The 144,179-nt window shown below is 37.6% G+C and overlaps 2 protein-coding genes across 6 annotated transcripts; one reads left to right on the forward strand and one right to left on the reverse strand.

Moving 5' to 3' along the window:
* Positions 1–1,690: 1,690 nt before the first annotated feature.
* Positions 1,691–50,505, forward strand: phactr4a (phosphatase and actin regulator 4a). 5 transcript variants are annotated; one of them, XM_072675429.1, is made up of 15 exons: positions 1,691–1,824; positions 3,338–3,429; positions 13,352–13,391; positions 31,554–31,730; positions 32,548–32,628; positions 32,748–33,809; positions 35,089–35,628; positions 41,477–41,972; positions 43,029–43,270; positions 43,785–43,941; positions 44,631–44,686; positions 45,221–45,282; positions 46,228–46,365; positions 46,609–46,685; positions 48,422–50,505. In XM_072675429.1, exons 3-15 carry the CDS (start codon positions 13,379–13,381, stop codon positions 48,435–48,437), a joined length of 3,117 nt encoding a protein of 1,038 aa, XP_072531530.1. In that variant the 5' UTR covers positions 1,691–1,824; positions 3,338–3,429; positions 13,352–13,378; the 3' UTR covers positions 48,438–50,505. The 5 variants fall into 5 exon arrangements, with proteins under 5 accessions (XP_072531530.1, XP_072531531.1, XP_072531529.1 ...); XM_072675430.1 differs by lacking the exon at positions 3,338–3,429; XM_072675433.1 differs by lacking the exons at positions 1,691–1,824; positions 3,338–3,429; positions 13,352–13,391 and adding exons at positions 23,181–23,287; positions 40,369–40,500.
* A 51,368-nt stretch (positions 50,506–101,873) lies between these two features.
* On the reverse strand, positions 101,874–120,989 carry oprd1a (opioid receptor, delta 1a). Its single transcript, XM_072675434.1, has 3 exons — positions 120,490–120,989; positions 107,038–107,393; positions 101,874–105,617 (listed from the first exon to the last, which is right to left on the reverse strand). The coding sequence occupies exons 1-3, from the start codon at positions 120,732–120,734 to the stop codon at positions 105,088–105,090; spliced, it is 1,131 nt and encodes a 376-aa protein (XP_072531535.1). The 5' UTR covers positions 120,735–120,989; the 3' UTR covers positions 101,874–105,087.
* Positions 120,990–144,179: the final 23,190 nt, after the last annotated feature.

Consider the following 144,179-nt stretch of genomic DNA (forward strand, 5'->3'; position numbering starts at 1 on the left):
AGAATAGGCTTTGACCACTAGATGGCAGACATGACCTGGGTTAAGTCTGCTTTGATCTGCTTTTCGTCTGTGTTTTTTAAACAGTTTGCAATACGCTGGTAAAAGCAGTAGCACTTACTCTATTCTATCCCCATTTAAACATATAGCATGGTATAAGACATATGGCCCTGATTGGCTGTCAGACCTCCTCTGCAGACCTTAACATCAGCACAACTGTTTTGATTTGAGTTTCAAAATATTTAGTGAAGCAGAACAGAAACCACTGAGCAAGGGCTTTTCCCATCTGCTTGTGTCATATACTGCACGCATGCCTTGTACAGCGGATTCCAACAAGCTTTTTACTGGCAATTATCATCTACATCTGCCAGGTAAAATCTGCCCTTTCTGTTTCTGGTGGCATTTATTATTTCAAGGTATTATTTTTCTGAAATGACTCATTTTTAGTAGAATATCGTGAGAATTTCCACAGTCCATAAAAAATGTTTAGACAATACATCATTATTTTGACATATGTACTGGGGCGAAAACCTTTGAACTAAGAATAAGAAGAAAGAACAAGGTAGAATAGGCTTCCAAACATCTGGCAATGACTGATCTTGTAGCCAAACAATTAGTCTACTGGTTGCATCACTCACTGAATAACAGACAGCCAAGGTCAGAGGCTGTAGCAGTGCAAATCAATTAGATTCATATTCTGGATTGTTGCACTGATCTTTCAACCAGCTAATAACTGGATCTTTAATGATTCTCTTTCCCTGTTTTAAAATAGCTTTGTGTCAGACATAATATAAATAATAAAGAATATTTTCTATACCTTACAAAAATATGTAACAATTAGATGTGGGTGGCTGGTGGGTCATTTTCAGCAGTGCTCTCACACTGACGTAGTGGTGGTTTGTGTTGTGCTAGTACGAGTGGATTAGAAACAGAAGTGCTAATGAAGTTTTTTAAACACCTTAATGTCACTGCTGGACTGAGAATAGTCCACCAACTGCGGCCTGTGGGCAGCATCCTGTGACCACTGATGAAGGGCTGGAGGATGACCAAAGCAAACTGTGCAGCAACAGATGAGCTTTTGACTGACTTTACATCTACAAAGTAGATTAACTATGAAAAAGTGTCAAATAGAGTGGATAGTTGGTGGACACAGCACACTTTAAACACTCCACCACTCTATGTAGCTATTAATAGGCCTTCCTCTTTTGACTTAACCATTACTGCATTCATTGTTTTTGTTCTCAAAATATTTATAACAGGATGCAGACCAAGAATGGCAGTCCATGAAAAGAAAACAAATTCCCATGAAAAAGAAAATAATCTGAGTGTTTTTTTTTTAATTATTATTCAGAGGTGTATAATTTGTCCTAAACCCATACTCCAGGCCAAGTATTACTACTTTGATACTTAAATGAAGGATCCAAGCAGAAAAAAAACCCTCTTCCATAAAAGCTACATTATGGGTGGCATAGATTTAGGCACAGATCACCACCGCAACACTAAGAAAGCAAACCTAATATGCAAAACATCTATTTTTTGGATCCTTAAACTAAAACTGCTTAGTAAGTGTTGTGAACAGTAGTTAATCGGTTTTTAATATTGCATTAGACATCGTGTTTACATTGTATCCGTGCTTGGTTGACCTACTTTTATGTTTAAAATGCTGTATGCAGACTAAAGCCTCCTGATGCTTCTCCTCTCTACTTTGTCTCTCAACTAAATGCGACGTTGCAGGAGCCCTCCTACAGCCGAGGGTAAACCTGCTGTCAGCTAACCGAAGGCGGGTTCAATTTATGGAGGGACGTCTCAAATGCATTCTGTGATCAGGTGAGTTACCCGGTGAAGTATACGATGCCTAGAAGGTCACTGCATTTTAGTTTATTTTTTTTAAACTGAGACGTTTTTGTCACGCTGGGCCGCAAGTTCCCAACTGTACAGGAAAGTAAGTGAGTGCAACCTGTTGCTGATATAAGGCTGCTGTTAATGTTAGCTAGCGAACTTCGCTAGCCAGTGAGCTAGCTAACTTGCTTGCTAACAGGAAATACTGGATTTAAAGGTAGTAGCTAAGTTAGCTGGCTAATTCAGCTATTCATTTAGCACTTTTTAAGCTAAGCATTTGCCTTGGACGTTGAGTTTCGGTAACGTTGAACATCTGTTGTACGCTCGTTAGTTACGTTAGGACCGAAAAGAAGTAAAACTATCCGACCTATAGCGTTAGAACGCTTGCCATACAGGTTTGATGGCACAGGTAACTGGAGTTGGTTAGTTAGCCAGTTAGCTAGCTAGCCTGTTTGCATTAGTATATGAGTCGTCTATGTTGCTCTCTGTCTCTGCTAGCACTAGCAGACAAGCAAGAAGCTAAACCGTTTACGTAATTTCGGTAGAATTTGGCGAAAATCGGCACCACGGGGATAAGTTAGCGAGTTACTAGCTAAAGAAACAAACTAAAACTTGCGAAGTTGGCTGACAGTTCTAGCCTTAGCTAACTGGCTAGCTCTCTACCTAACTTTATGCACCTGTCATTGTCTGTTACGTGCCAGCCTTCAAGGTATTTTCAGTCATATTGGACTTGGATTGGCGCTAGAGTGTAATTAGTACAAACATCTCATATTGTACTCTAGTGGACACATCGATTACAATCTGATCAACTAGGCATGATTTGATTTGTCGCGGGCTGCGGTCACCTTGTGGTGTAGCGCCAAGGTAGAGATTTGACATTTGGTAGTTGGTGTTGATTCGTATTGCATTTATGACCCAATACTTGCCTTCCACCGCAGACAGTAATGTGTATGATTTAAGACTGCTAGAAACTGCTAGCTAGCTACAGTTTTACGATGCGGTGCAATATTTCTGAAGTGAAGGAAAAAGTTCACCTCGTATAATAATTCTGGATGTTTGTCGTATAGTGCTACTTGGGAGTTACACTGAAATAAACTGTAGTGAATTTGCATCCTATAGTAAAAAGTCTTTATTTCAACTGTACATGAGCCAGTGACTGTAAGACAGAGTAGTGTTTGCCTTTAGCGTCTGGTTTATTACTGGTAACTTTACTATACAGTGGGAGGCTCCCTTTGTCCCTTCGTCCAGCTCAGAGCACTCAGGACGCAGCCTTAAATATTATTTGATCTTGATATTGGAAAATATTTGCACATATTACCCACAACTAGTCTAGACTGATGGAGACAGACTTGAGCTTCCAGTCTCTTGGATGCCTGTGCATTCCTGTGCATTCTTCCTTTCTGTTTGAAACGAGTTGGGACAAGTGCGTCGCTGCTTGTAGCTGCTTATAAGTTTTACCACTTGGAGAATGAAGTACCTTAGGCTGTGTTTTTGTGTCAAGTCTGTAGATATGTGAGACATTCCCAACGGCTCCAGGTCAGAGTAGGTGGTCAGCTGCCGTGGTGTCAGGGCTTGCCTGAAGTTCTGGAGAAGGTAAGGAATAGTCTTAATCAGTAATGTTCTTTTTGTGTGAAATAACAGCTTGTTTACAATGGTGCAAGTGCGGTGCTTTGTATGCAGCTGTAGCTTGCTAAATGACCTTCCCCCCGATAATCTGAATCAGATTAGAACATAGGTGATGTACCATATGCATGGTTTCTTTTAAACCAGAAAAATGCAACAATATGTCTATATTGAATAAAAAGTCAGTTTGTGCTATTGGAAAGATTCCCCCACTCCTTTCTACCTCACTTTACCAGAACTTCCCAGGCAGTAGCCTATCTGGCTTTGGAACTCAGGGCTCAGGGCTCCCACTTTGCCAAGGCTAATTGACCCATGTGACATGGTATCACTTACATGATGTGCAAAATCTCCATTCCATTGTGTGTGTGTGTGTGTGTGTGTGTGTGTGTGTGTACACACCCTAAACCTTATATACTCATTTCCACCATTAACCAGCTTAATTTGCCTCTCTCATTTTGGCTCCTTAGGCCTACCCTCTTTCCAAATTTCAAATTTAAGCCCAGCCCAAGTTTGTAGGGTTTGGGAATGAGTGTGGGTGTGTCCATATTGTAAGACCCGCCCCTTTCTCTTTGCTCTAGAGAAAGACATGTACTGTAATACTGAAGCAATACTAAATTTTCGCAATAATCAGTATGGCTTTAATTATGTTTTTGAGTCAATATACTGTGCAGTCTCTCTCAATGTGAGCGAGATAGTGTGTACACAGAATGATCACTGCTCGTTATCATGTTTATGCTGGTCTGCACATGAAGTCGTAGCACTTTGACATTCCATTCCCAGAGTCGTTATCATGGCCGTCTGATGCAGCATCTGTACACAGCAGATGTAAGTTAATCATTGCTGAAAGACTGTTGTATGCAGACTGTGCTGTGATTTGCGTTTTTCACGAATGGCTATAGAGTTGTAGAGAGAGGTTGTGGATCTGTATTTTGTAGTTATAGAACATGTATGATGGTGGGGCGGCTAAACAATGGGAGCTTGTGTGATTTAGGTCAGTAGCACAAGTCTTTCGTAATGTTTCTTCTGTGAAGAGGTTTTAATTAACAGAGAAAAACAGAGGAAAAAGCCAGGTGAACCACATTAACTGCAGCATTTCACAAATAAATGCATGCACACACGCTTGCTTGGTTGCTTGATAAGTGTTTTCAGGTAGCCATTTTTCAGTTTTGTCTTGTAATTTATAAATTACAGTGCATTAGTCAAGATTTAGGAAACACCATCTCTTGAGCACACCACAAGCAGATCACTTTCAGAGAGATGTCTAATCATGCTACCCAGGTACACTACAATATATTCTTGCTATAGCAGTGGTTTCTCACTACAATTTTATGATGATATTTTTGATTTCTGAAAGTAAAATTCATCTCATAATGATTTACTGCTTTGAGAATAGATGAGTGCATTCGCTGACCAGTGTTTCTTTGTAGTAAGCTCTCATGAGTTTATCAGTCACTAGCAAAGTCAGAGTATTAGTATTGCATATAGGTGCAGTAAACCAGTATTCCATATATTAATGGAGTTTCACCCAAAGCTTTACTTTACTTTACTTAGTTCTCTAAGTGATTAAGAAAAATGATAAAGATTTGAAAAGTGATAAAGGAACAATGGAGATCAAGTTGAGATCTGGAAGATTAAGAAAACTCTGAGAGAACTGCTCGTAGGATTGCAAGAAAGCAAAATCCAAAATCCTGTTTGACTGGAAAACACCTTTCAGAAGATTTAGTTATAATTTAATTCTGAAGCAGTAAAGCCTGCCAAAATAAGACATTCATGATAAAGTAGCATGGGCTGGATCGTTCACTATTTGGACTTGGACTAGTAAAAATGGATTTAATTAAATACCAGCTGATTCTGGAAGTGAAAATCACACTATACAAAAGCTAAAGATGAAAAAGAGGGTGGATTCTACATTATTCTGCAGGATAATGACTACATTTTGCAATAACGAATTAGCAAAAATTCCCCAAAAACAAGAACTGAGAATCTCCTAAAGGGAGTGTTATTAAGTATTAACCATGCCTGATGCCCAAACTTTAGCTTTTTTTTTTTACATTTTGCTCTTTTTGTTTTATAGTAAGTTTAGCTTTTTTAGAAGTATTATACCTATATTCTGACCTGGGGTTCCCAAACCTTTTTTATGCCACTATATTTGTTACTTCAGTGTAGTATATGACAAAAAATGTATGTGGTATGCTTACACATGGTGGCATTGCATTAGACTCTGTCTGTTATTACCTTAAGCCATGAGGAAAGTTGGCGTTTTTTTTATTTCTGTTAAAAAACAAACAGTCAAAAACAATACACACTAACAGCATTATGTGCTTCCTCCTGAAGATTCAGTTGCAATCAAGCAAATATATGCAGTGATGTTCAACACAGTACTTTTTCTGTATGCAAATAGTACCTTCTTGCAAGCATGACTCATCCGAGTGTTTTTTTTTTTTTTTTTTTTTTTTTGGTCGAAGCAAAAGCGGCATGAATTCCCTATGCATTGATGATCTTGTTGTTTTTCAATTAGGCTTAGTCAATTACATGCTAGGTAAAGCGTAATATGCTGATGTTAGCTGCTGATATTAATTGCAGGAAATGTATGCCTTATGTTTTTGTATTGTTCACCAAACACAAACGCTATCTAACACTGATCGCCTAAAAAGTCTTTTTAGTCTACTGATAGTGTTTGATAGGTAATGGAAATTCTAAATATTAAGCAAATGATCAAATGATTTGCTTTGTGGTGTTTATTTGCACTGTGTGTAACACAATTTTCTTTACAGTCGCTCTTCTGTAGGTTAGTAAAGGCAGAATGTTGTTCTGTGGGCTGTGTGTACTTTCACCACTCAAAGCTATGTAAATACAGCGCATTGGGATCAGGTCACTTTACAAAACCAGTCTGTCCAGCTCTGTCTCACAATCTTTCATTTGTTTATTAATTTTCCTTGGGTTTTTTTCTTTTTTTTATGTAATTGAAACTTTTTTCTTTCCTGTCCCTTCCTGTACTTCTTTCTTTCTGTCCATTTCTTTTCTTGTTTCCTTCTTCCTTTCCTTTTTTTTTACATTTTCTTTGTTTCTTATATTTCTTTCATCATTTCTTTCTTTGGGCCTTTTAGTCTTGTTTCTGGGTTTCCTAAAATCAGTCTTTGTGGTTATTGTTTTGCCATATTGCCCACTTGTTTTTTCCCCCTTAAACATAAAGCTCACAAATTTATTGTGATTAAAATTAGTATCTATTCTTGTGTTTTGTAATAATGTCTGTGTTTTCTGTAAAAAAAACAAACAAACATGTTCTGCTGTTGAAATTAAATCATTATTTAATTAAAATGTCATGGACATTATTTGTGAGTAAAACCTGATTGGAAAATACAAATTTAAAAACAGATTTAAAAGATTAGAATGTTTTCTACACTCTCTAGTGTTATCTCCAGCACACGCTCAAGCACGGTAACCTACTCTGCATCATTTAAAACAGCAGTTATAGTGATGGCCTTAGGTGTTCCTGGTCCTTGTGCTCTCTTGCATTACCTGCAAGGCAAAACAAACACTAGTGCATGACGGGACATGGACGCCCTCTGCATGTTACACAACAGTACAGTGCTCTTTCCTTGCTGTTAACCCTGTCCTCCCTATGCCACTGTTGTATGTACCTATCTTTATAGCAGTATTATAGTTATGATTGGGGATGCTCGTAGTAAACAAACCTGTGTTTCTGTTCTATTCATAGATGTAACTTGTATTTTTTAATCAAATGTGCCAAATCTGCCAAATGGCAAAATTCAACACTGTAACCCTGCTGCTAACATAGCAGACAAATCCTCATTACCAGCCTTGCATTATCTTTAAGGTTTCTGTGTATTGACATGCATGGCCAATGTAAGCTCATGATTTAGTGATGGACGTTTTTGCACAGAGGAATAAATGACCACAAAACCATGTAAATAATATCACCATACCATGTAGTGGTATGCAAGGGTTTGGGAACTCTTGGTCAAAATATGTTACTGTGAATAGCTAAGCCAGCAAAGCATAGCCTGCTTTTTTTTTTCTCCCCAAAACTGGAACAAGTTTATTGAAAACCTGCATGATCAGTTTCTAATAACCCTGTTATTGGCAATCATCGTGGCTTGTAAACACTTTTTTTTTGTATTTGTTTCATTCTTGTTTGAGGGATTTTTGCTGTTTTGTACATGCTGCTCTTTTGCAGTCTATCCACATATTATAAAAACATTTAGGTTGAGGGACTGGGAGCACCTTTTTGAGAAGGTTTCTGGGTTTTGAGGTGGGTTTAGGATCATTGTCTTGCTGTATAAGCCATTCTTTTTTCATTAAACATTTTTATTTATTTACTTTTTGTAACTAATGTTGTGATTTTTGCTTTTGGAATTTGTTGGAACTTAAGTTCAATTGAATCTGTTCATTAGTCTATCAATAAAATGTCCCCTGTGTCACTGGCTGCAATGCAAGCCAAAGCATGGTCAATCCACATACCTGCTTAACGAATTTCTGCACCCATTTTTACTCTTCTTTTTCAAATAGCATGATGGTGCCCCCTTAATTCATCTTTGAATGACGGTTTGATTTGTTGTTATTCAGCTAACATCATATCATACATTTGGGGTTTTGTATGAACAGTCAGCAATTTAAAAATCATTCATTATCATTCATAAAAAACAGCAGTTACTATACCCTTTGTCATTTTTGTTGTTTTAAAATTGTCTAGAATTTGTCTGTCTTTTTAATGATAGTTTTTGTTTGAGCTTTGAGTTTATTGTTGAGCTGGGCATTATGATGATATTTTATGGTACTGTGGTAAATTTTGTTATTGTGATGCACACTATGCTTTTCTAAGCATATCAAGGATATGTTAGTTGTTAGTCCTTAATAAACACTGATCAACTGCAGGTTTCATTACAATTAAGTTTAATGATAAATTGCAGCAGATATTGAATAAAAATCACTGTACTCCGTATTGGAGAGTATCTGAATAGTAGTTTTTAAGAAGCTGTTGCTACTGAAATATTTAGTCTGCGATTACATGTATCGAGGTAAATATCAAGTGTTGTGAAAATATGGTGATCTATGGTGATTCTAGTTTTTCAAAACAACATGTATTCTTACACTGCTCATGTGTACCTTTAATGAACATCAGGCCAGACAGGCTGTTGTTTTGTCTGTGTTAGAGGTAAAATTGTGTTTATTGTGAAAGGTTGTGAAAATTAGTTTTACAGGGCTGACTGCACCATAGACCTGAAACAACTGATACTCTTTGAGGGGTCGTTATGTGCCCGATGTGTAGGTGGGCTGTGTTCAGTGTATACAAAACACTACAGCTATAACTCACATCAGAGGTTCATTTTCTTACACCGCGTGCAGCCTTCAGATCAGCACAGCAAACAAACTGTTTTGACAGAGGCAGTGATATTTCCACAGCCAACAACATGGGCCTCACATCCTAACTTTGTCACAGTATGTTTTTTTTTGTTTGTTTTTGAGAAGTTTTAGCAAGAAATGCCTTGTAGACAAGAAATTTGTGTGTAATGCTTTAGGGTGAAACAGAAAACTCAAATTAGTAGACTTCACAAAAAACTTCAGCCTCATGTTGCTGAGAACTTGCTAGAAAGGTGCTAGGATTTGTGCTCCTTGGAATACTGTGTTTGAAGCATGTCTGTGTTCCTTTTAGAACTGTGTTTCATGTCAGTGTGTTCCTTTAGCCTGCATAATGCAAGCTTTTGGGAAAAGTATGTTCATGTTGTTAATCTTTGTTGCTTGTTACCTATATTTGCACACCTGTACAGATGTCCTTTTCTTTTCTGTAAATATATTTTTCAGCTCTTTATTACCTTTATTACCTTTAGTACTTTCTACTTTTTTTAATTTATCCCCTACCCTATTTATTGTTTAGTGTCATTTTCCTTTAGTTTAAGACTGTGTTCTGTGTTTCTTTGTTACTTGTCATGCGTGTTGCTCTCACCAAGACAAATTCCTTGTATGGGTAACATACTTGGTGAAATAAAGAGATTCTGATTCTGATTCTGATTCTGATAAAGGTCATGTGCCTCATTCAGAGGGCAGCCCAGGCAGAATCACTGCAAGTAATATTTGTCAGACCTTTCAACTGTAAAGCAGTGAGGGAGAACAACAGGTGAGGTCATTGCGCAGTTGTTTCGGTTTTTGAAACTGCATTCAAGAGTAAAGCTCGAAACTGCAACTACCTCTGCCCTCTGTATTTCCGGATTAGGTCACACTAATTGTGGCCAATGGAGGAGCAGCGTGTTTCCCTGCATTTGTCTGGCAATGGCTTCAGTCACCAATCAGCACTCTGTTGTTGAGATTAGAGCCACCAGTCTTGATCCTGCTTTGGGTGTGGCAGAATGTTACACACTCTCTTAAGTTCAAAGTGCACTCTGGACCATGTGGTGCTGCACAAAGCTGTCATTATCTGTTCTTAAGCAGCACAGGAAAGGTGGCTGATAGTGATGTCGCTGTTAAAGATCCTTAAGAGTACCAGACTAAGAGGGGAATGCAGGACAGTTCCCTCAGTGACCCTGATTTTTGTAGGTTCCATAAATGCTTTTAAAAATAAACCTTTATATTATTTTTGCCTCAGACATGGTTTAAGAAGGGGGGAAAAATATTTTATGCGATAGAAATAGATAGAAATTCTGTTTAGGGGCCCAAATTCTATCATTTTTCTCATTCACATATGATGTTTGTGTTAATGTGCCCTTAAGACTGGCATGACTTGGCTGCGCTGTATTGTGCCAAAAGCAGTCCTAGCTGAAACACTTTTTATAACCTAAAGGTAAAAGATCTAGGCAAAATTTGCGGATTATTTGCATATGCATTGATGGTAGCGACAACACAGCAACAATAGATTCTAAATGTATTCAGATGTATTTGCTGCTTACTTAAATATGGACTATGGGTACACATACAGGTGTTTCGCTTCATATCACAGTTGAATACAAAGGAGGAAATGAACAAAAACTGCATAAGGCTAGGTTAAGTTAAGCAGAGCATCCAAAAGATAATCAAACACAGATCATACATCTAGATCTGAGAGATAAAACATCAGCTAGACGTAGGCAATATGATCTTAATTGTATTCAATTCCATCACTTCTCAAGTATATCATGGGTGTTGTAATTACCTGTAGAACACTGAAAAACTGCATCAACCATTAAAAAGATCTAGACTAAAAATAATTATACCTTTTGTAGCTGTAAAAAGGCATTTTATTTTATGTGAAGCTTGTAACAGGCATTTACCATGTAAAATATGTTTGATGTACTAGCACGGAGTTGCTGCTCCTGCTGCTATTTTCCATGTCTAACAACTGACTGAAACATGTTTAGACAACCACTCCTAATCATAGTTAGTGGTGTGACCCCCTTTTTTAAAAGTCAGAAATGAAAGCAGTACTGTGATACATGCAGAGTTTAAATATAAGCAAGATTCTGTTGCATAAAAACAAAGTAAAATTACATTTGGTCTTCTCTAAAGAAGGGGGGGGCTGGGGGGGGCACTGATAAACTCCCCTCTCTTATTTCAAAGGACTTCTTGCATCTTGCATTCTTGTAAACACGAAATGTGCTTAGAATAACAAAAATCAAATCTAATCAAACCTTACCTTTAGCATTAGTATAACGTTATAAAATAAAACCACTTATGTGAAGAAAATAAGAGTTAATTATTTGAAACCAACAAAACTAAAATTAAAATGTATTGTTGTCTGTTCAGATTTTAACTACTTTCAGCTGTATTCACTGAACCTTTTAATTTGATAAGTGACAACAATTTGTGTACTGGTCAGGCTCTAGTCTTCAGGAGTTGGTAGGGCAGCAGTAATAAGAGTTTGTTATTGGAGGCCTTAATAGCTTGTGTTTTACATGCCTGTAACTCTTCCAGGTGGAGAGGTTCATATTTAGCCAGATATAGTCTGCCCAAGTTTACAGATTTATCTCTCTCCAGTCTACATTAAGAGAGGTTCTTGTAAACTAGCCAAACCATCAGACAGACTGCGTCATGCTTGCATGAAGTTACTGTTAAAATCTCTGAAGATTCAACAGTTCTACAACAGCATATACTGTACCACATTGTAGTAGTGTAATGGTGCACATATACAGACTTGATTTTCAGTTCTGCATAATTTACAAATTGATGTGATTTTCAGTTCTGCAGATTCTTGACAAAACTGTACTTACATCCTATACAGGGTTTGGCTTAAATAAATAATTGCCACTTAATAGCACATTCCTCAAATATACAATTTCTCAAATGTGTATATATACAATCCTCAAATAAGTTCTACTTTGTATTTAAATGTTTTTTTTTTGCTAACAGTTTGCTAACCATTTAGTAATATGGACATGTAAAAATTGCTTTTCTTAACTGTTAAAACTTATGACTATTTTCCTTATATACAGATACAAATTGTAGTTATAGATATTAATGTAGTAGCATGGGTAGTACAGTGGCTTTGTGGTTTGTGGCATGTTTGCCTCTCAGTGCTGGTGTCTCACCATCTGAGTGTTATTTCCATGCTCTCCCCAGAGGTTTTCTCTTGGGACTCCCATTTTGTTGTCTGCATGTATGTACTTGAGAGCATAAAATGTATTGGCACTCTGTCCTGGGTGGATGATCGTTTCTGGTTGGGTTGAAAGTATGCTGTGCACGATTGGCTGCCTCTTCTAACTGGTGTGTGTTGGTTGAGTGTAGTATATTTGCCCCTTACTTAGACAAATTCCAACATGTTTTAAGTTAATTTCAAGTACATCTCTTTTTAAGTACATGTCTGTGTTTTGCATTGTTCTAAAAACAAATAAAACCTTTAGGTTTAAACAGACCTCATAAAAGACAAGAGACATGGCGTACCAAAAACAGATTATACTCAATTGTGGGCAATTTACCTAGGGCTGGGCGATAGGATAAAGATACAACATCACAATGTATTTAATCACAGACCAAAGACAGTATCAGTAGGAAAATCAAAATCAGTAGCTACAGATTCTTAAAAACCATTGTTCAGATACTCTCCCATACTGAGTACAGTGATTTTTATTCAGCATCCGCTGCACTTCATCTTATTTAAACAGTAGAATTACACTGTTCGTAATGAAACATGCAGCTGTTCAGTGTTTATTAAGTACTTACAATATCCTCAATGTGCTTAGAAAAGCTTGTTGCTTTTAGTTTGGGTTATAATGGTGAATAGTATCAGTAATCAATAATTACAAATACATTTGACAATATGGAATGTCATGGATGACTTTAGAAAATTGTTGATGGTTGTCTGTTGCTAAGATCTGAAAGCCTAATTTGTTCTGATTACTCTTGGGTGGTCTTGCTTTGTTTTGTTGGTGCTCTGATGCTTACTGGTGTGCTAGAGTGGCTGAGAGAAATCTTCACAGATGGCACTGCTGTTATCAGAGTTTGCAAAGGAATATCCTTGGATTGTTTTTTTTTTTTATTGTGTTGATTAAAAACTTATCTTAAAACTGAGTGTGATTAGCTTAACCTAAGTACAAAGTGTACAGTAAACTTCTGGAAGTGGTAATGCAGCATTGTTCCTTTTATTTGCTGTTGTAGATTTAAACATTGCACAAATTAGTAGAAAGAAATGGAGCATATGTACTGGAATACATTTACTTGGTAAGCATTAAATGCTACCGCGTAAACTAATATTACATTAAACATTTTTAATGGATTTCAGCATTTAGTAAGAATAAATGTTTGGGTTAGATATATAACCCATCATAAATGTTAATGCTGTAGTAAAACTTCATGTTTACTTTTGTACATTTATTCAAATATTATTGAAGGAGAGAACTCTTCTTTGACTCAAATAGGGCTTTTCTAAACACTAATAATACACATCTCCCCCTTCTCTCAATTTCAGGAACTTCTGAACTGCTGTGACACTAGAATGGAAAACCGAGGTAAGAGGACCTTCTTTTTTTGTTTGTTTGTTTGTTTCAGATCAGTTTCTTCAGCGTGATCATTGTTCACCAATTGTGTATCATTTACATGTGACCGTAGGGCCGTAGTATATCTTGACCGTAGTCAAGAGTTCAACATTTCAGCTTTTATTTCCTGGTATTTACATTTAAATGTGTTAAACAACCCAGGAAATACCACCCTTTATTTGAACTTACCTATTTTTCAAGTGAGCAAAACTATTGGAACATGTGACATTTGTTAGGTTTTTAGTCTGGAATAGCATCACAAATGAAGAGTAAAAACAGTTTGCTGATGATAGTGGTCACAGTTTTGAGGCAGTTATTGCAAGCAAGGGTTATGCCACCAAATATTAAATATTATTTACTTTAAGATTATTTGTTCCTTTATTTTTGCTCATCTAAAATGCTGTGGTTTAATACCAACAGTGTTGAGTTCAGAATTTCAAATGTTAGAACATTTGTCTCATCCTCATCTTTTGATTTTAAACCTAAATGTCTTCAATGAACAACAAAAACAAAGGAAATGTGCTTTGCTGTTCTATGACATTGGGAGGGGACTGTATACTGGTCACAGAGGCAAGACGTGTGTAAATGTTATGCTTGAAGTGTAAAACGTATACACAAATTCAATAGGATAGGGCTCTCTAGAGCTGAAAAACATGAACCTATTGGCACCATGCCTAATACCAGGCATGGACTAGAGGGGTATAAAGCATTGAGCTGTGGAGCAGTGGAATGGTGTTCTCTGGAATGATGATGCTCCATATCCCACTTTTGGGATAAGAAGGGGAGTTGGGGATTAGGTGAGGTGGTGATTTTCCAACATCTTGACCTCACTAATGCTTTTGTTGCTGAATTCAGTCAAATCCTCACAGCAATTCTTTCCTCAACAGTAGAGCACATATCCAACAATTTCCCATTAGCATTCTCTCTTGTAGAGATTATCCATAGTCCTACTGATTTATCAACTATTTTTGGCACATTGAATCTCATGATTGGAAGTACATAACAAAAAACTACAGAGGTCTGTACTTTGTATATCTCTCTAGTTTCTGTTGTGTTGATAGAGGCTGTGAGCAAGGCTAAGAGTGACCTGTGTATCAGCCCTTCAGCATGCCAGCAATTTCTGAGAAGTTCATGCTTCATGAAATGAAGTAGAGCATGTGTATGTAGTGTTAATCTTATACTAAGCTGATGCAGTAAATTTGTAACTGCTCCTGCATTTATGGAACTAGGATGGATTGCAAAAAAAGAGGAACATAAGAACATCCAACTGTTCAGGAATGAAAACTTTACTAATTATGTGGTAATGAAGTTTTCATTTAAAATTTTGGTTTGTTTGGTTAATTATGGTTGGTTGCTATTTTTAATTATGACTATGGTAATGATTTTCAGTACAACTCTCTTAGTTTCCCCTTGCTCTGTAGCTGCTTGTCTTTGCCTTAGCTTGGTGTTCTCATACACACGTGGACAAAATTGTTGGTACCCTTGGTTAATGAAAGAAAAACCCACAATGGTCACAAAAATAACTTGAATCTGACAAAAGTAATAATAAATAAAAATGCTATAAAAGTGAACAAATAAAAATCCGACATTGATTTTGAACCGTGCTTCAATAGAATTATTTAAAAAAGTAAACTCATGAAACAGGCCTGGACAAAACTGATGGTACCTCATATATAATAAGTAAATAATGTGACCAAAGGGACATAAGGGACATTAAATCAAGGTGTGTCCACTAATTTGCATCACAGGTGTCTACAATCTTGTTGTAATCATTCAGTTGGCCTATATATAGGGCTACAGGTAGTCACTGTGCAGTTTGGTGACATGGTTGGTACCACACTCAACATGGACCAGAGGAAGCAAAGGAAAGAGTTGTCTCAGGAGATTTGAAAGAAAATCATGTTGATGGTGTTCCTGTGACTACAGTTGCACATATTATTCAGACATTTAAGATCCATGGGACTGTAGCCAACCTCCCTGGACGTAGCCGCAGGAGGAAAATTTATGACAAATCAAAGAGACTGATGGTAACAAAAGAGCCCAGAAAAACTTCTAAAGAGATTAAAGGTGAACTTCAAGCTTAAGGAACATCAGTGTTGGATCCGTCGTTGTTTGAGCCAAAGTGGACTTCATGGGAGTCCTTACAGTCAATGGGAAACCTTACAGTTCTCTTAAGTAGTAGTAATAGTAGTACAGATTTCCTTGTACTGACAGTGCGACAAAGCGAAACAGTCATGAATGACCTCAGCAATTGTAAAGACCTGCTCAAGTCCTGGTAGCGACCTGATTCGTTATTGCCAACCATGTGACCTATACGAGGCGTGTTGACTCAGGAGATACCTGATCTTGGTTTGCCCAGTTGACACACCTTCAGGTGTGTCTTTTCCTGCTCTTTGTTATATTTCTGCTCTCTTTTGGAAATCGTTGTGAATTGCTGGATTTATGGAAGAAGACAGCATATCTGTAGAACAGGACAGTGTCTCAGGTAGGTTGTGTACCAGTTAATGGTTTAGGATAAGGTACTTTTAAGCATTTGTAAAGGGACTTTTATAGTGTTCCTCCCAGTCCTCCTCCCCAGGCCATGTTACTTTTGTTTAGCGTTTTCCTTGTTCCACTGTAGCTGATTTTAAGCACTGAAGAGTCAAAAGTTAAATCAGGTGTGTTCGAGCAAGAGCACTGAGCTATTCTTTGGTATCATTTGATCCATTTCAAAAATGGGATTTTGGTCTGTATTGAAAGTAAAGGGTCTGCGCTTGTTTGATGAAACTATAGCTGTGTGTTTTACATTATATTTGTATTTTGCTCTGGCCTCTGTATATTTGCTGTTCTTATTCCTACTGCCTCAGATGCCACAACATTGTAGAATGCATGTTGCCAAAAAGGAAGCAGTGGGGAAACTGCTTAGACGGCAGGTACTTGATAACCATGACAACAGTACTAGTCATCAGGGTAGGGTAACCCCTTCAAATTGTTTATTTGTTATTTTGTGTTTATGGTTCCGGCAACAGATCAATAGATCACCTACAACTTTAGATTTTAGCCTGATTGATGCTAAATCCTAAAAAAGGGTGCCAGTTGTTTGTAACATGCACTAAATTAATTTGTAATTATTTTTTACAAATTTAGTATTTTGATGTCAGTAAGTGAATGCTTACTTCCTTCTAATGGATTTTCCCTGCCAACTGGATAGTGTGTGTCCTTGACCTTTGATGTATCTGTTCTCTGACATACAAAAATGTTTGATTTTGCTCAAAATCACATTTATAATTGGCAAAATCTGCATCACTGTATGCAGTGGATTAGTGGTATTTTTAAGTAGAAATTTAACGTCTCCTTGTTTAAATGTAAATGACTGGAAATTTAAGCCTAAATTTGTGCCTCTGATTCAAGAACTCACATCAGTCAGCCATAACAGTGACTGGTGAAGTGAAAAACATAGGTCTATCAATGGGTGGGTGGGATATATTTGGCAGAAAGCGAACAGTCAGTTCTTGAAGGTCATGTGTTAAAAGCAGGGAAGTTGGGTATGCATAAGATTCTAAGTTGTCAGTATGAAAAGACAGCCAGTGAACTGGTGACTGGGTCAGTCCACTTCACAGCTTACTTAAATGATCTGCTGCTAACTTTATGATTCCAGATACCACAGGGCGCTTTCACAGGTCTTCTGGAGTCCATGCCTTCAGTGGTCAGACCTGTTGTAACAGCATAAGGTTGACCTACTCAGTGTTATGCAGGTGGTACTAATGTCAAGGTTGACCGGTGTTCAGTGTGTCTCAAATGTAAGGAAACGCCCATATAAAATTAAAACTGAATGGCAGACAGTGATCCAGTTTTAGACACAAGCTGTAGCTAATGGGGAAATCTGTTAGGACATGTTTCGTTGTGTCTAAAATTGGATCACTGTCTGCCAAACCGTTTTCTTTTTTTTTCTTTTTTTTTTGTCACCGTATTCAAGTTTTCGTATTTTATTACTTTTGGGACTCCCTGTGTAATGCTGTTTTAAAATCTCAAAAAACATTTGTTTTTAAATATCTTGCATCTAAAGCAATAAGCCATGTATAACTGCAGTATTCCCACAGTAAGAAGCTGGGTGAAGGCACTGGTAACCTATGCCCTCGAATAGTTCTTATAAAATGTTGAAAATTTGCCTTGTTAACACATGATTATTGCCATCATATATGAGAGTACATTGAGTATTTTATAATTTTAACAAACCTTGCTCAGAGCTAATGAAGAGATAAAATGCATCCATGTCAAAACAGCATCATAAATATGTTTTTCAGCACAGACCAAAGAAGGTCTGCAAATAATTTGGCAGTTCATCCAGTTTGGTCCATCTTTGGTCAGTGTAGCATTTGTACTTCAACAAACATCCTCAGGTGATCTTGGCCTTTTTGTTTGCACACCAAGGTTCACATTCCAGATTTTGAAATTGTTCTAATGAACCACACTAACAGACCAGTTTGCACCAGGTCTCATTTTAGTCTACCTAAACCTGTTTAGTCTGAACACAAATGTATGCTTTTAAACAGTAAAAGGTACCTTGAAAAATGTGTACCTTTCTGAAAACTTTATACATTTTCTTTTTAATTAAAACCTTTTGTTTCTTAGATTACTCATAGGTTGAGTTCCTCAGACAAGGACCAGAAATATTTACAGGGGATATTGCACATGTAAAAATAAATAAATAAATAGTTTTATATATATATATATATATATATATATATATATATATATATATATATATATATATATATATATATATATAAATAATAGTATATATATAGTGTATATATATAATATATATATATATATATATATAGTATAATATATATAGTATATATATATTAATAATAGTGTGTAGTGTCTTACTATAGACTGAGAGCGAAAAAAGTGGAAAGACGTAAAAGAAAGCAAGAAGAAGAGAGAAATGGAGCTTTAGTAAACTGAGAACACAGATCAGTGTGGTGTTCTCCTTACTTCATAGTTGAATCAGGGCAAAACACACCACACCTACCCTTCATGCTTAGCTACCTATAGGTCATCTTCAGGAAGCTCTTCTGCAGGTCCGCATATATGTGCTTTTCAACCTGCATGTAAAAAAAAAACTGCCGTTTTGGATCCCCACCAGTCTCCACAGCTCACCTACACTAATAAAAAAAAAAATAGCAGGAAGTCCAAGCTCTACTTAAAGAAAAAAAAAACTGAAATGCAGAGCCTTACACAAATGTGCCATCTTAGAATTGTATTACTAGATGTTCTTCAATGGGGAGTAATTATTTATTTATTTGTGCTTTTTTTACTCTGTGTTTGCTAAATGCTGGACTGTTATGTCAAATGTGCTGTATTCCAACTGTGGCAGCTTAGATTGTAGTAACAATCAGTTAGTAGTACAGTTAGCCATTAGAGGGAGCTACTGTAACACATTTGATTTATTATTTGAGTTGTTCAGTGTTCTTTTTTTGGGCTATATGAGAGGGTGTTGTGGCAAAAGGACATGGTGCTTTAAGATGTAGTTTTTCATTTTTCATTACATTATCATATTCTTTCTCATAGTGTTTGCCAAAGTTACACAGTAGTGTTATGAACTTATGAACATGCTGGCTCTGTAATAAACTTCTTTTTTGTCTAATGCTCGTTCTTAATGTTTTAGTTTCAAGACACTTAACATAATCAATGACAAAATACAAATGAGAATTTGTATTAAGTCCAGTTCTATGACTGGGTGGTCATGGTCGACAGCCCTTTAAAGCTTCTAATCCGGCCTGCCAAATAAATTTACTATCCATGTTCTGAGGAGTGACTTTTTAATTGAGTTCAGCCACTTATTAAAATAACTCCCCAAACTCCACAGAAGAACCATTCTGAATTGTTATTTTAGATGGGGGCGGAACAACAGATTTTCAGACTTTGAAACTGGATTTAATCAGGATCAGAATGTGATCAGAATCACATCTGTGTAGAACTAACAGAAAGGCTACTGTGATGTGCTGGATCTGTAATGTCTTGCTGACAAAAACAGGTTAAGGTTTAACACTGGTTAAGATTTTGCGCGAACGCAACATGATTGTTCTGGTTTTACATGGCTTCCACCCATTTAATTCTGCATAATTTTAAAATAAAAAACAAATTAAGACAGTTTGCTCACAGGGTCACAAAAGTAAGCATAGTGAAATCGGTCAGTTAGCTTAGTTAGCATGATGGCTAACATTCTGATCACCACAGATCACGCTGGCTGGCTGAAACCAGGTTCTTCCATGTTTGGACTCCTAGTTGTGCTGTAGTGTTTAGCCTGCTAGCTGTGTTCCAACTAACTGAAGCTCAAATCATAAAGCCTCAAAGAGTGAATAGTCTTTCCATGATTTTAAGAACCATTTAGTAGACTTGTTCATCCAGGTTTGCTTGCTTTTCCTTTTATTCAAACTATGGCAGGATCTTAAATGTTCATGAATGTGTGAGTACTAGATAGACACAGAACAGAAACTGGGGTGGGCGATATGTATCGTCTCCGATAAAAGACATTTATTGAGTATGTCACTCACTTCGCGGAAACCACTCAAAAACACACCTTAAGAGTTCACATATTCACTGTGCCGGTTAGCCTGATAGGAAAGAGCATGTGCATGGAGTGCATGCAGCTCGCTAGCAGAGCCTAAAAGTTCACTGCAATAATAAGTTTGTGTTCTCTTTAGGAATGACTGGAGATAAAAATGAGATAACAAACTGCGCTAGGGGACAAAACACAACTTGTGCACACTCACATATTCTGACAGAATTATTTTAAACATTATTATTATTGTTATTATTATTTTTATCATTATTTTAGAGGGGTGACAAAATGTGACGGCGCCAGAAAGTGTGACCCCTGTATACCTCAATAAGAAATAAATAAATAAGTAAATAAGAACAAGCTAGCACAATACAAGTCGTTTAGAACACATTTTAAAGGATGAAAAGTGTCGTCTAATTATCGTTATTGGCAGAATCCCAGGAAATATTGAGAGATCATTTAGATCGTTTGTCAATATCCCATATACCTCTAGTCATAATACTAATTTATAAAAACCTCGGATGGTACCGTTATACCGCCTAACCCCACCCCATCTCCCCATTACCAGAGCACCAGAACCTGGCCTCACAACAGCTCTTGTGGCTGAACGTGATCAGCTCCTCACAGTTATGTTCCAAAATGTTGTGTAAAGTCTTCCAAGAAAAGTAGAGACTGTAACTGCAGCTATTAATTCCCTTGATTTCTTTTTTTAGAAGAAATGTTGGATCATGTGTTCAGCTGTTCACTTTGTGTGTTTGAGTGCTTCCCCTACTAGAAACTGTAACAGGTTAACAAGGTATTTTCTCTTACAAGGTTCATTTAAATCCTGATCCGAGTTGTCCTCTGACTGCGTGTGTGTGTGTGTGTGTGTGTGTGTGTGTGTGTGTGTGTGTGTGTGTGTGTTCACACCGTACTGTCTCTGGCTGGTACAGGAGACAAGCAGCTCCTCCCTGATCATGGCCCTTTTTTGGCAATGTGTTACAAGAAGGCTGAATTCATACATATATCATTTTAAACGTAGTTCAAATGCCTGCTACCACGTAGTATTTAAATGGACAAACCACTGTTCTGTGTCTGCAAGGATGCTAATTTTGCTAATTGCCACCTGTAGCAAAGGTTTATGCACTCTGTTACTGTCTGTTACTCTTTATAGTTAAGTGCATAGAAGATGAGCCAGTCTCCAAAAGGCATGAAGTTAAAGATGAAACATTCTTTTCAACAATTTAACAGTTTGTTATTTTTGTCATTTTGTTATTTTTTTGATCAGATACCAAAATGTAAAAGTTGTTAGAGTTTTAGAGTTTTTTGTTTTATAATTTCTGATTAAAACCTTGTCCCAGCAATCAGCTGCTATAGCAATTAGTGGATATAGCAAAGCTTTTTCAGGTAGTCGTTTCCTTAGTCTGTAATGTAATTAGGAAATGCCAGTAAACAGCAGTAGTGGAGGTCAAGTTGAGGCTCTGAAAGACCAAGAAAAGGTTCAGAGATAACTGCTTGTTGGCTTGCTAAAAGACAAATCCAAAACATCTGTTTGACTGCAAAAGGAGGATTTAGAAATCTCTGGAGCAGAGGTATACCGTATTACTGTGCAGTGACACCCTGCACAAATAAGACCTTTACTGAGTCATTAAAACAAAACCTTTTTCTGCATCCAGTATCAATTAATTCAAAGTCCAGCGTCAGAACATCTAAACAAGAATTTTCGGAAGTCCTGTGGACTGATTAAGTTAAAATAGAGCTTTTGGTTGCAAATAGCAAAGGTATATAAGCTAAAAGATTAAAAGAGGATGGCCTCTACTGGACAATAATTCTAGACACACCTCAAAATCCACAATGGACTATCTCAAGAGTTACTAGCTTGAAGGCTTTGTCATGGCCCTTACAGTCCCCCAACCTAAACATTGTCAAAAATCTTTGAATAAACTTCAAAAGAACAGAGCATGTAAGACGATCCAAAAATCACACAGAACTGGAAGACTTTTTGGATCTTTAACTTGCATTTTAGAAATCAGGTTATCTTTTAATTTGCTTAGCTGTTCACAGTAACAGATATTGTGACCCTGGGGTGCTCAAACTCTTGCATGCCAAATTTTCTTGGAAGGCCTGCATATATATATTCTTAGAAATGTAATTTAAATCATTTTAGGCCCAGTTCTTTCTAGAGCAGTGTAGCAGGCATCAAACAGCACATTCAAGACCATTTCATTTAATAACTTTTTCTGCTTTGATAAGAATTGAACTCTTTATAAGATCTGCTTCCATTCACCACCACTGTGAGCAATTCTGACTTGCTCTAGGGTGACCCATTTCACAGGCTCATGTTATACTCTAGTTAATTATTTCCTCAGTTTAGCTTGAATGGATCTGATCAGGGAAGCATGTTGTGGGTTTTTTTGTTGTTGTTTTTTTGTTGTTGTTTTTTTCCAAAATTAAAACTTTTATAGGTTAACATGTTAAATTAAATTAAATGAAACCGTTGAAGTTACTGGGCACTATGACTGACTCAGGCCGAACACACACACACACACACACACACACACCTGTCATTTACTCAATCTCTCTGTGTAATCAGACACTTATGTGATGTCACTTCCTGCCTGCCGTGGGTTCCACCTCACCTCAGCTCATCTTGCAGGCAGCTCTCGGATTACCTTGTCCATTGGGAGGAAAGGAGGGGTTGGACTGGTGGGAAGTGGAGGTGTGACGTTCCAAAGAGTCAGGTCCTTCGGGACTACTGTGACATCCACTGAGGCGTTGTTGCATGAGCTATTCCTTTCTTAAACACCCCCTCTCTCCAAATCTCCCCCTCCTCCAAGCCTCGCGTGAACTTTAGTCCTGAAAACTCTGCTGCGGGGGAATGACAGGCATTCGAGCCTGCCGGCATACCTCAGCTCAGCCCGAGTACCTTATTTACCGAGCCAGAGGGAGGGACCTAGCTGCCGACTGAGAGACAGAGAAGAGTGGGAGAGACAAAGTTAAGGCAGGACGTTAGTAGAGGAGAGAGAGGGAGAGATGATTAAGGTAGGACGTTTTTGACAAGTGGGAGAGAAGATTGAGTCAGGAGTCGGGACTCTTGGAGGAAACAGAGGAGGGCTGTGCACCAAACAGGCTTGGGTTTCACTTCGGTTAGGCCACTGGCGTTAGGAGAGGGAGAAAGAGAGGAGAAGATAAAGTAGCAGGTCTGTGCTTTGCCCTCCCTGCCACGGGCCTCGTGACCGGGGGGTCTGTGGGGCGGGCAGGACTGGAGGGCGTTAGAGTAAGAGCATGGGCCAGGGAACTAGCGCTGTGACCCATACTCCGCATTCCACCCCCAATACAGGTGAGTCTTTCTAAGAACACACACGCACTCGGAGCAGGGTTGGCATGTAGGTGTGTAGTGTTCCGGTTTGTAGTTTTTGCTTGAGAGAAGCTAAAGAAAGGGATGCCATGGATTGCCTGGATTGCTAGCCAGGCTGGGCATTTAGAGTCTTTTGGTTTGCTAGTCTGTTGTTTTTGTAGTGGCTGTGCTAGTATTACACAGAGGCTGAAATTAAACAACTGTGGAAGGAGTTGCAAGCGTTACATTGTTTGTCCTTTTGTGAGAGGGAGGTGGTGGCAGGCATGGGTAGGTGCAGGAAAACTCACACTGATGGAATGCGGTGGCTGTGAAATTGGGCATCCTGTGAACTTTGTTTTGTTGCTGTGTTATTGCTGTAGCTGCTGTTGAATGCCTCTCCTCTTTTTCTGCAAGATGTTTTTTTTTTTTTTTTGTGCTTTGGGCCAGGGTAAAAGCTTTTTCAAACTGCAGCCTTCGTCTGGTCCTCATGAATGGGTTTGTTTCTCTCTGGATAGTTGGAAGAAAGACCCTTGCTCTTGCTGTGTTGCGTAACCTGCTAGAGCAGTACTGGGTTTTATGTGTAATGTGGTAAATGGTGAATTGTTTTTTTTAAGAGACCTACAGTTTCTCTTCCATAAAATGGCATTTCTAGTAACAGTCACAAAACAGCTGGCTTAACCAGAATATATGCAAAATTAATATAATTAATAAAAATAGCCTGTGTCAAATATGACCTCTATTTTCAACCACAGACCTAGCAGATTCATTATCAGCATGAAAACTTTTGAATGTATTGCACTGTATTAATCTATATGACTTATCTGAATCTATATGGGTACTATGCACTGGTTATGCATTGTTTAAGAGGTGGGAGGTTTAGTTAATACTGTCACAACTAACCCCAGCAGGCTACTTTTGTTAGTACTGTGTGCTGTATTACATCCACCAAGACACTGTTTAAAATAATAAATTAAAATAAAACTAGACTGTTTTTTACATAGGCACACAAATCTGTAAAAAAAAAAAAAGGCAGTCCAGTTGCTGTGAACATTTACAGATGATGTTCCAATGAGATGATGACCAAAAGCTGGCTACGTTTCAACTGCATCAAATATATACATTTACTTTGTGTCCCATTTTCTAGTACAGCGCTTGGCTAGCTACTCATTGTTCTTATGATTTGTATTAGTAATTCTGTGATATCATGTGATCTTCCAATCTAGATATTTATCGAGTCATATTAGGTTTAATTTCCTCTTTTACCTCTGTTATCCAGCTCAGCAATCTTTGCAGATCTTGTCCCCTTGACCATTTTGGATATTAGATCAGTGCCATATTTAATACCCTACTTGTACAAACGCTGACCTTTTTGTTCAATTGCTCAGGCAGCTTTTATTTGTAGAAGAGTAGAGGGTCAATATTATGTAAGGTTATTGGCAAGAAGTGTATGTGTGTGTCTGTGTGTGTGTGTTTGTGTGTGTGTGTATGTCTGTGTGTGTGTGTACTTCTAGACTCTCATGAGCCTTTTGTAAAAAAAAAAAAAAAAAAAAAAAAAAAAAAGTGGTTGAACCGTATCAGATATTCTCCTTGGAGCTCACTGGTCTAATTACATTTGGACTACAGCTGGAGTACTGCTTGCATCCATTGTCCACTTGCTTACACCCAAAAAGTAATCATTTAACTAATAAAAAAACAGGTTTTTAGCAAATATTGACAGTCCTGTTTCTCTTGTTTGCTTGCATGCATACACTTCAGGCAGACTTGAGCAGGTGATATGTCTAATATTCTTCTCTGTAAAAAGTTGCTCTTAGTTTTATTTTTTATAATAAAACAGTAGCAATAAGTAATAACTAAACAGCAAACTAAAAATGTGTGTGTATATATATATATATATATATATATATATATATATATATATATATATATATATATATATATATTTTTTTTTTTTTTTTTTTTTTTTTTTTTTGTTGTTTTTTTGGTTTTTTGTTTTTTTTTAAACACTACGTTGTGTGTTTTATTGGCCGTGCTAACTATGAATTCTGACGCGTTCAACCATTCATACATCCTCTTTTATTTTCTGTCAGTTTTATGTTTTGACCTTCTCTTTCTCCTACTCTGCTGACTGCTGACCTTTCCAATCATTTACACTGTGGCTTACATGCTTCTGTCTTTCTGACACAAATTGTTGTGTAGGATGTGTGTAGCTGCATTTTACGTAGAGAATATTTCAGCAGCATTCTAACAGTAAAAAACAGTATTTTGTCTACTTTGTTATTGTGTATACAAATTAAACTGTTCACATTTGAGATTTACATGGATTGGATTAGTGTAATTGTAAGATTAGATGTTTTCAGTAGGGATGCGCCAGAATTTATGGCCACCAATAGGACAAACATTTAAGCATTCAGCCTAAAGTAGTTCAAAACGTTTATTTTCTCTGAAAGAGAATCGTAGGTTAAAAATTTGGGCAGAAAAACAACCGGTTAAATAAGGTTATTTTCCATCAAAGGAAACGTCTTTTAAATGAATTAAAATAATAAACATTGAAAAATGAAAAGGTTTTATGATCAACGTTAGATAAGTTAATTTTATTAAATGGTATCACAGCGCTCAGTGAGTTCCACTACAGCTTTGCAAATACAGTATCCACTTGAACAATGCTAAAATCCCTTAAATTACTGACCGCTTACAGTTGACCAATTGTTGGATTTCAGAAATGCATACTGCAGCCTACTTACTGTGGTCATTCTAAACCTGGCCGTTAGCATTTAACATAAGGCACATCTGCTACTTTTTTACTGTGTTGAATAGTACAGTATATTGTATCGTTCATTTTGAAAATTGTTACAACCTTATCGGGGTGTGTGTGTGTGTGTGTTGTGTTGCTTTCTGTGCGATCTCTTTCCTTGTTTGGTCAGGGGTCGCTGGACATATTCTTCTGCCTGTACTCTGATACTCCGCCGCTCGCACTCAGTATTGTAACACGAGGTCATGGTGCCATGGAAACAGGCTGCATCGTAGTGTCTGTCAGCACACCTTCCTTCCTGCCAACACTGTGTGTGTGTGTGTGTGTGTGTGTGTGTGTGTGTGTGTGTGTGTGTGTGTGTGTGTGTGTGTGCGCGCGCACGCATTTGGACGGTCAAAGAAACATCTGGGAACAGATTGAACCCTGCTACTCTCCACAATCAACTCAATCTGCCGTCAGGTGGCTTGGAGCGCCTCTTATTATTGCATTGCCAGTGTCCACTACACTTATTAACCTACATGTTCATAAGATGCTGTTGGCTGTTTGTAAAATGTGAAGAAATGTGGACTGTCATTGTATTCTGTGACCATGCAGCTTGACCCATTTAGCTTTTCTGCAAACACAGCATGAAAGAGGTTGTGTGCATTGACGAATGCAAAATTTGTAGTTTAATTAAGCTGCTGGTGCAGTATAAACACTCTTATACGCTCTTTTAGGATTTGGTATTAGCAAGATTCTGCACAGTACATATGATATGATCCAAACAGCGCTGTTACTAAGACGCAAGTGTTTTAAAATCATGTTCACTTTGAACACTTTTAAATCAAACATTTAATATTTCAAAAGTGAATCTGGTTAGCATTAGCTTAGTAAGCATGATGACTTTTTGTTACCACAGAACACTTGTGATTCTGGCTGACCGAAAAACCCACTTATTGGCATTTAAACTCTGATCGAACAATCTGTGGGTTGGACAGGATAGGTTTTAGCTACAGCTCCACCAAGTATTAGGCAGCCCAGTGTGGCTGCTGTTGACTAACAGACACAAGTATAGACGGTATGCACGTGATGTCACAGGTTGCCGGAGTCACTGCAACCATGTATTTAGTGTGAATGCCGCTAGTTGTAAATTTAGCAATCATGCCAAGTTCAATTAAAAGGGGAAATCAAGCAATCATGTATGAGCCAGTCTACTAAGAGCATCACTCCTAATGCTCCTACTGTTTGAGAGGGCAAAGTCGAGCGACTGGTGTTGGAGTTAGGGATGCACCGTTCCAGCTTTTTCAGATCCGATACCCGATATCAGATCCTAATATCGGATCAGTGCATCCCTAGTTGGCGTGACAAAGTTGTAATGAGTTTTGTCGTGTTTGGACTCCTAGTCGGCTATCAAGGCTTAGATAAGCTAGCTAGCAGGCAAACACCACAGCACAGACCATGTTCCAGCTATCTAAGGCTCAAATCACACACCTTTAGAGGATAAAGCCTCATATCTTAGAGCACATCGTCAAGTTTTCAGACCATGACCTCAATGAGCTCCCACAGCACCCCAACCCTGTGGCTCTTTTAAATGCAAATGGAAAATATTATTTGACCATGTACTAAATAGACACAGAACAGAAAGTTGACACGCAAAACCATCCTCCGTTGGAGATACCATCATAATTTTTAAATGCAGCCATAAAAAGTATTATAGTTATATCACCCAACCCTACTTGTTATTGTACCCATATTGTAATCCTTATGTTGTGTTTTTTCTTTTTTTGTTTTTCAGACCTACAGTAATAAAAGCAAGGGTGGCGAAAAAAAAAAAGTGTAAATGTTTTCTAAGCTAAAATTTCAATAACATTGTAATAAGAAACAATCTCTAATAATGCTGAGACATCTTCAAAAAGTATGGGTATTCTGAATTTTCTGCACATTAGTCTGCACATTAGAGAGAGAGAGAGAGAGAGAGAGAGAGAGAGAGAGAGAGTGAGAGAGAGAGTTTTTACAAACATTCGCCACAGAGCACATACAGCACAGTAACACCATCTACAAAGCTCTATAATGCAAAAAACGGCTCTATGAACAAAAGTGCTAACCAAGCCAGAGTGCTATTAACAGAAGGCTACAAACCAAATCTCTCCTGTGAAAGTAGTCAAACTAATTGTGCACACAATTACCAAACGAACGATGCTTGCATTACTCAAGCACAAAACAGCACAGGATACACTAATGAATAAGCTGAAGAGAGCAGAAATTGGCATGCAGCTCTTTCTGTTCTAGTGCAATGGTTTATACAAATAATACTACTACAAAAAAAGACCAAAATATATAACTAGAACACATTTTCACTTCTGATCTCACACTGGATTGTGTAATGTCATGGCTTCAGATTTTTTATATATATTTTTTATTTACGCCTGTGGGGGGAAAAAACAATGGTTCATACATTTCCAGCCCTCACTATATATTGATGCACATGCTTATCTACGATATATTGCCAGTATATTGTCTGAACATAATCCTAGTCACAATCAAAGTCAAGTGAAGTCATTCAGACAACACAAGGAGTGCACAGCTGAACAACATAGTGTTTCTCCAGACTCTGATGTGCAAATGGAACATCAAAACAAGTACATGTAAGACAAGTATACATAATATGTATAGTTTTTTTTTTTTTTTTTACAATTTGTTTGTATTAATTGATCAATTGATCTGCTGAGTGTTTTGTTTAATTGGCTGTTTAATGATATGGTTGTTAAAAACCCTACAAATACAGGGTGGGCCATTTATATGGATACACCTAAATAAAATGGGTATGGTTGGTGATCTTAACTTCCTGTTTGTGTCACATTAGTATATGAGCGAGGGAAAACTTTTCAAGATGGGTGATGACCATGGCGACCATTTTGGAGTCTGCCATTTTGGATCCAACTGTAGTTTTTTCAATGGGAAGAGGGTCATGTAACACATCTGACCATTTTATTTAGGTGTATCCATTTAAATGGCCCACCCTGTACATTGTGCAGGAGAAAAAGAAACACCAAGGTCTTTACGTATGTGTGTGTGTGTGTGTGTGTATATATATATATATATATATATATATATATATATATATATATATATATATATATATATATATATATATATATATATACACATTACATAAAAGCAGTTTTTATCAGTTTATCTATTTTGGCAGTACATGTAGTCATCCCGCAATAAATCCGGAACTGAAGTTCACAATCGCAAGTTCTACTTTGAAATCAGTTGGCTGCTATTTTCAAATGCTCCTGTCAGCAGTGACTGGTCCATTCCTCATGATTTTTTAAAAAATGTTAAGAAAGTAAAAAAATAAATAAAAAAATACAAAAAAACAACAACAGTATATCAGAGCAGTCGGAGAGTTTTTTTTTTTTATTACTATCAAACAAACTGCCAGCAAAACATATTAACTGAGTATCAGTTTGTTTTTTGTTGTTGTTGTTGTTTTTGTTTAGTTTTTGTATTTTGGTTAAAATTTGAGTGACTGTAACTGCCATTCCTGAATCCCAACTTTAGATCAACTAGATTCCCTGGTTTAGCCCATCATTTATCAGGAAAACTGCAGGGTGTATGGTGCCAGCAGCATATCAACACACTCATCTCACTGGTTGTGCAAACCTGCCTTGTCTTGTGTCTCAGGACCGGTTTCGCTTCTCTTTCTCTCTCTCTCTCTCTCTCTCTCTCTGTCTCTGTCTCTGTCTCTGTCTTGCATTATTTATTTCAGACAGATGCCCATTACAAAGTGAATAGCACAGCTTGCTTACTGTACTCTACTGCTCACTCAAGCAATAGCTGTTCAGTATCGTCACTCCCTTTTCTGTTGTATGTCTCCCAGGGCGGCTCTTAGTATCTTCTACAACTTCTGCCAAGAAATTGACTTGTCTACTTCTTAGCTGTTATCTGCTGATTTGTATAAATTGTTGGTTCATTTAAGGTAATACATTTTGTAGTGTTTAGATTATGTAAAATATCATCATTTAGGAGTTATTGTCAAGGTGTTGAAGTGAAGGTGTCCATACTGATATTAATATTGAAACAATACCCAGCCCTACTACTGCTTTCCAGAGCAATGCCGGGTGAACTTTGTTGAAGGAGAGGCAAGATGAGGACCCACATGCCAGTGTGTGACCACAGAGATGGTTATATTGTTTGGGTTATTTATAAGTTTAAACAAATGGCTGTAAGGGAAACCATTTTATATTGTACTTATGACCACCAAGTATTTTAGCATTGCAAATTGGTTGAATTTTGTTTAACTTGTGTGTGTAATTAAAAAACTGGCCCGTTTACTCGTCTTTCCCACGTTAGATTGATGTTCACAGATTTGTAACCGGTTCAAACCGCAAGAATGAGTCTTGGATAATGTACTCTGTGCTAATGATTGCAGGGTTTGGCAGCTGAGAGTTGTGCAAAAGCAGTGTTTGAGTCATCACCTAAAATTGTGCCATGTTTTTTTTTCCACCTATGTGGCACACAGAAGTGTCATTCTAAAGGAACACATGGTGTGTCCGTGAAACACGATGCTGGTTTCAGTATCAGTGTTTCTTCTTACTATTCATTATTACCACATTTTGTTTCTAGTAATGTGAGAGGCTGGGTTGTCAGTAGAGCTACTCAGTGACCATAGGAGAGAGTCAGACATGTTGGTATTTGTAACTCTGCACTAAAATGGTGAATTATAGAAATACATTACCTAATACTTCTGCTTTATTGGCAAAACCATGTTCGTAGAAATGACCCAGACATATTTTTGTTTGTTTTTCTGAGGTTATCTTTATTTTAAATTGGGATGTTACATGGTACCGATTTGAATTAGATGCCAATATTTTTTCCTGTTGTTCACTGTATGCTGCAGTTCTTATTCTTCTTATGTGATATGTATGATGTTTCTAGGGCTTTCAGATGGTATTTTTAGACTTCACGGGGAATGTAGCAGTAGCTTAAGCTCCAGTATCAAGGCTGTATTCTAATTCTCAAGAATGTGTCCTATTTTGCTGTGTGGCCATATGCATGATCTGGAATTTGTAGTGTAAAATCTAGAATGTAATTATTCTCTATAAGGCTACAGACAGCACGGGCACAGTTTTCCCCTCACAGTAAGGGTGTAATTCTCAGATTAGTTAAAATGTTTGAGATAAAGATCCAGTTCGGTATTTTGTGTGTTTAAAGTGACTCATTTTTACAGGGCTTTTGATACTACACATATTGGTCAAAATAATGATCTGAAAAGGGCAGAGCTGATTTATGGAAAAAAAAAACTAAAAAACAAAAAACAAAAACACAGCTCTCTCATATGAAATACATAGTATGGCAACATGTCCAACCAACGAACACTAAAACATCAACAAAATCTTTAACATTTTCCTACAATTGTTCCTGATATTTTATTTCAGTTTCCATGAAAAATGGTAAATTAGAGATACTTATATATGCTGCTTTTTAGTAGTCTCAGAATGTATTCTTTAAAACATCCTCTCTTGCTCGCTCTAGACGATGAAGTTGATGACCAGCATCACAGCACGACAGGGAGTGATGGGGCCAACTCTGGTGGTGACACACCTCCATCCAAACGCAAGGGCAAGTTCTCAAGTCTTGGCAAGATTTTCAAGCCCTGGAAATGGAGGAAGAAGAAAGCCACCAGTGAGAAGTTCAAGGAGACATCAGAGGGTATCCTGTCTTTAGTTATTGCTGAACAATCTACAGTTTGCACCTAAGTACAATTTCGACTCAAGGCAGTTAAATAATTTACTGAAAAAACATAGTAGCTGATTCACATTCAAGACATTGATGTGGATATAATCAGGCCTTCTGAAATCTAGCCGAATTCTACAAATTTAACAGTACACTTTTATCTAATGCTCTAAACAGATTTGGAATTCAAGATTGTTATTTCCAGGGCAGTTTTAGTTGTTGTTTAGTTGTTTTCATTTTAGTTACAAAAAAAAGACTTTCCTACAGGAGCAGCATTGAAAATCACTAGTCTAATGTTTAATACTATTGTCAGAATTAAATTCTGTTGATGCTCGGAGTAAAACAGAGCATCCAGCTTAAATGGCTGTGGTCACGTGCAGCAAAATGTTGAAAAAAATGTACAGTGTACTCCAGGGGAAAAAAACTTGATATGTATACTGAAAACTGAAAGTTGAAAGGCAGCTCGAGTAAAAAACATGTTTCTCTTATTGATCAGATAGACCAGATATTACATTTTATTACATTAGGCCAACGTAATTGTTATCTTTAATAAAAATGGCTGTAAAGTCCTCATGTGAGCCGTAGAAGGTATTATGGTTGGTAGGCCGCAAGTTGCTTTAACAGGATGTAAGAGAGGTTTACACCTTACAACTACAGTTTCATCAAGCCATCATTTTAAAATGATGCTATTCTTGAATAGTGACTGTCAGGCTCATGTCATCTGTTAAACTGAGCTTTGCATTGTAATTCTGAGGTACCCGGTTTCTAACCAATTCTCTCCGTCTGTTGCCAGTGCTGGAGAGGAAAATATCGATGAGAAGGCCCAGAGAAGAACTGATAGAGAAAGGAGTGCTGAAAGAAATCTCAGAGAATGGTACAAAGCTTCCCCAAGACACATGCCTACTCAGAAATGAGAGTTTCCACGTGTTTTCTTAAGCTGTTATACCCATTTATACATATATTTACACACACACTATTGTCCTTGTTTTGTAGAGAGCAATGACATAAAAGCTCCTTCAGTGAAAAATGGGCACACAGCACCTATATCAGGGGACCGGGGGCCAGACACTGGATCAGAAATGCGGGTCCCAGCACGACGAACGCAGGGTGAGGACCGAAAGAGCACCCTGGCACCTGAAACCGACCGCCGTAGCCGGACGCCATCGGACGTCACCCGTAACCGGCAGCCTCTGGACGTGGACGCACGCATGCGCATGCCCTCGGACTCAGATCGCCGCAGCCGTCTCGAGTCAGATAACGAGAAACGCATGTCATCTTTACCGAGTGATAGACACGGGCAGGATGAGGGAAGGTACCGTGAACGTAGAGATGAGAACAGAGAGCGCAAGGATGAGAGGGAGGACCGGGGAAGGAGGGATGACGGAGAGGACAGAGACAGACGGGATGTAAGAGGAGAACGCAGAGAAGAGAGAGATAGGAGAGACAGGAGGGACGAAAGAATGGACCGAGAGGATAGGGAAAGAAGAGACAAAGAGGAGTGGGAGAGGCGAGATGTAAGAGGGGATAGGGAGGAAAAGAGAGATGACAGAGACAGACGGGAGGACAGAGAAAGAAGGGAGGATAGAGAAAGGAGAGAAGAACGGGAGAGGAGAGAGGACAGGGATAGAAAAGACAGAAAAGATGACAGGAGAGATGAACCACCACGGCGAGATGAGCGAGAGAGGAGGCCAGAGAGCGACTGGAAGGACAGCAAAGAAAGACGTGAGGAGAAGGAGAAGAGAGAGGAGCGAGAAAGACGGGAAGAAAAGGAGAGATGGGAAGAACGAGACAGGCGAGAGCGAGAGGAGCGACTGAGGAGAGAGGAGCGGGAAAAGAAAGAAGAACGAGAGAGGAGGGACGGCAAGAGGCCAGAGCCGGCGAAGCAGGTTTCGGATGGGAAGATGGTCAGGCCTCACTCTGAGATGGACGTGAGGAGCACCCTGCAGAAGAACACTTCTGAAGTGGGCCAGAAGGTCCGCCCTGTCTCTGAGGCTGACCGCAGAAGCACACTGCCACGATGCTTACCCTCTGAGGAGGACCCCAGAGCCCGCACAGGTAAAATATACCTTTTTTATAGTAGTGAAAATAAGGTACGCTCAAACCTAATATCTGTCTGTTGCATTGGTAGTATGGGTAGTCCACACTTAGAAGTGAATATAATGGCTTATAATAGAAACCATTAGGTAGTTCCTGAATTGTCAGATCCTATCTGTAACCCTATAGTGACACTAACCCTAGCTCCTAACCCTAACCTTGTAGTAACCTTAACTAGTAAAACTAATGTTATACTAATCCAAACTCCTAAATCCTAGCTCCTAACCTAAACTGCTATAGAATAATTTGGTAGATAAACCATATATAAATTTGTTGTTTTGGGGGGGGGATCCAAATGGGCTGTTCATTAACTTGGACCTCATTTGGATCTGGCTGTTTCATGCATTTGGAGTATCAGGATTATATCAAGATATGACTTAAAAGTGGAGGCATTTAAAACAGATCTTTAAATCTGATTGCCCAAATCGCTTGATGAAATGAGTATGCAACCATATTTTAGAACAGAAAAAAGGGGGGTGGGGCAGGGTTTGTGGGTGGTATACACAATCACTCCCATTTTCTTTTCTTGTTTTATTTTGTATTGTATTTTATTGCTAAAAATGGATAATAATGGAAAATGAATAAATAAACGATTACAAAAAGAACAGAAAAATGCAACACAGGTAGCTGGGTGTTGCATATGACCTGGTTTGCAAATTGCCACATAGCAATCTGAATGTCACGTTACGCACAGTTCACTGCCAAATCATCACCGTCATACAAAAACCTCCATTTTGACATAATGTGAAAGTGGCAGTTCTTTACTTTGTGTCAAATGAATGGACCAGTAGAAATGCTCTAAAAGGACTTTTGTTTTATATTTACTATTATTGAAGGCCTTTTTCTTGTCCTGTAAAGGTATTGTTCTGACAGCGACAAAAGAGATAAAATTTTATTAGGTAACAATTCCTATCCTTGTACAAAAACATGAAACGACCAGGTGTAAATGAGGTCTTCGTTTCTATATGTACAGTGGAATGAACAGTTTTATAACTGTTAAAACAGTGTTTGCGTACTGCATCAGGCAAAAATTTATTATTATTTATTTGATTTTAATAAAAGTTTGAGGGATATTTGGCTTCTCCGTGATATGGGCCATTTAGTGTGCTGTTTGCACATGTTCCCCTGTGTTGTTCTATGTGACTGTGCTTTGTGTTGCTCATGTCTTGTGTTTTTCTGTGTGTTCATGTTTATGTTTTTGTGTCTGTGTGCACGTTGGTGACTTTCGACCCTGTGTTAGGGTCCATTGGTGTGCGCTTCACTCCCATCCCTGAGCCCGAACCGGGGCGCATCCCCCTCAAGGAGCCACAGCCTCCCCCTAAACAAGCCATCCTCCCTCCAAAATGGCTGATGGCTTCCACAGAGTCTGGCCATGCCTCATCTTCATCATCATCTTCAACAGCATCATCTGCATCTTCAACATCCTCTTCATCCTCTGCCCCCCCAATCGCTAAGCCCCCTCCCCGGACTGTGTCGCTAATAGTAGATGACCCACCTCGCCAAAGTCCTGTACCTGCAGTCAAGGCCGGAGGCCAAGATGCCCCACCTGCTGTCCCTGGTCATGCGGTTCCTCCTGCCCCTGCTGTTGTTGCTCTCCCTGCTGTCCACACTGCCCCCCCTGCCCCTGTTGCCCCTGTTGCCCCTGCTACCCCAGCTGCCCCTTCTGCCACTGCTGCATCTACTGCCTCTACTGCTCCAGCTCCCCCTGTAACCTCTAAGCAGCCCCCTGTTCCCCCTCCCAAACCAACCAACCGCAACAGTAACCCAGTAACCCTGCAAGGTGAGTCCTGTCTGCTTGATGCTGTTGCCCACTGGTGTAATTAGAAGCCTCAGTGCAAAAATAATGAAAATTATATTGAATGCAATGAAAACAGTATACCTGGCTTGTTTACCTGTTATTGTCTCATCCAAGATTATGTAGGCTAATGTTTAAACATAGTGCATTCATGTTGCGTATACAGCGATAAAATACTTTTTGTTATTGACTGTGGCTGCTGTAGTTTTTTCTCCCTCTGGAGCATTTGTCTACAAGGACAGTAGCCTTCCAGTTTAGGGGTTACAGGACTAGTTGGGATCTAAGAGATGGTTCTGGAGGACATGGAGATGGTTCTAAGTGAGCGAGAGAGAGACAGCTAACTGTAGACAGCACAGTCGAGACCTTTGAAAGGAAAGTGAAGATGGTGGTGTTAAAGGCAAGTGACAATTAGGATCTGTTTATGATGGCAGCAATGAAGAGAAACCTGGGAGGTCCTGGGAGATGATATTGAGCAAGATGGGATGAATGAAATGGCTGGGATGTGAGGATGTCTGTAGAAAAAGATGAAAAGCATGTTGTAGCATAAAGAAGGAGGAAGGATGGGAACTGATGGGAATGGAGGGAGTTTACTGAAGAGATTGCTGAATCTTGTTAAACATCTTAAAGAAAGTGATAAAATCTGATTAGTTTAAACAAGGGGGTGATGAGGGGGATAGTCCTCTTAGCTGTTCATTGTTGTCTAACATCATCTTAAGTAGAACATTACAAAAATTTTAATATTAATTTGTAGTGATTGGGAATTACCAGTGCATAACTAGGGCTAATTTAAGGAGATTTTGATAAGGCTTGCTAATATAATGCAAGTTGTCAGCTGGAAAGCAGCAGATATGATAGTTCTCAAGGCTTTTAAATATTATTAATATTGTAGTGCCAGGGCAGAGGTCCCCATTCTTTTATTTGAAGTGGTTCTGCTTAGAACTAGAAATGCTCATTTGAGATGCAGCAAGCATATAGCTGCACGGAATGCACCACTTAGCGAACAGACGTTTTCCGCAGTATGAGTTTCATCCATGGAATTTGGCCCAGTCAGTGGAAAGTGTACTTTTCCTGTGATGTGGGCTGAAAGATATCTGCAAAATACCCTCTGTGTCTTTTGCCTGTTAGACCGTTTGAATTTTGTTTTGCCCTATTGGCAAGAGGATCATGGACTCTCCAACAAGTTGTTGGAGAGATTATTTATCATACTTATATATTTACACGTATTATTATAAAGTTTTTTTTGTGTAATTGTTTGTCCAGGGGTTAGTGTGTGTGACAGGAGAGAGCATTTTGGATAAAGAGTCTTTGTATACATGTGTGTGTATAAAAGAGCAGGTGTAGGCTTGTCTTTGGAATATTTGTGCTTGACAAGCTGCTCGGCTGGCTCTGCTCACAGAGCAGCAGTACGTCCCATGTACACACCTGCTAATGGGCTTGGTTTGTGTGTTCATTCAGCGGGTTTCTGTCTTGTGTCACAGCATGTTATCTTAATGCTAGTGCGTAACGTGTGTGTGTGAGTGTGTGTTCACTACCAGATGGGTTAAATGCGGAGGACACATTTCGCTGTACAGTCCACACTGTACAGTGACAAATACGTGCACCTTTACCTTTACCTTTACCTTAACCCACGCTGCGCTGCAGGCTGAAACTGATACGTCTTCCAATGGATGTTCGCTGTTGCTATTTGCTCAGAACCGTTAACAACATGGTACCTTCAGACCAGTTACATATGAGGCTAGAGTAAAATGTTAATCTCTTCAATGACTGCCTTATGTACATGTAACAGTGAAATGTAATGCTTAATGCAACCTACTCTAGCTGTTCAATACACCGTGTTCTTCCTTGAGACTCAGCTATGATGGCAGAAATAATTAGTACTACTGTGTAAAGAGTAAAACTATTTAAAGGTTTTGTAAACTGAAAAACACATAATGTAGTCTAACATGGACATATTCTTGTATTTCTTTTATTTAAGTTCTCTTTCATTAATATTACTTTATTTAGGTTTCTGCCATTCACCAAAAATGTAACAGAAGGTGTAGAACATTAAATTATATATATTTTTTTTTATTATGCCAACTTTCTGTGTAGCTCAAAATAAATGTCTGTAGAAGGCTCATCCTGTGTTGTTTTAAAACTGAAAAATGATCAAATGAAAAGTTCAGTTTGCTCACAAAGTAAATGACTAATTGTAACTGTGCACACTTTATAGTCTCATAGCCGACTATCAAGGCTTGGACAAGTTGGGTAGCAGGCTAATTGCAACTTTCAGACAGTAATATCTTTTTACCATGTTGGCACCCAATGGATATAATAGGGTTAATGACTGGATTACTGGGCAGATGTTGGTGATCAGACAGTGATGAATGTTATTTGTTTGTTTAATTGTTTTTGTTTTTTTTAAACTTGGTATTGGTATAAAAATACTGCTTGAGTAATTGATAGTAAAGTCAGTGTTTAAAAAGCATAAAGCCTAAAGATCTAAGTGTTTTAGAAGGAAGTGAAGTGGTCTGTAATATTTACTACATTTTGTTTTTAAAAATCTGTTCATTGCCAGATACATTATTGGGGCTGTTCACTGTGATAATGTGTCTGGTCTTGAAGAATGATCTAATTTCAACATGATCATTCAGAACTTGTTTAACTGCATTCCAAGAGTGACTAAAGCTACTCTGAAGACAAGAAGCAGCCCAGTTCTAGTTTACTGATCTACTGTATACTGAGATATAATATGCTTATATTTATATACATTTTGTCTCAATGTTGTTATTCCTGTTGTTATTAAAAGGAGTTTTTTACTCCTTTTTTCTCTTGTCTCTTCACACAGTTTGGATAATTTACCTCTGCTGTTGACATTTCTGTCTGTTGTCAATTTGTCCTTTTTTTTCTTCTCGATCTTAAGTTACCACAGTGTATTTGAAATGAAGCAAATCAAAATGTGATTGAAGTCTTCGGCTTTAAAACAGCATTACGTGAACATTTAAATTTCTTGATATTTCTGTGATCTTGGGTCCCGCCTACAGTTTGGACCTAGAGGACAGATGTGCACATGCATTTCTGAACAAGCTGAAAGATACAGAACCTGATTCTGATGTTAAAGAAGCATGTGGACTGTCACAGGAGAGTAATACTACAGGCGTTTACATAAATATGATGCAGCATTACGCAGTTCTCCTTGTGTCGTCCTGTCTGCTTCACCAAAGTTACATAGTGCAGAGCTAGGGGAAGCAATGGTGTAGATGCTGTTTTCCTTATTACACATCAGCAAAAAATTTTGGGCCAATTTATTTTTTTTACAGCCATTTTATATAGTCCACTGAACTACATGAATTGAAGCTGAATGTTTACATGCTATTTCAGATATATTGTTTTGATGTTCTTGAATCTGACTGTAGTTTCATAATAGGCAGTCTCGCTACCCTGCCATCATGGTGTTACCATTGTTGCTTGTCAACGATTTCTCACAGCAACACACTTTAAAGGATAAAAGGCACAAGTGGCATCAATTGTCTTCTATATATACATCAGTTGCTTGATGTCAATTCAACTAGAAGAAAATGCAGTGGTGCACAGCAGCCAAGTTGTAGTGCTTTATTTCATACACAGTATTGGAGTGTTAGCCACAAGCATTTTAGCAGTAACATGGAATGCCAGAATTGAAAGCTGTGCCCTCTTTAAAGGCTGCCTGCCGAATACAGAGCCAAACCCATAGCCTGTCAAGGGCATATTGAGGGTGAGGCACACAGCTGCTGCCAGCATTTGAGGACTTGGTGCAGACACCCAAGCCACTTCAGTATTAAGCCATTTATAGACCACCACTATTGCAACCACTCCGCATGGTCAAGCTCAGATCAGTACTCTTCACCCACTGGAAAAAGGGCTGGTAATCTCTAGAACCTTCAACTTCCCTTCCAAAATCATATTCAGTTACAGTTTAGGGTGCCAAAATGCAATTATAAAACAATTCATTAGGCAGTTTGAGTTTTGATTTCTGTCTCTTATGTAATTTGTTGTATTTAGTGATCTCACTTTACTTCTTTGAATACTCAAATCGAGTATTGGCTGATGCTCATCCAATATTTATGTATATACTACTAATCTGGTTTTAAGATTTTGGATCACTGACTTCTAGAGAAATCTGCTGAAAATGTCTGTGTTTTCAAATAGCGCAATATATATCGGAGAACAACAAAACATCACAGTCTCAGTGTTTTGTTTTTGTTTGTTTTTTTTTTTCAATATCACAGCCCAATTTGAAAATGTAAGTTTGAGAAAGTTTAATCCCTTTGTACTTACCTGGATTGTTGCATGCATTGCTCTTCAAGCCATAATATTGAACAAATATGTATTTTACAAACAACACAAGTTTCTGGAGGCAAAGGACATTTTGGCAGAGAGGGAATTGGGGGTGTGTTCTTATACATTCAGATGCAAGTATGTTTTTTTTTTTTTGTTGTTGTTGTTTTTTATGACCGCAAACACAATGTTTATTTAAACTATTGGTAGAAAAATGCAATCCCAAAACAAATTGTGGGTGAACACAATTCCAACAGTGTGTGCTACGTTCTATAGGAGGTGTATCCTATGCAGCAAAGCAATATAATGTTTGATTAGTTATCAGAACGTTTTAGAGGTTAAAGATTTGCCCCCTGAGATGTTGAAGTAAGGTCATCAGTTAAGGGCCAACTGCATTGACCTCTGCCCTCATTCCCTTCACCCCCCTAGCTGCAACGTTACACAGACATTCTAGAGCTCAGCCTCCTCCATATTGGACCAGCTGGAAACAGCAGGCAGAACACGGCATATACCTCTCTCTTCCCAGCTACTTGTGTCGCCGGGGCCAACTGCCCTGCCCAGGTGCCAACCTGCCCTTTGGCATGTGTGCCTGTCAGTAACTGCTAAAAGAGTCCATCCCCTGACCATGCATGTATCACAAAGGGCCATGTTCCAAAACATGGCAGAAGTTGCATCCATTCCTCCCTTCCTCTCTTTTAGTTACCCTAGTGTGAAATATACAATAAAGAGGTGCACAGTTATTTTTTATTTTGGCAGATTTTTTAATTATTTTAGGATGTGCAAGTTCAAATGATGTGTAAGTGAGGTACCAAAAGTTTGTTAATATACAGACAAGTAAAAAATAATAAATCATTGGAAAATGATTAGTGCTTGTGTTTCTCAGCACTGTTAATGAAGGACCTATACAGGAGAGGAAGTGAGAGCTGGGAGCTTCTTTTGCATTGGAATAAGACCTGGATGTTGGACTGAACTAACAGACCATGGCCAGCAGTCATTTGTATCTGAAAATACATCCTAGAGTAAAATCTAACACCACCAACCCTACCAATTCAGTGGGCTGGGAAGTACATGCCATATATTTCTGTTGTTATCATTGTCTAGCATGCTGTGATAAGGATTGTGTTTAGTCATTCTGCATGAAACCCAAAGATGTGTTAGAAGTTATTTTTGTCTCCTGCTTTGCGTACATGTTTTGTAATGACTGAAGAGTACAGCACGGCAAAAACCTCATTTACTCTGTAAAGCTAGGCTCCATGTAAAATGTTTACCATTCTGATTACATGCTATACTAACAGCCTGGAGTATCCCCGCCTTGAACATTGCAGTGTTTTCCCTGATTTAACACACCCCTTTTAACGGAAGTGTGTTAGAGCTGTGAAAACACCAAAATGTGGTCCAGGAGTAGAAAACACTGCACTAACGTGTACATCATTGCCTGTTGATATTGTATTCTTGCTGAATGATTTACTCCCTATTATCTTTTCGCAGTTGTGCGTGTGTTGAAGCCTTTTCTAACTATCTATTTCATTTTTCATAGCGGATGCACCTTCAGCTCCTGGAGTCCCAAACCCATCGGCAGCCAAGCGTTCCCCTCCCATTCCGCCAATGAGGACAACACCGGTTACCAAACGCCACTCAGAGGACCACTCTTCAATTCAGCCTGAGCCACCTGCCAGAGGCTCCTCCCCTGCTCCTCCCCCCTCCCAATCAGAAGACAGCAAAAACCCTTGCTCTGCACCTGGAATAGTCTCTCCTCCACCTGCCCATATCCCTCCGTCCCCTCCTCGTGCTAACCCCCAGCCTCCTACCACCAGCCTAGACCCCCCAAGCCCCACTACAGAGCCGCCCTCCCATCCTCCGGCCGTGCCCCTGCACATCCTAATACAACGGGCGCTGACCAGCCCCGGCCATGCACTGCCAAACCCAGATGGCTCTCACCGAGCTCACTCTCTGCTCTTCGAGACGCCACCAGAGGTTGTAGTTGAGACAAATGTACGACACTCGCTCCCCGTCACCATCGAGCCTCTGAGACTGTGAGTGTACAGAAAAGGTTGTGCTGTACCTAGGAGTGGCTAATGATGGGATGTATTGTTATGATATATTAGGTTACAGTAAGTTCCCACAAGTGCTCTAATGTAGGGTAGTTGTCCAGGCTGTTTCGCTGGTGCCAGGAGAGTCCTGACGTCATTGCGAGTCCCTGTTTGGTCCTGTTTAAGTGGATGTAATGATGAGAATTAAAGCATGGAAATTTATTTAAATTTAAATATAAATTTATGATTTTAAAGAATTTTTTATTTCCGCTCCAACTGAATCCCAGAAAAAAGTGTGTAAAACAGAATAGTATTGTTTTATAGTAAATTGTTGTAGCATAAAGCTGAAGTGAATGCCATTGGCATTTGGTAACTTCAGGTCCCCCCACCCCCTGAGATAACGCAACCAAAAGGACGAGTTCAGTGATCAGCTACCAGTGTGAACGGGCAGGCTTGATCTGGGCCAGGCCAATGTTTGAAATTTGCACTTGGTTCGGAATTCAGAAAGGGATCTTATTATAGTCATGAATTGTGGTACCTCTTCCAGGATCGGAATAATTTGTTTTTTTCTGTCATCCACACCTCTGCAGTAAATCTCAAAATGTAATTGTACAACATATTGTACTTTTTCAGAATTAGTGCTGAATTGATTCAAAACATGCAGTATATACATGCAAGTATATACAATATAGTGGTGTCTCAATTTGTCTAAAATGTATTTCTAAATTCAGCAAAAGAAAATTGTAATTTAATTATACTATTATATAAAGTTACTTTTTAATTACTTTTAATTCAGCATTTTTGAGCTGCTTAAGGAAGCATAAGAACAATTAATGCTGGCCATAAGAGCAATTCATTTGTTGTATAATATATTTCAGCAGCTTTAAAGATGTCTCTCTCTCTCTCTCTCTCTCTCTCTCTATATATATATATATATATATATATATATATATATATATATATATATATATATATATATATATATAAAATATAAATTATATAATATAATATATATTATAATAATAATAATAATAATAATATAAAATCTTTCTCTCCCAGGCCTGAAGATGATGATTTTGACATGGAGGAAGAGTTGGCGAAGCTGCGCCCTGTTCCCCGGCCTGCCAGGCCGCTGGAGCTGGAGCCCCGGAGTAGGCGGGGCATAGTGGAGAATCCCAGCGTTACAGTCATCCCTGAGAGCGTTGGTGCTGGAGACAGTGATGAAGATGAGGAGAGTGACTCAGACGGATCCGTCCACTACAGAGAAGATCCTGATGAAGACGAGGAAGATGTACCTTTAAGTACGATACACTAGCTAGACAGTCCTTGTCAATTCGTTAAATCTGGAAAATAGTCAAATCCCTAGTTTAATATTGTTAGTTGCGGTGTTTGACTGAGTTTTCATAGCCAGCTGGCAGATTTCACATGAACAATACGCATACGTGCTGGGATGGTTAGTACCTGTAGTGGTATTCATGTGGTATCATATAATGTAATATAGGTATGTATATAATGTAATGTAATATTTTGGTAGGTACTCTGAGCCAGTTGATGCTCTGAGCCAGTTGTCTAACCATCACAATTTGGCCCAATATATTTCACCCTTTGATTCACTTCCTGGTATCAATGTTATGGCTGATTTTTGAGTTGCAACAATCAAAATATACATGTTCATATATATATATATATCCATTTTGTTGTTATTTTGTTGCGGTTACGCAACCTGTTTTATGTTGCTTTGAGAAACCTTTTTAATATTGTATTAAAAATTCTGAATACTGAAATCTAACAAGTCTTTCTTTGTGTGTATTGTAGCGGGTCTGGCTAATCGTGTGAAACGAAAGGACACTCTTGCTCTAAAGCTGGAGAAACAGCAGGAAAAGAACGAGCTGAGGGACCAGGAGAGCAGCAGCTGGAAAAGTCGTGAACAGTGGGAAGCTGTCCGCAGCAAGATTGGCACCACACTCACACGGTACGCATGTTGTATGTCTGTGTTAAAGGGCCCATAGGATTTGAAAATTGAAACTGCACACATTTACCATTCACAGTCAATGTATGGATATTACTCTACGAAGAAAAACTATTTACATATGGGCACCCTATTAGTTTCAGCAATTTGCAATGAAGTTCTAAAGAGGTTAGGAAATATTTCAGCCAGGGACTGCTTTTGCAATGGGGAAAAAATAGAACAGAGGCACATGTGTGTATATCGGTCAGCCTGTCAAGGGGTGGGATGCAAACATTAGGCAGCAGGTGAGCAGTCAGTTTTTGAAGTTCAAGTGTTGGAAGTAGGGACCGTGGGCAAGCGTCTTGTGGGGTGTCCCTGGTATGCTCCAAGGAAGAACAACCAATGAACCCATGACCGGGTCATGGGCACCTAAGGCTCACTAATGTGCATGGAGAGCGCAGGCCCACAGAAGAGCTACTAAATCGTTGGGAAAGTTCATGCTTGCCTCGATAAATTAGAGCTGCAAAATGAAAACTAGTATTGTTTCATAAAACCTGACAAAAGTCTTAAGTAGTCCTCAGAACTACTTTTCTGTAACTGCCAAAATCAGTAACTTTTAAATAATTAAACTGCCACAATGAGTTTCTGTCAATATTTAAAGTGTGCATGTTCATGAATTAACAGTGTCTGTTTTTGGTACTGTATCCTCTTAGGCGATTGAGTCAGAGACCTACGCAACAAGAACTGGAGCAAAGAAACATTCTGCAAGGTCAGTCTCCACTGCCAATCTCGCCTCACATGACTTTGTTGGCTTTGCTTTCTTTATCCTACTCTTAAAACTGCAGCATCAAAGTGCTTAAGCCACGTGGTGTTCTTCAGAATGTACTTCCATTATATCCAAGGCCACACTGCTGCCTCCTGGTGGTCTGCTTTCATAGTAAAAACACCTGCCCTAATTTCAATGGAATGTTAAATGCCTCAGCATGTCTGCTTGGATCTACATTGCTGCAGGACCTGTCTGAAGCATATAACTATTCATAATTTATGGTTTGATTATGCTTTCAAAACAGTGCAAAACAGTCCAGTTTTTAAGATGAAACTTGTTAGCTGATGAGCCCTCTTTACCCCGCTTTTCTTAAAGGGGAGTTGAGTAAGAAGAGATGGTGAAACAAAGCTATGCCTTGTGTGGACTCTCAATACAGACTTTTTTTTAAGTGTGGCTCTGAGCAGCTCTGTGTCTGTGTGAGTGTGTGTGCGCCATGTGTTTCCCTCAACTGCATGGAATGTTTACTTCTAATTCCAGCCAAAAATGAGGCAGACCGACGAGCAGAGCGGAGCGAGATCAAGCGGAGACTCACAAGAAAGGTTAGACATGCACGCACGCACACACCAGTTCTTGTCTACACGAGACATGAGTGCAATGTTTGGCTACTGCCAGCTCCTTTCAGTAGAACTGCAGAACTGTGACATGTACACATCTCACTAATTGCATTTGTGGGTCAAAATAACTTTCCTTTTGAATTACCTAAATCATTTAGCAACCATGGAAATGATCAACGGAAATTAGTTTGAGGATGGACTAGGAGTCAGACTACCAGGAAGACACCAGCCATTTATTTACAATTATTACATTGTTGCAGACTGACATATTTGTTATGGTCTATTAAAATATTTTTTGGAATACAGTGTAGGTTTATAAAACATTACAAACATTTCACATCAATAATGTGAGAGTATTTAATTCATAGTTTTATTTCCGTTTTATTTATGTGAAGTAATATACTTATATAAGTATATTACTTTTTTAGTGATGTAAAGGGTGAAGATTTAGGGTGCAGTCACCCACACTTGATTTTGACACCCATTTTGAAATTGTAACACTCCACCTCTGCTCAAGTGCACACAAAACAAGTGGACTATGGTCAGCTAAAACTGGTAAAACAAGTACCTTAGTGCTTGCATTTCTACCACGGTGTATAAACCTTAACCACAGGGACTAAACACACATCAAAAACCAAAAAACGAGCTCAAAAACAAGATCATTTATTTTATTTGAACAACATGACACTGTATTTCATGGTTTAAACTAGCCTAGTGGCTGCCAAAGCCAGATTTAAACTGCTTTGGGGGTATTCATACACCTGGGCACACCACCAAAGTATTGCCTATGTGTGCAAATTGCAGTCTTATTGGAAAAGCCAGTAATACAATCATGTTTAAACACAATACACCGTGCCCTATTCTTCTGTTGTAGAGCTTGCTAGTCGTCCTGTAGCAGTGTTATCTTAATGAATTTGTTTGATCCTCTAGTTGTCCCAGAGGCCCACAGTAGCTGAGCTGCAGGCCAGGAAGATTCTTCGCTTCCACGAGTATGTGGAGAGCACACATGCAGAAGACTATGATCGGCGTGCAGACAAACCTTGGACCAAACTCACCCCTGCTGATAAGGTCAAAATTTTCTCTTATGCCTCATAGAATCAGGATATATGCATATGCAGTTAGAAAAAGCATTGCAGGAAGGTGGAGCTCCAGGAGCAGATGTTAGTAATTCTGTATTTTCTGAAGATTAAAAAAAAATCACACTATGACAGATTGATTAGTGCTGGTAACTCTAATCCACTAATTGAAGATCTTTTGGCAGCCACTTGGTCAAAACTGACATTCTCACTTTTTGGACCCTTTTTGTTGCAGGCTGCCATCAGAAAAGAGCTGAACGAGTTTAAGAGTTCAGAGATGGAGGTTCATGAGGACAGCAGGATATACACTAGGTATGTCCTCGACATTTTTATTTAATAATTTAATGGAATGTTGCAGGTGAACTGCTGATTCTCACAGTACTGATCAGACATGGTTTGTGTGGAGAAAAATATTACTTGCTTGACAGTTATCAGGTGGTTAACAACTGTATCAACCAATCTCCTGATAAACCAATATTGGTTTCAACTGTATCAACCAATCTCCTGATTAATTTCCAAGATCTTGCACATTTTTTCTACAATATAAAGCTCAATATATAATAGAAAGCTCCTGTTTATTTTAGACATAAAATAATAATTTTATTTAAGTGAAAGTGCCACAATTTTATTTAAACATGCATTTTATTTGTAATACCATTGAGGACACTCTTTGGACAAATGTATACCTACACATTAGCCATAGGAGCTTGTATGACATCAATATAAAAAATCTTTTATACATTTATATGGAGTTGCTCTCCCAACTTTGCGGCTACAACAGCTTCCACTCTTCTGGGAAAGCTTTTTTACAAGGTATTTTGAAAGTCTGTGGGAAGTATTGCTAATTTATAATTTGTGAGGTTGACAATGATGTTGGACGAGAGGGCCTGGCTTGCAATCTCAGTTCTAGTTCATCCCAAAGGTGTTCACTGGTGATTAGTCAGGTCCTTCCACACCAAACACACCCAACCATGCTCTTATGGACCTTGTTTTATGCGCTGAGGCATAGTCATGTGGGAACAGAAAAGGGCTTTTCCAACACTACAATATTTGTGTTGAAAATGTCTTGGTATCCTGAAGCAAAAAGATTTCCCTTCACTGAAACTAAGGGGCCTAGGCCAACCCCTGAAAAACAACCCCATAGCATGACTTGTTGATCAGACTGCCAGATGAAGAAGCCTGATTAGTCACTCTACGGAACATGTTCCCACTGCTCCATAGTGCAGTGATGGTATGTTTCACGCCACTCCATTCACCGCTTGGCATTGTTCTTGATGATGTAAGGCTTGCATGCAGCTTCTCGGCCATGAAGCCATCAGCACACTGTTTGCATTTGCAAAATTTGCACTCACATTGTCCCAATACTTTTGTCCATATGATGTATCTAAACCTCACCTTTAGCATTTTACCCTTTGCTTTCACACAAAAATATAGAAAAAAAAAGTATATTAATAAGGATAATATTTAATGCCAAAGCTTGCTGCTGTTTGTTTTCAGTGGCATGCAAACGTTTAGATATAGATTACTGTAAATAGTTAAGTGAGTAGAATCAATCTCTAAGGTAAAGCTTATTGTATTAGTTTTCTTTTGCACAATTTTAGAGTGGAAAGGGCAAAAAGGAGCAACCATGCAAACTTTGGGAACCCCAAGAAATTTGAGCTCACATCACTTTTACCAAGGTCTCAGACCTTAATTAGCTTTACAGGGCTGTGGCTTGTTTACAAAAATCATTAATACTCAAACCTTGTCTCTACAATCAGCCATGGGCTCCACTGCGCAGCTGGCTAGCACTCTAAATAGTTGATACCCACAAAGCAGGAGCAGACTACATAAAAATAGTCCTGTGAACTAATGACATTAAATGACGTTAAAATGTGTTTTTGGCCATAATGAGCAAAGGTATGTTTGAAGAGAAACAATGGTGCAGAATTTTATGAAAAGAACACATCAGCTGTTATATCACATCACAAAGATATTATCACCACATATCACTGAAAAATGACAAATGCATGTACACATTAACACAGAATGTCTCCTGTCTTACGCAGGTTTCACCGGCCTTAACTAACATCAACAAAGAAAATAGCAAGCCGAAGAATCCACAGCTGTTCTGGATGCAGATTGTATCGTGTTTGCTTTTTTTTTTAGTTTTTGTTTTTTGTTTTTGTTTTTGTTTTTTAAGGGTCGGTGTAGAGTGCCAATCAACCAGGAACAAAACTTACTAGGGTTTCATGTATTTCGCTTAGAGATGAGTCATCCAAACATGCTAACACAGCTCTGGATGAACAGACACTATTGGACCGAACTATTCCTTAAACCAAATTGACACCGTGTGAACTCATAACAACACTTGGGAAAGGGCTGCAGTGAATGCTAGGGTTCTGACCGATTTCATGGTGCGTGCAGCCTCTCTTCCTAATGAGTTGTCTGAAAAAGAAATTTGCCTTTGTCTTGTTTTTAGATCATGCAAAATGTTGTGATCATAAATACATGTTTTTGTGCAAAAGTCATTGCTTTTGTGTTGGACACCAGATCTTTGAATGGCGAACAAATTGCAACTGTTGCATTAGTGCACGATGTGCGTGAATGTGTGAGTGCTAAACGTGCAGTTCACCTCTGCCTTAATAATGTTGATACAGAAATACTTTAGAATCCCTCTGTGTTTCAGTGTCCATAATGGAAAAGGTTCACGTTATTGGAAGAGCTAAGAGTCTGTAGTAGTAATGTACAGTAAATAGCCTTCACCACTGATGTGTGTAATGGAAACTGCATCCATATCAAACTCAGGATTTCTCTGTGGTACTACGCAAGGGTAGCGGTTTGTCTTTATGTGCATTGTACTGTTATTTTACTTTTATTTTATGTACACTGTAAAAAATGACCTCTGGGCAAGTAAAATCTTACATCTAGTGTAAATTATATACTTTATTATTATGAGAGTGTTGTAAGAATGCTTTAAGATTGTTTAACATAGCTCTGCTTGTTTTAAATGCAAATAAAATTTAGAGAAACATCCAAAATAAGTTGAACAGTTACTAGGTAGTAAGTCATTTCATCTATTTGCAGATCATTTAGCTCATTTAAAGCATTATTTAGTAGTATAAGGTATTTTCACTTGATCATAATACTCAAAACAAGTGAAACTAACCAATGATTAGTCTTAATCTTCTAATGAGAAATCTTGGATACAGTCAGGTTTTTCTTTTTTTTTATTAATTTTTTTTATGATTCTACTTGCCAGGAGACCATTTTCTGCAATGCAGCTATGCAACTGTTGTACAAGTGTGCTTTATTCCCCTTTTCGATATACCAGCAGCATGGCACTTTAGTCATTTGTAGCCTAAATGTAACTGCAGATCTTTACACTGAACTGTTAATATTGACATTGCAAACAGGACTTTTTTCACCTTAAAAAATTATAAGGCACACTTGCTTTGTTTTTTGTTGGGTGTTTTTTTGTGGCCTGGTATGTTTTTTGGTTTGTCTTATGATCCACTGTTTTGGAGGCCCATAGGAGACCTCATGTATAATAGGTGTACACTGTAGATTCATTTAATTGTATATTTTGTCTTCCTAATGTTCAAAATATATTTTAATTGTAATTATAGTATTACCTGAAGCTGTTTTTTTAAGCATACATGTGAACATATGAGAACAGTGAAAGAAGTGCAAAAAAGGCACTGGGAAAATGTTTTATTCTACTGATGTATAGTTATTTTTTTATGTAAAAAGAAGAAATCAAATAACAAATGAACAGCCACTTCATGATTTTATTAAAACTCAATTTCAGATGCATTTCTGTGTCAAGTTATGCTGTAGGTCAGTGGAAAACATGTCAATGAAGCCACTATTACTTGTCATGTGGTGGACACCACATGTCTTCAGTAGGTGATGCAGTCCTGATTCTCCAAATGCTTTTCTGCTGTCACTCGTGTTTTGTGAGCATCACAAGGGATGTGTGGTGGAAGCTGCTGGTTGCAAGTTTCTGCCATGGTCTGTTGAGGGAGCTCTAGCACTTGGTTGCTTCTTCAATATAAAGTACACTTTATGCAGTACCCAGTTGGTTGCAGTTTATGTTTACGTATGTTAAAATATGTTGTACTTACCTATAATAATACAATAGTGATCAACACTCATTTGTATTTTTTGGATTAAGTTAGAATTTTGCTTTTGACGTGTTGTAGGACTATATCACTTTGATGCTCTAGCTGATATATTCATGGCCAGACAAATCAAGTGGTCTGAAGAGCTTTTGAAATTTGAATTAATAACCTACTAATAGATCTCATTGTTCTCATTATGCTTGGTTTTTCCAACTGATTTGGTTTGTAATTGTCATCTTTGCTTGATCATGCTTTGCATGATCAGTTTTAAAGGGCAGTGCTTTCTAATATCCTGTTCACTCTAACATCAGGTTCACTCGTTTGGCATTTTTGTTTTACCTCCTTCCATGTTTATTATTCTTTGATGCTCTTCTGGCTGTATTTGTTTTGACTGCTCCTGATTTGTCCTCTGCACAGCTTTGCATGTGAATTGGCAAGGCAACAGTTTATAATGAGCCTGTTGGCTCTCGAGAGCCCACTCTATTTGTTACATGAAGTTTGTGTTTAGATCTGGCTCTTGTGCTGAGCTCTCTTAGCTGTCTGTTGTGTCTATTTAACTGCTACAGAAGAAAATACTTTATCATAGCACTAAATATGGTTTCTGATGACATTTCTGATGAACTATCCAATGATTGTCCAATCATTTTATCAGAAATGCTTAGCGAATATACAGTGTTGTGAAAGATCTTCAAAGATTTATGTATAAGACAAACTTCAGCAAAATATATATATATATATATTGCACATCCAGGCCAAATGTCTGTCAGTTCTACTGAATCTAAACAGCTTATAGACTAGAATCTTTTCAGAAATTTAAATTTGCCTAAAAGGTCTCAAAAAGCAGCACACTGTTCCACAATGAAAAGAAACTCTTGATGAGAAAACTTATTAAATATAACCAACTGGAAGGTTACAAAGCACTACTGTTGTCTAATCTGCAGAAACTCCAGCAAACCACAGCCTTTATCTCCAAATGCAGAAAACTTGGAACATTGATGAATCTGAACAGAAGTGAGCAGCCTACCAAACTCCAAAATAACCCAGACAAGCATCTTAAGAAGCTGTAGGTTTGCCTAAGACAAGGTCCACTTTCAGGATTCCAGGACAAAAATGGTATCCATGAGAGTTGCAATATGAAAACCACTGCTAACCCAGGGAGGAACATAAAGATTTGGTAAAGTTAAAACAACATTCCAAAATAAGAACAGTCAAACTTTGGAGGTGATCGTGTAATGGTGTATGGATGTGCATGTAGGAGAAGCACCCGGATCATGGTCATAAAAGTGTTTGAGAGTTAAACCAGACATCCGGCTCCAACCCGCTAACACAAACAATTTTTCTTTCGGGATGCACTGAGTCCCAGCTGAAGTCAATAGAAATGTCATAAAAATTTTCCTATGGAGGGCAGAATGAGTGCTCCTTCCAGAGCACCTTAATTGATGTTCAGCCTTGCTACAGAGATTTTTGCCTTGATAAGAGGAGCCATGTGCTCTCAGGACTATTGACCTTTTCGCCCTATGCAGACACTTAACATGTACTAATCCAGGAGTGCCATCTTGGAGTCCAACGAAAACTGCCTCCCACATCAGAACTTTTTCTGACAAGTTACTATGCTCTATTAAAATTGCCATCACTGTAGTACATGGTGACTGTGATTCGGAGCAATCCAGGCGCCCCCTTGGCTTCTTTCTTGCTTGTGATTTCATTTTACATAATGCATTTTGCTCTTTATATAATTTGTGTGATTGCATTATGGCTTCTACATGGTTTACATATGTTTAGTCACATATGTATGTCCCTCATACCCACGTGTTAAGTACACAGCGGGTGTTATTGACATGAAATTCTCACTGGCAACAACCTATTCAATCCACACAGGAGAAAGGTTTTGAACATGCTTACTGAAATGTATTTAATACTTCGTACAAAAGCCTTTTTTGGTGATGACAGCTTTGACATCTGGTTTGGTTCCTCCACCTCCCAAGAGCAAGCCAAACTACAGCATGTAATCAGGACAGCAGAGAGGATCATTGGATGCAGTGTGCCAACGCTTCAGGAGATCTACACCAACAGGGCAAGGAAGCATGCTGAAAAAATTACAGCTCAACCCTCTCATCCTGGACATCACCTCTTCCAGACACTTCCCTCTGGTAGAAGACTCAGAACCATCAAAATCAGCACACCACAGCACGCTAACAGCTTTTTTTTCCCAGAGCTGTAGCGCTCCTAAACCACAGTGGACACCTCAGACCCTAATCTATAAACCTAATCTATAACTGAACTGAGCTTGAAAATCTCACTAAACCAAATTGGACTGCAGCACAGTACTGATTCATAACATGCAGCTGTACAGATGTTGATTTTCTGTAAATGCTTATAATTATATCAGAACATCATGTTTTTTTTTCCTTTTTTTGTACTTTTTTAACTTATTATTTTTAATCTATTTATTGTTTAGTGTATTTTCTCTCTCAGTGTAATACTTGTTAACAGTTTGTTTGTTACATGTCATATTTGTGTTGTTCTCAATAAGTAAAATTCCTTGTATGTGTAACATACTTGGTGAAAAAAAGACATTCTGATTTAAGACGCTTCCTTTATGGAAAAACTAATCGCATTCATTGTTCAGGTGTGATTTTGGTTCATTTTTCCACACAAACGCTCTTAAAATCCTGAAGGTTTGGTGGGCTCCTCCTATGCACTCTGAGCTTTAGTTCCTTCCATAGATTTTCAATTAGATTCTGGTCAGGTGGTTGGCTGGGCCGTTCTAGCAGCTTTATTTCCTTTCTCTAAAAATTGGGAGTTTTCTTGGCTGTGTTTGGGATGATTGTCTTGCAGAAATGTCCACCCTCGTTTCATCTTCATTATCCTGGTAGACGGCAGCAGATTTTTGTCTAAAATGTCTGTATATTTGTTCATTCATCCTTCCTTCAATTATATGAAGCGAGCCAGTGCCATATGCTGAAAAACCACCCTCCACCATGATGTACCCACCTCCAAACTTTACTGTTTGTATGGTGCTTTTGGGGTGATTTGCACCTTCAAACATGGTGTGTATTATGGCACCCAAAGACAATTTTGGTCTCATCTGAACAGACTATCTTCTCCCAGTATTTCACAGGCTTGTCTAAATGTTGTTGAGCAAACTTTAAGCGCTCTTTAACATGCGTTTTCTTCAGCAATGTTTTGCGTGCATACAGGCCATGCCGATTGAGTGCATTATTTGTTCTTTTTAAAAAAAAAAAAAACAATTGTACCTGCTGATTTCAGGTATTTCTGTAGCTCATCACATGGTTGCCATGGTTACTTTTTTTTTTTTTAATTGTCCTTTTTTTATTTACCATGAATACTATGTGACATTCACACATTGATCAGGCTGGTCTGTGATTTACTGAAGCATGCTGGTTTCCATCGCCTTTGATGTTCATATACTGATAACGCTGTTTTTTAAACCCCCTGTGGTTGGTGTGAAATTGATAGACTCCATTGTTTCAGGTAACAAACCCACCGTAAGTCTGTTCCTATTCCCCAGACCGTTCCGTATGTAATTACATGTGTTAAAACTAAAAACATGAAAGAAAAAATTTATAAAAAATCCCATCCACACCGACATCTGGTGAGAATTTCATCAGTCAGTAGCACCTTTTTTTTTTAAATATTTATGTAGAAAAATTGGTGACGTGTTTAATACTTATTTTACTCGCTATACATGTGAGAGTTCTAGTTGACAAAGAGTTGAAATAACCGTTTTTATAACTAGTCATTTTATTTCTCATTATAGATTCTTTGTTTTTCCTTAGTTCATTTCTAGTGGTTCCACTACAATTATCAATTTATTACTCTTAATTGTTTTGTACTTTTATTTGTTTATAAAGTCTTGTTAGTCCACAGTATGAGTATATGCTTTACCTATTTTCAAGAGTAACAATCTTTGGGTCATATAAGCATTGCTCGTGCTCACGCAAGCAAAACCTGGTTTATTGTTTCTTCTCCTTTTTGCTGTAATCCATACTTTATGTCGGAATAACCAAATGAAGATTTTCGAGATGTGTATTCTCAAGCCTGTCCCTTTGTCTAAAACTGCAGGAAAAGAAAATAACTTTCCTTTCCCTGTCCCTGTCCAGTAATAAAAGGCTGTATATTCATTAACCCATCCCACAAGGGAACATTCCAAATAAATTTAAGCTTTATCTGAAGTTGAGAATGTGCCGTTGCATATACAAATGTATTAAGGATACTTAGGATATTTAATATTTGAAACTATGTGCTCCCCTTTCACTTTACCACATCTATTTTCTCTGCTATGGACAACCTTAAAAATCAATTTGTGCAGATCATAAAAAAGACTTCTGATGTGGGCCGTGCGTGTCTCATGCTTTGTACTGAGTTGGATGGCTGCTCTCACAATCCCTTCGTCATTCCAGCCTTCTTTCATGATGTGACTATTTCCGCCTCACATCTTGTACAGTGCCCTTCCTGTGTAGACCAAAGGAAAGCCAGACTCCAGGCAAAAACCCAGACTCCAGGCAAAAAAAAAATCCCATGTCAAGGCATGAAAGCAAAGTGATGTTATATTACTTGATAATTTGATAGGATGGGCTTGTTAAATCCTAGAGAACTAAACCAGTTTAACACAACCAGCATCAACTTTCCATGTCCTCTCTGTCCTGATCTACCGGCAGAAAGGAAAACAAGAGGTTGTAACCAGACTCCTGTCGTCCGGTTACCTATGATTGCTATAAGTTAACGTGCGTAGCTTAAACTAAACTGGTTTAGTTTTCGCTTATCTGTCTCTGGATCAACCTGTTTTGTTCCTGAAAACAACAAAACATGATCAACCTGTTTTGTTCTTCCTGTAGGTAGTGGTGTGTGAAACCAATACCAATACTAGCAACACATGTAGTTTCATGTAGAGGAGAGCAGTTTGTCATGATTTATGAGGTGAATCTATCATCAAAATGTTAAATCTGAATACATTTTTATGACCACTGATTGTCATTTTTGCTTTCTACTGTTAATAAGTTAATCATGTGCATATTAAACACCAGGACCGCAAAGTTTATAGGCAAAGATGTTTTTATTTATTTATTACAAATTATAGGAACCTACATTCTTCTTTTCTTTATTCTGAGATTTTTGTTCAGAAACAATAATATAATACCAAAACAATTTCTCCCTTCTCCATTGAAGTTCTCTGTTTTTTTGTTGGAGGAATAACTTTTACTGGAGAACAAATGATTTAAAAAAAAATTCAGGTTTTTGTTCAGAAACAATAATATAATGATAACAAAATTTACTCCACTCACTCACTTTTCTGGCTTTAAAAAATGCACACAATTATTACTGGACAACAAATATTTTAAAACCTGTTTTTGTTCAGTTTTTTCCAGCTTTTTTGTGTTTTTGTATTTGTTTGTATAAATTGGTGGTGTTGCCACAGTAGCAAATAGCTTTCTTACACACATTGCGGTTTGCAAGGTTTTCATTTACAGTCATAAAATATCTCCACATGATGCTTTTCTTTCTCACTGCCATCACTGCAGCCTACAAGAGCTGAGTCACATGACAGAACAATAGAAAAAATACTGCAGAGCAGGGAAGGAGTAGTAGCAAAGTGTGCTTGCCAGATGTAAAAGAAGCCGTGTTTGCACAGACATCATGCTTTTTGATAAAACAGGAGCAACATACTTAACTGAAACTAAAGTATCGATCCCATACCAACATTGGTATAAATATTATCGACATTTGGATCAATCTGCCTTCCCCTAGTTACAGCTGCAGTTGTAACACCAGTGATATCAATCACAGGCCGCAGTATGAACCCAAGAGGAAACAGGGTAAAAAATTTCATGAATAATATCAGGAGTAAAACAGTGAGTCCGTCTCTGAGACTGTAAGCTATTCAGTGTCCAGTATACTTTTGATTTTTTTTTAAGGGCATGAAATTTGCAAGATTTTGACAAATAGATATTTTTTTGAGAAATACAAAAGATAACATTGTATGTGTTTACTGTAAATGGAATCGAGTAATATGTTTCTTACGTTGAGGAAGGCCCTTCACCCTCTCTGCTCCCTGGGCGCCGCAGCAATGGCTGTCCACCACTCCAGGCATGTGTGCTCACTGTCCACTGGGTGTGTTTCAGAATCAGAATCTCTTTATTTCACCAAGTATGTTACACATTCAAGGTATTTGTCTTGGTGAGAGCAACACATATGACAAGTAACAAAAACACAGAACACTTGAAAGTACCTGGAAATATTTTTCTGAAAATTTTAAAATATTTTATACAACTAAATTATCTACAAAAACACATATGGAACAAAACATTGATTGCAAATGTTCAGATAGCTGGACATAAATTGCTCCAAAATGTTGTTCAATAACTTTCCTTTGTTAATATGATTATTTTACTTAATATATATTGTTGTATGCATATTTATACATATTTTATTATGAAATGTAAGACATTTCCATTATCTATGTGGGATAATGAAGAAAAACATATATTTTGTTCAGAGGTGGTGAGCATCTTTCTCTACAGCCATTATTTCAGCTGTATTTTTTTCACTGTGCTGTGAAAGAACATCTAAAATTGGGTGTGATTTAAGCTATTCAAATATCATGCATATACTATTTCAGCTGTACATACACACTATGGTAGGGCGGTTTCAAAAAGTAGTAGAAGTTTTGTGTGCTCCTCCCATGTCAGTGTTTTCATTAATGCATCACAACCAATGTGGACATGCTAGCAAGTGGGACCTAAGTCAATTTATTAATTATTTGAATTTCCTGCTCCTGTCATTGTTCTAAAAAAATACTATATATGACAATCTGAATGATCCTGCAGTGTAAATGTCTGAAAGCACCTCCTACTAAAATATGTGATCTTTAGTCAAACAGTATATACAAGCTTGTTAGGCATGTTGACCAGCATGACCATACTGACTAGCACAAGCAGCATGACCAGCTTGATTAAATCATATAAACTCTAAACAAAGAATGAATGCAGAACTTCTCTTTTATGTCATTGTAAAATATTTCACCAATACCTAAACTGAAATATCAATCTGTAAAATATGTTAACTTAGATTTAGGTGGGCTTGATGACATTTCCTCTATAAAGAGTGGTCTCTGACTTTTACTTTACAACTTAAAAAATAGCTCACCAAAAAGAAACAATTTTGTATCTTTATGTCAAAGTGGTTTCCATAGACCCTGATGAGTGCAAGAGGCTAGACATGGCATTTTGAAAAATAATAATGTTATATTCCAACACCCATATATTGACAGAAATCTTATATTTTCACTTTATACTTGCTGCACTTTTACATTAATTATATAATTAATTTAGTGCTTTATAGGCACAATCATGAAAAATTCTCAAAGATCAGCAAGACAATGAGACCAGAAAGAATGAGAAGAAGTAGACGAATGAGAAGCAAGCAAGTCATGCAAAAGAATAAAACATTGTCATCCTTCATTAAGACACACCGTTATTGCTTATTTATGATAAGGCTGATGGTATGACGGCTTGATGTCATATTCTTCTGTTCCCACACAAGGAGAAGAATAATGCTTTTTGAAATATGGGATTATTGAAGTTCTTCTCGCTGGATTTATTATTACTCTGTAAAGCAGCACAAAACATTAAAACCTTTGAATTAGGTAATCTTTTGGATGCCCAACTGTCACAAGCTGTCAGATTTTTCTGGCTAGGGGGCTGTAGTGAAAGTTTTTTTTCTCAGTGTAGAAAAATAACCTGCTAGCCATTAACCTTTAACCTGAGAACTGTCTCACTGAAGGATGGGCATGCAGAAAGGCAGAAGACAGCTGCTTTTATCAGTACTATTAAATCTGCTCTATAAACATTAGCGTGCCTAAAACCACATTCTTAAACACTGACCTTAAAATCAAGTCTCATTATTTAGTAGACCAAGGACAGTTAATGTTCAGAAAAGGTGGCTATTTATACTAATATACAGTGCTCAATTTAGGGGCGTTGCTAGGCTTATTTTAGGGGGCATGTTGTTCCAGTTCGAAATCATTGTCAGCTCCCCTGAATAATTGTATATCATTTTAAAAAACATACATACTTAGCAGTGCTATTGCATATCTAAATTCCAATAAAACTCTACGACCTACGGGGGGCACTGTTGTTTCCACTATTCAAGGACTGCTTTGACTGCTTTGGCTGCTTTGGCTGCTGGGAATGAACCAATGCTGCTGGAGTAAACCAATGAACTACTATTAACCAGTTAACCATATTTAAATAATTCTGGGGCAGTTGGATGTTATCGTCCAAAAGGCCAAAGTTGGCTTACTTGTTTAAATTTTCTGTTACACCTTAACAACCTTCTGTTACCTTAACTGGTGCACTTAAAGTGGAATGTAAACATTTGAATAGGAAACTGGTGAGACTGTTCAACAACTTCTTTCGAAAAACATTGTTTATTTTTAGCATTGTATTTGAAACCTTAATCTTTTTAATTTTGAAGCAGATTTCTGGGTGCAGGGTGGTGCGGTGTTGACTCGGTCGATATTCAATCTAATTAGTGCTCACAGAGGTTGACAAGCACTTAAAATTAACATGAGCACTCAAAGTTAACAAGAGTAGGCAGTTTTAGTAAACTCACAGATAGTGAGAGTGTGAAGACGTTCATTTTATTAATACTTTATTAATATATACTTTTGCTGATATGTCCCACGCCCTTAAAGACCGGAATGGGAAGACACTGTTTGGGCTGGAGTTTGGAACGGGTTCTAGGTAGGTGCATAAAGTCGAAGCTCCCCTAGAGGATGAGAAAAAGACTAAGAAGGGAGGAAATGGAGTTCAACATGATGTTGGAGTGAGAATAAGGGTTTATATAGGGCTGAGTGGGAGGAGTATGTATATGTATAATGCCCTCAAGTCACAACAGGGCCCTGTAAAATCACAGAATTTATCACAGAATACTACCAATTTTTTTGGTGGTAGTAATGTTTATCAATTAGGGGCGATGATCCCATGTCCATTGGTGTTGCCAGGGTGATTGAGGCAAGAAAGAGGTTGCCATGGCAATGTCAGATAAGGATAAAAAAAAAAAAAAAGAAAGAAAATGAGAAAAAATAGACACGCTACTGTGTAAGGCCTATCACTACATTGCCAACTAGCTAGCATAAAAAAATATCTATAAAACTATATTCACTTGTTTTTGTTTTGTGGCTATCAAATATTAATCAAATTGTCTATTATAAAACTGTTCAGATATTTTGTGTTACATTCACTTTTGACAACAGTGGAATGGTTTAAGGTAATATAACCTAGCTGCATTACTATCTACTACTACTATTACCATTTTGTGGACAGTAAGATGCTAGGCTAAGAGCTAACACCCTCACTAGCACTCAATGCACCTGCTTTACCAGAGCTTCATAACCAAGCCACTTCACTGGATAAGGATATCCTGGTAATTGGTTTCTGCTCCTTCAAAATTCTAAGATCAGATGTATGGACGTTTGGATAGATGCTTTAAATGTAGAGCCTTCAAACATAGAAGCAGGTCTGACACCCTGTGACATCCTCTAACTGAGCATATTATACTACTAATTTTGTATATTATTATGGTTGTAATCTATGTTAACGGACCCGCTGTCGCACCAAAAGTTCTAACACAAACTAAACAAAAATGGAAAATAATGGTCATGGAAAATAAGGTAAATAGGATAACATTGTCCCAGTACAGTTTACTGTGAAATGTACTGTAACTTGCTGTCAGCAATGAGCTAGTAAGTAACTGTAGTAAACTTCACAGTATGCATAGTGTACACCTAATAACTGTGCCTATAAAATACTATAATGTATTTTACTGTAATAATCATGGTACTGTAACTGTTATTATAGCAATAATCAGAACACTGTAATTGCTATCACCTTTTTTATCACAGCAAATATCAGACTACTTTTAAAAGGACAAAATAATGATATACTGTAAAATTAAGAAACTGTTTTTGTCACAAAATAATTTATTGTATCATTTTCAATAATTTTCTTTTTAAATACATAGGTACTAAATACATTTTAGCGTTGCATTAGCTAGTGCTAGCTAGCCAGTGCATCAACACGCATAGCTATACAGACAGGCACACACACAAACGTTTATCCAGTAATGTTCCTCCTACATCAAACTGATGATCAACTAAATATTGCCAGATCACAAAATCTATCAAAGTTGTTTATTTTGTTATTGCTATACACACTGGCGTACAAGCCAAGGAAGGGGCGTCTCTATAATGTTTAATAAAATATAATATAATGTAAAAATGGCAGACAACATGCGCTTATAATAGGACAGCGGCCATTTATCATTAGGTAGAAAGACGGAGTGTGGAAAGCGTTTGAGAATACCAGGAAGGCAGCAGGACCAGACAGCATCAGAGATTGTGTCCTCAAAGTCTGCACTTTTCAACTTGCCCTGGTATTTGTAAACATCTTTAATACCTGGGCATCGTTCCAATGTGCCTCAAACAGTCTGTAATCATCCTCTGACTTATTTGGACTCTGAACCAAGACTGCGGCTGTTAAGACTGTTGACTGGACTGAATGGCATGACTGAATTTTTGCCTAATTGTTCTATGAATGATTGACAACATAGTTTACTCATGGTTAGACAATTATGTAATTACAGCATTACAATTCAATTTAATTCAAATACTGCATTTCTAATGATAATGGTAATGAAATGGTTTATGGATTTAATGTAAGGTTCTAAGAAAAAGAGCTTTAATTTATACAGGGCTTTACAGCTAACTTTACAGGTTCTTTACAGGTGAAAGTTCTTTACATGTGGAGCCTGCTTAGAGAATCATAATTTGAAAAGGTATTTAGAAAATCAGATATTGTACTTTTCTGGCATTGCATCAAATAAGGTGTTTTTTCAACACAAAGTGAAAAAAAGTTGCTGGAGTGTTTCTAGTTGTTTGCTATAGTGTTTCTGATGGTTGCTAGGAGGTTGATAGGTGGTTGTTATGGGATCTGTAGAGGTTGATAGGATGTTACTTGCTGGTTACTAAGGTGCACCAGGTGGTTGCTTAGGTGTTGCTTTGTCACACCCTAAAGGCTGCAGTACAACAATTAACTCAACAATTTTTTAGTCTTTTTATTATCATTCAGACCGATTTAGACCAAAATTCTTTTCAATTTCATAAGCTGCTCTTTTTCTCTTGCCAGTCAGTTCTCTCACATTTAATATATTTTTAATATCAAATTCTTCTAACTTTTTCTCTAGCCATGGTTGCTGCATCACTGACCATCTGAATGAAAGCAAAGCAAAAATACCCTTTCAGTGAAATAGGGCACAAGATCTCTTACCATTTTGCATGTAAAATAAATATGTGAACACGTAAAATGCATATTAAAATATGTGAATGTGTTTTTTGCATTTATTTTGTTTTTACTAAATAAATCATATGGTTTTCAACTGTTTTAACTATGTAGTATTTACAATAAGTTTTACTGGAAAAACCTAATTTATTTTTAATTTTAGATACTTGGGGTTGTTCAAATGTCTCAACTTTTATTTCGATAGTGTATTTTTGGCTCCATTCTTCCACTTTTACCTGATTTTCAGCTTTTCTCTATCTAAGTCTGAACCTGTACCACTGCTGTATTTTAAACATTTCCAGTGATTTAACTTATTCTAGTGATGACATTGGCTCTAGATTTCCAAGAACCCAGCCAACAGATCATGAATCATCTAGATGGCATAAAGTAGTAGTAGAAATTCCAACAAGTGGCAGCAATTAGGTTTGATTTCATAAGAATTACGGAAAGAAATACGCCCACTGAACACTGCAGTCTCTGCAAGTGTAGCCGTTCAAGACCTTTTAATACAAGTGGCTTATAAATTTGCATGGGTAAGATGAGGAGAGGAGCTGTGAGGCATTTATCCATGTTTCACTGAGGAGAGCGCAATGCTTCAACAACATGCCCCCAAAGGGAAGTCTCATGGTCTGGTCTAGTGAAGTGAAACAGTAATTAGAACATGTCTCTCTCTCTCTCTCTCTCTCACTCTCTCTCTCTCTCTCTCTCTCTCACTCTCTCACTCTCTCACTCTCTCACTCTCTCTCTCACTCTCTGTTCCCCTCTGGGTTTTTTTTCCAGAACAACAGTGATTGTGTTTCCTCTTTCTCTGATCACAGTGTTGCCCTCACTTAAGCTTAAGCCTCAGTGCAGTTCTTTTGAGGGAATACTATGAACACTATGCAAATGGATTTGCCGTAACCATTAGAGTAACTATACAAACGAGTGTAGCATAAAAACAGGTGAATTGGAATCATGCAATTGCAGGCATGAGCACAGGTAGACAGATATATGGCTTGGGCCCTGCTCTATTGGCCTCAGACTAGAGAAGTGCCTTCTTATTATACAATATGTATAATAATGCCATTTTGACATCAATATCAGTTACTTTCCCCTGGGTTTTACCTCACAAATAGAGCATGTGGGTAGACTTGTGTTTCACATGCTTCATTTCTTGTGAGCACTCCCTCTGGTCCAGTACAGATTACACAGTGAGTTTACTGTTTTTCCTGTTTTGCTATTTGAGTTGCACTACTGTCACTTCCTGCTGGACTATTCATAAATGATTAATACATGGTTAAATTTTCATTTGTGCTATGATGTGCAGGCTGACTGCATTATTAGATAACCATGCTTAAATACCTTTAAAATGATTAGTGTTACACCCTGCTCTCCCCTACATTTGGTTTAATCTTAAATATGACCACATCTCTGCTGTCCAATGAAAAACATAATTCTTCATTTTTATCAGTTTTTAGTTTTCTCCAGGGTTTGAACCCTGTAGCTGCTCTGTACACTGTGTGAACAATTATGGATGAATAGACCAATATAAATGCTCTTACTTGCAAAAAACTTTCATTTTACATTGACTTCCATTCAAAGTTAAGAACATGTTTGCCTTCTAATGTAAAGTCATGTTTTTCATTGGACAGTGGACACTTTGGACACTTTTCTGTAAACATTCAGGTTGTTCATTTTCCCCCTTTGAAAAAATTTTTTGCACAGGCCAGTGTGACTGGATGTAGCATAACCATAGTACAATGTCCAGTGAACACAAATGGTAAAAGAACTCCCAGGGGCCTGAAAATAGCTAAAAACTGAAAACTTACTTTTAAACTTTAAAAATTACTTTTAAACCTCTAGCCTGTTTAAAAACAGTATTGGAACAGATTATTGGTGCACTCCCTATAGCAACTTCAGATAACATTGCACGACTGAATTGTTATTATAATGACTAGGAAAAGGCGAAAGAAACATAATATAGACCATTAAAACTGTTATGAGAGGTCTGGCTGACCCAAATCCAAAACAGCAAGTCAATAGCTAACATGACAACACCTTGTAGCAAAGTTAAACGCTGGACTAAGTCTCAGTTTTAACTGTGAAGAGAAGACTTGGAGCTGCAAGTTTGACATTGCAGGAATGGCAAAACAAGAAACGCAGGCTTGCCTGGGCCATGCAAAACTGCTTAGTGGACTACTGAAACAATTGGGGGGTGTATTGATGATAATTCTATTTCTATTGTTTAGATTGTGGCATATGAACTTGAGTGACATCCCGTTTTTAATCCACAGGGTTTAATATGATGCTGAGCCACCCTCTTGCAGCTATAACAGCTTCAACTCTTCAGGAAAGGCTTTCCACAAGGTTTATGGGTGTGTTTATGGAAGTTCTTCCAAGCTCATTTGTAAGGTCATTTGTGGTGTTGGAGGAGAGAGCCTGGCTCGCAGTCTCCACTCTAATTCATCCTAAAGGTGTTCTATCGGGTTGAGGTCAGGACTCTGTGCAGGCCAGTCAATTTCTTCTACACCAAACTCTCTCATCCATGTCTTTATGGACCTTGCTTTGTGGGCTGGTGCACAGTCATGTTGGAACAGGAAGGGGCCATCTACAAACTGTTCCCGCAAAGCTGGGAGCATGAAATTGATCAAAATCTCTTGGTATGCTGAAGCATTGAAAGTTCCTTTCACTGTAATTAAGAGGCTGAACCCAACTCCTGAGAAACAACCCCACACAATAATCCCCAATCCACCAAACATTACACGTGGCACAATGCAAAATAATGAGTAATGAGGTAATTTCACGACTGAACAGGTGGCATCCTATCATGGTACCATGCTGAAATTCACTGAGCTCCTGAGATTAACCCATTCTTTGGGTGAGTAAATACTTTAGGCAATATAGTATATATATATATATATATATATATATAGCTTTTAACTAAAACTATACTATATTAAACTACAAGCTACACACAGATATAAACTGCTTAGCCTTTGTATTACTGTGCATGTGTGTGTATGTGAGAGACTGTGGGAGTAAACTGGGGATGAGGTGAGAGGTTTTGCACTTCTGAGTGTTTGTATGTGGGAGTGAAAGGATACTGTACAGTCTATCTGTACAGACGTACAGTGTATGTCTCTCTCTGTGTGTATGTGTGTGTGTGTGTGTGTGTGTGTGTGTGTGTGTATGTGCATGGCATGCCTATCTTTTAATAATACTCAGTAACAAGAACCTGCTCAAGCTCCTGCTGCATGCATAATGACAATACTAATACTACTACTACCCATACTACTACTACTACTACTTCTACTGCTACTACTACTACTACTAATAATTATTATTATTATTATTATTATTATTATAGTAATAAACTGACACCATTTTTTATACATCATCCTTGGAATGTATAGTAAACAAGTACTTTGGTCCTAAAACCTGATTTGAAATGCAGCCATTTCTAGCTGGTAATCCAAATATTCAAATGACCTCACTCACACTGTTTTCATCCAAGCACGTTAAGTTGCTCAGTGATGTTGCATTAGCAGCAGTTGCAATATTGAGCAAGTGCTTTGTGTGACTCAAAAGCACATGCTAGCCTTCACCCCATTACCAATAACATCGTGTTATGAGGTAGAGTTAGCTAGCAGGTAAAATAGGCCATGAGAAAATTAGAGATGAAATGAGATGCAAATCTTGGACAGAGAAACCGGGCAGTGACGTCCAGCATATACTAAAACATGTGCCCGAACTGTGCCCATGACTAGAAGGCTGCTCATGTACTGAAGCAAATAGAGGCCTGTCCATAACACAGACAGCATATGTGTTCATTAGGAGACAAACGATGAAGCGCCCTCTGATCAAAAAAGGACTATTCACAGACAAGAGTGTAATTATAATCAAGTGCCCTGTCTACCTGGCAATTATGTAAATGTACTGAGAAGAAAGAAAACTCTTTTTTTTTCTTTCAATTTCCAGATGAAACTGTGCTTCAATTAAAAAGTTGTGAGATGTGGTTTGATTTATCAATTTAATTGTATAAAATGTTCTCATTTATATATATATATATATATATATATATATATATATATATATATATATATTACCTGAGTTGCTTTCTAATTTCTCCAAGTTCCACTTTTAATGCAGGCACTGAGGTTTTAGTTTGCACAGTAAGGTGCATGCTAAGCACCGAAGGTGTCCAAACACATACACCCTATTTTGGGAGTCTGTTCTTTGGAGCGATTAACCAAACCTGGAACTTTTCAGTCCTATGGATCAGCAGTACGTCTGCAAGAGAAAAAAATTAAACACATGCTAAAAAGAACACCCTGCCTACAGTCAAGCAGGGTCCTGGCCCGGTCATGCTCTGTGCTTTGTGGCTGCTTTGCTTCCGTTGACAATAAAAACCTGCAGATCAGGAATCTGTCAAGTAAATGTCATGCTTTCTGTGAGATCATTGGACCTTCCAAAAGGACAAAGATCCCAAACCTACTCAGAGTCTACCAATGCTTGGTTTCAAAAGAAGTACCAGAAGATTCTGTAGTGGTCTTGAACCCCATAAAGAAGGCAGTTGCTGCATGCAAACCCAAGAATATAAGTGAGCTTGAGGTCATTGCTCATGAGGAATAGGTTAAGATTCCTCAGGAACGCTGCCAGAATCATAACAGAAAAAGGGTGCTCTACTAAGTAAACTTGAAGTCATGAAGAGGTTGAATAATTCTGAGACTGAAGTAATCATATGAAATTTTTTAGTTTTGTTTATCTGTTTGATTGGTTTATTGCAAACAGCTGAAAGTTTGTCATTTTTACATTGTTACATTTTACTAGTAAATTGAATTTGCAGTGGGGTTTGTTTTTGAAATCAAGGGTAACACTAGGGAGTTCTCAACTCTTTTGCAAAGGCCTTTTAATAGATTTTAAAACATTACATTATGGAGGATTTGGTGGCATTTAGCAATTAGAGCACCAGTGAGGTCAGGTACTGATAAGAGACATTTAGTTATAGATCATAAATGACTTTATATACCTCTATCTACTTGATGCCATTGGGCAGGGTGACTTTAGACTCATGCACGGCTGCTCCAGATCATTATGTTATATTGGACATGCTTTTCAATGGCAATTAAACAAGCTGTGCAAGTGTAACTAAGTGCCTGTGTCAGTAATGTGTGCACTGTAAAGCTGAACACACTTATTAAAAGGAGTGTCTGGATAATTTTGTATGTATAGTAGTGTATATGCCTGACTCTTCAATACTTGTCCCAACAATCAGCATGGTCTTATCTAAGCAGCTGCCCAGCACTGCCTAAAAATTAATACAATTGATGACCAGAACAATTATCAGAAGAAAACCCTTCCTGTGTCCACACCACAGATTTCAGGTCTATGGATAAAGCAGTGTATGCAAGATGGCCCAAGAATCACATAGAACTAGAAGCCTTTTTTTAAGGACAAATTCCCCCAACAAGCTTGGGGTGTTGTACTAGTATTAACCATGCAAGTAAAAAATAACAATTTCTCATTTTGAAGTAGTAGTTTAAATATTGAACTGTTTTTGTGGAATTACTAATTTGGGATCACTTTGAGGAGGGCTTAGGAATATTCTGTCAATATGAATTTCTGTCATATCTTCAAAAATTTATGTCGGATATTGTGCATAAAAGCACCATTACCTTTTTTCATTCCTTTTTTATACCCAGCTTAAACATGACAGCTACAACTCTACTGAACCCTACTGAACTTAATGTTAGTAATATTAAAACTATAACATTGATGATCTAACTTGGCTAATCTAATAAATTATGCCTGTCATATTATGTAGGTAAGAAACATGTGCAGTCACAAAAGGAAAAAAAGAAGCCCCTTCGCATTCTGTGTACACTCCATCTACAGCTGCCTTTACTCCCTCTTCACCTGTCCAACTCGCCACCATTTACTCTGGAGAGCCCCAGTGGCGAAGGGACTTCAAGAGGGCTTTAAGAACCAAAGAAGTAGCTGCACTAAATGGAGAGAGAAGGAATCAAGGCATATAGGGGGACTTTTTGAGCATAAATAAAATGATGGTGGTGCACTATGCATGGCGGATGAGAAGGGTGTTGAGTAGTGGTGGTGGTGGTGTACTGGTGAAAGGCTAAGAGCAGAAACAGGACTGTATCGAGGTAGCAAGAAGGTAATTCAAAAAGCACTTTAATGAAGCCTAAACCAGAAAGCAGACACTTTTCTTCACATTCTAAGGAGGACTCATTCTGGGATATAGCTTTGTAAAAAGAAATTATTGTATGAGGTGAATAAGAAATAAAAAATGGATATAAGAACACCCTTTTGCAATTCCCATTGCTGCATAAAACCTAAAAGGCTCAAAAACTGACAGACCAATGCCATAGTAAATTCAAAATTATGCCGCAGTTGTCAAGCCATTACAAGCACTGTTATATAAATATAAATATAATACATTCACACTGGCCACTGCTGCTTAAACCATTTTGACCAGGTCAAAAAACATTATTGTGAACAGTCCTGCATTACCTCTGCTTGGCCCCACAGTGCAAGCAGTACTTTTTATGCAAGAGGAGAGTTGGTATGTGTCTGACTGGTATGGAAGTGGACACAATGGCTTTGGGGAGGAAAATGCCTACGGTGTGGAAACCATTAGCAATACAACTAAAATCATTCATTGCTACAGCTGACCTGAAATGAACCTAAATCAGATTTAAAACTACTAGGAATTCTGAGAGATTTAAGAAAGTGGTGCTGTATTATTTGGCACTGAGTGTCTTTAGATAGCTTAGTGCATATCAAGCCACAGGCATCCCACCATACAGAGTTAACTACAAATATTTGAACACAAATGCTTTCACAACAACTTCATGTTATATCATTCCAATGTATCATTGCAGTTTCTTTTTGCCTGATGGCCTAGCCAGTGTTTTAATGAAGTAAGTGAAGATAAAGGTCTCTCATTTGCTTTCTCAATCTATACAGGACAGGTTAGATCTTTCACAGTTTGTGTAGAAGCAAGGATACAGGACAAAGTGTCCTTTTTTCTGTGTTTAAGACAATTCTTGATTTGGACATTGGCTAATGCTTTCCAAAACGCATCGCCAACTAACCAATCCGTCAGTATTGTTCCATTTTTCTTGGACACTAGTAGCAGTGGGCTCTAGCAAGGATGTGTCAGCTCTCATTTGCTTTTCACACTTTATACCTGGATTATTCATTGCATGACTCGTGTACCCTGAAACGTTTTCAGTTTGCTAGACATGATGGACGATCCTGGTATAAACAGCTTCTGATTGTTCAGTTCCTTTTTTGGCAAAAAAAATATAGATTTTCATTACTTACAATTCCACAGAGCACAAAACAAGTAAAAATCAAAATGATGAATGTAGCAAGAATGTATGACCTCTTTACTCCTCAATTTTGTTATGCCATTCAAAGTACCTCTTGCAGTCTGTCACTATATATATTGAACTCCATCATTCAAAATACTGTTGTGAAATTCCATCAAGGCCTGTGCTGTGAAAAATCATGTTGCCTTCCAAACAATTACCATAAAATAGCACACAAATCTTTCACCACTCTCCATCAGCACACCTCATGTTCCAGTCACTTCCCTCCAGCATATGACTGAGACCTCTGACCACCAAAACAACAGCTGCTAGAACAGTATCTTCCTTTCTGCCATCAGAGAACTTAATTAATAATAACTGCACTTTGGTAAATGCTGCCTAATGCTGGTTCTTTCCATCCTTAAAAGTACCTACATGGGTGACAAGGGGGGTTGGGGTCAGGGGGCTGGAATTAACAGAGGAAATGTATCAGTTAGCTGCTATAATTGTTACTGTTTTTAAGGTGTTACTGAGAATAAGGCATTATTCTCCATATTCAAGCCAGTAAAGGATCACGATTACTTTGAAGCAGCTAAAATTCTTCTGTTAACATACAAAGCCCAACATGGTCTTGCTTCTGAGTACCTGCAAGATCTTTTTACATATTATGAACCATCAAGTATACTTAGATCTCAGGATGCTGGCTTCTTAGTAGTTCCCAAAATTCAGAAAACCTCAGCAGGGGAAAGACCCTCTTCTTAAAGCCCCCCAACTCTCGAATAACCTTCCAGATAATGTGTGGGACTTGGCACATAAATCTAGGCTGAAAACATATCTGTTTAGTTTAGCTTTTGGTAAGTCATGTTTCCCCTTAGATAAAGGTTGTAGGTCCAGGGGTTCGCAGACACAGGGAATTAGTAGTAGTAGTGTATTGAGACCCCCCCCACTACCACCCATGCCAGACCAGCGGCACACCCTCCTACCACTGCTACCTGCCTAATGACCATGTTAAGACCTAAATGGACTATTTACCACTATTAACTACCATTACTCTCATTACTCTTACAATCACTGCCATGACTATATTAAGTTATACTATGTATATAAGTTTGTATTATGATTATGATCAGAGCAGTTCAACAGTATAGATGGTTTGGTAACTTTTATCAATAATTTATAAATAGTTCAGACCAGAGGAGGATGGGTCCCCCTTGTGAGTCTTGATTCCTCCCAAGGTTTCTTCCTCTAGCTATGAGGGTGTTTTTCCTTGCCACTGTCGCCGTTGGCTTGCTCACTGGGGGTCTTCGATTTTTCATGTTTTTTATGTTATTTATTTTTCTTTTTTCTGTCTTTTACTAATTACTGATTATGTAAAGCTGCTTTGTGACAGTCGTAAAAAGTGATATGCAAATACATTTGACCTGACTTGACTTGACTATTTAAAGGTAAAATGCTACAGAATGCCGTTAGAAAAAAAAAGTGAAATAAATTAAACATATTTCATAGGAGCACCAGATAAAGCTTGAAGATTAATTAGATAATAATGTATGGAAATAATTTTAACAGAAATATGACAGATTTGAATAGATTTGACTTATTTATTCTGGTCTGAGGACCAGCATAACTATAGTATTTTTACACACTTTCTCTTCCAGTCTCCTCCCCAGTTTAGTCATTGCCTATTGTCACCAACTAGCTATGTTTCCCCCATTACACAAGGCTACCAGCACAAGACTTTACATGCTTTTCTAGATTCTAAAAATAATTTAATAGGACCTTTTTTTTTTTACTGTGAATTTGTAATTAGAGAGAGAGAGAGAGAGAGAGAGAGAGCGAGATAGAGTGAGAGATGTCAGGGCTATATAAGCAGAAAGCAAGATAGAGAGGTAAGAATGTAAGAAAGTAAAAACCTACCCCAACATTTTTGGCTGCCCTCTTTATATAGTAGGTGTGCATTTAAGCTAGTTAAAAACTTCATGATGTTCTAAGGCAATTATCTTACACATGTGTGGTAGTTAATTCTAATAAACTGTCACCTCAAGAGTAAACAGTCTATCATTCCTTTTCCGGTACAATGCCAACAGTAGAACTTGTTACTTACCACAGAGATTGGGGCCCTCTTGAAATTACCCTAAAATTAGGACAGTATCTATTGCATTTTGTCAAATAAAGATGCTTCTGTAAACTATTATTGTCTAGTTGGTAAATGTTATTATGTTCTAACTGAAGTTGCTATGATGAATATACAAATAATATAAGGCTTAAGCATTACGATGCTTCTGTAGTACAGCCCCAGTATGATGGAATGGCATATAAATCCTTTAAATGTTTTCGAATAAAACCTCTACCTTTGAAGGTGTTTCCAGACCTCTTTTTGCAGGTATCTGAATATTGACTCCCAATGTCCCTTTAAAACATTCTTTTGGACCCCTACAGGTAGACATTTCTCTGCCTCTTACTTCCCACTTTACCACACCATCCCTATGTGCTTTTTTATCTTTACCCTTTAGACATTTCTTTAATGCTCCCCAAAGCATCACATGGATCTTCAGGCAAGCGCATTTGCATCTGTGGTTAGGATTACACTATTAGTCAGTGAGCTGCTGCAAGCTGTAGAGGCTGGGCTAATTAGCAAAATAAATTAATGGTCAAACAGCAGGGTCTCTGTTAAAGCTGTTTGTGTGCTGCCACAATGGGAAGGAAAAACATATTTTTTTCTCTGACCACAGTTCACAGTTCAATTTTTTTCTCTGACCACAGTTCTGACCACAGTTTCTCTGACCACAGTTTTTCTCTTTGACCACAGATTAGTCCTGTGTGTTGAGAAGGATTTTTTAAAATCTGTTTATTCTGATTGCCAGAGCTCACTTAATGATTAACCGTTGCATAAATCAGCTCCTCAAGGGAAAGATTTTTGTCTGAAAAGAGTAAAAAATCTGGAGCAGTTATGGAGCATCACCAAATTACAATGGGAAGCATTATTTACAAAGAACCTTAGGAACTAGCAGCTGTCTACAAGGGCACAGGTGAAAATCCAGGAAGTTTTCATTGAAAGTTTTCACAGGCATAAACAAAACTATGCTTAATGAGTGACCTTAACCCATTACATTTAGCATTTGTTGTGCATTTGACAGTAATATAATATTCAAATATAATTTTCGACTGAAATGACGAGGCATGCACAATGGCGTCTTGTTGAGAGGCTTAATTAGTTTATGCTTGTTTTCATTGCAGCACATGGGGTGGGCCCCCTCACCACGGCAAAACCTCCTTAAACTCTCCACAGCAGATGTGCGTTCAGAACTGAGTAAAAAGAGTAAATACAGGAAAGGCTGTCGGCCTGAATGGATTCATAGACGTGCCATGAGAGCGCAGATGGTGGATGGTTGGGCTAGATCTTTATTGACATTTTCAACCTGTCACAGGCCCAGGTTACTTTTCCCACATGCTTGAAGACACCACCATCTTCCCTGTGCCAAAGCATCCTGCTGCAGCATGCCTTACCGACTTCCACTCTGTCAAACTCACAGCCAGCCACATTAAGTGCTTTAAGAAAGTGTGTTTTTATTTATCTGAAGATAGCACTTCTACCCTTATTGGAACCGGATAACCAAAGGCTGCACACACTTTCCTGACCAAATCAACATGATATATATATATGTCTGGACAACCCTTCTGATGAATACATTCAACACCCTGCCCACAGTAAAGTATGGCAGTGGCTCTGTGATGCTCTGATTTGCTTACTCTGCAAAATGTGCAGGGAAACATGAATTTAATCAAGTATCAGTAAATCCTAGGACAGAACATCATGCCTTCTGTGAGGAAGCTGAAGCTGGGGCGTCATTGGACCTTCCAACATGTACAATTATCCCAAACATAAAGAAGGCATTTGCAGCACGCAAAACCCACAAATAGTAGTAAACTGGAGGCCATTGGCCAAGCTGTTATCTGGTTATGCATGTTAATAAAATCAAAAGTGCTCTTTTAAGCACTATCGAGTCTTGTCATGAAGGGGTTATTAAAAGCGCCTTTAATTAAAAGTTGCATTTTGTGTTAAATTTGCAGAAATCATGTTATGTTACTCGTGTTGAGCTATTTATATTGTTCTTGTCTTGATTGCTTTATTGCAAACAGCTAAAATTGACATTTTGCTAATAACCCTAATTTGCAATAGGGGCTGAATAATTTCACTTGCAACTGTATGTGCTTCAGGTTGAAAATGTGAAAATACAAACAATCTACTTCCAGAACCTAAATGTGCCCACATTTGCAAAAACACCCACCTCCGTAATTCATAATTCATTGCTCACAACAAGCAAATGAGTTATTGATTTTAGATCAATTATGTCGTCTTGCTTTATCGACTTCTCCAGGAGTGCAGATAAGTAGATACCTCATTATAGTTCCTAAATAGTGTAATCATATATCATCATGTCAAGTGCAGCCTTGCTTCTGTGGATTAAGGAGATAAGTAAGTGTGGTTGACTCTATGAGATATAAGATGAGATGTTAATTTTAATGTTAATCCAATGTATACCATTTTTTTTTTAAAGTAACTTTGAGTATTGAACTCTGAGTATTGAACATGTCTCCAATTGTCTAAGTAAATATATACTTTAATATATTTCTAAAGGTGATATTGACATTAAACTCTAACCAGATGTCGGTAAGAACACATTTAATCCACACATGCAAATAAATCAAACCATAGATTTTCATAAATTTCATAAAAAGTTATGTGTACTAATGAGAAATGACACATAAACATGCTTACTGAAATTTATAAAGACAGAAGACAGAAAGCACCTTGTTAATTAAAAGAGGTCAGTGGACAATGGGCAAGCTGGTTTGACCTGACAGAAAAACTATGACAACTCAGATAACCACTCAGTACAATTGTGGCATAGCACATGTCCGATTCCATATCTGCTAGTTAATAACAGAAAGCTGAGATTAACCACTCAGTACAATTGTGGAATAGCACATGTCCGATTCCATATCTTCTAGTTAATAACAGAAAGCTGAGATTTTTGACACTATACAAAGTATCCCTTTTCCTGATTAATTTAGATTTTTGCTCAATCATACAGATGGTTAAAAATTTGTCACTAACATTATCCATGGACCAAACTAGTCTTGTTCAGTTCAGACAGGTGGAGGTGATGTAATGTTGTAGGAATGGTTTGTTGATCAACCTGTTGATCATCACTTGCCAGATGCTATTTGAGTATTTCGCTGAGCATGTGCATCTCCTGGCTACTTCCACCATGATAATGCACCATGTCACAAAGCAAAAGTCATCTGGTCCTATATTAAGAACCTGGTAGAATCTGAAAAAAACTGGTATAACTTCAAAAATCTATCAAGTCAACAAGTAACAGAATCCCACAAGAATGTTTGCAATACTAAGAATTGAGGCTATCCTGGTAAATAATATGAACATTTTATTTTATTTTTTAAAAATTGCCATTTATGCCATTTATATGGTATAAATAACAATAACACTGAAAGATATCTTTAGGAAGAATACATGATTAAATTACTTCCAATATTAAAATGTCACTCTTCTCTCATGGCTGACTTTATGTCTTGTCAGTTTACGACACAAACAAGCGTTACCTTTCAAAATTCCTTACAGAAATCACAGGTTTTTGCGCTAATGACAGTGATGACACATTGGGAACGGTGATGTATTGTTAAAAAATTTATGAACATAGAGAATGTGGGTCTAAAACCCACATTAAGGAATTCTTAATTAATTGATTAGTTTTGTTAGCAGTAATAATTCATTATTCAAAATAATTAAGTAGTCTTACTACTTAGTATTTATATTTTATAATCTGGGGGACAAAAAAGTTCCAAAATTGAAGAATCACACATATGTGTGTGAATATGTGTGTGTGAATGTCTGTGTGTGTGTGTGTGTGTGTGTGTGTGTGTGTATGTGTGTGTGTGTATAACCATGAAGACCAGTATACCAATTATAAAGAGAAACAACACTTAGAAGGCCATGTGTCAGAATTCTTTTAACAGTAATAATGTTAGAATGTTGGTAGGCACGGTATGGTAATTAAATATTTTCACCTTACACATATCGTCTGCCTAGCTTTCTTTAATGAAACACCCTGTCACGATTATGACAAGGTTTAAATAAGGTCTTGTTTCCTGTCTCGTACTGTGTGAATATGAGTGACACGCAATTATGGGCCATAACCCAGTTACTCCTATTCTATTACCATGAAGTAAGCTACTTAGTCACTCTTCACTGTGAAGGTGGAAGTGATCATGGACAGCTCTTCCACAGTAGGAGGGCTTGAGATGACTGCCAAATGAAACAGAACATGGGAAAACCTAACAGCAGGAACAGTGTGCTCGCCTTAGCTTCTAGCCCTATTAGTAACACTGACATGCTCCATTAGTTACTAAGAGCATGTGCTCCCGAGGTTAGTGCAATCCCTGGCAGCACATTATATCCCACTATTACTGTTACCATCTGCACAGCTGTGGAGCATATGGGTCTGGACTCGCTGGAGTCACGGGCAGTGCTTGCCAGCATTTGAAGGTTCTTGCGGTTCAGTGCAAGGTAGACATTATTGTAATGGGACTGTATTCTGGTTTTAATCGGCAACATCACATACACATAGGAGAGGTGGGATTTTATTGAAGTACAATGTAAATGTAGGGGTTTTTAAAATGTTTTATTACATGACATGTAATAGCATGCACTTTTTGAGGTACAGAAGTAACAGTAAATATGTGACCGATTGCTGAATACATTGTATGGTCATCTCACCAACAGCAAATATTGATAGAGAAAACATCAGCTTGTGCTAAATATTGATTCATTTATAAATATTTGACCAGGGCACTTGGTATTTGTACTCACTCATGACAATAATGCTAAGTTAAAACCAACTGGAGATGAAAGGCAGTGCAGTTATAAAGAATAAAGAATGAAGCAGACAGATTATAATACTAAATAAATGTGTGCATATAGTTATTAAAGTAAAGTGTCAGTAATGTGTTGGAGTGCAGATGTACAGGACATACAGTAAAATGTAAATAGTGCAGATTGAACCTATGATTAAACATAAGAGACACTGGTCCTTATCCTTTTGGCCCCACTGAGAAGAGTTGAAGAGCCTGATGGCTCTCAGAACAATGGATCCCATTGTCTGTGAGTCTGTGCAGTTTGTGCAGTGTTCTCCTCTCTGTGACCAAAGTTCAGTTCTACACCAACCACTAACCCAGCACATCTGACCAGCCTGTCGAGTCGCATCTTTTCTCTCTTTTTCATGCTTCCTCCCCAGCACACCACAGCATAGAAAAGATAGCTGGACACCACCGTTTGGTAGAACATCTGCAGAAGACCTCCTTAGAAAGAGGAGCCGGCTCCAGCCCTTTCTGTACAGGATGTTGGTTTTGGCTGACCAGTTCAACTTTTCATCCAGGTGCAGTCCAAAACAGGTCTTAATCATCTCCACATCAACCCCCTCAATAGAGACAGGTTGTGTAAGTGGAGTACAGAATCTGTACAAAGTGGAGTAATCTTCTGTACAAGGGACATTGTTCCAGAAATCTAATTATTTGTTCTGATGCAACTTTGCAAATCCAAGCTGTGCTGCCATGTTCTTTTTAAAAAGAAGAGACTTTCACCTGGCAACCATTCCAAACAAGTCATACTTGTTCAGTCTTTTTCTAATTGTACTATCATAAACTTTTTTTTTACAAGCTAAGTAAGGGCCTAAGAGTCTTAAACATACCTCCTAGGTTTTTTGTAATTTCTCTAAGCATTGCATGGTTTGACTTTGGGGTACATTTGCTGGGGTGTCTGCTCCTGAAAAGATGGGCAACTGTTTTGAATGTTCTCCACTTGTGAATAATCTTTCTTCCCTGTAGTGTGTATGTAATTTTCACACACTGTTTCTACATTGTGGTCTAGCTTTTGTTAAATAAATAATGACAGTGTAATTTACCATGTTTTGTTGTTCATCTGAAATTGTATTTACCTAATTTTAGGAACTTCTAGGGACCAGATGCTTTTTTTCATTATGTCCTGATACGTAAATCCATTAAAATAGGCCTTCTTTTCCAAGATGAATGAGTGAAATGGAAATGAAAATTTGATTCATATGCAGCTCGTAGCAGTTCTCCTATCAACAGCAGCATGCAGTAAAGGAAGCTGGTATTTATGGTACTGAGAGCAGGAATCACAGAGAGAGACAGGAGAAGAGAGAGAGGCAACTGCACTAAAGCAATGATGGCCTTCAGTATGTCAGAGACAACAAGTAACCTTTGCAGCATGTAAAAAGGAATAGAGGGATGGTGTACATCAGACACATAACTGAATTGCATTTGCCACCTTTACTGAATTTGAATAGGAGCCAGAGGGAGATGCTGGCAGTATTTGGCTGGGGAAACTGCTCTGATGTGCATTAGACAGTTTTGGAGCCATGAGAAATGGTTCCTTTTGTGCTCATTTCCATCTGTAGTGGCAGTGATCAAGCTGTGCTGCTGACAGTCCTGCGTGCCAATTTCTACAGCCAATACCTTCTCATGCAACTTTTCATTTTGAAGTTTGTTTTAAATGTCATTCAGTATAGAGTGACATTATAAGTCAGTAGTTGGTAAATAACTCATTGCTAATTCCTACTATATGATTCCCTTTACAAGACTTCATTATGACAGGGATGAAACGCTTCTCACCATGTGTCAAGTATTGTTTCACACTACTGGTTCACTACTTTCGACTCAGAGGAGAAAAATAAAGGCTTAACTGTTGACATTTAGCTTCTGATCCTTCCCCAGCGACAGCAAAGGCAAGCATACAATTGGACAACAGACGGTAAATAGCACAATTGGGATTCAGACTTGAGAGCTCAACTGTGCACTGCTGCTACTGGAAGTGCCACTTTCTGTCTAACCTCTATTTCTCTCTTCTGAGCATTCTTAGATGAACAAGTGTGAAAATGAATCTCAACCCAATGTTAAATGTTTCTTTTGCTCAAATATAAAAAAGGTAAATATCAAATACCATAATGCACTGTAATGTAATAACAAGATAAATATTTGTTTATACTTAGTGATAAACATTTTCATATTTAATTTAATTAAGTAATTCATTTAGAATAGAAAGCTCATTTGTTTGAAATAAAATAGAACTGTGTTGAGTTACCAAAACCCTGCCTACAATGCCGTAAATCCTATTCAACGTTATTGTCATTGTACTAATACAGGGTTGTACGCTACAACAAAACACTGGTAGACTAAGTATCCAGTGCAGAATAGGTAGTACATGATACAGTAGCACAATGGCTATAGACAAAAACACAAGATGGTGTGCACAGACAATAAGTACAAAGACAATAAATAGCCTAAATACAAAAATATGCAAATATTTGCAAATGTGAACATGTGATTAAGGTATAAACTAAGTTACTAAAGTAATAGTAAAGTGGAATAAACATGTAGACCAATGATGCGTTGTGTGTGTGAATGAAGACTAAAACAGGGAGTTCCAGTTAAACTCAGGGCCTTGTAGCTGGTCAGAATGCTCTCCACAGTGGACCTGTAGATGTTGCAAAGGGGCTGTAGCGGAAGGTTATTTGTCCTCTGCTAATGGAGGGAGTGGAAGAATCGCTGGCCTTCCTGGTGATGTATGATGTGTTGAGTGATCAGTTGAGATCCTTCGATATGTGGACACTGAGGACCTTGAATCTCTCCACCGCCATCTCCTCGATGTTCAGAGGTGTGTGTTTTTTACTCCTCCTCCTAAAGTCAACAATCAGCTCCTTGGTTTTGCTGAAGTTGTTGTTAGTTGTTAGTTGTTGTTAGTTGTTAGTGTTGTTAGTTCTGCAAGGAGCTTAACTTTCTCCCTGTATGGTCCCTCAGCATCGTTGGTGATGTTGCCGATTATTGTTGTGTTGTTGGCAAGCTTGATGCTCATGTTGGAGCTGTGTTTTGGGATGCAGTCAGTGTGAGGGTGGGGAGGTGTGGTCGCCCATTCTAACGGACTGTGGTCAGCCGAGTGAGGAAGGTCATGATCTAGTTACAGAGTGTGTGACTGTTTGGAAACCAGTCTAGATGGAATGATGGTGTTAAAGGCAGAGCTGAAAAAAACCTTCTGACATAGATGGTTGTTTCCTCCAGGAGAATTCAGTACAGTGTGCATTGTCAGTGAGACTGCATCATCAGTAGATCCGTTAGCACGGTAGGCAAACTGATGATGATAAGGGTCCAGATTGCTGGGGAGGCTGCTCTTTATGTTTATTTCTATTTCTACTGGTTCTGCCACAGTCTATTAGCCACTGCACCTTCCCTGTGTATGCTGCACTGTTGTGCCATCAGCTACGCTGCATTGCCTTTGTTATGAGCGATGCAGCTGAGCAGTTGATTAGCCCCTTTAGCATGATGGTCGAGTCTGCAATTCTGCTATTAAACCAAAGTTCCATAAAAAAAGAAAACACAACGGTTCCTGGTTTGGCGATCTGTTGTGAGTCTAGCTTGTTTTTCAGTGATTGTTTCCCGCTTCTGTTTACATTCGCATGCCTGACATCTGAATCTTCCGGTCTGAGGCATCAAACAATGCCCAGCATGGGATCAGCTAATGAATGGCTGAAGGCTAGGACTAAACTAGGGATGCAAAATATTTAGCTTCAGCATTGTCAGCGCGATGTGCACATGCGCAATAGTCACATCACAGAATGTGCAATAATATGAAATAAATCATACACATCATGCTACAACTTGTTTAATGTAGTCAATTTTCTCCAATATCATGCAGTCCTAGTTTGTACAGCATTTGTCAATGTCTACTAGTGTTTCTCTGTAGACAGTGTTTGGCTTGCACATACTGGACAGAAAGTACATTAAAGACCCAAAATACAGAAATAATAGGCAAAATTGTGAATATCCACTACAGAATGTCTCTAGCAAAAACATTTTTTGTTCTGAATCACACTTACAACAAAATTTAAATGTGTTTTCGTTTCATATGTAATGTTAATAATGGAAAATTATGCTAAATATAAAGAAAAGTCAAAACTATATTTCTCTAATCTATCATAAATCAGTGTATCAGGCTTCAGGCAGTGATTTTAGCAACACTTCATGTAATAATTTTCTCTCAGCCTTTGACATATCAAGAGAACTTGGTAGAGGTCTCGTTTAAAAGATTCTTCCCGCTTGCAAATCTCTTGAGGTTCTCTTTTAAATCTCTTTTAGCTCGATATGAAACCAGAAGTGGTGGTCTATGGCTTTGTTCATAAAACCCAAATATGTGTGCCACACATTTGTTTGGTTCTATGAAAAACCTTAACATTATGTGTAGTCTATATAGTTATTTAGCATGCACAAAAACATACAAAAAAGGATTTAGACTCCTGCATGCAGCTCCAAGCTCTTCTGATAAGAAACTTTGACAAATTGACAGGTGTCAGGAGACCATCATATTGTAAGCAGGCCATCTGTCCCCGTTCTCCACGCTCTTACGCATTTATCCTTAAGGAGTCCTAAAAAGAGCTAGGAACAGCTCTGAAGAACTTCAGAAGCCAGCTTTCTTCTTCTGACTATGTATTTATAGATTCAGCATGAGCAAGTGGCACAGTTAATGGGGACTGATAAAAGATGTCTAGTCCTAAATTGTTGATGCTTAGTACCCTAAATATAGAGGGTGGAAAGATGTGTCAGTGGCTCAACACCCACTGCTTTGGGTAAGAGGACACATGAAAGGAGACTATGACACATACACAAGAGTAGTGTTTAGATGTTTTCATTAACTGCTGGCTCCATTAAGGCACACATGTAATGAGGTTAATGAAGCAAAGAGGCAGAAAGAACTCAAAGCCCTTGCCTAGTATACAAAGACAGAACCTTATTACTCACTGCTCCATTTGATTTCTTTTGCCACTTTGTTCTGTAATATCCTCTTGTAACAATTATTCCCACTAAAATGGAACATGAGATTTTCCACTGAGTCTTTTGTAAGATTCTATGCATAACATAACATAACAACAAAACATAAATGGAAATGTTTTATACATTTCTTATGCAAGCTACAGACAACAATAATTTCACTGGTGGACTGTACTGCCAGGGGTACACTATATATATATATATATATATATATATATATATATATATATATATATACATGCAATCAACATATTGTTGCTGTCAGAACTAAACCATATATATTTTTTAATTTAATCCAATCTAATGTAGATTGAGCAGAAGGCACTGGACTGGAAAACTAAGACACAATTACCTAGCTTTAATGTTCATATAACCCATGAAATACCGCAGGGCTTTATCTGAGAGAAAGTATACATTAACCAAAGCCAGTTACACTTCCTCTCAAAAAGCCTAGAGAAAAGATCAGGTGACTCTCTGTTTCATTTATATTGTTGACCAGAGGAGGATGTCCAGAGGAGGATGACCCTTTTGAGTCTTGGGTCCTCTTAAGGCTTCTTCCTCTTGATCCGAAGAAGTTTTTCCTTGGAACTGTTGCCACTAGCTTGCTCAAAAGTGTTTAGAACTGCTTGTGAAGCTGCTTTGTGACAACATTTGTTGTTGTTTAATTTGAATTTGAAATCTAATGACAATTTACTCTTATTAAATTACTGGTTGTATTACAATGATGGCTGCCATCCAAAAATGATACTGGGTGACTACCGGCAGCTTTGTGGAGAATACTTCCCAGGCACCCTTGCTATTGAAGCACCATTTCAGTTGTTGCCAAGCTCCATGCAAAAGCCATGCAGTCTTTCCCAGCCAGCCTCCTAGCTCTCAACTGGCTGAACCTGTAGTACACAGTACCCTTTACCTCTAGGCTCTTTTTTGTCATGCATTGTTGAGTTTGTTGGTCTGCCACTTTAAGGCGAGGAAGAAAATGGCACAGCAAGAATATTGGATTGAAAATAATTAGCTCTTTATTTATGAAACAGGATGAAATGCTTCACTTGAGTCAGTTCAAGCAGCAATTGATTTAAACAGCAATAGCTCACAGAGCTTCTTACACAAACAGTTCAGGCAATGCCACAAACCACTAAAGGGTGCACATTAATAGTAACTGTTTTCCAATGTCAGATGGCACCTGAGATCATAACAAACATGTTTCACACATTTATGGATGTCCAGATACATTCACAAAATAAACACAAAATCCCAGTATAGCTGCAACCCATAACTAAATAAAATGTATAATTGAAGTTTGGATCTGCTATCAGCTCCTGGCTATGGATTAGGTGTATTGTAACAATAATACAATATAAAATGGCTTCCTTAATTCTTTTAAATTGTTTTTTAATTATATTCAGTGGCCCTGGAGAACCACAGCTCGGAATACAATTCATACAGGGTGGTATCATCTTGAAATTGCCAACTTCTTGGGATCCTCTACAGCCAATGCAGTAAAGGTACACAGAGAATGGACTTTCAGGAGGCATATTGGTGACACAACTTCCCTTTGAAAAAACTGAAAAATCAAGAAGATAAGTCAAAGGCACAATTATAAGGCTTTTATTTGTTCTCCCTGTTATAGTTAGTGGAGCATCAGCATGATTTTGAAGCTGTTATTTTAAGGTATAAATGCTATAACCCCCCCCCCCCACACACACACACACACACACACACAGGTGGATTATCCTATAGTAAATCTTTTCAGAAGATATCTTCTGAAAAACAAACATTTGATTTGTTTTTAATGAAGGTGAAATATAAAGGTGCCCTCTTTTTTATGTATAAAAAAAGTGCTTATCTGATCATACTGAGGTTGAAAAAGTTGGCTCAGGCACAACACATTCTCCTGCAAAGGACTTCACAATAACTCGTCAGCAAATTAGCCTAAACATTTTAAACAGCACAGAAGCCATTAAGCTGCTCATAATTTTCATACCCAGAGAATGAAAAACATGGGCACACAATAACGGTCAGTTTTCCAGTGGACACTGGGGATTTGCAGCCTCGCAGTAAACTGAACAACACTGACTCGCATGAAAAGCACATGGATCAATAACGCTTACTCAAGATGTGTCTTTGATAATTAAGAGAAAATGTTAACATGCTCCCAGTAAATATCAGATTAGCTTCAGAGGCCACCAATTGTTGCCAACAGTCTAAGCCTTGTAATTAAATGTAGTTGCCATGGGCAACCAGAGCATAAGTAGTCTGTGTGTGGGAAGGAGCACTGAGTTGTTTAGAATGAAGAAAGAGTTTTCTATGATGTCACTTTGGCATGAAGAAGAGACTTGACTAGATGCCTAGGGAAGGATGACACTTAAATAGAGAACATCAGGTGCTGCTATTGCATCCATATGGTGGAGTCCTTGTTTGTGGGGCAGATGTTAAGGCCAGTGGGGGTTTCTAATTAATCTGCTTGTTGCTGTGCACAGACCTAAAGCATTGAAGCATGGATCCATATCATACGGCGTCTTATAGCTGTGACCCAGGATCTGAAAATGAAATAATTAAATCCTTGTTTATTTCCTAATGACAATATTTGTATATAGTTTGGGGATTATGTTTTACTTGTGATTCACTGCAAATACTATAAATTCATTTATTCGATACAAATTTCTTCCTGGCTTTTATGCAATCAGGAGTGGGAAATATAGCATTATGTTATTGTTATTATGATAAAGTAGGTCACAGGACAGTAGTATATTAGGGGTATCATTAGTCCTTTTACAGTATTTGATGATTTCATGCATCAATAAAAAGACCAATTATGGAAAACAACAAAAGCAGTGCATACTAACTGCACAAACTGCAGAACAACAAGTAAATGTCTTTATCCCATCATTTTGTTTTAATTATTTATTTATCATTATTTTATTATCATTTTATGTGGTTTTACTCATAGTTATGTAAATGTAAATGTGACACTATCGATCAGATTAATAAAATACACAGCCAAAAATTACATCGCATATTTGCTAGTGGGGGTTACTAGCGTGTTCTTACATTTGCTTCTTCCCTTATTTGCATTTGCCATTTGCAATGAAGATCAGTTAGATTAGGAGGGTCTTAAAGTGTGCTGGCAACATTACACTTGACCCCTCACACCTTGGACATCACCTCTTCCCCAGAAGACCCAGGACCATTCAAAGCCAGCATCTAGACATGCTAACAGATTTCTCCCAAAACTTTGATACTCAACAACAGCAGTGGACAACTCACACTTTAAATAGAATTCTGTAACATACTGTAAATAATTTTAGTCTTCAGACTAAAATCTTAGTCTTCAGACCTGTGTGTACATTTCCACATTAGTGAAAAATGCAAAGTAACAATAAACTTTAAAAACTATTCACCATTCATGCAAACTCAAAAGCTAATGGAAAGTGAAATTGCAACACTCTTACATAAGATACAACACTCTTACACATGGTACAGCTCACCTGGAAACTGTAATCTGAATAATTACCCACTGCATTGAGGACACAGAGGACAGAGTTTGCATTACAAGTGTTATTTCACCTCATACTGCTTGAACAGAGACTGTACAGAAAGGCTACAGCTTACTTGTTATAAATTTGTAGCTAGTCATGTGGTTCCATTTGCATGCAGCCACAATCTGACCAATGTGTCTTGCTCTGTGTACTTGTTTTGGCTTGTTTGCTATTTCATTATAAGCCAGGCTTTATGCAGTGGGCCAAAGACTTAATAGACAGTCGGTCGCTTCAAAGCCCTCTACCTTAAAAGCCATCCTTCAGGGTGACAGAATTAGCATTAGTGAGAGAGCCCACGTGATTATACTGTCCTGCTCCTCTCTACACACACGTTGAAGGTAATGGAGCTCTTAAAAGACTAATCTGTCTTCACTGTCAGGACGATTTATATCAGCTGAACAGCACAAAAACGTGCCCACAAAATGGAAGAAAACATTTGCCAAATATGGAAGTTCATATGGGGATGGCAAATGGCCAACCAAGCATTTCCTTAAACCTCAATTTGGTACAAATGTCTTGAAGTGAGAGTGCTTCAACAAACATCCAGCTTAGTGCTAATTGAACTTTACTTCACAATGTGCCAAATGATGCAATTTAGTTTTTTTGCTGTATAAATACAAAGTGTGTAACTTTAATTGAAAAACAAGCCTACTTACAACCCTGTTATTTTGCCTTAGTCTACCATAGCCTAACCTAATATGTATATTAAGTGCAACTCTTGGAATGGATTTATTCCTGATTTTCTTTTGGTCTAGATTTCAAAGATACACAACATCTGAAAAGTATACAGATCCTAAGCCTAGAATTTACAGTTGTATTCTTAAAACATGTTGATGTGAAATGTCTTCTTTCCTCACACACAGCTTGAGTACTTTATTGCCATTATTAGAAAAAAGCTTCTAATCTTATTTTTAAGACAACTTCACAAAATTTGTAAGAGCTAGGTGATTAATATCTGTCATATAAATACAAATACAAAAATACAAAAGGCCAGATGTGTTGTTCATTTCATAGATTTTCTTTGAACTTGTTACAAAAAAACAGGAGCTTTTCACAAACAGACACTGGGTGGCAGATAGAGTGCCATAAAGCATGCACAGGAGGGTGGCAATTGATCTGCTGCTACTGCAGCTCAGCATGGTGTTGGACTCTGTTCTGAGATGCGCACAAGCCAGGCAGACTTACTCCAATCTGTCACATCCACTGAGAATCACACTCTCATAGACACACACAGACAGACAGACGCAGACATGGTCACTGTCTGCTTCGTCAAGGCCCCTGGCTCGCTGCAGTCTGTCATCTTCATCACACTGATCATCCCTAGTCTCAGTTTTGCTGGCTCTGTGCACTCCCTCCCTGGATCAGACAACCAGACACTAGACAGGCAGTTCAGTGTTTGCTCTCAAATGTGCACAGAAGGACATTCAGAATATTTTTTACTGTTGCACATCAGAACCGAGCTTTTAGAACCAGCAAGAAGATCCAAACATAGAGTCTGCCATACAACATTTCTGAGAAGTGCTACACTCATGTCTAAGACTGTCTGCTCTGTAGTGAGTTTTGAAGCTCCCTACAACATGGATAGATATTTAGCCTTATAATAGTCAAGTCAAGTCAAGTAAAAATTATTTGTATAGCACTTTTTACAATTGTTGTTGTCACAAAGCAGCTTTACATAATTAGTAATTAGTAAAAGACAAATTAGTAAAAGAAAAATAAATAACATAAAAAGACATGAAAAATTTAATGCTGGTCGGACTAGTAGGTTGCAGCTGGTCTGAAGCAGGTAGAGGGGATCCCAGGGGGCAGTCTTCCAGCAGGTCGGGCTGGGTGACCATTTACTCGGAGAAGGTAAAAAGACAGATAAATATAATTATAAATAGCTATTATTAGTCTATTATTATTCCAAAAATATTAAAAAAAGAAATAAAATGGTAGTAATGCTGAAACATAGTAGTGAAGCATCTGGAAACTGACTAGTTTCCAATTAAAGGTACAGTGGCAAGAAAAAATATGTGAACCCTTTGGAATTTAATGGTTATCTGCTTTAATTTGTCATAAAATGTGATCCTCATCCAAGTCAAGAATATTGACAAATATAATGTGCCTAAAATAATAACACAAAAAATTCTGATCATTCATGTCTTCAGTGAGAACAACAATAAAAACCTCATAGTGCTAGTGGAAATAATATGTGAGTTAGTGATCTCAAAAAAGTTAATTGGAGTCAGGTGTTAGCCTGCCTGGAGTCTTCTTAAGGAAATTTGTTTGGAGTTTGGAGGTGTGGACTAGAGCTACTTTGACTGATAAAAAACACTCAAACAGTTTTAGTTTGCTCTGCACAAGAAAGATACGCGTATGTGAGCCATGCCTCGCCAAAAAGAGCTTTCAGAGGATCTATGATCAAAAATTGTTGATTTACATAAAGCTGGAAAGGGTTACAAAGTGATTTCAAAGACAAATTCACCAGTTAACAGTGATGCAAAACACTGTAGCAAGTCCACAACAGAATGACTTACGAAAAACAAAAAACGCCTTTTGGAGTGGTCAAGTCAGAGCCCAGATCTCAACTCTATAGAAATGCTATGGACTGACTTGAAGAGAGCCGTACACGAGGCGTCCAATGAACATGAGAGAGCTAAAGCAGTTCTGCCATGAAGAATGGGATAAAGTTTCTCCATAACGAGAAACGAGTGCAGGTCTGATCCACAGCTACAGGAAGCGCCTGGTTGAGGATATTGCTGCCAAGGGCTGGTCAATCAACTATTAATTCCAAGATTTCCAAAAAGAGTTATTATTTTAGGCACACTATATTTGTCAAGATGCTTGACTTGGATGAGGATCAGATCACATTTTATGACAAATTAATGCAGAAAAACATAAAATTCACATACTTTTTCTTGCTACTCTACCCCAAAGGGTTCTTTGGGGCAATGCCAATGCTTCTAGGATATTGCTCAAAGAACCACTTGAAGCACCTTTATTTTTAAAAGCCAAAATCACAGAAAACTTCCTTATTAATCTTTAAGCAGGATTACTAGTGTGTGGAACAATTCTTCTGAGAATAACAGAAAAATGTCCTGAAAAAATTCCACCTGAATGAAGCAGAAGGTACATTTGGTAAGAATCCTATTTGTTTTTAAGAACATTTGGTCACACTTGATTAGTCACTAATTTTGGTTGGGCTTTGCAATTAGGGTAAACGTCACATCTGGACTTGAGTCCAACTAGACTAGCTAAGAATTTCAGAGCACATTAATACACCATTACTATTGCATATCACAGCAGCATTAAACATTCTTTAGTTAATCATATATAGAATGAGGAGTGATACAATTGTGCTGTGGGATGAATGTGGATAGAAATTATTGCATTTCATCCTACACTGGTATTGTTTGTTTACCAAATCGTTCTGCTTCTTTTATCAGAATCTGTTGCAGAATTATTTTTGATTTATTATTTATTTATTATTTATTGATTTTTTTTTTTTGGCACAGCATGTCCGTTTGTGAGTTTTTGGTCATTCGTAAGCATTGGCTAATTGATATAATGTCACTGACTCCTTAATAAATACTTTTATTAAATAGAGTTTTATGTATTTTTTTTTATGTCCAACATTTGTATAGACTTTTTTTCATTTGTCCATTATACCTCTTGAATGACCAATGCTTGGGCCAAGGACACATTTTCTCTTGTTGTGTAAGTGCCCTGTGACAGCACTGCTTTCCTGACTGTGCTTTATGAATTACCACCCAGCAACATTTCCTTTAAATCCATTTATATGGAGTGGGTTTTTTTGTAAGTACAACAGGGTGGAGATAATTTCCTCTGTGGTACCAATCATAGTGGACATGCTAACTTACATGGTCAGTCACATTTATTTGAGTACTATAAAAGACATCTCTATTATTTTTCTAAATAATGTGCCAGTCATTACAGACCACTTAGTAAGTAAGTAATCTTTATTTATATAGCACTTCACCAGAGCATCCCACAAAGTGCTTTACAGGCAAAATTAAAGTTAAAGTGTATAAAAGTACATACAATTATCTAATCTAATCACAAATTCAGACAGTTCTAAAAGCAAGAGAATACAAATGAGTCTTTAAACGTTTCCGATGCCGAAAGTCTGATGTCAGTAGGGTGATCATTCCACAGTCTAGGAGCATAAGCTGCAAAAGCCTGGTCACCCTTTAACTTCAGTTTAGTTTGTAGAACAATTAGTAACTCTTGATTGGAGGACCTCAGTGATCTTACATTATTAAGTGGACATAAAAGCTTGGTAATGTAAGCTGGAGCCTCGTTACGTACAGCCTGAAACACAAAAATGTTAAAATCAAAGATAACATAAATACTGTACACCCAAAGTAGCGAGAAATTTAAAAAGCACGAAAACCAAATAGTGTTCATTTAAAGTTGTTGATGATGTTGTTGAATCAACAGATTAGTCTGAAATTTAAAAGTGTTAAAAAGGGAAGACAAGGTGAGACAGGTTTAATTATAAAGCACATTTTAATACACAATGAAAATGTAAAGTGCTTTACATAAATAAAACAAATAGGATCAGAACAAAGAACAGAGTGTTGAACACAAAGTATTTTTAAATAAAAGTTAGTTAAAAAAGAAAGAAAATACAGAAATCAATTTAATGGTACTGTTTACATTTATGGACTAAAAGTAACACTAACTGGAAGCCAACAATTTTATGATTTTGAAGGAGCTGGAACTGTAATGTGCCATGCAATAGTCAATCTTACTGGAGATAACCATGTGGAAACCATGTGGTATATATGTCCATATATACACATACTGTAAATCATAAATGATTGGGCATATATTTTAAATTGTATGTATTGTGTGCATATTTTAATTGTGGTACATATTTGGAACAACCCTCTGTTGCTTTGTGGTGCATTTTTGCTTGTTTAGTTTTCTAAGGGATGTTGTATTCTAAGGGATGTTTTGGTGGGTTTTAAAGAATTTTAAAGGACTGGCAGTGTTTTTGGCAGAGTTTGAGTGGTCACCATCATGGCGTTCATAAGGTCGTTAAGGCTGGTTTTGGTTTGTTTTATGAGGCCTTTATTGCTGGTAATAATTATTGTGGTTCATTAAAAGGGCTCTCTTTCTCTCAACATGAAGAGTAATGGGTTATGTCGAGAGAAAGAGTATTGTGGTATAGAAGCCTTTGTACCCACTGAACTATAGGGGTCAAGCTGTTACTTTCTCTTGATGTACACCATAGATGCACTCATTCACATGTAGAGAAGATGGTAAAGAATGAGTAATTTCACCACAGCACAGATCATTTATCTTTGTAATAAGAGGCTTTTGAACTGTAGCCTTGATAAAAGTACTCTCTTTGTGTAGTTGAGGATAGACTGCTCTTACTCATACTATGATCATACCGTGTACTTACACTCTCAGTCACCTGAGCAGCAGCTGCATTTCTGTTTTCCTCAGATTTAACACTAATGCATGAGCATTACACTTACCCAATGAGTGTCTTCTGACCACAACCTTCCAACTCTATTTACTGATGTCTTTTTCACATATGTAAATGTAGAATACTTCAGTCACTGTTCCACTTAAACACTGGTCAGTTGAGCAGTGTTTGTGACTAAAGCTCCTGCCATAAAATTACATCAAAATAAGGTCGGCTGGTTTTACACACCACACAGCTTGGAATAATGGTAATTGCTTAAATGTATTATTCAACACACCTGTCTTGTTCCAGTTTGTTCAGTCTTTATTGTATTCTACCACACTGGTTCACTTTTACAAAAATATATATATTTGCAGCATTACACCTAAAGACAGGTTATTATGTTACATTAAATTAGGATAAGAACATAACTCGCTTTTTTGTTACTGCATGGATGAGTTGCAGTCTTACAAGTCAGTCAGCTGAGATATATGATTGCAAAGGCAAAGCAATTACCAAAGCAATCTACTAAATGAATCATATTAGCTATGGATAATAGTTGACTTCTCATTCAAGCTGTGTTCTAACAGCCCTGATTGAATATATTCAGGTGAAAGTGGAACCATTACTGTACTACTCTGTGTACATACTGTGTAATGTCTATATCTTTGGAAGAGGATAACAAGCAAAAATTGGTCACTGACCTTGTGACTATGACAGAACGTGCTGATTGTAAGAAAGACAAAAATCACAAGTAATCAAATCCACAATTTTACATTGGACTAATGAAGGATTTTGTGGCATAATAGATGAGAAGTCTCAAATCAGTCCTCAGAGACAGGTCCATTTTTTTTTTTTTTGAGTTTCAAAAAATATGAATAAAGCAAAAATATGGACTGTTAGCGGATTCCGAAGAACTAGCTAGCGGACCATTGTCTAAAAGAACCTTTTAATAGATCAAAATTTAAAGAATCATTTTTGTAACTGAGATGTGGAATCATAAAGAGATATTTTAAAGTTTAAGGAACCTGTGAAAAGAAAGTGCTTGATCTGTTTTGTGTTCTTTCTAATTTATTGAGTAAGTGAAATACTACAGGATAAAATAACAAAAATCCTGCACCTATTAATTGGGCCCTATTTCCTTCACCTAACCACTCTAGCCACACAGGCAGGTGACATTATTTCCTGAAGCTCAACACAGCAAAAAGAATCAAAATCAGAATCACAAATACTTCCCAGAAGAGAAATTACAGTTGTTACAGGTAAAACCGTTTCTGTAAGAATAAACACACTATTTATACAAAGACTACTACAAAGACTCTATAAAATACATTTAGAACAAAGAGAGGAAAAATGTATATATATATAGTAGTAGAACCGTAGTGTCACACACTGACTGAGAAGTTATAGAGTTTGATGGCCACAGGTAGGAATGACCTCCTGTGGCTCTCTGTGGTGCATTTCAGTGGAACGAGTCTTGCACTAAATGTGCTCCTGTGTCTCATCACTGTGTTGTAGAGAGAGTGGGAGCTATTATCCATAATAGCATGCAGCTTAGACAGCATCCTCTTCGACACTACCATCAGCGAGTCCAACTCCACACCCACAATATCACTGGCCTTGTGGATCAGTTTGTTGAGTTGAATAGTCAAATAGAGGCGACTTTGGCCCTTCCTGTAGAGGGTGTCAATGTTCTTAGCCCAGTCTAGTTTATTGTCAATGTAATCTCCTAGATATTTGTAGTTCTCTACCGATGGACACAGAGGTCATCTGTGCCTTGTTCCTTCTCAGGTCCACCACCAGTTCTTTTGTCTTTGAAAGGCACTGACTGACTGAGCATGCCCACAAGATTTTGCATTATAAAAGATACATTTTGCCATGAACCAAACAAATTGATTATTCAGTGTCATAAACACAGAGCAACTGGGCACCAGGATTGGCTGAAATTGATTATGTTATCTGCAAAGCCTGTGTTTACTACTTCACAATGAAAAAAGGTGCATAAACATTTTTTTTGCTAAATGAAACGTTCATTGAACCAAAGGTTGCTTGCCTGTGGTTTCATTTCAAAGACCCTTTATTTTAGTCTTTTATGCATACAACATTTGATGCGTTGTTCTCTTTCACTGACATAATCAGAGCAGTCACAATGTATTGTCTTAGCCAAATATATTTGGCTTAATTTCTATTTCTTAATGCGATTATCATCACCATCATCATGGCTTAGTTAGCATCGCCTTACCCTTCTGTAGCAAAAGCCTCTGTGCTTCTAGACCAAGACAAACTGTGAAAATACCACTGGCTTAGTTTACTGAAATGAGTTACGGAAAGAAAAGGCTGGCCAAGACTGCTTTGGGTCAGTCCTCCTTTGATTTAATTGTATTGTCATGTTTGTACTAATCCGGACAGCACGTGCAAGTAAATGACATTAGAGGAAATGATTTAATTCAAGGGAATTGTTTTCCATGAGCCATGTGAGTAAACTAATTCAATCTGCTTTTCAGTAGAATGAGCACAGTCTGTGCTTATTACATATATGTTTCTGAGGCACAGTAGCACTGTATTATGCATAAGCATATCTATCCTCAGCTGTGCTGTATTAATCTCTGTCTTGAAAAAATACATATATCACTTTTAATGTGTGTGAAGGCCTTCTGACCATTTAACAGGATAATGTTAGTGTCATGCCTGCCCGTGTTGTCATGTCTGCCTTTGTTTTTTGTTGCCATGTGCTCCCAAGCATGGCTCTGTTTGTGTCTTGTCTGCCCTAGCCACGCCTGTCCTTTAGTGTTTCCACCAGTGTCTCCTTTGTAGCCACGCCCCCTTGTTAGTCCCAGGTGTTCCTCGTGAGTCCCTTGTTAGTCTTTGTAGTACTCCTTTGTATCAGCCTTCATTTGTCTGGTCTTGTGCTTGTGCATTTGGGTGTGTACACACATGGACAAAATTTATGGTATGCCTCGGTTAATAAAAGAAAAACCCACAATGGTTTTATAGCAATAAAAATGCTATGAAAATTAACCAATGAAAGTCAGACATTGCTTTTCAACCATGCTTCAACAGAATATTTAAAAAAAAAAAAACTCATGAAACAGGCCTGGACAGATATGATTGTACCCTTAACTTAATACTTTGTTGCACAATCTTTTGAGCCAATCACTGTAATCAAATGATTCCTGTAACTGTCAATGAGACTTCTGCACCTCTCAGCAGGTGTTTTGGCCCACTCCTCATAAGCAAACTGCTCCAGTTGTCTCAAGTTTGAAGGGTGCCTTTTCTAAATTGCATGTTTCAGCTCCTTCCAAAGATGCTCAATAGGATTTAGGTCAGGGCTCATAGAAGGCCACTTCAGAATATTGCAATGTTTTCCTCTGAGCCATTCTTGGGTGTTTTTAGCTGTGTGTTTTGGGTCATTAATATTACCATTGTGGATTTTTCTTTCATTAACCAAGGGGTACCAACAATATTGTCCATGTGTGTATGTGGGTGTGTATGTGGGTGTGTATGTTCATGTCGGTTTCATGTCGGTTTCATGGTTTGTTGATTTGGCCTGTTTATGGGATTCTTGTGTTGTTTTTGGTAAGCTTTGTGCTTGTTTGGTTTCTGTTTGTTTTGTTTTATTTTCCCTATTAAAAGATCCAGCGAGTATGTCTGCCTCTGTCTCGTGACAAACCGTGAAAGAAAACCAGACCTATAAATGGACGTAGCGGATAATCCTTGGGCCAGATGTGCCCTTAGACAGACCCCCCTTCCGAGACCCCCTGTTGGGTCTGTATGGCAGACTTCCACCTGAAGCCACAGGAGACAGCGAAGGCGGGGTTCCCGGGTCTCTCCCTCATTTAAAGGCTTTCCACTATGGAATGGGGAGGACTTTGAGAGATAGGGCTTGGTGCGGTTAGCCTTGAGTCTGAGGGCAATATAGGCAAGGCTAACCGGGGCGCCTGATATGAGTATTCTAGCTCATGGGACGTTCTTGACAGTGGCATCTGCGCCTACTACCAGGCCAGCAGTGCCAGCTGCCCCTGTTCATGTCCAGGCAGTGGCATCTGTGCCTACTACCAGGCTAGCAGTGCCAGCTGACCCTGTTTCTGCTCCAGCAGTTTCATCTGCGCCTACTACAAGGCAAGCCGTGCCACCTGCCCCTGTTTCTAGTTCTGTTCAAGCAGTGGCATCTGTGACTGCCACAAGGCAAGCAGTGCCGGCTGTTCCTGTTTCTTTAAAGGCCATGCCCGCTGCTTCTGTTCCTGTGAAGGCAGTGGCCGCCACTCCTACAATGGTGGTGCCTGGTGCACCTGCTCCTGTGACTGTGGTGCCCACTGCTCCTGTGACTGCGGTGCCCACTGCTCCTGCTCCTGTGCTAGTGGCGTCTGCCGCTTCCGTTCCTGTGTCAGCGGTGCCCGCCGCTTCTGTTCCAGTGCCGGCTTCCAGTGTAGCTGCTTCAGTGCCAACAGTGCCTAGGCCATACACCCCTGCCTTTGTGCCGGGTCCTAGGCTGCACGCCCCTGATGGTCGACGGTCTTATCCGTTTCAGGTTGTGCACCATGACCTATACCCAGAACTGTGCCCAGGCTGGCCCCTCAGACTGCACCTCAGTCTTTTGCCAGTCCTGGGCTTGACTCTATGTATATACCAATGTCTGTCCCTGTTCTGGTCCCTGTTTCTGTGTATGTCCCTGTCCCTGTTTCTGGTTTTGGTTTTGGTCTTTGTACCAATCACTGTGTTTGTTTCTCTCCCTGTCACAGTCTTAATTCCTGTTCCTCCTGTCCAATCCCCGTTTTCGTTCCAGTCTCCTGTCCATTGCCCATTCCTTTCCAATGTCCAGTCCCCTGTCCAGTCTAGAGTCACGTTCCTCGTCCTGCCTCGTGCCATGTTCCCTGTCCAGCTCCCGGTGTAGCATTCTGCCCATATGTCTGCCCTGTTTCCTGTCTGAACCCTTGTGCTTTTCTGGCCTCCCCTTTTCTGGCCAGCTCTGAGGGGGGTTTGGTTTTATGCGCCCTGGAGTTGCGCATTCGGGGGGGCTTCTGTCATGCCTGCCCGTGTTGTCATGTTTGCCTTTGTTTTGTGTTCTCATATGCTCCCAAGCACATGGCTCTGTTTGTGTTTGTCTGCCCTAGCCACGCCTGTCCTTTAGTGTTTCCACCAGTGTCTCCTTTGTAGCCATGCCCCCTTGTTAGTCCCAGGTGTTTCTTGTGAGTCCCTTGTTAGTCTTTATATAAGTACCCCTTTGTTTCAGCCTTCCTTTGTCTGGCCTTGTGCATGTTCTTGTGCATATCAGTGTGTATGGTCATGTCGGGTTCATGGTTTGTTGATTTGACCTGTTTAAGGGATTCTTGTGTTGTTTATTCGGTGAGCTTTGTGCTTGTTTGGTTTCTGTTTGTTTTGTTTTATTTTCCCTTTATTAAAACATCCAGCGAGTACATCTGCCTGTACATGTATAATTACATTATACATGTTACCACTGGGCTCGTTTATAAGCAGACATGACGTTAAATTCCATTTTTATGCAGATGACACACAGCTCTATATATCAGCCAAACCTGACGATAAATTTAGATTACAGAAAATGGAGGACTGTGTAAAGGATATAAAACTCTGGATGTCACATAACTTCCTTCTCCTCAACAGTGACAAAACCGAGGTTCTCCTTTTAGGTCCAAAAGACACTAGAAATAAACTATCCGACTTAATGTTAGACTTGGCTGATGCTTCCATTATTCCTGGTTTAGCAGCTAAAAATCTTGGCGTCACATTCGACTCAAATTTATCATTTGAGCAGCATATAGCCAATATTAGTAGGACAGCCTTTATGCAGCTTAGGAACATTGCCAAACTAAGAAACTCCTTATCTCTACAGGACGCAGAAAAGCTAGTACATGCTTTTATTACCTCAAGGCTAGATTATTGTAACGCATTACTGTCAGGTTGTTCCAGCAGGAACCTCAATAAACTTCAGCTGGTTCAAAATGCTGCAGCCAGGTTCCTTACTAAAACTAGAAAATTTGACCATATCAGTCCAGTTCTATCAGCACTTCATTGGCTCCCAGTTAAATTCTGTATTGAATACAAAATTCTTCTATTAACATATAAAGCCCTACATGGCCTCACTCCTGAGTACCTGCGGGATCTTATTACATATTACGAACCATAAAGACTACTTAGATCTCAGAGTGCTGGACTCTTACTCATTCCCAAAATTCAGAAAACCTCAGGGGGAAGAGCCTTTTCTTATAAAGCCCCCCAACTCTGGAATAACCTTCCAGATAATGTTTGGGACTCAGACACCGTCTCAAACTTTAAATCCAAGCTGAAAACTCATCTGTTTAGTTTAGCTTTTGGTAATTAATGTTTCTTAGACAAAGGTTGCAGGTCCAGGGGTTCATGGACCCAGGGAATTGTAGTACACTGAGATGCTGGAGCTGTCGTCTCACTGCTTACACGCGATCACTCAGGTTTGTTGACGGTGGAGCAGATAGATGCAGGTGTTTTCAGGGTGCTTCCGTGTCTGTGTTACCTTCTGGTTCTCTCCTTTTAATTAGGCTGTTATAGTCAGACCTGCCGGAGTCGTCAGACACAATCTGATACTGCCCAACATTCTCTGCTCTCCAAAAAATTCCTCTCAGAACTAACCCTCTCTTTTTACCTTCTCCGAGTAAATGGCCACCCGGCCCGACCTGCTGGAGGATTGCCCGCTGAGGTTCCCTCTACCTTCGTCAAACCAGCTGCCACCTACCGGTCCAACCAGCAGGCCCCCCACCCACCACCACCCATAGCAGACCAGCGGCTCACCTGCCTACCACTGCTACCTGTTTAGTGACCATGTTAAAACCATTTTTAACTATCTGTTATAGCTGGTTTGGTAATTTTTATTATTAATGTTTAAATAGTTCTGACCAGAGGAGGATGGGTCCCCCTTGTGAGTCTTGGTTCCTCCCAAGGTTTCTTCCTCCAGCTCCAGAGTTTTTCCTTGCCACTGTCGCCGTTGCTTGCTCACTGGGAGTCTTTAATCCATCATGTTTTAAGTTATTTTCTTCTTTGTCTCTGTCTTTTATTAATCACTATTTATGTAAAGCTGCTTTGTGACGACAACACTTGTAAAAAGCGCTATACAAATAAATCTGACTTGACTTGACCTCTGTCTCGTGACAAACTGTGACAGTTAGGCCTGTTCCTTCTGTTAAAGACTGACTATGTATCTGTCATATCTATGAATATAAATGATCTATTTATGAGTAATTCTTTCCCACTTTTGTGTTGCCCCAGTATGTGGAAATGTGCTTTAGCAAACTCCTTCCTTAATTAGTACAATGTAACAGAAAGCAACACAATATTTTTGACAGATTGCATGCCTTAAAGCTGTTTGGCACAATTTCTGGTACCTTTTCCTTCCAAGAGTTGTTTTTTAAAATAGCTGAGAGTTTTGTGCCTTATTCACTTTTTACCAACCTAATAGTGATGCAGTTTAGAAGGTTCAGTTTCTAATTTATAACTTTGTTTAGTTGGAGGAAAGGTTTCCCATTTCTGTGTTATCTAAACATACTACATTTCTCCTAAATGTTATCTTTTAATAGCCCACACAATCATTAATATAGTAATTGTTCTTATATAGCTATTATTATTTAATTTTAGCAAGAATATTCTCAAAACAATTTCCCTTCAATGGGACTAAAGCACCCAAACCAACCCCAATAAACTCAACTACTTTGATTTTTTTTTACCATTCAGTAAAACTGACGCATGAGTGTGATGAACTGGTAAAGTATGTTTTCATCAAGTTCCATATTTTTTTTAAAGGCAATATTTTATTAGTTGTAAGTCTGCTAATGATTTCAAGAACACCACCAATGATGTATCCATGGACAGTAGCTGATGCAGGTTTAAAACAGTACCTGTCACTTAGGCCAGGTCACTGGACAGTAATACAGTCTGAGTTGAAGCATAATCAAATCTGAGGGTGTCCTAAAATGCACATGAGAACATTTAGACACTGTCATGCAAAGTCCTAGTCTCCAACTCCAACTGGAGAAGAAAAAAGTAATTTTAGTGAAATGCAATGTGAACTGATTTTATTTAAATTATTATAGACCATTTGTATTGGTCCATTCATCATGTTAGTTAGACACAATGCAATTGTCAAAAGAAAACTGATCTGAAACATCTATTATAAGTTCTATGTTAATAGGCAGCCAGTTGAATAGGCATATATATGTAACTATGTAGTTAGGCATCACAAAATAATTTGCATTTTTTTTACATACAGAAAACCTTTGCCACTGTCATCCACAACAGTCCCTAAAGGACCATTCTGGAGAGGGTGAAGGCTCAGGTTAAATGAAGGTGCTTCAAGAAGATATCATGCATGTATAAAAACAGCATATATCTAGATGCTGTTTTTGTATACGCATGATATCTTTTTGCAGCACCTTCATTGAGCCTGAGCCTTCAACCTTTCCTGTAGGTAAAAAAAATTAACTGACTGCACTTTAGCTCCACCCATTATGTTTAATCTGTCTTAAACATACACTAAACACTAAACATACACTAAACAGAAAAACTGTGTTTAATTCTAAAAGAGCCTTGGAACTACTCATGCACAATTATGACAGTTTGTGCTGTTCTCTCCATTTGTCTCTTTAATCATATCTGTTTCTATGTAATTTTCTTACATTTACAGTCATTTAGGTGGTATATTCATTTCTGTCAATCTATTGTTCACCAGATGGTCCTTGTTTGTTTTATTTCATTTGTGGTCATTTGCAGTGCTTTAATGCAGCATGCTGCTGCATTTTGTGGATTATGTCTACTTATAACATAACATAACATCTCACCAACAATCAAGTAAACAGAGCTTTAAAAATCAGAACTGGTTAATTAAAAAAAATCATTAATCAATAATATATCATCTCTGTCCTGCAAAAGCCTCTCCAAAATCACAAAAATGGCAATTTCACAGAAGGAAGGAAAACCTTTTTTAACTTTCAATGAATGGCAATGTAAAAGGGGTTATTTTATTTCAAGTAATTTTGGGGCATTTCTATTGGTACATTCATTATGAAATTTGAACACAATTAAAAAAACAACTGCCACATTCACATTTTGTCAGAAAATTTAAAACAGCAAAAATACAAGCAGTTTTTGCATGACAGTGAACATATAGGGTTAGGAGAATAATAGGGTTAGTATTTTAATAACTTTAGTATTAAGAAATACAAGATTTACAGACTTACATTTTAGATTTACATTTTATCAGCCATGCATTAAGGAAACTTTTTTTAAGAGTGTAGATTTAGGGCTTGCATCAATAATGCTGCAATCTCAGTAAAATCTTCCAACTCTAGGGAATTTTCAAACCATTAAAACTTTATTAAAGCATTATTCTAGTTTACCCTGAACATTATGATATATTTCCCTGATAGCCCTTGTCTTTTCTGTGGCCTCATCCAGTGTATCATAGATAATTAATAAGCAAGCAGCTTGCATTGAAAATAATAATTAAAAAAAACATTTAAAAAGGACTCTTCAGCTAATGCTAAGCACTTCACAGTGAGTTGTGTTGCTAGTTGCTATGGTAATGGAGGCCGGTGGATCAGTGTTAGAACAGTCAATTTCCTGATAGTGAGCATGACGTGACAAATGTATTAGCAAAAAGACTGTAGAATAATTTGGATGTGGTCTAAAACACCATTGCAAAATTCTTTTGAAATTGAGTATTAATATGAAATAGGGGAGTAAAGACTGCTGCCTGTCAGGTCAGGTACTGTGTGATTAGTGCTGACTCTCTGGCTCATTCCAAAGATGGAGCTGCATTCATCCAAAGAACACAGTTCCACTCCTCTACAGTGCAGTACTGGGCATGGTGACCTTAGGCTCATATGTGGTTGCTCCAGAGCTTTTCTACGAAGAAAACAAACTGTGTGTGGGCAGTTAAACCTATGTCAACATAGTGTATATAGTGTATATAAGTGATAATATTGTTTTACTATACTTTAAAAAGTATTTCCAATAGAATATATATATATATATATATCTACATAAACTTGAACGTTCATTTTGTCTTTAGATATCAGAAGATATCTGTACAACCCTCCACATATTTTTATTATTGTGTCTATTGAAAACATCCATATTATACGTAAATTAATTTGTGCATGAACCAGTATAGTCCATTATTTAGGCTCACAGACTCACTAGTCCGAGTGACTCAAATGTTTTTAAAACAGTCCTCAGAGACTCAAGACTGTTCACAATTTTGATGTATCTTCTTTTGTTGAGAGTTGAGTTGGTGTAAAAATCTGGAATGCCTAGGTGTCCCTGAGGACCAGTAAGTCACAGACTGACTGTTGTGTCAAGTGAAAAGTATTAAATAAAAAAACAATCTCTGCACATTTCAGCACAGTTATCAGTAAAAGTAAATTACAGTGTACCAAGATACAATACACCCAACACCCAAAATATAAATGCAAAATGTAAAATGCAGTAGAAAATATCTGGCCTTGATAAGACAGTGGTTGGGTACTTTAAGAATGAAGAAAAGGCAAATGCTTTTTGAACATTTTATTTTGATGAATATTTTCTCTCTATGATCTGCACAACAAGAGAAGCTATTATGTAGAAGTAAATGAGAATGATAGATAGAGCATAAAGAACAAAAGCAGCACCACAACACAACTGGCCCAGAAAAAAAGCAGAAACCATACAGCCAATTACACTGTAATACTCTAGTCATTCTAACAATTATGAAAATAAACTCTAACAGTGCTGATAAGAATTTACACAAGAGTCAAGCAAGAATATATAAAAAAGGGCACTTTTGACATTTTTTTTATACTTCTGACAGGATGTAAAGAACAGACTTCAGGTTCATTCTGACGTGATCCTTAATTTATCTACCGTTTTTGCCAGAATCCTCCTGGCATGCAATCCTGAAATGCATTTCAGCTTTCTATTCTATGCAACAAAATCACAAGTAATACAACAGCTCAATGCATCAAATGTAGGAATGGAAAATACAACATACTGTGATTTGTAGGAAAGCATATATATATCCCTTCTCATCAAGCATTTATTTTGAAATCAAGGGTATTAATATGGAGTAGGGGGAATAGAGGCTGTTCCTGACAGTTCTTGTCTTGATTTGATTGCATTCAGGCAAAAGCACATTAGTCATGCCAGGTACTGATGCTGGATGATTAGTTCTTGCTCTTAAACTATCCCAAAGGTATTGGTGGAGATCCATTAATCCAAAAAGCACAGTTCCACTCCTCCACAGTCAAGTATTGACCATGGTGACCTAAGGCTTATATGTGGTTGCTCCAGTGCTTTTCTATGAAGAAAACACAAACTGTGTGTGGGCAGTTAAAATTTTATTTAGACTTCAAAATGCCTCTGTTACAAACCTCCCCCTCAGATTATTGTGTCCAACACATCTAGTCAATTCTACATAAATGTAAAATAAAATTAACGCTAATTTGTGCAAGGATCAAGACTGTTCATTTGTCAGATTCACAGACTTGGTAGTCTGGGTGACCTAAATTTGACCTAAATTTTCAAATTAGTCCTCAAATCTGATCTTTTAATGTATCTTTATTTGTTGCATATGGTGTACAAATCTGGAATGCATGAGTTTCCTTAAGGACCACTGTCACACACACTGATCAAGTATTATAAATAAAAAAATCTTAATTTATATATATCATTTATATATATATATATATATATATATATATATATATATATATATATATATATATATATCATTTATATATATATATATATATATATATATATATATATATATATATATATATATAAATGATATATATAAATTAAGATTTTTTTATTTATAATACTTGATCAGTGTGTGTGACAGTGGTCCTTAAGGAAACTCATGTTATAAATAATAATGTATTATGTATACATAATACATAATACATAAATACATAATCAAATAGCAGTTTGGAATATCTGTGAGATCTCTAATTAACTGCTTTTTATTTTTTTATTTAACAGACCCATACATAACTCCCCCCGGCACTAGTAATGCCCGTGACACTACAAGGGTAAGGACTTAACACGTCTCCTCCGATAAGTGGGAGGTCAGACACCACTTTTAGAGCCACTGCTGATGTAGCGTTGCTGGGCATGCTAGGAAAGGAAAGGAAAGCAGGGTGTCCCTAGCTCCCTCACCAGCTAACAGACACCTGTGTTGGCCAACATCTTAAAAGTAACGAGGCAGAAGGCCGCCATCTGCCCACCTTGAAAGACCTTTATGCTCTCTCAGACCCCAGCCACAGATGGCAAAGCGGCAGGGCTCGAGAACTCCTGATCCCCAGTCTACAGCTCAACATATTTTCTGAGAATGATTCTGGTATTGGTCATTTATTTGTTTATCTGTTCATTTATTTATTAATTTATTTGTCTGTTTGTTTATTTTGAATATATTCACTTATATATTTATAATCATGTATAAATTCTTTGTATCTTTTCCACCCCTGATGAAAAGTCACTATTCTAGGAATCCGAAAGCTATTTCCAGAGGACCAGAAGACCATTTTGCTAACAACTTTAATTATTAACTGCCACACAAGCAACGAAATAACTAAACACAATATCATTTTTCTGGAAATGTTTGTTTTTGTTTGTGTTTTTTGTGCTAGGCACTTTACATTCACTTCTGTAGAAAGTCATGGACAGAGATGTGGTACCCTTTTCTCTGAATTATCTGTTTTTGTTTGTTTTTTTTTTGTTTTTGTTTTTTTAAAGTAATATTATTTACACTCCATCAAATGTCTGGTTTTATTTAACCCTCACTACAAATTAGTTACAATTACAGAAATTCTCTGTAAATTAGCAACCCAATTGTTATTTTAAGTATTATGCCAATAATTACAAATTGCATTTTTATACAAATGTAATATCTTTTACAGAACAAATACTTTATTCTTTATTCCATACTTCAGTATTTTCTGTTTTCTTAAATTAAAATCAAAGGTATGTACAATTGAGATATAATAATTAAACATGCACAAAATAATATAAGGGTTTGTTTTCCATACTAACAATTAATTATTTTTTTCTTTGTAATTCTATGGTACATTGCTTTAGTTTTTATTTATGTGTACGCTGAAAACAAATGACTAGAAGTAATGGCTGCTAAACAAAAAACATCAAATTAAGTCAAATATCCTAATTGCAATTTAGTGAAAAAACAATACATTTACAAATGTTTAATGAAAGTTTATACAGATAAACTCCATTATTTTACAGATTATCCCTGAATTATTACGATTGAACAAAACACTAAAGGTTCTGCAGCAAACATATACATCTTTCCCATTAGCTCCTATCACCATTCATTAATAAACAGAGTGTGTACTCCAATCACTTACACCTTCAGTGTAATACAGTTTCCTCAGGGCTACCTTCTCTTAGGTGCCCTTGTATGTTTTATGTAATGGTTACCTGACTGGCCTTAGTGTTGTAGGTAAGTTATCATTTGTGTGACTGTGCTGGCTGTGTGCCAGTGCTTGCTCTCATGCTACCACAGATTGAGTTTGGCAGATAATTTAGTTAATTTTGCCATAGAACTTTGAGCACTGAAAGTGTTTATAATAATTCAGGAAAGTCTGTAAGATGATGGTGTTTCACTGCAAAACATTTAGTGTCATCACTTTATTGAAAGTGTTCATTTGTAAAAACACATTGCTAATAAACCTAATTTGCAATGGAGGTGATTTGGATTGCAACTGTAAATGTCACATGAAATACACTGCAGGTTTGGCAATTTGACATTTTGAGAAGCATGAATGTGGACTTTACAAACAATCATCCACACAATCATCAACCAAACTTTCACTTAACTGTCCAACTTCATTCATTTGTGGTACATAATCGATTTGTGTTTGTGGAATTTCCAGTTCAGTCTGTAAAATTTCCATGCCGTGAGAATCTCCTCTCCAACTCAAAAGCATTTCAAACAGTTCCATTGAGATACAACAGTGTTTGTGATCATAGTTCACAAGTTCCATTTGGCTGCCATAGTTAGTTCATGTTCGCATCCTTGTTTCAAATTCCAGTTACAATCATGTAATTATGTTTTTTCATAAATCAGAAAGCATTAAAAGTCTTGACTTTCAGAGGAGAAAATCATGAATAGACTAGTATGGTCTACGTCAATGAAAATGAATCATATTTACACTGAAAGAGCAAGAAGGCAGTCAGTGCAGGCATGACGTAGTGTTGTTGTGACAGTTGATGCACAGCTTAATAGTATCATGTGTTTTTGTCATCACAAAGAAGCTTCCATCAACATGTCAGATATTAGTTTGCCTGCAGCTATCGAGCTCTTGTCACAGTACAATATTCTCTGTTCATATTAGAGATGGCTCCTTTTTGATCCAAATAACAGCTTGTCATGTTGTTTTCATGGTTTTGTAGGACCTGCAAAAAAGTCTTCGACAATTTAAACTGCTAGTACGCCGTCTTCGAGAGACTGTTGAGAGCACAAATACTGAATGTCCACCTTGATCGCAGAAGCCACAGTCCCTCAGTTCCACACAGTTTGAACTATCTGGAATTTGACCTAGTTTGATGTCTTCAAGCCATTGCCATACATAAAAAGCACAAAAATATGGCACAGCAGGAATTTCCCTAATGAGGCATCGTTAGTCATCTGTGGCTTGTGCTGGTTTTGATCTGCCTGTGATTAAAAGCTGCCTCGCAATCCACTCTCCTTCATGTAGCCATATGATTTCAATGTAAATATGCTCCCTGAACCCCTAGTCCATTGGCCGATGCAAAAAAGATCTATCCATAGATTTTTCTGTCCATGTTTTCCCCTCCCATAAGGACATAATTAACAGCTCAACCTCTCAGTTCATGACAGTTGTGATATTGTACACGTCTGGTTAGATATGGGCCAGGTTACTTGTCCTCAGGTGTGTTAATGGACACTCCTCTTTGAGTAATGAACGGGATTTTAGAATTCAGTGGTGGAGATCTGGGTGACTTCGGACTGCAAATCCTGCTGGACCCTCCTTGAGCGGGACCCACGTGGGATCCGCTCCAGGCCTAGTCATACTGGCTTCTTCCCTGTGTCGGATGGAGCGCAAACTGACACTGGTTCCCGGGTGGCGTTTCTGGCTCTGGAGAGACTGTTTTGGTCTACCCTGGTCCGGAATGGCAGGCAGAACTCCCTGAAGCATCTCTTGAAGTTCTCATCAAGGAAAGCATACAGGACAGGGTTGAGGCTGCTGTTGGTGTAACCAAGGGCAATGCACAGATGCCAGCTAGCAATGACAAAGGGATTCCTTTGATCCACCTCCACCAGGGTTTTGATGATGATGAAGATATGAATGGGTGTCCAGCAGATGATAAAGGCCGCCACCACCACCAGGACCATGCGTGTGATGCGACGCATGTTCCTGTCTTTCTCCTTGGAACCAGAGAGAAGACGAACACTCCGTAGGCGAAGGATCATCAGCCCATAGCAAATGGTAATGACAAGGACTGGCACCACAAAGGCAAAGATGAACACACAGATCTTAGTCACCGTGTCCCAGTACCAGTCAGGATCCGGAAACTTCAGTGTGCAGACTGTCTTCCCTGGAATACAAATGTAATCTCTCAATCCTCTGCTTTGTTGTCCTAATTTTACTGCAAATTATCTGCTCAGTCAAAACTTGTTTACACAGTGCGAAAGTCAAACATCACACTTCATTCATTACATTACATCATATAAAAGGACTTTGTCTTGACTTTGTCTCCCAGTTCCTTTAAATTATAAACCACAAATTGGAGTCATAATGGAAACACATAAACTTTATGTTTAAAAATATATTTGAGGAATCTGAGGCAACATGAATTAGCGTACATGAATACATGAATCCATTTAATTATATTAAATTATATTATATTAATTAATATATTGATTGGTTTTTAACATCCATATCACATCTATGTAACAAGGGGACAGATGTAATTTAGGGTGAACTCCACCTGCAAGTGTTATTTGTCTGGTGGTCTTGAAAAAAGTGAGCTGGTGCAATGTCACTGTCCAACAAGGTGCTTGGTAAAAACATAAATTGTGAAAAAGAGTAAAGCCAGCAACACTTGATAACTAGAGAATTCCAGACTTTATTTACACCATATGTCTAAATGTTTGTGGACACCCGTGCCAATTAATGCATTCAGCTACTACAAGTTCACATTGCTGACACAGATGTGCAAATTGTCACAAACAGCTTGTCTAGTCCCTGGGTGTAAAGTATTGACAATACTCACTGGACTCTCTGGCGCAGATAAACATGAACCTATTGGCACCATGCCTTATGCCAGACATGGTCTAAAGAGGTATAAAGCCCCCCAGAATTGAGCTATGAAGCAGTGAGCCTGTATTCTTTGGAATTATGGTGCTCCAGCCAATACTTTTAGGATGAGTTAGAGAGTTTAGGATCAAGTGGGGTGGTGTATATCCAACATCCTGAACTTACTTACACTCTGAATACAATCAAGTCCACTAAATGCAATTAAATCCTCACAGCAATGCTCCAACATCTAGCTGAAGTCTTTAGTGAATAGTAGAGACATCTGGATACACAAAAGTAGAATAAAATAATTTTCAATACCCTTGATTTCATGTTAACAATGAATGAGCAGGTGTCCCAATACTTCTGTCCATATAGTGTAAATTCATACCACACATAGACACTTTATTTAAGTGTTTAAGTGTTCATCAAGTGTTCCGGGGTTACTCTTATGTACAGTTTTGGTGGTTTACCAGGTCTTGAAAGCCTGTTAGGGGACCGATGTTCGTTGTATCATATAATAATTTAACTCCTTATGAATATGCATTATCTTATATATCCCCTTCAAAATATCTGCTGAAAAATTTATAACTTTTAGTGAATGACTGTTTTGACTGGAAATAATAATGATACTAAATACTGGAAAGTATGTTCATTGACTTTGCACAAAACTGTACATCAAATGTCACCGATAAATGAATTCAGAAATGTATATTTACCTTGTTCTGTCACCTTGGTGACTGCCATGATCATTATGGGTACTCCAATGGCAGATGAGAGAATCCAAATGCACACATTGATGATCTTAGCCTTGACAGGTGTTCGGAACTCCAGTGCCCTCACAGGGTGGCACACAGCAATGTAACGGTCTACGCTCATCATAGTCAAGGTGAAGATACTTGTGAACATGTTGTAGTAGTCAATGGCTATGACAAGTTTGCACAGGGGTTCCCCAAATGGCCAGGTATTCATCAGGTATTTAGCACTCTGGAAGGGAAGAGTGCTGGTTGCCAATGCATCGGCCAGAGCCAGGTTGAAAATGTAGATATTTGTGGCAGTTTTCATCTTGGTATATCTGCACAAAACAAATGGATAAGGAAAATATTTTGTTAATTTACAAGTATAGAAATAAACATTCTTCACAGTGCAAAAAAAAACAAACAAAACATATATATATATATATATATATATATATATATATTATTAGTAGTATATGATATTATTTAGTGTATTTCCCATTTTAACCATTCATTACTTATTTTAATTTTATCTAGTGATTGTGAAGCAAAATTATCTGCATGTCATAAACAAGCACATTTTTTACAAATTAAAGATAAATTCTAGATAAAAAATACATATAATATTATGCCAGGAAATAAGGACAGCTGTAATATTATGAACATCAAACTCATAATTTAAAATATTACTTAGAAATATGTTTTTACTTGCTATGATTATTTTTTTTGCAGTGCACTTCAAGTTCTTAAAAATAATGATGCCAACAACTGTTCTTATTAAAGAATCATAGAAAAGATAAAATAATCACATTTGGTTCTCTTAAGAATCTCAAACAACATATTTGTAAACACGAGTGAGAATGTTAACAATTGAATCAATTGATGTTTTTACTTTAAGTTGTGTTTGTACATTTAGTCATGCCCACCAGGGCAGTGGACAGTGATATAGTTGATGTGGCAAACTTGAGATTTACGTTTTGGCTTTCGTTAGCACAAATTTATTATGGAGAGTGCGAGCTATTATTATGGAGAGTGCAAACAAGGGACGTTTCATGCTTAAAACATATTTTTAATGAGTCATCTTTTTTACTGCAGGTTATGAAAAATGTGTATTTTGTTAATTTAACCTTGTCAACACAATTTAAACACATTGTCCCTAAGGTGTATTAAGCTGTGTTAAAAACACAATGTTAAATCTGCTGAATTTTCCAGTGATCATAGAAAGAAGAGAAGTGATTTGTCTTCTTCTCAACTATGTTAATCCTTATGCTCATTTGAGCCACTGCCAAAACTTGTAAAAAAAGATTTTTTAAACCTTCTTTTAGTAGTAAAAAATGTGTCCCCAGAAATTCAGTTCAATGCTCATGCTGGCTTTCTCTTTTCTCCAAAGGGGGTTTAAGAGAATACATTCAGAAATCACTGCTAAATCTGCTTTATTTGACTTTAGTCAACAAAAAGAAAATGCATTTTCCTTTGCCGTAGCAAGCTGTTGTTTGACTGGCTGGCCAAACATTTGTGGAAGGTTTGATATGTTGTAGCAGGAGGGGGGAGCTAGGACAGAATATCAAAGCATTCTAATTTCCCGAAGGAATAGAAAATTCTTGTTGACGTTGCACATTTGGCTCCATCTATTCAACCACATAAATTAAGAGCCCATAAGGTCACATTGTAGAAAGGCCTCTTAATCTCAGGTGGGTGTCAATAATTCAGTGGAATGGATTTCATGTTGCTTTTTTTGTAATAGGATTTTGATGTCAGATCTCTGCACCAAAAACTTAAATTGTGTTTAGGAAGGAAAGCTCATTTGATGGAGATGATTTTGAGCTAGACAATGTGGCCTTTGTTTTACCCCTCAGTAAATGGCAATTATGCAAATGTTCATAAAGCACGTTTAGCAAAAGGAATGAGGCCAAGATCAGCTCTCCTTGCTGAGAGTGACTGTACAGAAGAATAAAAATAGACAGGCATTCGTATTGTGACAGAAAAAGTTAATGATCTTTGTATATGTAGTGATACCATAGAAGAACCATTTGTAGGTGGCACAAATATATAAAATTCTGTAACAATGTTAATTCACAGCAATGTTGGTTACTGGTTATTACACATACATTTTCTTCCTTAAATAAAACCAAAATGAACCATTAAATAATAAATAATTGAAGTCTGCTCCTAATACTTTATTACTCTGAAAAGACCACTAGATTGATTGTGAAACAAATTTTAATTAGGTAGAAGAGAGTTGGGTATTTTGAACATATACAAAAAGGTTACAATGATATAAAATCTTCATGTTTTGGGGCTAAAATAAAGCTTTTGATAAAGTTTTGATAGAAATGTTCATGAAGTAAATGGTATACAATTCTGTAAGTCCTGCTTTTAAACTGATGGCATTTAATTGGGTCATGCTGAATTAAACATGTTTAGGTTAGGGTTACTAGGTTACTAGATGGTGTTAAGGCAGTGAGATTTGACAGAAGCATGGCAGATTTGAACACTTGGGCGATGCTGATTTGGGGAAAACAGGCACACACACATACACTGCTGAGTAAGAAAGAAGTCACAAAGGTTACTAGGGTTACTAGGGTTAGGGTTACTTCTGGTTGCTAAGGCTATCAGTATATATATATATATATATATATATATATATATATATATATATATATATATATATATGTATATATATATATATATATATATATATATATATATATAATATGTACACAGACAGACAAACAGACCAGAGGCCAGGTCTGTCCTTCCCCATCTATCTCTGTGCATGGTTCTAGTTTATTGCAGGCTTACTTGAACTACACTTGCTTGTCAGCACCATTTTATCAGAATCGTAAAACTGTGATTGAGCTTAGATTTGTGCTGTGTGACACAAACATTTCAGGTCTCTTCCGAATCAGCCCTTGGTGCATGAGTCAGACTCTGTTTTACGGTCCTTCAGGACAGAATCGAATGAATCTGCTTCTTGAGTCCCGCTGATTCATGCTGGGTGTGTGGCAGAGCATGACGCAAAGTGATGTTTTATTTTCATGGGCTGTTCTGTTCTGTACTGGAGTGAGATTTCATGTAATTCAACAGTAAAATGAAAACTGACCAAACCACTGTTTTAATTATCATGCTAACGTTGGTAGCTCTCTCACCATTAGCTAGAAAAATGGAGCCTGCATGCTACATTTTGTTCATACAGCAAGCCATTATATTTATTACTTGAAGTGGAAACAAAAAATGTATTAACTTAACATCTCTGTAATACTATATATTATGTATGTTTGTGTGTGTGTAAGCACTCACTCCACTTATTTGACAGCCTAAGCCCCACTTCTTTCTTGAGCTTTGCTGCAGTCTTTGCAGCAATAGAGGGTATGCATGTGACATCACATGGAGGGAGTCACTACAACCACATCTAATGAGTGGCAAAAAGACAGACTGAGTGGCAGCGTTAGTGTTCAGTGTATTTGCAGCTAAAACAAATTGAGAAATGAGAGCTGTTGTGCAATTGACTGTACAGATTCAGCAAGGATTCAGAGCTATTCTTCTATGGAAGAGAAGGGAAAAAAGGGACAAAAAGCCTTTTCTTATAAAGCCTATCATGGCTTGCTCACTGGGGGTCTTAGATCTTTCATGTCTTTTTATGATGTTGATATGTCGTCTTTTACTAATTACTGATTCTGAAAGCTGCTTTGTGACAACAGCACTTGTAAAAAGCGCTTTACAAATAAATTTGATTTTATTTGGTTTGATTTGATTTGATTAGGCCACTAGTACCCTGTCCATTAGGGGAACATTATAGAAAACATGAATACTAAGCTTACACATCTTATTTCAAATCTCCATGTAAGTATCCAAATTGTATGATCAAACTGTAGTAGCTGTTGTAGTAGACTTGTATGATCAAACTGTAGTAGCTGTTGCTCATATATCCATATTGGTTATCATTGTAATTAAGCATTTTCTTGCACATTTTGACATCAAGAAGTCAAAACTTGTTACAGTTAGCAATGGGCATTCTGGTATTTTGCTGCCCCGCTCTAAGCAACAAGATCTTATCCATGGTTCAATAATTATGTCCGGCTACTCTGGCATAAAAAACATAAAGAACACAAAACACTGCAGAATACTAAAATCATTTTTAAAACATTTACAGTTGCAGAAAACATAAATAAAAATGGTTTAACAGCTGAAATGTGAAGCCTCTCATCAAAGAAGAAGTCTTGTGCTTACTGATATTTTGCCTCTCTGGCTTAGATGACGCTGCTGTCATCTTATGCCAAGATGATGAGTGATAGAATGTGACATCATGTCTGACAGGTATGATTCTAAAAGCTGACTTAATCCAGCAAGACTGCACACAATTTGTCTCATCACATGTACATTGGTGGTTGCAGCATTCATAAGCTGCGGAAGATCAAACAATGCATGATGTATGCTATATGACAATATGCAGTAGATTAGAATTTAGTTATAAATTATAGTATATAATCTTGAACTTAATCTTCTTATTACTGACATAAGTAGCATGTGTCAGTAGCATTTCCATGGATGGTGTTAAGGCAGTGAGATTTGACAGAAGCATGGTAGATTTGAACACTTGGGTGATGCTGGTTTGGGGAAAACAGGCACACACACACATAAACTGCTGAGTAAGAAAGAAGTCACGCTGTGAAACACAGGATGTCATTCTGAGTCAGTCCATAACATACGCAGCTCTTAATAAACACAAACTCACTTAATAAACAAACATACCGCTTAGTCTTTTGAAGCCTTTTGTGCATTCAAGTCACCAACATCCACTCATTTCCTCCAATAATTTCCTATTATTTCTGACAAAACAACCTTTCCAGCTTAGCACTCTTTATAAAGGCTTATTTGTGTCTGTCAGTAAAGTGCTGTACTTTATGTGTATAGTAAAATCAGCTGCTTTTTATAACAAATAAATCATATATATTTAGTTGATTACTTAGCTAAGCAAAGCTGGTTTCAGATCCAAAATCAGATAAATAGGTAGAACACAGTTTGCAGCACCGGCAAATCAGGTTCTTATAATAGCCTCCATGTAACTCAAGCTTCAGCTACTGTCATTATGAAGCCATCTTTTCTTGGGAATTGTTTCAGAATGCATGTGGCCCTTCTATTAGATCAGATATTGTGTACCCAATTCTCTTAAAATAAAGGAAATGAAAACATTGGGTGTTCATGGGTTGGGCTAGTGCTGTCTCTTACCTCTAATTGTGTTTCCAGACCCCCACATCATTTTAACACATGACCTCACTACAAGCCAATTAAAATTGACCTTTTAATAAGCTCTTGCAAATTAATTAGAAAACACTCACAGTGCAGGTTTGGGTGGGAGCTAAACATGATGGGAAAAATAAAAAAGGAGAATAGACTCTCCGCTATCATTTCTCCACTCCTCCAGACATGCCACTAATTCATAGTGCCAAAAGGTTTCAGCTTTGTTTCATTGCTCCACAGAAAAGAATCCCAAAACTTGTGTAGAGCGATGAAACAAAACTTCCAGTTTCAGGGTATGTTTGGATCAGTGGTATGTCTGGAGGAGGAAGAATGAAACATACACTGAAAATAACACCCTGTCTACGGTAAAGCATGGCGGTGGCTCAGTGATTCCTTCCTCTGGCAGCCTCTGCAGCATGTGGAGGGCAGGATGGATTCAATGTGAGGAAGCTGAAGCTTAAGCATTATTGAACCTTCTAACAGAATAATTATCCCAAGCATACTTTACTATGTCCACTAAGACTTGGTTTCAGAAGTAGTTCTGAAAGATACTGTGGCTTAAGTGGCTTGACTAAAGTAACTAAAGTAGTTGTGTTGAGGCCAAATTGGCAATGCAGTGTGATCACTTTAAAGCAACAATATGTAGAAATATTATGTTACAATGACAGCTTCACAATCATGCTCCACTTTATACCAATTTGTATTACTCTCCCTACTTGTTGGGGATGCCCAGGAGCAAATAAACACCAATTCTCACATAATGCTGTTTTAAATGCAACATTAAAAGTCTGAGCATTTGATTACAATGTCCACTGTTCATGGACATAACAATTAAGCAGATTCACTAACATACCATTGCTGTCTATATACCTATCATTATCATCATAATCTTTTTGTTACTAATATTACTGATTTTCTAGAAAGTTACTAGGCATGTGTAAACCTTTTTTTTTTACTATACAATAAACTTTCATTTTCCAGTTGTTTATTTTACTGCATCATTTAAACCCTAGTAAGCAGTTTGCATGATGAGCAGCAGTCATGGTAACTGTGCCTTCCTAGTATTTCTTTTAAGCATGTGTATATTCAAGCGCCTTTTAAATTAGAAGAAACAGCATGTTCTCATAGGGGAACGCATTGCAATTTACTCATTTCCCCTTCACAGTCATCCTCCACAGAGAAATCTGGTTCTTATTCCAGGAAGTCTAATTTTCTGGATGGAGAAAACCATTGATCAGGGCTTTCTGTAGTGTGTTTCTTAGTGACAAAGTACAGGCTCAGGCTCAGCTCATTAATCAGTCTAAGGACTCTTTTTTAGGTTTGGTAACATGATTACAAAATCACCCAGTTCAGTGCAGACTGCTCTGAAGTTTGCTCAACGTGCAAAGGAAAAGTTTAAACTGTACAGTCAGCCTGATCACTTCGAAAACAGCTCTATGGAACTTTAAAATATAAATGAATGAATAAATATTCATGTGTTCTAAAGGGAGATAATTTTTTTATAATGTTTTGCAGAAGCATATACACTCACTGAGCACTAACACAATGTGAATACTGGGTGTGACCTCTCTTTGCTCTTAAAACAGCGTCTTTTTAGCAAGAATTCCACAAGATGTTGTAATTATGCTCAATTCATATTACTGAAAACAAGTTCTCAACCTACCATCTGTGTGCATTAACAATAATCAAAATTCTTCAGACTAGGCTCTGAACTATGTATCACTGTCCAGTTTTGGTGAGTACTGCAGCATGAGTTTTCTTTCTTGGTTGACAGACGTGGTGACAGCATAGTCTTCTGCTCGTGTAGCCCATCTGGCTCAAGGTCTACATGTTTTGTGAAATGCTTTTCTGCTCACCACAATTGTTTCAGTGGTTATCTGAGTTACTATAGTCTTTCTGTCTGCACAAACCAGTCTGGCCATTCCCTGTAGACCTCTCTCTTTTAATACGTGCTTCTCTCTGCAAAACCACTTATTTGATGTTTTTTTTTCCTTTTGACACCATATTGAGAAAACTCCAGAGATTGTTTTGCATGAAATTCAAGAAGATCAGCAGTTACTCATGAGGCCACTATAATACTCAAGAGGTCACATTTTTATGTGAACCTGAACCTGCTTGTCCTTATCTGCATGATTTTAGGCATTGCACAAATGAATGAGTAGGTGTACAGATGTTCCTAAAGTGGTTGCTGAGTGTATTTATAGCCAGAAAGAATGGAAAACAATAATATATAACAGAACAATTGTATCAGGTCAACCTAGAAGTGCATTTCTTTTTGTCTAGGCTTCTTGTAGACACAATCTATGTATTCTTTTCTATTTTATTGTAATCTGAGGTCCATGTATGGTGTTTGTGTGAGCACTAAAAATAGTCATAATTAATTTTTACATCACCAATTGACAGTGTAACTATTGTCTATGAACTGCATTACAAAAATACTCGTTTTACATAAAATAGGTCTTTAAATGGGTTGGTTTAGGTAACTTTCTTTGTCTTGCACTTGATCCTTCTGGTTTATTATACTTAAGAGGCTGTATTTCAAGCTATTTAATGTTTTATATCATTATATCAATGTAATATCAAATCATATATTACTTGCTGTTCACATAAAGCCAATGTAAACTCTGTACCTATTTAATCCCTGAATATGAGATCTATGTTCATACCAGTGTATGTATGTGCACTACTATGTTATGTAGAACTGGATACAGATATCAAAGCAACATGATTTTAAAGAATCAGGTTTACAAGGTCTGTGTTCAATTAAAAATATGCAAAGACTTCCAAAATTGATCTTAATTTCTGCAGTACAACAAATGTTTTGGTTGTTGTTAAATATGGTTACATGGAATATATTTCTTTACTGCTCCATATGGTGCTCTTATCATTATCAGTGTGCATTATAAGATGGGTTATGTTTCCCTACAGCAGAGTTCAAACATAGAATGTATTTTCTATGCAGTACTTTGCATGTTACACTAAACACTTCTAGTATACAAACATAAATAGCACATTTAACAGCAGGCAGCATGTGTAGCATGTATAGTGCTTGCTGTTATCAATCAATATAACATCTACTGCTAATATGAATCTTTTGCCGACAGCCATAAAGAAAACAATATAGATGAAAAATAATGAATAACTCAAGAACATACAAAAAAAGGCCATATTATGTTCGTTATCCCCTGCCTGGTCTCAGTGTACCCTGCTAGCTCTCATCTCTCTTTAAAGCTTAGAAAATTGAATTTAGATAGCCACAGTTTCAGCAAGCTTTAGATTACTTGGAGTTGTAGCACTGAACTTATCTCTAAATTGTTATGTGTTTGTGCTTGTGCTCCATCAAGCATTACCTACAGGAGGATAGGCAATACTCAGCCTGCTTACAAACATATTCAGAAGCTGACTATGATACCACATCCCATACACTGTTCAGCCCAGCTCTTCGTATTCATCAAAGTTGCATATGGTGAAATCTTGCTGTAAAAGTACATTGCTGCATATGCCACTTTACTTCTGATGTCAATGTCAGGGACATTTATACACTTAAACTCTTACAGTCTTACACATGCGTAAAATACCATTTCTATGCTTAATGTTATTTAATGTTTAAGGTTTATTTAAATATTAGATGTTTATTGTTGCATGATGGGTCTGAGAGTAATGTAATTTCAATCCAATGTATGTCCTGTACATGCTGACTTATTTATTATTAATTATTTCACCTATGTGATGTATGATCAGACATGTCAGATTGCATGTATATTTTAGCATGTTTCAACATTAAAAAATGTACCACTTACCAAGGAGACCATACTGCCTGTGGTGTGCTAATTATGCAATTTATAATTAGTAATTTCAGTGAAATACTTGTTTATTATTGGTTGCATAAAATCCAATGATTAGAACAGCGAGAAATAAAGAATAAAGAGAGATCAAAATTAACATGAGTCTCAAACAAGACTACAGCTATACTATAGCAATACTTTTAAAGCACTACAGTTCCCACAATACCCACAAGTGCGAACTGTGTGCACCAAACTGTGATGTTTTATTGCTGTCATATCTTTTGGGGATTTTAGATGTCATGATTATTGGACTAACTTGAGAATATAAAGATATGTCAGAGTTTTGTAGATATTTAAGGGGTCGAATGCAATACTGCATGTTCTTCATGATTCTTCATTATTGCTAAAAGGGTATAACAATGAGTGCAGATGCAACCTTTAGTATATGTTTCAGTGTTTTGTTACACAGTGAACATCAGAGAATAATTTGCAGTTCTACACTTGCATTCCTTGCTCTGATATATTTAAGAAAAAAACATGTTTTCCATCTAACTACTGAACAACAATCCTTAAGATGCAATGCTAGTATCAGGTTCAATTATTGCAGGAAAGTTTAGCATGATTAGTACATCTTTAGCATGTTTTAATTAATTGTACTTAGTTAATATATCAATATATGGTCAAAACCTGTGTGAGGAACCAGCCATGATTGTTTGAAGAAGGCTGTTGAAATTGAGTTTATTCATTAATAATTAAAGCATGTTTCAGCCAGACCCTGTTAAACTATTGCTATGTAATGGTGGACTGTCTTGGTGTTAAAGTGAATAGAAGTTCTAGCTGACAGCATATCCATTAGCTTAAAAGCACAAGCACTGCTTAGGCTAAAACACATAGTGTAAATAATTAGCACTTAATTAGCATGTTAATTAAAGTTGAAACAAGTCCATGTGAAAGCACCTTGCTGCTAGGGAGGAAGATCAATTACTCTCATCATGACCATGAAGTACAGTGGCTACTTTTTAATGGAATATCTTCTGCACAGTACCTATGCTATTACTCTGCAGACTTAAACCTCTCATTAATTAACAGTAGAACATGGAAAAAACATGAAACGTAACACGAAATGTACTGTGCATTTATGACACAACTGATTTTTAAAAGGGAGAACATGTCTGAAGCCCTTCCTCTTCCCAAACTAATGTCCTATGAAATTAAAATTTTCAACCTTGTGCCCCATGATGAATTTCTGCACTAGCTATGAGACATTTGCCATTTTTTTATTTTGTGCAACTGGGCCCACCCTCTTTCCCTTGTCTGCCTCTGCCTCTGCCTCTGCCTCTGCCTTTGCCTCTCCTCTCCTCTCCTCTCTGCCTTTCTGTTTGGGACTTGACCTAAATTAGACATATATACACATATATATTTAAGTATACTGAACTATGTATTTAAGCAAATACGTAGATAAATCTACTTAATAAAGTTAAGCCAAATCCATTAAATTATATAGATAATGTTGATTTTAAATGGATTTGGCTTAACTTGCTTCTTTATCTATGTATTTGCTTAAATTGCAAAACCTTTGCATTTTTCATGTTTTTTACATTTCAAGTTTACCCCTCCTTCTTTCAATCTTTTTTTATTAATTTTAGCAGCATAACTATTAATTAAGTTTATTCAGCAATACTTCTGTAATGTATCCTAGATTATTAAGTAGTTCATTTAATAAAAACAAAAAGCAAAAAATATACGGAGTTGAAGTTAAAACAAGTGTCAGCATAACTATATGTTATATGTAAACTCTTTTTGTCCCAGCATATTATTGTCATATCTCAATGGTGCCTTTTTATGCATTTTATTAATATGGGCTGCCTCAAGGTAAGATCCCTGCAAACAAAAAAAAAAACATTTTAACAATCAGGTCCACTTCACACAATATAGGGTTAAGGGTGAACAGAAGTCCAGTTAGTACATAAGAGGGATGAACCTCCACAGAGTGCCACTGTTTCACACCCTGAGAATTTCAATTCATTTTCTCACTGCTCTGGTCAAAGAAAGCCCACTCACTTTTGATAGAGTTCTTAGAGTAGTAGAAGTAAGAAGTGAAGGCGTGAATTGAGAACAGTGTGACTCTTGAACAGCAAATGGTTTAGTTGGCAACCATGTGAATAGTTATATGTAGTAGTTATAATAGTTATAATAGTTAATGTGTGTTATATTATGTAGTTATGTAGTTATGTAGCCACTGTAGTTTTCTGTAGGTTAAAGTAAAAAGCTCATATCATGCAAAACTAAATTTTCATCTCATTAAAACATAATGAAAGAGCTTGATGTAGAATTTTCTCACAAAAAAGTGTACATTATATTTATGATGTGTTTTTAAACCACAGAATTGTTCGCAGTTATGCTCTAATAATAATGAATCCCACTGTTCTCGTAAAAAAACACAGCGGACATAATAACGAAAGAACTAGTATTTGGGCTTAAAAAAGAGCTTTCCTAAATGGTTTTTGGCTCAGTAATATGGTTCTAAGAAAACATTAATTTGCAGTGGAACCTTTACATTATGTATACATAAACAGATTCTACACACTTGACCTTTTATTTGCAAATAAATCCTTTTGGTATGTTTACTTTTACAAGATATAATTTACCTCCCTGAAGGGCTTCATTTTAGAAACATTTATAATTCTCTCTTTTGACTCCCCTGACAGATTCCTGTGAGGTGACATCTCTCCCACACCCGGTGGCATACTTGTCAGATAGAATCTGAGCAAAGTAAAAAGCCTGAAGGCCTGCTGTGTCCGGTGTGCTCTTACATAAAATGTTTGGTAAATAATACAAGAAGAGAGAAATAGAGGGGTGCAAGAAGGTGATAGAGCAATTAGACCATTGTATTCAGCTCAATGGCATCACTGGTGTTTCTCTGACCTGTGTACTCTGGTGTACACACAAGCACACTATGTTCTCCCAAACAGTTCTTACACACACCAGGCAACAAATGATAAAAACAAAACATTTCAGTGCACAGTGGTGATTCTTCTAGGGTTGTTTAGGAAATGCACTGGTGCTGTATAGAAATATTAAATATGTTTTCATACATTTTTATCAAGATGGTTCTACACAGTAGTAAAACAAGTTAAAGTGGATTTTAACAACAACTATTTTTTTTTAAATGGTTCTTTCAAAAACATACACAATAAGCTTTCTATCATGAAAAATAACCATTTAATCAAGCCTTTAAACCTAAATGATTATTTAAGCTCCCATGCTTCTGCATAGAAACACTTTTATTATAGAGCCCTTGTGAAGAACCATGACAGCACAGAAAAAAACATTGACTAAGAACAATGAGGGTGCCAGTGCCAGTGAAAAAAGTAAAACAGTTTTAAACAGTTCTCTAAATTAATGCAATTAATATTTCCCCTTGGTTTCCTGCCATTTGGACGCGATCACTCAGATTTGTGGATGGTAGAGTGGATTAACGCCAGTGTTTAAGGGTGCTCCCATGGCTCTGCCTCCCTTTGGCTCTCTTCTTTTAATTAGGCTGTTATAGTCAGACCTGTAGATTCTATATAAACTAATACTGCTTAACATTCTCTGCTCTCCATAAATTCATTCAAAACTAACTTTTTCTCTTTACCTTCTCCGAGTAAATGGCTGCCCGACCTGAAGACTGACCGCTGAGATCCCCTTTGCCTGCATCAGACCAGCTGCCACCCACCAATCCAACCACCAGGCTCCCCCACTACCTGTGTCAGCTGCACACCCTCCTGCCACAGATACTTGCCTAAGGTTAAAATCTAAATGGACTCTTAACTATCTGCCACTACTAATATTGCCAATGTTATACTATACCATGATTTATATGATTATTGTTATATCATGATATTAAGATTACGTTGCACACCTGAGCAGGAGAACAGTCTTATGCGGTGGTTTAGTGACTTTTATCAATCATTTATAAATTGTTCAGACCAGAGAAGGACGAGTGCCCCTTGCCTTGTCCCCCTTGTGAGTTTTGGTTTCTCCCCCCTTGGTTTTATGGTCTTTTTACTGATTACTGATTGTGTAAAGCTGCTTTGTGACAACACCAGTTGTAAAAAGCACAGTACAAATAAATTTGATTTGATTTAGTGTCACTCTAGGCTCAAACAGTGCTTATAACATGGCATGAAATGGGAATTCATTAATTACTACTACTACTACTACAAATAATATTAATAATAATAATTATAATAATAATAATAATAATAATAATAATAATAATAATAATAATAATAATAATTAATTGTCAAAAGGTATTTTGGTGACAAACAGTTTGACTAGTAAAATGAATTCAGAAAAGCATGAAACATGAAGAAGGTGCACTCTCCTCTTCTTCCACACTGTGTAATTGTGCTGGAGAGCTTACCTCACCACTCCGTACATCACAAGGATATTGCCCAGAAGTCCCACAACGCAGATCACGGAGTAGAGTGCAGTGATGGAGATGGCAATTATGATCCCAGCCGGGCTTTTCGCGGGGTTGGACTCGGTGTAGTTGCGTCCGTCGGGGACAAAGCCCATCACGTCGTCCGGGAACGTCACATTGAACGGGATCACGGAGTACAGGTCAGGCAGGTCTGCACCCAGACCGGGTGCCGTGGACGGCTCCATGCTCCCCGGTGGTCGCTGTTCTCTCCGCTGTGGTGCTGAAAAGTTACGCGCTCGCCGAGCGGAACTCTCACAGTTTTGAGAGCTTTAGATTCTCTTCAAATGGGATTAAAAACATCAATCCAATCCACCCTTCAGAAAACACGCTCCGTAAACGCAAACTGACAAGGCACTGAGAAACCTTCTCAATTTGGAGCATGTGGTCTTGCTACATGCGCTGTGACCGAATGAGCAGTGCATCTGTTCCTTTGACTCACACGCCCCTTGCTGCCTCAGTCTTATTGGCAGAGAAAGAGAGAGAGAGAGCGAGAGAGAGAGAGAGAGAGAGAGAGAGAGAGAGAGAGAGCGAGAGAGAGAGAGAGAGAGAGAGAGAGAGAGAGAGAGCGAGATCAGTCAGTCAATCAGGCGTGCATAGACTGGAAAGCGGCATATACGCTCTACTTCACATCATCTCGTGTAATACGAAAATGACGTGGCTTAGTGTCTCAACCAAAGACATTTTGCACACAGAAGACTTTCTGTTAGTAAATATATATATATATATATATATATATATATATATATATATATATATATATATATATATATATATACATATATTACAATTTAGCATTAGGAAAAGAAAACATCAATACAACATTCATGCTAAATGTAATGAGCAAATGTACATTTGTTTATTCATGGTCCCACTTGTGATTCCAATTTTTAAACGCATTAAAAGCAGAAACTGACACATATTACACAATATTACATAATTTGAATTTTAATTACATTTTATTTTCTCCATCATATCCCCATGTGATGTTAAATCTTTCCTACACAATTAAAATCACAAAAGCTCAATAATCCTATTTACAGCCTCTGATGACCAAACCCTGGATATATGTGATACTTATTTCATTTATTAAAACATGTGCATAACACAATAGAACATGAGCTGTAAACATCATACTTTATTGACATATTTAAGTATTTATTCTGCTTAAAATATGCATATCTAATACATGGGAGTCTCTGGAAGTAATTCACATGGAAAAATATTTAGCTTCTTTTTTTGTTTTTTGTTTTTAGCAGGTAAGCGTGTTATTTAGATTTGTAAAATCACATGTGTCTGGATCTTCTTTTAAATGGACTGAAAATGTCGAAAGCTGATAATCACTTTGATAACTGTTATCGTTACACTTTAATATGTAAATAGACAATGAACACAACAAAGCTGTTTTCACTCAGACATGCTCAAAATGCTTTGATTGGCTTGCATACCTGTGCCACTGTGCAAGTAAGTTTTTTGAAATGTGGGACAGATGAAGTCTGTTATTCCTCCAGAAGACAATGTTGCTTCTAGACATGCAGATCTAAATGATTCCTTATAATATATCATGTTTAGGATGCATGTAAAATTCTAAAACAAAAATGCGTTTCTGAGGTAAACTGTCTGGTGCAGAAATGTGTGTCATCTGGAGGCTGCACAGAAAGATGTTTCTTAATATCTCCTAACAAATATCATGACTATGTACATGTTTGGTGTGGACTTTTGAACTGTTTTCACCCTTCATTATTGACCTTTGTCGCTGTTGCCCTAAGGCAACACTGTGCAATACAGAGTAAAATGTTCAATTTTGTGAAGATGAACAAGTAAGTTTTCCTATTAAAATATGAACTGGACATACATAGCTGGCTTATGCTATTACCTTTTAAACATTTACTTTTGTGGCATTCAGCCAACGCTCTTATCCAGAAGGTACTCATATTACAGAGGTGGGCCAGTGTAGTGTTAGAAGTCTTGTCCAAACTACTCTTAGTGGTGTAGCACAGCATACCTGATATTAAACAGGATTGATTGTATATTTGAAACTGAAAGAGAAGCACCAAAAGGGAAGAAATATCTTGCGTTAATGGAGTTACAAAGCAAACAGGAATGAAATAGCAATAACGACCATTAAGGGCTAAAGATTGTGCAGGTGAAATGAATATGGATAAGAGGAATTACTAGAAAATAAAACACCACAAAGCTGTCTGCATGTTCATCATTAAGTTAGACAATAAGTGTTAAAAGCATTTTATCCCTGCCTTACTGTGTGAGCAATTTGTGCCTTTGTTTGCCCTTCCACCTGTTCTCTTAAAAGTAAATCATATTAGTTATCTTTATAGCCTCTTATTTTATGGGTTCTAATGGTTGTATGTGTGGTTAAATGTGTCTTTGCTACACTCAAAACAGATTCTATGTAGAACCAAAACAGTGTCCTTTGACAGCAGTAGTGCTATATAAAAGCATTTTTAAAGATTCTTAAAAAAAGAACCTATATAAGACATTTTCTTTGTACATTAAGAATCCTTTACTGAGGTAAAGAACCATTTAAGCATTAAAATCGTTCTTTGAGTTGTTGTATTCAATAAAGAACCCTTGCTTTTATTAAAGAAGTATTGAACAGCCCCTTAGAGGGTGGATGATGGAATAGAACAGAACAGGTGGTAGGCGCCTGCAAACAAAAGGCCAAGTCATATTGCAATTCTATTATTTATTGTTATAATCCTGCAATAGTAGTTTGTCTGAATTTATTTCATGGCCCAAGTCAGCTCTGAACATAAGATATGATCTATGTCCAATCCAGTATGCATTCAACCTATTTATATGTATTATATAATCTGATCACCACACATACAGCTTTTAGTAACACCACTGAACACAAATATTATATCTTCTTTTATACCTAAAATCAAGTATGCAAAGGATTTTTATTCACATTTTCACACACACACACAGACACACACACACACACACACACACACACACACACACACACACACACACACACAAACTAACCTATAATAATTTTTTTAGTACAGGGAACTTGTTTGTTGTCTAAAACAATTAACCCATGCCATGGATGGGTTAATTGCAGAGGCTGAATTTATATTTACACAACAGATTTAAATGACTCATATATTTCTGGAACTTTCTCTTCTTTTGTCCAAACTTAAAACACATCTGCCCAAGCCACATACACAATAGTGTATTAAAGTGTCTTACACTTCTGGACAAAGCAAACACTTCACCCAAAGTTCTATCAACTCTTGCCAGAATGGTATTTTTAAATTCAAACTCTACATACACATAGGCAATCAACAGCTTTTTCTACACCATCACTACACACTGATGGAGTAAACTGAAAACACTACTAGCTTGTGTTTTTGAGTGTTCAGTGTGATGGTCTGTCATAATAATCATATATATTTATGTACATATATTTCCACAGATATACAGGCTATCTTTGGATAACTAGTACATAACCACTATAGAGTTAAGCACAGTAACAGGGGTAATGTTTATTTTTTGGGCATGAACACACATGCTGTATATACTGTAACACATTACAAAACACAACAATATAATAGGCCTCTAACTCAATGAAAAAAGGGGGGGAATAGGATGCATCTTGTATTCTGTCTGGGTCTGGCCACAACACCTCATCTACATCACAATGTTCTCTCTGGCCAGCCAGCAAGAAAGTACCGTCTGGAGTGACGTATCCACCTGGCACGCTCCCTCATCAATGTCACCACAGGCTTCCTCCATTGTCTGGAAAAGCGTGATGTGTTGGTGGGGCTGCGGATCATATACCTTCCACCTCCATGCTGAAATAGGATTCAGGAATGGAAAATATGGTGAAAAGTAAAGGAAAATGAACTGTGGACCAGTTTGGGACCTGAACAGCCCGGTGGAAACTAACAAACAAGGTACCTGGACTGCTCTGGCCCTTCCCCCTGGGGAGGGGAATAAGAATGCTGTGCAGTGAGATAAACAGAGCGCCAAAGTTCTGTCAACTAAATGTAAACATAGGCTGAGTGAGAGACACCAGCCAGCAGCTGTGTGCTCAAAATCGTGTCACATACTAATTCATTCAGGGACAGTGCATTTTCTTATTAAGTGAGGAAAGATTTTGTAGGTTATTATACTGGTGGTGACCCTAAACGTTAGGGTGTGTGTGTTTGGCAATTAACCTAATTGGTGATGCTCAGTCAGGATGGCAGGAAAAAAATTTAGTAGCTCAGACAGATGCTGGTGAAAACACAGGGCCACAGTTAAGGTCATATAAATACCACTGTTTTTTTACATAATCACAATTGCGTAATTATTGAAAGAAATTGACAAAAAAATGTCTTGAATTGATTGTGGCTCTTTAATTTAACTTTTCATTAGTCCACAGCACTTGTGTCCAAAACATATCTGGCCTGTAAGGATCTGGATCTGGCCTCTGTAAGATTATGTTTGTGCAAGCAATCCTGCACAGTGGAATGGTGCACTATTCTCTTGACTCAGCTAAACTTACATGTAGGTTTTGTAATATGGGGCTTTGATTTGTCTTACCAGCATACAAAGAGTTTTCTTCAAGGCGTTTTCTTCGTCTTCTGAATGTCATCTTGCCTTGATTGTTTGTGAGTTGTGTGAAAACCAGCAGCATAGGAAATACTGCACAAGTAGATGGGACGATGGATTCAATTAATATCTATATGTTCTCAGAGTAAAAATGATACAGCCAGTCAAAAAATGAATCTAAAGAGGCTGGCTTCTACAATGGGACAATAATCCAAAGACTACCTCAAAATCAACCATGAACTACTGCAAGAAGAACAAGCTGAAGCTTATGAAACGGCCATCACAGTGCTGGCATAATGTGCTGGTAATGCTTTAACTAGGGGTGACTAGACATCCTATTTTTCCCGGAAATGTCGTCTTTTCAGGATCTAAATAATGTGTCTGGAGAGCAGATGATTGACTACAGGCAAAAAAAAATGCCTAATCAAGGATTTCTACTGGTCCATTAATTATAAATGTATAATTATATAATAATTTATATTATAAATGTATCTTATAAATGTTACCCTTCTTTAACAAAGAGAATGACTGTGCAGAATGACTGCCTGAAAATATCACAGAACTAGATATGTTCTGCAAGGAAGTGGTTGAAAATTCCTTAAATATTTCTAAAATAGCCTTCTAGAAGAGTCAAATTGTTAACTTATACCACCTCCCTCTCTCCCAATCTCTCCCTTTCTTGCTCCCTCTGGCTTTTTCAGGGTGAGAATCACTTCAAATGATGATTAGCCTCACTTCTCCCTTGGTTCATTGGCAGGCTCATATTGAAAGACATCTCTCAAGAACCCAATCATCTAGATCGAGCCACAAGCAAAGAGACAAAGGGAGAGAGCAAGGGTGACAAAGAGGGGTGGGATCTAAAGAAGGCTGAAATGAGAGAGGGAGGAGAGGTAAGGGTGAGAGAGAATGAAAGAGGTATGAGAGAGGTGCTGAGAAGAATGGGGAAAGAGAGCAGAGCATCTTCCATTATAAAGTAACAGACAGCCAGGGCTTCCAGTGCTCACTGCCATGCTGTAATGTGACAACTGTTGCTAAGGGTCTAGGTAATGTTCAAAGACTCAGGCAGCCCTCTTTGTCTCTGCTTAGGAAAGGATGGGGAGGAATGAAGGAAATGGAAGAAAAGGAGTATGTGTTTAAACAATAGAGGCACAGAAAGGGAAAGAAGTAGACATTAAAACATTATGAGTCATGTATATGTCTGCAGATGAGGTATATCATGGATCCATATGCACATTAGACCTGACATGTAATTATACACACTTTGTTTTCATGGAGCCATCTTTGTTGGTATTGCGTTTTCTGAAGTCCAATTATAACGTGTATGGGTTTATGCACTATAATTGTTATTTTTTTAATTTGTTGCGATGACATGAAGACAGACATATGTCAAGACCTCTTATCTGACTGGATGTGGAAAAAACTCAGCCACTTCTTTTAGATGTCAGTGGCTTCCCCAACAATATCTCTTAAATATTGTATGTAACACTAAAGTTTACCCCACACATTACGATACACATACAAGAAGCTCCACTGGTGGCACTGTTTTGCCAAATACATACAACTCAGCCTGTTCTTGAAGAAGAATTGAGAAACCAGCAGCATCACAGTATTCTAATCAAGTAGTAATCAGTATTCCATTATGTCTAACATTAGAATCAGGTGCTTTTCAGGTACATACCAACTGTGATGTGTGAAGATGCTTAGTTGAGGAGGGTGTGTCAGTGTGAATGAACGCTGATATGTATTGAATGAATGCTGATATATATGGAATGACCGCTGATATATATGGAATAAACGCTAAAATATATCGAATGATATATATATATATATATATATATATATATATATATATAGTGATATATATGAATGAATGCTGATATATATATATAATGAACAGTGATATATACGGAATGAACTTTGATATATATTGAATGAACACTGATCAACATTTATTATTGTGAATTATATATCTATATATATATATATATATATATATATATATATATATATATATATATATATAATGAATGCTGATGTTTATAGACTGAATGTTGATATATATATAGAATGAATGCTGATATATATAGAATGAACGCTGATATATATTGAATGAATGCTGATATATATTGAATGAATGTTGATATATATGGAATGAACACTGATATATATGGAATGAACATTAAAATATATTGAATGAACACTGATATATAGAATAAATGCTCATATATAATGCTGATATATATAAAAATTAATGTTAATATGTGTGGAATGATGTTTTGTCATGGATGGCAGCCCTAAAATCTAAACTTAATCCCAACCAGACTGAGCTGTTGTGCAACCCAAAAACTACGGATGTTCATCATAATCTTTCTGTCACTCAATATGCAGAATATGCAAAATATCGATATGCAAAAGCCTTGGTGTAGTTGATCGGTTAGTGTGTATTGGACATTATCCTTGACTATGTTTCAAACCAGACTCAGTCATGTGTTTTTCACCCTAGAAAGTCCAACCTTAGTCGTTAAGTCTAGCAACTACACAAAGCCAATGAAAAGAATGCAGCAGAGGAGTAATATGGCTGAACTTCAGAATACTGGATCTGTTCTGGATCAGCTAAAAGGGTCTGATGGTACACATAATTAGACCAGCCAGTTTTAGCAGTCTTGAGATGATGAGAGACTGAATAAGCTCCTGGGTAGTCTCTCTAGGAAGAAAAGGCTGAATTCTTTAGATCTAAAAATTGTTAATTCTATGTATATCAGCATTCATTTTATATATATCAGCGTTCATTCCATATATCTCAACATTCATTCAATATATATATCAGTGTTTATTCATTATATGTCAACATTGATTCCATTTATATCAGCTTTCATTGTATATATATCAAAGTTCATTACATATTTCCTGTTTGGCTTGCCATATACATCAGCTTTCATTCAATATACAGTATATCAGCAATCATTCAATATATATCAGTGTTCAATAATGAACGCTGACATATTTAGAATGAATGTTGATATATATATATATATCAACATTCATTCTATATCTATCAAGGTTCATTCAATGTATGTCAACGCTATTAAATAAATATCAATGTACATATCATATATATCAGTGTCTATTCTACATATATCAGCGTTTATTCTATATATATCAGCATTCATTCTATATTAATCAACATTCATTCTATATATTTCAGTGTTTATTCAATATATATCAGTGTTTATTCAATATATATCAATGTTCAACATCTATTTTTTTCAGACCAGCATACAAGTCTTTGTTAAAAATGTCTTGCTGTGGTCTTCAACTCCATGTTGACACAATGTTTTTAATGAATGTAGTGCACAGAGTTTCCTGGAGGCTTGTCTGGTATTGCTCATGAATATAACATGTTAATTGAAGAGTACAAGTAAAAGTGTTCAGACATCTCCGTCTTGCTTTGAGCCAACAAAGAAAAAAGAATCTTTACTCTCCTCACTTTTAACTACCTAATTACATATCATCCATCATCCAGCCCTGTAATCATGGAAACTTTTTAGGTCTTCAGAATCTAAACAATAGCTTGTTGCTGATACTGGACTTCAGTGATTGATGCAGTCTGCATGTGTGTTTTCTGCAATGGACAGATGAACTATTGACATTTTCCTAAGCCCGACCCTTAATGTTTCCTGGTACGGCCATTCTCTGAACAGGTTATACATAGTTGCAGTCGTGATAACCCTCCCCCCACCCCTGATGGAACATTTTGCACGTGGGTGAAGTCCTCTGAGTCAGAGAAGAATCAGGTAATAAAATCCCAGCTTCTAGGTTTGTGTGGGAGGTCAAGAGTAGTTAAAACTCTGGAGGATGTTTTTTGTGCAGTGACCTGCACCAATACTACAACAGCTCAGACCCTATCCACACTGTGAAAAGTCATGTGTGTGAGCGAGAGCAAGACAGTAAGATATAGACAAAGATGTCAAACATTGGTAAAGCTTTTAAGCAAATTTATTTCAAATGCTACCTGTCAGGGTGCACACTAATAAATGTGCATTGTGTAGCATACTCCTATAATCCTATAATCCTTCCCAATCAGATGGCATGGAAACTAATGGTGTCTCGGGGCCTGGCATTGTGAGAACAAACAGTGCAGTTGTATGCAAAACTTGATACCCCTGGTCAAACAACAAAGCAACCAAATTAAATATGGCATTTTCTGTGTATTTGCTGAAGTAAACATTAACAGATCTTGACTACTGGACTAGCAAAGAGTAATTGTGTTTGTCAGCTCAGGCGTCAAATCTCAAAACATGATCATAAGAGAAAAAAACTCACTTGTAAATTAAATTTAGACAGCTCTGCAATGGAATTCTAGTAACACTGTGACATTCATCATATCACAAAAGCAGCGAAGTGACCATGCAGAATGCGGGTCTTTTGATGGTGAACATTCTACGCTTTTAAGAGTTTTAATGATCTTCCTCTTTTGTTAGGTGTCTTTGGAGAGTGCAGTAACATTTTCCGTTCCTGCTTTTTTTTTTTTTTTTTTGACAGACAAAGAGTTTCTAAATTATAAATTGTTTGTATCCATTTTTGAAGAAAATTTACTTAATTTGCTGCAGACAAGCTGGAGGTTGTTAACTAATGACTTGTCCCCTAAAAAGGCTCCTGTTTTCCAATTGTTATGTATTTAGTTTTTAGATAGATCAATCTCACCTTTCTATAGTAATGTGCAAGGACGTTAAAGTGATAAAAATCTACAGACGTAAGATCCACATCATCTATCTTTGTGTTATTAGCTAGTCGTGAATACCAAAGAGAATGAGGAACTCAATCCAGCCACGAGTACCATGGATGTGAATTAAGTGCCTCTCAGTAAGTGCTGTGGAGATACAGAGGCTTTATTTATCTCCATGCCTTACTACTCTCTCCCTAGGCACTTCAGTCTCCAGCACACTAAGGTTGACTTTCAGAACCATCATGCAGTGAAAACTCCTTAAAAAGCCATCAAATAGCTTCACAGGGAATGGAATGCTGTTCTTTGAAAAAGTAAACAAGAAACAATGCCATGGAACTGACATAATGAATGGGTATTTCTCGGTTTTGTAGTAGTATTGATTTCTGTGCACAAGCACTGGGGTTATTTGGAGGGCACAGAATGCTTAAAACTGTTGGCCACCCTCTCAGACTAACAGTGAGCCAGAGGACTGTTCAATACAAACAAAAGTGATTGTACTCATATTAGCATGGCAGGGTTGCTTGCTGCTTTGAAGGCATTTTTTATAAATCCAGTTTTATTACTTCCAGATCCAGGTGGGGAAAGGAGCTTGTGGCTTTGGTGGTTTGGGTCTTTTATAATTTCTCTGACTTTATTGCAGCCAGAGTTCATGAATGGTAGATTACATCCTGTCATTTTTAGTCCTCAGAGCCCTCCATATGGCCTTACTGTTCAGAGCTGATTTACTGCCATATCAGACTGCCAAACCAGAATGAACACTAATCAGATTTACTGTTATAGAAATAGAGATGCAACAATCTGACTTTCTTTTTCAAAACCGATACATAAACTTTGTGTATAACCATGTAGTAGAGATGCAAGGCATTAAGACTGACTCATGAGCAGAGCAGGCAGCTGAAGGCAATGTGTGTAGAGCTGTTTTTCTAACCCTTTTAGCTGGCTGCTCTGCTCATGAGACCAGACAACACTGTGCAATGTCCAAGCACCATGATTTAGTGACAAGTGACAAGTGAATAAGTGAATAAATAGCAATTCATGTTTAAGTCAATCTTAATGCCTTACATCTCTCCCACATAGTGATACGCGAAGTTTATGCATCGTATTGAAAAAGAAAGTCAGATTGTTGCATCTCTATAACAGTAGATCAGCTCTGAACAGTAAGGCCGGAAGAAGGATGACAGGTCGAGGACACCTATGGTTAGATAGGGTAGTCTGTTTTGCTATGATACATGTGTCATATCTGTAGGTTACTTTGATCCAGAGATATAAAACCTAGAATACCGGCTGTATGGGAATTGGGTTCAGTAAATTGATTGGCCTAATTATCCGATCCTAATATTGAATCAGTGCATCCCTATATAGAAGTTTGTAAGTCTGTTTTCCTACGTTTTACACTATACACAGGAAAGTTGATTTAATATTAGTATTTTCTTTGGCATCATTTTGGTTATAAGACAAAACTGATCTATTTATTTGTACTTTTTTATTTACATTTTCCTGGTCAGGGTCACGGTATGTCCTGAGTCTACCTAGAATCATTGGGCGAAAGAAGAAACACCCTCTGGACAGGGCACCAGTCCATTGCAGGGTATCACCACACCCAAATAATCACACACATGCAATATAGCTTAGCCAATTCACGTGCCATGCGTTTTTGGAAGGTGGAAGGAAACCGGAGTACCAGAGTAAGACACCAAACTCTAGGACTAAACCCACAACCCTAGTTCCCTGAAGCAAAATCAACAATATCTTTTCACAACATTTTCAACCTCTTTAAAATGGTATGGCAATTAGTATCCATTAAATCACATCATCAAGGGTTGGATTTTTGTACTAGGAATTACACAAGACTAGTAAACATTACATAGTGCCAGTTGCGAATTCTAGCTCTCAGCAGTTCTTGTGAGCATTTATCACTGCCCACCTGTTTAGATAGGTCTGATGCTGTATTTTGGAGTGTTCACTGCATCCTCCTCAAAAAAGCTTTTTGGTCTTGCCTCCTTCACACATGGTTCTGATTGCACTATGCAGCAACATTAGCGTTTTATACTTAGCATGTAAGCTATTTTAGAACAAAGTTATATTTTTTGCTTTAATAAAATATTTTAGTGAATTATTTTCTTAGTGTGGTTTTGTCTTTGAAATGTATTTAAGCATTCAGAAACTACATATTATGTACCATTCTGTGAAAATATATTGTAGGGTTACAATAATGCAGTTTTTAAACATTTTATTACTGTAAACAAGTATTACAATGAGTGCTGTGCATATTAATTGCAACAACTACCTGGTAATTATGTTGTCAATAAAATACTATATATTTACTATATATACTATACAAATAACCCATATTATGTGTGACATAACTATCAGTGACAGTCTCAATTTTTGTTTGAAATTTGGTTAAAATTTTAATTTCTGGGGGTTGATGGACCTTGACAATAAACTGTTGGGCTGATCTGTCATCCTGTCTCTCTCAAATGCTCACTCAGGCTTGTCAATTGCTGATGGTGGAATAATGTTGGTGTAAGATCCTGTTGTAAGACCCCAGCTTTGATTTCTCCAAACCTCTGGAGCTGCTTGGCCACTATGGGTCTGTTTGTATGAGCCGTTCACCCTCCTACTGTGAAGAAAATCCTCATCTTTTGATGAGTGTTCTACTGTTGCATCCCTTTTTGCTGGTAGCTTCATGACTGCCAATGCTACATGAAATTTAAGTATTTTTCTAGGTGTAAACCTGATTTTTTAAAAACATCCAGCAGCTCCTCATTTTCACTTGCAGTTCAACTGCAAACCCAAACCCAGTTGAATTCTATAAAGCTATATTTTCCTGTACAAGTGCCTTGAGCTAAATGCTACCCCGACTGCTAAATTGAAGCCATTAGCTGCACCTGCACTGAAGAGCAGTCTCTCACTGAAAGTTCCATTAGCAACAGTCTGCCTTTACTATCATAGCAATACATTTTCTCTGCTACCAAAAGGCCAAATTACTGTTTTTGATTGCATTGTGTTCTAGCATACCTAATATATTGCAACAATATGAGAATTGTGATTACTGATTAAAATGTAATTGTGATGTAATCCAAATGATAAATTAAAGTAACACAGTCTGATTACTTTATGTTGCTTTTGGGTTACTTAAAGCTACATTATTTAAACGTGAAAAAGGCTCATGAAACAGTCCAGTGTCTACATGAACAACCAAGAAATAAATCTCTCCTAAAAAATAATAATAAAGGTGCAGCACAGGGTCACTGAGCGATGCCATAGAACCATTTTTGGTTCCATAAAGAACCTTTTTGCTAAAGATAAAAGGGTGAAGAAGAATGTGAATTAGGTTTTAAAGATCAATATCAGTGTTTTTTCTACCAATTTAAAGATTTCTTAACAAAAATGTTAATCGGGAATGTTAAAACATCCTGTCAAAAAAAAAAAACATCTTAGTTCAGCATGAATTCCATGTTAGTCTGAAATGTTTTAAGTTCATGGTGGTCTGGTGCTAGTCTGGTTTACAGCAGGTTTTGTCTTGTCAGTGAGGAAATATAAGTTTAGCTTACAAGCTAAACAAGTATTAATAATATTGTTATTAGTGAAATATTACACAGAAACACACCTGCACTCACACCTGCAACACAAAGGAAGATTTAGACAAAAGCGTGTCCAGCAACCAGCTCATCATAAAGTCAGCTGATTCAGTAGTAATTCTTACCTTCAGATGTTTCTTTAAACTTAACGTGTAGCGAAAATATTTACAGCTGAAAGGCTAAACTTACATAGGACGGTATTATTATTTACCTTTCTGCTTTCAGAAATGTACTTTTGAAGTGTCCATTAGTGAATGCATTATTACTGTGTGTTATGATTGGAGGGCACCTGCAAGCTTAAGATCCACAGGATGTGGCAGTTGCACCATATCAACAGCAATTTTGTATATTTTATGTACATAACTGCTGATGTCAAAACATAAACATTTAGTAAAGGAGTAAAATGCACATATTTTAGTGCAGTTGCCCAGCTAAACATGCTTCTTTTCTAAAGTTCATAATTAAATATGAACTTTAGAAGAGAAATATCAGTCAAATCATGTGAACACCTTTCCAATCCCTACTTGTTAGTATCCTGTTTCTGATTCCCCAGTACTCTAATTTTGACATTATTTAACTAATTTCATGATTAAAGTTCATTTTAAATTACTTAAATAAATGAACAAATTCCCTCTGGCATCCACTTAACTGAATGAACTGACTACTCATCCTGTACCTGTACAGCTAACATATAAATAATGAAAGCAAGCTTAAAACAATGTAGGTCTAAAACAATAATGGTAACCAGTGAGTAGTGTGTAAGGACACTCAGACTGGGTCTGAGCTCAGCTGGAATTTTATCTTGCAGTGAAAGCTGAAAGGTGGCTCAGCGCTTAGAGCCCTGGGCTATTGATGACAGGGTTGTGGATCAAACTTTAGATTCTCTCTCATCTTATCTCTTTCTCAAGCACAAACCCCCACACACACATTTTAAGAAGAACCACACATTTACAGAAAGTATTTGCATATAGAAAGTCTCAAAATGTATTCCATTAATAAATGTTAGATTTCTGTTTGCAATAAAAGCTGTATTATGGAAGGCATTTAGGGTTATACTATTTCTGTGAATGCCATGTTTGCTCCATTTAAAGATGGAGAATAAGGATAAAATATTACGACCAGGTTGCAGTTTTGCTTTTGCCTTACTTCTGCTGGTTCATGAGTCAAGTGGCATGCTCTAAACTACTCAAAGAACGGAGGGGGGCAGCATGCTAATCAGGAAGTTACATAAAATGTAACGTTTATATTGTAGCACCCACGCTGGCTAGCCTGATTTCAATGGTAGTTGGCGCCACCTTGTCCACCCCTCTGGCCTTCCTCTGTTTTAATGGCACTGCTCACTAAACTTGCATGCAGGCTCAGCAGAGGCAGGCTGCTTGTTTTTATCCGTCTGCGCAATGTGCGTGTTTAAACACAGGATCATTTTAGTTTCCCTCAATAAAACTCTACCAAAACAATCATGGGATAATGTGACCATTCTGCACTGCTGTGGTCTGTTGTAATATTCTGAGCAGAGAGGAAAGTAATTAAATTAGCCACGTGTCTTTGGAAAAAACATGCCCTGTAATAATTCAAACAATAATCCCAGTTTCAGAATAACATGCTTATTTAAAGCACAATAAAACACAGAATGAATTCAGTTAAACCTCATACTATGTGGGTGTTTTTGCTTGCCTTAGAAGACCAACATACACCTGACTGAATGATAGTGAATAATGTCAAGTCAAGATTTATTTGTATAGCGCTTTTTACAACTGTTGTTGTCACAAAGCAGCTTTACATAATTAATAAAAAATAAAAGACAGAGACAAAGAAGAAAGAAGAAATAACGTAAGAAAAATTGAGGATCAAGGACCCCCAGTGAGCAAGCCAACGGCGACAGTGGCAAAAAAAAACTCCCTCAGAGCTGGAGGAAGAAACCTTGGGAGGAACCAAGACTCACAAGGGAGACCCATCCTCCTCTGGTCAGAACTATTTAAACATTATTGATAAAAATTACCAAACCAGGTACAACAGATAGTTAATAGTGGTGATATTAATAGATAGTTACGAGTCCATTTAGGTTTTAACATGGTCATTAAACAGGTAGCAGTGGTAGGAGAGTGTTGGTCTTTTATGGGTGGTGGTGGGTGGGGGGCCTGCTGGGCCATTTACTCGGAGAAGGTAAAAAGAGAGAGTAGCAATCTTTATCTAAGGGGAAACATTAATTACCAAAAGCTAAACTAAACAGATGAGTTTTCAGCTTAGATTTAAAGATTGAGACTGTGTCTGAGTCTCAAACATTATTTGGAAGGTTATTCCAGAGTTGGGGGGCTTTATAAGAAAAGGCTCTTCCCCCTGCTGAGGTTTTCTGAATTTTGGGAACAAGTAAGAGGCCAGCACCCTGAGATCTAAGTAGTCTTGATGGTTCGTAATATGTAATAAGATCCCGCAGGTACTCAGGAGCGAGGCCATGTAGGGCTTTATATGTTAATAGAAAGATTTTGTATTCAATACGGAATTTAACCGGGAGCCAACCGGGAGTGCTGATAGAACTGGACTGATATGGTAAAATTTTCTAGTTTTAGTAAGGACCCTGGCTGCAGCATTTTGCACCAGCTGAAGTTTATTGAAGTTCCTGCTGGAACAACCTGACAAAAGTGCATTACAGTATTCTAGCCTTGAGGTAATAAAAGCGTGTACTAGCTTTTCTGTGTCCTGTAGAGATAAGGAGTTTCTTAGTTTGGAGATGTTCCTAAGCTGCATACAGGCTGTCCTACTAATATTGGCTAATAATCCAGATTGGAATTTCTCATACATGTCATTTTTACTCAGGTATAAGCAGAATTGTTGGGCCACAGCTTTTTCTAATATCTTAGATACAAATGTTAAGTTGGAGATGGGACTGTAATTAGACATACATCAAGATTTGTTTTCTTAATTAGAAACCAAATATTTTATGACTTCTAGTTTAAGGGTTTGGGGTACATGCCCAAGGCTAAGGGATGAATTTACAATTATTAAAAGAGGTCTGGTTATAATTGGGAGTATACTTTTAGCAATTTAGAGGGAATTGGGTCAAGTGTACAGGTTGTACAATTTGCTGAGGAAATCATTTTTTCTAGTTCTGGCTGTGGAAGTGGGTAGAAGGCTTCTAAAGCAGCTACACCAGGTGACGGCCATGTTTGATTTAATAAGCAGGGTTTGATTTGTTGTCTAATATTTTCTATTTTATTATTAAAATAGTTCATAAAAACATGACTGGTTAAAGATCTTAGAAAGTTTAGAGATCTCACTAAAAAGAACTCTGGGATTGTTTTTGTTTTTCTTAATCAGCGAGGCCAAATATGCTGAGTAAGCTTTAATGAGTGCCTTTCTATATTGACTAAGGCTGTCCCTCCAGGCAGAGTGAAACACCTCTAGTTTGATCGTCCATCATTTACGCTCTAGTTTCCGCACTGTTTGTTTTAAGGTACGAGTTTGATCACTGTATCACGGTGCGGGCCTTTTTTGCCCTGTCCCATTTTGCAAGTGACTGTATGTACATATTTATAACCTGTGGGGGTGGCTTCATTTAGTGCTATATATTGATCAGGTCTAATCCAGGTTTCAGTGAGGCAGAAAACATCTAGTTTCTGATCACATATAATTTCATTTACGATCACTACTTTCGAGGTATGATCTAATATTAAGTAGACCGATCTTAAGGTCTGAGGTGCTGCTGTTATCGTCTGATTGCGAGAATTTAACACTGATTAAATTATTGAAACGAGCTGATCTAGATATTCTATGTTTGGATTTAATTCGGGGCACAGACACAGTCTCAATACGGTGAATCCTGGGTGACGCCTCAAAGCAGCTCGTAGGCGGTCGTTTTAGCCTGTCTATCTCAGCTCTGGATTGTCAGCAGCCTTTTACACTACTCTGCCGACTAACTAGCAGACTATGCGCTATGCTGCACGAAAGTAGGGCAGCACCCTCCCGCGTGGGGTGGACACCATCCCTACCTAAAAAAAACAGGCTTGCCCTCAAACTTTAACCAATTATCTATGAAGCCCACATGATTTTCCGAACACCACTTGGACATCCAGCAGTTCAGCGCTGTCAGTCGACTGTAAGACTCAGCGCCGCGCCTCATTGGGATGGGACCAGAGCAAATACCGGCATTGGACATCGTCTGGGCCAGTTTAACCACCTCTTTAATATTATCCTTAGTTACTTCTGACTGCCGCAGACGAATATCATTCGCCCCTACATGAATAACTAATAATGGTATGATTAAACAGGATTGCCAGTCAAACTGTTTCTTAAGCTGGCTATCAGAAATGTGCCATCAAATCTGCCAGTCTGCCCCTTCTATCAATCTATGTGCCCATCTGTTTGGTTGCCAGCTTCCAACAGCAGAATCAATACACACTCATAAGACCATTGCTGTCTACTGTCTGAAATCAAAGTATCACATCTTTTTGGCACCATGGTTTATTAAGAAAGTCAGAAATAAATTTAAATAGATTTAATATAAAAATCCCAAATATGACAACCTAGTTGGGGAAAGAACCAGCATGTAAAACGTGTGCATGATGAAAAAATCACATTTGTTGCAGTATTGAGCGGTAGTCTCACAATCATGGCTTTTTTGTGCTTTGTGCTAAAATGTCAGTGAAGTTGCCGCTCTATACAAAACTCCTCTAGTTGCCACCTATGCCTGTGTATCCCTGCTTCTATACAGGGAAATATAGGCCTAAATCAGAATTGCAGTATTTATCAGAAATACACAATTAAGAATATCTTCTCTTTCTGTCATTCATGCTCTCTTCTTTGGTAAGATTGATAAGCCTCCCTGTGTCTCTCATCTACATTTACATTTACATTTACATTTAAGGCATTTAGTAGATACTCTTATCCAGAGCGACTTACAAAAGTGCTTTGCTATTTACCCAAGAAAAAGCTCAGCTAGTTTGAATAGACTAATAATTCAAAGATACCTCTAAGTTTAGACTCTACTAAACACAAGTCAGTAAGGAGACCACTCTGCTATTCGCCCAAGTATTTTTGGAAGAGGAGGGTCCTCAGTCTGCAACTCTGCCGTTTGGACACCCAGGACACCCAAGCTCATTTCACCAAAAAAGCCTGGACGCTTGTCTTCCTTGGATTTTGAGGGATGGCGAGTCAAGCCGAGCCGTACTTGAAGCTCGAAGCACTCTTGGTGCGGATCGGCTTTTGACCATTGCTATCCAGTATGGAGGGGCTGGTCCGTTCTTGGCTTTGTAGGCCAGCGTCAAGGTTTTGAAGCCTGAAGCCTGTGAAGAGAACACAGCAGTGGAGTGACATGGCTGAATTTAGGAACATAGAAGACGTCCCATGCTGCTGCATTCTGGATAAGTTGCAGGGGCCTGATAGTGCGCAGAGGGAGACCAGCCAGAAGAGATTTGCAGTAGTCAAGTCTTGAAGTGACTAGAGACTGAACAAGCACCTCGGCGGCCTCTCTAGAAAGAGGGGTTAAATTCTCCGGATGTTGTACAGGAGAAATCTTGCATGACCGAGTTACGTTTGCGACATGACTTGAGAACGATAAATGATCACCCATGACTACACCAAGGCTTCGAGCTTCTGTAGACGGAATGACCAGTGAGTTCTCAAAGGAGATGGCAAGATGGTTTTAGGTCCAGCAGTTCCATGTACAGCATGGGGATGTACAGCAGCTCCTTTTTGAGGTGGTGAGCTGACATCCAAGAAGAGACATCTGCGAGACATGCTGTGATGCAGGCAGAAACCTGTGAGGCAGACGGTGGAAAAGAAAGGATGAGTTAAGTGTCATCGGCGTAACAATGATAAGAGAATCCATGAGAGGATATTACTTTACCAAGTGAGCTAGTGTTATGTGAAGCTGAATAGACTCCTCTATTCTAGACTCATCATCACTCTTTCATCAGGACTAGAAAAAAAGCAGACAGACACAGAAAGAGACACAAACATTAGGACTTGTGCTGTCCCCTCAATTTCTGTTTCTTTAGGCTCATCTTTTAGATTCAAAATAAAACACTTTTGTGGAGCATTACAAAGCATCATAAATGTAGCCCATAATGATGTGTTTGACAAAGACTGTACCTTTTACCGTCATTGGCAAAAATATTGGCACCCCTGCTTTCAGAACATGGTTGCAATTACAAATGATTTGGCATTCACATGTTTTTGTTTGTTGTTGCTTTTAAACAAGACAAATCCAAATCTGATATCATTGCACACAAAACCAAAAATGGTCTAGACAAAACAATTGACACCCTTAACGTAATATTTGGTGGCACATCTTTCGGAAAAAATAACAGAAATCACTCACTTCCTGTAACCAAGTTCCTCCACCTCCCTATGGGGATTTTGGACTGTTCTCTTGTGTCAACTGCACCAGGTCTCGATACCAAAAACACCAAAAAGACGTTAGCACACTGAACTCACACCTCATCAGCTACCACATGTGGGGCCTTATAAGTGGGAACATGAACAAGGCTGCATCCTGTGGAGTGTGCAGGGTGATGAGGGAGGTAAAGTGACACACCAGTAGGATACTAGAGTCACAGTTTTACCAGCGTGGCTCTAGGAGCCTGTAGCAAGGACTGAGAACAAAAACATAAAACTATAAAAGCCCACTCTCTTGATTGATGAGTGTGGATGCATCTCTGATAAACGTACTGAATGCTTTCTACGCTCTCTTTGAGACTGCAGCCAGCAACACAGTGCTAATAGTGCTAATGGCAGCACGCATATGAAGCTCATCAAAGGGCAGAAAGCTTTCACCATCATGGAGCATGATCAGTGGAAAGTGTTTGGTGATGTAATTACCAGGAAGGCAGCAGGACCAGACAGCATCTCTGGTCAAATCCTCATCTTGTAGAATAGAGCAGTCAAGAGCTCACATCAAGCAGGACCTGTCGGCAGACTGCCTTCCAAGGTGCTAAAGAACTTCTACAGTTGAAAGCATCCTGACAGAAAGTTTCATAACCGGGATCTCCAGAAGGTAGCATTTAACGTAGCTCATCAACAGGACCAAGCTCACTGACCAGCTGTCCGTCAACAACAAACAATGCTGCGCCAAGGCAAGAAAGACTGTTAAGGACCTCAGCCATCCCAACAACAGGCTCTTCTCTCTGCTGTAGTCAAGTGCTTTTATTCCCTAAAGGCAATTGGTGAATTCCACATTTATAAAATGGACATTCTACTTTTATTTATGTTTATATTATTTTTTTATTAACTCACTATTCGCATGCTTATTGCATAGCATTGAACTTTTGCACATTTTTGCACATCTGCACTTTATAATCTCACCTTCAGTGAATAGAGCGTGTAATTGCTGTTATATCCATGGGTTAGCTATGTCATAAAAGCATATCATTGTCTAAAAGCTAATGGCATGATGTGACTCTTCAGACATTTACTTTAAGCAACACAGAAAGCAAAAAAATAATTTAATGTTATTATATATTTTTGTTGAATTGCAGAAATGGGGCAAAATGTATATCTGTTACACAAAAAGCATGTGTCACCACTATTGCACAGTTAAGGTATATGAAATTGGATGCTAATGTTAGCTTAGCATAAACCATTGCACAAAAACATCATATCTGCATTTTCTTTGATAGACTGAATTGTATATGTTTTACCTTCAGATTGGCATTTCTTTAAAGCCATATATTTTATATTAAGCATATCTTCTACTCTTTACATAATAAGATAAGCGTTAATAATACTCAATCACTGAGCCTCATTAAAGAACACTGGGCATTGAATAGCTATACCTACAGCAATGTAAATTCTAGGTAGCTATAAACATTACATTTCACTCTGACTATATATATATAACATGTATAAAAGGCTGTAGTTGAAGGGTACATGATGAAGGTATGATGAACATGCTGCAAAATCTGTGTGTTGCTTTTTCATATGGGTTGCAGTTAAGTTGCTTAGTTTAACTTTGACAGTTATAAAGAAAATGAATTTCTTTTGTGCTTCGCTACCTGCCCCATCACACCATCCATTTTGCAGACACTCATTTAAGCAGAGCAATTGTATTCTTTGCTTTCAGCTGAAGTGTAGTCCTCTGTTTGGTATTATTAAGTGTAAACAGCTCTATCAAGCAACACATTGATTCATTACATCATTAGCTTTAATGAATTGTGGATACTGTGTGCATTAATCACTTTTGGTGCTGTAGCATGTAGACAAGTCCAGTTCACTTCAGTCTGGTAAAATGCTGAACCTGTGACATGCACATCAGAGGAATGAGAAGCTTATCTAGAGCTCTCTTTCATTCTCCATTTGCATATTTCCCATTTTTGTACACTTGACAGGAATTTTAATTAGTTAGTAAGAAGCCCAAATGGTTACAGCAATTTGAGGGCAATAAAAAAGCCCCCCAATAACCTTTACCGGAATGACAGGCCTTCATCAATTGAAAAGCTACTTATTATAAAAAGCTCATTTGTCTGTGGGCAGAGTCATTGTTCTGTACTATTATCCCATCAATATAATCTAGTGCCACAGTGGTAAGCCAAAATGTGATTACACTTCATCAAGGCTTTAGAGATCTGAATTGTTGTTATGAAACACAATGCCTAAATCCTTCATTTTTATATTGTTTTTAGTAACAACCATAATGGTTAATTTTTTACATGCCCATTGTCCAATTTCTCATTATCCCTCAGAGGTACAGTTTCTGTGTGTTTAAAACAGATTTATATATGTAAGTGATCTGTTTAGCTGTCTCATTCAAAGCAGCCCACTGCTTAAACAATTCAGTATGAATAGGTAGATGCATGTAATTTTTTTTACTGGGAATAGCTAAAAGAGTATTTCCACAAGGCATAAAGGTGACACATTTTTTACATATGTGAAGCAACATTTCTGTTTTGTTCATTTGCATCTTTTGCAGTTCCCATACAACTACAAAGTAGAGGTGGGTTTTCCAAAAACTTTATTATGCCAAGTGGTTCTGAAAAATGTTGGTTAGCATTCCCCTAAAATAATAACGTTTTTTTATTTGTATTCTATTTATATTTAATTTAGCACATGCCACATTATTTTATTTATTCTTTGCAATATGTTAAATTAAGATACTTAATCGTAATTATATTTCAGAATGTTCAAATGTGTCTTCTTGTGCCCTTTGTATAAAATTGCTTTTTAATAAACTGTGACAATAATATACATCTTAGTTGATTTCTGAGGAGGTCTATGTATGAGGTGGAGTATGTATGCATTTTACAACAGCTGAAAACATCTTTCAGCCAATCAGACTTCAGAATCTATATAATAATATTAATTAATTAACAAATATATTTTACTGTTTAAAGGTGTAATCATGAATACAAACTATATATTTGACTGAGTTAAATCAATGCTCACGGTTTTGCTTGTATATCAAATTTTATACATTCAAATATAGTTCATATAGTTCTCCTTGCATCTTCACTTGTCCTATTCTTTTTCAATTTGCTATGATTTTCATTCTTACACTTAATTTATACACAATTACTTCTGTAATTGCAGCACAGATCCCTGATGAGCTGAAATTATTACACTGTGCCTGGTGTATTTGACCAAATATCAGATTCTATTCATTAGATTCCATCTGGCGTTTGGCCTTAAAAAATGTCTTTGCTGCTGTTGTTCTTCACGCTGAACTTTTCTGGTGCCTCCTGGATATAGTGACATCCATTATCAGAGGCACTATACAAGCAAATGAATTGTATCAAATTAAATATTGGATTGATTCTTTCAGGTTTTGAGGTAACACTTAAGTTCATTCCATTCAGTTAAGGACCAGAATTTCATCTTTTACCTTAGGAGGACAAACACTGGCACACTCGGATGTAAGTGTTTATCTAGGCATACATACTCTACTCAGTCAGGAAGGTGTGTTCTAATTTGCACCAACACCTCTGACCTTGCTTAGAAGTTTGATTGACAGTGAGCTCTGGAATGTGGTGGGCTTGTCTGTATGAATGGGTGCAGCTTGAATAGATTCTGAACTGATATGACAGCTGGCTGGCACTCAGAAGTCACAATGTCATTCAGTGTAAGCTTGCTGAGACAAGGAGAGAGGGTAAAAGCCCATGGCTGAAATCTAGACCAGAAGTTTCGGCAAATTGTAAACAAGTCATGGCCCAGATCTGGCCCACATTTATATGGTTTTCTGGTTATGGCCTAAAATATGGTTCAGTTATGGCCTAAAATAGAAATGCTGCTTAAATATTTCATATAGCTGGCAACAGGTTGACCACATATTGTACTGTGAATGTAACAGTTGAAGCCTGTCCAGGTTTGGCATACAATATACAGGCCGTTCCCATAACTGACCCATAACTGCATTTGGCCTAGAATCAGAATAATCAGAAACCTTTGACCCCCTTACTATATATACACACTCATCTGTTTTACTGTGTATATCGTGAACATGCCAATGGTGTAAGTCTTCTGGTGGCTGTAAAAATAATATTCACAAGTCAATTCCGTTTCCATTCCATTAGTTGAATGACCACTAGGGGGGCTGCTAACTAGAGATTAAGAACTTGCCAATAAACATCAAAACTGTGTGGGATGCGGAATGCTCAGAAATAAATGAAGCAAATACTAATATTCCATGTAATTAGATCTTAAGCTTTACTGAACATTTGTTAATAGGTTATTGTAACTTATGGTACACTGGGGAAATGCACGATGAAACGTGTGCCGACCAGTCCCTGTCTCCCAATACAGTCATTGTGTGTGTAGGATATCACCATTATTCT

This window comes from Salminus brasiliensis, chromosome 3 (genome assembly GCF_030463535.1).
Source record: "Salminus brasiliensis chromosome 3, fSalBra1.hap2, whole genome shotgun sequence".
Taxonomy (NCBI): Eukaryota; Metazoa; Chordata; class Actinopteri; order Characiformes; family Bryconidae; genus Salminus; species Salminus brasiliensis.

Bases quoted from the DNA above. Each gene is read 5' to 3' on its own strand.
- phactr4a (XM_072675433.1), top strand. From the start codon at position 23,233: ATGGGCCAGGGAACTAGCGCTGTGACCCATACTCCGCATTCCACCCCC. The intron at 43,942-44,630 runs GTACGCATGTTG...GTATCCTCTTAG, and splicing joins ATTGGCACCACACTCACACG to GCGATTGAGTCAGAGACCTA. The intron at 44,687-45,220 runs GTCAGTCTCCAC...TTCTAATTCCAG, and splicing joins GCAAAGAAACATTCTGCAAG to CCAAAAATGAGGCAGACCGA.
- oprd1a (XM_072675434.1), bottom strand. From the start codon at position 120,734: ATGGAGCCGTCCACGGCACCCGGTCTGGGTGCAGACCTGCCTGACCTG. The intron at 107,394-120,489 runs GTAAGCTCTCCA...TGTTTTGTGCAG, and splicing joins GTGATGTACGGAGTGGTGAG to ATATACCAAGATGAAAACTG. The intron at 105,618-107,037 runs GTAAATATACAT...TTTGTATTCCAG, and splicing joins CACCAAGGTGACAGAACAAG to GGAAGACAGTCTGCACACTG.